The sequence below is a fragment of the Thamnophis elegans genome, chromosome 8 (assembly GCF_009769535.1).
Source record: "Thamnophis elegans isolate rThaEle1 chromosome 8, rThaEle1.pri, whole genome shotgun sequence".
NCBI classification, from domain to species: Eukaryota; Metazoa; Chordata; class Lepidosauria; order Squamata; family Colubridae; genus Thamnophis; species Thamnophis elegans.
Genome location: NC_045548.1, coordinates 22,018,963 through 22,163,141, shown reverse-complemented (window position 1 = coordinate 22,163,141; position 144,179 = coordinate 22,018,963). Strand labels below are relative to the sequence as shown.

The window sequence follows — 144,179 nt, the reverse complement described above, 5'->3', positions numbered from 1 at the left end:
TTATGAAAGATGAATAATTATTTTATTTTTTCACATGTAGATTAGAAGACTGCAGAAGAAGCCGAGACTCTAAATATGCTGGAGGATTAAACTGAAAGAACAACAGCATTATTTTCAAAATATTATTCAGAATAATAAGGAAAACTTGTAGTAACGTACACCTGAGGCCTGAAATGTTTCCATTTTCAATGGATAAAGATAAGGATACTTGAATAAAGATCCAAGTGGTTTAATATTTTATGAAAGACCAATATATAGTATCTATTTTTGAATGCTTTGATATAGGAGCAATACACGAAGTCTTATTCACTTAAAAAAGAGTAAAAAGGAGTAAAGTTGCTTCAGATTTGCTTCAATGAAATGATTCATCTCTGAATCTTGAAAAAAATTGCTTTGCAAAAGCAAGGAAGCCACCTGATTTGCTGTCATATTTTCAAGGTAAGCAGGATCAAGAAACAGGAAAAGCAAGATTTCCAAGAATAGTCTTTATTGTAGAAGAGTAGTATGGTCTTGAACATCCCTCCCTCCTCCAACCTAGAATCTTAAATATCTTTCCCAAGTTCATCTTACAAAATCAAGATGGAGTTATTTGAAGTTTCTTTTTCAACCTTTCCTCTTTCTTTGGACTGAGTAATTGTTTCTCAACATTTCCTTTTAATGTCTGTCTCATTTATTCCCTATTGCGAAGGTGAGAACTACATCCCTTTTCACATTTGTCTCATGTTCAGCAATTTGTCTAATGTTTAATATTTTGGTGGGCAATGCTTCCAAGAAGGGTATTCTCTGTCTGCTCCTCCATGAAATGCTTGCAAGCTGAATGGCTTCAAGGTTGTCCAGTTGCCACCAAGCCTAGAAGACCTTCAGTGCATACTCCACCTCACAGCAGAGACCAGATAGATCTCCTTTAGTGCCACTCAACCTCAGAGTTTTCCTCATCAATATTTTAGAAGGTCTTCTGGTGGTTGTGTGTGTGTGTGTGTGTCTGTGTGTGTGTGTGTGTGTGTGTGGTTTTTAGTTAGTTTGTGAAATTTTACTGAAGTCCCTGATCAAATGGTTGTTTCATCTTTTTTTCTACAAAGGCAACATTTACTTATATTTTTTTGCTTTTATGCACAGTTAGTCTGCAAAGCATATTCTTGAGTCACTAAAATACAATAAAGCCTTCAGCTTCTTTTGCTCTTGATTTTAACTAGTTCCATGTTTTATTGGGTTTTCCTTCTATATTCTTCAAGCATTGATGTTGCATTGGCTTGTTCTTTCAATTAGCAAATCAATTTTCAATTGTTTCTTTTCTATGCTCAGCCTTCACCTTTGTTGTTTTCAAGTTTTCTTGATGGACTTTCGTCAACAAGGGTTTTTCACTTTTCTTAATATAGTTATTCAAACCATGTTTTTATTCCTTTATAGCTTGTTTCACCTGAAGGAGTCCTGGGTAGAGGGACTTTCAGCTCTTGACAAATAACAGCCAATCAATATTGCCTTTTGGTTGTTCAGCATGGTATATTGTCATTAGTTTTTCTTGTTTTCTGACCCAAGTTATCAAGTTCTATTTGGTTTCAATTCTTTCTGCTGTGCATTGTATAAGAGAGACTGCCCAGCTATTGATTGGTTTGATGATGTTTGTATGATTTATCTTTGACTCCATAATTTATTTTTCCATTTGTTTACATAAGAAATATAGTTAATATTGTTGCTTCATGTTTACCTTTAACCTCTATAATCATTCAACATGGTATATTGAGTAGAAATGGTATGTACTGTTTTTGTAATGTTTTTAAAAGTTAATATTTGTGTTTGCTTTGAATCTTTTTATTGCATTTTTATACGGTTTCAGAAGTATATCTATGTATATATGTCTGTGTATACTCTCTGTCTCTGTGTGTGTGTGTGTGTGAGTGTGAGTGTGTGTGTGTATGTGCAACTTTGGAACAAATAAAATAAATGTATCATGAACTTTGATTAACTAAAAGAGTGTTAGGCAGATGACATAATAACAGAATATGTTTCTTCATTTTTGCCTGTTGTTGCTGTTGATAATTTTCCAAAGCAAAGTGAGGACATTCTAAATACAGGTATTGGGAAAGCAACTAAACTTGGCAGAGAAATTTATTTTGGGGGCAATGATTGATTTCAGAAAACAAAATTACATATATTTAGAATAACAGAATTGCTGCAATGCTGTATATAAAGACATTTTAGAGACAACTCAAAAATCTTTGATGAGAGACAGGGAAAATTGTCAAACTCTTTGTGAGGGCCAAGAATCCAGAGCATGTTGCACCAAGATTGTGCTAGGCATAATTGTTGCTTACTCATTTTTTGGCTTGCTTTTAAAGTGCTAATTTTGAACTAGTGGAAGGACAGCCTGGGACACTAGTACTATATCCCAAAGCCCTCCTGCAGCCTTAAAACAAACAAACAAACACACACACACACACACACACACACACTGTTCTGTGGGATTACCCTCCTTTCCGGGACATTCAATAAAGAAAAAAAATCCACCTATATCTGAGGATGTCTCATCACTTTTATATCATTAGGAAACAGTGTGCAGACATCTGAACATTGTAACACTGAGGTAATCCTAAGCAATCCTAAATTAGTGATCTCAATGGGGATGAATTCTCTAGTACCCTACATATTGGCTTTGCTCCAAAGTAAGAATTTTGTCCTCACACTGAGCTTGAACAACCTCTTTAATGGCATGCAATAGTCTAAAAGTACAGTACATACTGAAACAATCCAACTTTCCCTTGTCCCCTGGCATATACTGTATAACTCCTGTAATGCTTTTGGCATAGAGCCTTATGTAGCGGCTCGGCTTGCTCTCCCTCCCTTTTGGACTCCAATCTGTTTCTCTCCATTTCTGTTGATGTTCCTCCAAATTATGAGTCTCCTCCAGCCAAATCTACTGAATGATTACCTCACAGGTCAAACTTCCAACTCCTAGCATACTACATTGACCAAGCGGCCAGCTCTTACTCTAGAACTGTTTGTGCAAAACTTTGTCTTCTCTCCTTTGTCTCTTCTTGTAAGTAATTTTCAAGCAAGTTAAGGAGAACTCCTCCACCCTTCCAGTTCCAAACACCCTTCCTTCCTTTTTTTCTCCCTCCCTTCTTTTCTTCTTCTTCTTCTTCTTCTTCTTCTTCTTCTTCTTCTTCTTCTTCTTCTTCTTCTTCTTCTTCTTCTTCTTCTTCTTCTTCTTCTTCTTCTCATTTGCTGAACCCAAAATGGGCTTCTATGTGTCTTGGAGATAGCTGCTTGCTCTCTGTATCTTGCTTTTTGCCCTGTCATTCCATCCCCCTCTCATGACATGACCTTTAGGGATTGAATAAAGTATAACCTAAAGCCAGAGAGTCTGACAGAAAGGGCAATTCAGCTCTTAGTTCTTACTTTCTGCATCCCACAATCCAGCTGATTTCCTGCCTCCCACAAATTTAACCTTTCCTGGCCTGCACTAATTTTACTGCAACTCTCTGGCAAAATTGATTATTTCTTCCTTGCTTGGCTGTCAAATCAGGGAAACAGAAGTTGTTAAAAATAGATGACATTTATCAGTGCTGTTATTATAAAGGAGGCATTGTAATATCAATACCAGACTAATGGACTTATATCTAAGATCCAATCAGGTATTTGTACTGCCACCAATTACATTCTCCTAGCTTGGCACAATCTTGTCCTTTCTGTAACCAGCATCACTGAAGAGATCTAAGAAGCATTCAAAATCATCCAGTGAAATATCCTTAATTTTCAAACTGGAGATCCCGAGGAAGGTGACATAATAGGGACTATTCATTGAAAATGCAACTCAACTTTCAGGAGTAAGAAGCAAAAATGATGATGATAGGACAAAAAATGGTTTTTTCCCCACTCACTCTTGGCTCCATCCCCACTGCACATCACTAGTAAGCAGCCACTGATAATCACCTCTCTGGGGACACAAGCTGAGGTTATCTGAAGGATTGAGTGAAACCAATGATCCTTATAAATCACCTCAGAATTTCTGCTTCAGGCTCTCTAACGAAGTCCAGCCAACTGATAGGCCCTTCTTTCTTCTAAAAGCAGTAGGTGTAGCTCTTAAACTATTAGTCTGTAAAAGATTTTCTGGTTGCTTATGCTATAGCTTGTTTTTTTTTAGCTTTGAGATGTTATTATTTAATATGGATTTAAGTATTAATATCTATGGAGTTTCTCAGTAATACAGGTCCTGTTTATTCAAAAGGTGCTTTTTAAAAGGGAATTGTACTTTCTTGGTATTTTTTCTTGAAAAAGTTTTGCTTCTTATCCAAGAAGCTGGAACTCAAGAATTGAAGAAGCTTCTTGGTCGAGAAGTGAAAGATTTTCAAGGCAAATATCAGGAAAATTGCCAGTTGCCTTTTCAAAAGAACCTTTGGGATGATTTTAAGCATTAATTTATTTCAAGTTGTATTTGGAAACTGCTTTGAAATGAAAAGAGGCATATAAATAAATAAATCTCAACCCAACTAATAATTGAGGTATTTGTTCTAAATATATTTTGTCTATGACTCTTCTTATCTCTGCTTTTACATAAAAAGAAATGAATCTGAAGAACAGTTTCTATGGTTAACTGTACCAAGTCTTCATGGAGCTACATAGAAGGATACTGCAGATGTTTTGTGATTGAATGGATCCTATTATAATGCATCAATAACCTTGGGTGCATAGGTTTGAGATAGATTTCTTGTGGCTTCAAACATTTCCCCCTGAATGCATAGTGCAAGAATAATCTATTGTTGTTGGACTCTTGAGTAAAACCATGACAACAAAAATACAGACCTAAAAATCAGGTTAAGAGGACTTGATATGGATCACATTGCTCTTTGATTTTATGCTTAGAGAAGTATCTCTTTTTGTGGCTGCATTTCAAAAGCTGCACAATTTGAAACTGACATATTTGATTTGTCTCGGTGATTAACAAAACATATACACTATCACCATTTTCATTTTTAAATAAGGAAAACTGCTTTATTCTTGAGATATTCTCTTATCAGTGTTGCCAGAGTTCAAAATGTGCTTTGAATTAAAGAACTACATTTAATTAGAAATCCACATAACAGCTTTTTTCTTTGAAAATGTACAAGAGCTTTGAAGAAAAATCTAGTTTGTCTAAAAGACAAATCAAAAGACAAAGTTTACTTCAATTAGATTTCCATGGTTGTGATCCATGGTTGTAGGAGCAGGACAAGTTAAAAAATATCTTAAAAATGTGATTTCTATACCAACTATGCTAGTGCTATTGTCTAGCATTTATATTGTAGGAAAAACAGGTCTTGTAATACACTAAATACATACCAATAAAAATGCAAAATATTAAAATGACTATGATAGTGTTATCTATCTAGCTCAGTGTTTTTCAACCACTGTGCCGTGGCACACTAGTGTGCCGTGACATAGTGTAAGGTGTGCCGTGGGAAAATTACTTTATATATAGTCAATATAGGCACAGAGTTAATTTTTTTAAACATTTTCTAATGGTGGTGTGCCTCGTGATTTTTTTCATGAAAAAAGTGTGCCTTTGCACAAAAAAGGTTGAAAAACACTGATCTAGCTTATGTTGTTCTTCCCACCACCTTTACAGGAGCACAAGAAAAAAAAATCAGAATGTTTAATGAAAAAATTACTTTCAATTAATGTCAAAAGTAATTGATACATTTTTCAGATGCTGTAAAATACTGCATTTTCCAGACACAAAAGAATAATTCTTGAAATGTCTATGGAGATGGTTGTCCCAAACCATTTTTTTCTCTTTTTCAAGAAGATTTTCTCTTTTTTCTCTGAAGACATTTTGCTTCTCATCCAAGAAGCTTCCATCATCCATTCAGAGCTGAAGAAGCTTCTTGGATCAGAAGCGAAATGTCTTCAAAGAAAAAACAGAAAGTCCATTTGCTTCTTGAAAAGAAAAAAAAGCATCTTTGGGATAATACTTGAAACTGCTATATTTTGTATTTCTTTGTTCATACTGCACACTGCTCACTCCAAAGTACCAGGATAATGGATGTCATTAAATGGTTAACATAAAATAAGAGATGGCAAAGATATTTAGCTAATTCCACTGCAATACCCCAAATTTATTCCAAGTATGGTAAGTATCAAAGTGCTTTAGCATAGAAGTTCCCAATAACTTTCAAAGGTATCTTGCATCTTTCTAGTATATAGGTTAATCTTTTATACCTGCGGTTTTCTTCTTTCACAAACAGAAATGATGTGAATAGGGACCTAGGCGATTCTAATTCAACGTTTCCTGCTTCACCAGGTCTACCGCCTTGCATTACTAGACTATTTTTCTGAGACCTGAAGTATGGATCCAATGGAGTCTCTTTGTATCATATAATTATTAGTATAATAAATATGACAGAAATTATGGTTGAGTGAGAAGCTGTGAGAGGACAGATTTCATTTGTACTGTTTCCAATAGTTATTTTAATATGTACTGTATATACTCGAGTATAAGCCTAGTTTTTCAGCCCACTTTTTGGGCTGAAAAAAGCTGCCTCGGCTTATACTCGAGTCAGTGAAAAATTTGCCCGAAATGGAGGAGAAAAAGGGGCGGGGCCATGCCGCTGGGTGACACTCGTGAATGGCCCAGTGCCCCTGTGAGTTTCCCCTCCCTCTGTATGTTTGCCGCGCAGCGCGCACCGCACCATCCCCCCTCCTCACGTTCTAATGTAATGCAGGGCTGTCTTACGATTCCCCTTCCTCCCCCTCCTGCCGCTCTGCAACAATGTCCCACCTCCTCCTTGTTATGGCAAGCAGCCACATAGCGATGTCCCACCTCCTCTGGTACAGTGATCCAATGATAGGAATCACTGTGCCGTGTGTCATAGGAGGCGGGACATCGCTCCCGCGGCTGCACGGGACATCATCATCACAGCGGGACATCAGCATCATGAGGTGAGTGAAGTATTTCATTGAATACACCGCTAGTTTACTGTTTTTCTTTGAAATAAATATTCAAAAACATTATTGGTATCTATTTTTATTTTTGAAATTTACCGGTAGCTGCTGCATTTCCCACCCTAGGCTTATACTCGAGTCAATAACTTTTCCAGTTTTTGGTGGTAAAATTAGGTGCCTCGGCTTATATTCGGGTCGGCCTATACTCGAGTATATACGGTACTCATAACTGAAAGCATCATATACTGATTGAAGTCATATGGACATACTTCCCATATACAGTAAGAATTTCAGATTTAAATTGGCCTCACTTTATAGCAGTAGGTCCCTCTCTGCTAAATGAAGAAGGCCTAGAGCGGGGGTGTCAAACTGGTGGCCCACGGACCAGATGCGTCACGCAGAGGCCATGCCCACCTCAGCTCCCTGAAGGGGGAAAAAATGCCGCAAAATGTCACAACAGCAATGTGACGCCACGAGTTTGACACCCATGGTCTAGAGCAAACCTTGCATATATACCCACTTGCAGTCAATCCAAGATAGGGAAAATCTTGGCAAACTGAAATGTTCAGGGAAGGAGATGGCATTATAACAGTTAAATCAGGCTGTCACAATTAGGAATGAAAATTATTTTCCAGTTCAGAATGACACCATCAAGTGTTTCTTAGCTTCCCTTTCTGGGAACATTGAGGATCTGACTGACAGAATGAAGTAGAACTGGCTGCAGTGTCTACTCATTTAGTTTCACTTTAAATTCTGTCCATTTGAACATGCAAAGTTGCTTCCTATCACAGTCTTTTTGCAAACTTCTGCACTGCTCTTGCAACTCAGCCTTCCCACACACGATATTCCAAAAGCATCCTGCCAACATGACCCTTCCACTTCATTCTAGGTTTTTTTTAGGACATGAAGCTTTTCTTATTAAGTTGAACACTGTGTGCTTTTCTCTCTCTTTACTTCTGAAATCAGTCTCCCTCCCTTAATCCCACTTGCAACATGCTTCTCTCAGACTTTCCTTTCCATTCTAGAAATAAGAAATGCTTAATAAGGTAAGCAACAGATAGAACTAGAAAAATCCTGGGTTGCAAAGGGAGCTGCTAACTGAAGGGAGAGAAAAATCTCAGGTTAAACTAGAGAGAGAGAAAACATATTCCTAGCTTTTCTTATACTGACTTTGAAAATGTAACTATTGTCTTATGTTTGTTAGGACGGTGCAAGTTATATTTACTCTCTATAAGAAAACCTACTGGGGATTCAAGATTTTAGGAATAATGCTGCATGCATTATTCTCCTAAATCTAGTGAGATGGTCATATTGCAGCATACAGAATGGACAGCTGCACTTGCATATATTCAGATACTTTTATTACATTTATATTGATTCATAAAAAATATTACCAAAAGAATATTCAGTCATAGGAATGCTGCTGAAAGAATATGTCCCCCTATGGCCAATTAAGCTCTGTTCCTAGTAAGTGTGGATAGACCTGTGTCCTCAATTGATTTTTTTCCCTTCAGAAGATGGCATTTACCTCTGCGTAACTAATGATTATGGCTTAAGTGTTAGCTTTACAGTAGTCTAAGGTCAGCTGGTTGTATTTTGCTCATTTTCAAGGGGCCTCACTGGATCTCCTGCCCCCTTCAGTGAAGAGGCAGATGGTTCCTGAGGAAAAAAAAAGACGGGGTTTTGTTCGTGGACTGTACTCTCTGGAAAGCATCCATCTACTATAGCAATCCTTTACCTTCCTAGAGTTTGAATCTAGGTTGTTGGGGGTTTTCTTTGAAAAATAGTCCGATATTCTTTTATCTTATTGTCCTATTGTTCTTTTAAGCCTCAGATCCATAACCAGAGTAGCAGGTCTGGGGTCATCACCTCAGGTTTGGATTGTCTCCTAACCCTTCTTCCATATTTGCAACTGGGAGGATAAGCATGGAATGAATGAACGGTGGGTGAGAAAGTTCACTTACAGTTCTCTTTGAAAATAGAAGTAGGCAGACTGAGGAACCGCAAGGAGCAAACCTATAAAGAAAATAACTTCTGATTAGGGCATGATTTCTCTTCCTGCCCAGGGAGCCCAACTGATCATTGCTTTCTATGATATGCTGGGTATAAATACAACAGTTCTCTCTCTCACACACACACCAGCTTCAGTTTTCATGCACTTTTAAACGCAAATCCATTTCTAGAAGCTAGATTAGCTGCCAACTCTACCACTAGGTGGGGGGGGGGGAGCCTTGCCTAGCTTTCCCCTTTGATGTCCATCTAAATTCCTCCTAAATTCCTCCCTCTCAAAGGTTATGGGCTGTTATGGTGAGGGCTAGCACTGGAAGGGAGGGGGGATGGAGAATAGAGGAGAGGGGGTAAAAAATCATCCCTGGTTGCAAAGAACGATTTTTTATATGCCTAAACAGAAAAGAAAAAAAAAATAACGCGTGGGGAAAGGGGGAGAGAAGAAGAGAGACCCAGCCTCCTTCCACCTAAAATATTCAACTTCTTTTTTTTTGGGGGGGGGGAGATATCTTGAGGGATGATTCACACACAGTTCCCGCCGGCATCCTGAGCTACGCCTGACCTAGAGAATCCCCGCCTGCCACATGGCGAATGTCCTCGACCACCTGGACCCGGAAGGCTCATCCTCGAGAAAAGGCAGGTTTGTTAAAGGCAGGCTCCCTAAATTGCTGACGCAGGACGATTTCCACTCGCGCGCGCGCGCGTGTGTGTGGAGATTGTACTGTGTTTGCAAAGCCCGTGTGTGTTTGAGGCGGGAGGGGGGGGGGCGGAGGAGGCTGCCACACTGCTGTGGCGCTTTCCGAAACTCCGGACGGACTCGATCTTCCTAAAGGGTAAGTAAGGCTTTTCTGAATCTTAAATCAGCTTTTTTCTACCCCTCCCGCGGCAGGGCAGGACTAAATATCTCATCTCCGCGCTCGTTTCCCCCCCCCCCTTCCCTCTGAGGGAAAGGAGCGGCAGTCGGCTCCCTTCTTCTCTTCATCGAGGAGGGAAAGACGCGCGCGGGCTGCTGAACGGCCGCCGCCGCCGCCGCCGCGCTCGACCGGGAACGGCCCATTGGGCGAGTGGTGGGGTGGGGATCGCACGGCAGGAGCAGCGCCCCCTCGCCTCTGACTGGCTCTCACTGCCTCTCGGGCGCGGTCTGATTGGACGGAAGGGAACCCCCCTGTGCCGGGGTGTCTTGCTCAAGCAAAGGGGCTTGCCTAAGACAGCAAGTTCTATAGCGGAGCCGGGGGGCACATGGTCGAGCACCGCCAGCGAAGGACTTTCGCCGCTGCATCCCTTCCATTTGGATTAACGGTTCCTGGCGGCGGCGGCGGCGCCTGAACGGCGAAAGAGAAGCCCAAAGAAAACGACCCGGTAAGGCTGCCTCCTTGAACAACCGGGCTTGTTTACAGCCCTCTTCGCAACCTTAGTCTCGGGGCAAAGGCAGGTACCAGGCAGCAGAGAGACTCCCGAAGTTTCTTTCCATCGCGCGGTTCTTCTTCCACAGATCCCTACGATGCCAATTGCTTTTGGTTTTTTTTTCCGGAGAGAAAGTGGAGATCTAGCGTCCTGAGAAAAGCTTTCCTGGGGAGCAGATCGGTCCTCTTCCTCCATCCCCCCCCCCCAACCTCAATCCGCCCGGATCTGTCATGCAGCAAAGAGAAAGCTGGGCACAATCGCGGCAATAGCAATAAGTCCTTAGACTTCTATGCCGCTTTACAGTGCTTGACACCCCTCTAGAAGCGGGTTACCTCTAGTCAGCCTATCGCCCCCAACCCATTTGGGTCCTCATTTTATTATCCACGTCTGAAGGATGAAAGGCTGAGTCAACCTGGAAAGTCCTGCTTTTAAAAACGAGCTCTAAAAAATAATAATTTTAAAAAAAAAAAAAAGCCTCCGGAAAATTTCTCCGGCGGGCGCGGTATAAATCACGTAGGCAGCTGGGACCAAGTCAGCCGTCCTTGTGAGAAAGGAAGCGACCCGCTAGCAAAAAAAAAAAAACACGAAAGGAGCGAATAGCAACACCTTTTCGCCCTCTTTCAGTTTTTGCGGGCAAACTCAGGTGCCGCCAGTTTTTAAGGCTAGTCCTCATGTTTGGCGTTAATGCCATCGGCTGAAACAGCCTAGTGATGCGGGCAAAATTCGCCGCCGCTGACTCTTCTCTGTTTATGACGGTGCTTCCCGGTTTTGCAAGCGAGACGCGGGCATGTTTTCAAATTAGCATTCACTTTGTAAGCATGACTTTGCGGGGTTGAAGGTTTCCTGCTGACCTGCTTCGTGTGCATATGTGTGTAGATTGCCCTAGATAGAATGAGCTAGCTTTTTGCCTTGTTGGACTTAATGCTCAGATGTCAAGTTAGATCAATAAAGTAAAAAAAAAAAAAAAAAAGACTCAATATTCACGTCTCGTTTTTCTGATTCAGTTGGATTCTAATGACCTTAAATTACTTTAAGGAAAAAGGTACAATTATGAAAAAAAGGTTGAGGCTAGGGGATATTTTTTGATTGTGCAAATTGATACTTCCATTATTTTTTTTTTGGTCATTATCGAGAAGCCGTGTTTGGTAACATCTAGAATCAGAACAGACTTGAAGTGGCTTGTTTGTCATTATGGTTTCTTTCTCAAAAGTCTTATTGGTGTATCTCTTTTGTCCCCGTGCCTACAAAGTAAAGGAGATGATTTTAATCCTTTGCTAGGCAAAATCCAGGAGTACTTTGCCAATATTGTCAATCACTGGCATCTCCTGTATTAGGCAATGATGGGAGGGAGAGGGAACCGATGGGTGAGTTTTTTTTCCCCTTGGTGACCAATTTTAGTGAAAGTTGTTTTGAAGTTAACCTTAAATATGTCTTTCCCCAAATGTCTTTTAGCAAGAAGGCGTATGTATGTATGTATGTATGTATGTATGTATGTAAGTAAGTAAGTAAGTAAGTAAGTAAGTAAGTAAGTAAGTAAGTAAGTTAGTTAGTTAGTTAGTTAGTTAGTTATGGGGTAAGCTTGACTGGTTTTGAAAAAGTGGAATGCTGAGTGTGATCTTATGCTCAACACATTATAATGAAAAATTAGCAAGAAAGAAGCATCATTATATTGTCAGTATGTTAAGCAACATCAAGGTCATTAGAGTTTAGCAACACTGTGACTGTGGGTCTCATGCAAAGTACTTGCTCCTATTATGTTTAGCTTTGAAATCTGTGGTTAAAAATAGGTTCAGGCTTCTGGAAAATATAGCTTCTGAGGCATCCTAAAGACTGGATTCAGCTGTAAATTGTTATCTTCTTTTGTTTAAAAATAATGACAAAGAATCAGCTAATCAACAAATAAGACTAAGAGTGTTGGATGGGAGGGGGGGAAATCAATAAATAAAGGTTTTGCTGATTTAGATCTATTACTAAAGCATCACTGCTGGCATATCAGACCAGTAAGCAGAACATAGCAATATATAATCTACTACCCAAATCAATAAGGCTCTTCAAATGTAAATGTCAAAAGTTTATAGCTTTTTTTAGAACTACATCTGGAAGGATTGAGTTGATTAATCGGAAAGAGAAAACTTCCCCCATTCATAAATTGTGTTTCTCTCTCTGTGTGTGTGTGTGTACGTGCGTACATGTGAAGTCACTAAAGTCTTACCAAAAGACAAGGTTATCTGCGCAAAGTAGAATAATAAATTAATAAATATCTTGGTAGGTTGGAAGGATGGTATTAACATTACTTTCACAACTTTCCTTCTAGTTGTTTATGATTATGATGCTTCTCTAATATGTAAAAGGGTATTGTAGAACTTTTGTGGAATTGTAGTTCAGCCTTATGCCAATTGTTTTTGTGAAAGATACAGCCTTTATCCTTTGGATGTTGTGCCTCAAAGCAGCATCCTAGATGTTTAGTTGTGTGCTTAATATTTAGAAAAATGATCTCAAAGCTTTTGTTTGCCACTCATATGGAAACCTATTTGATTCATTCTAAATCAGTGTCCTTTCCCCCCAAAGAGAGGTAATTGTGATTGTTTTAGTAGTCAAAGCCCTCTAAATGCATTTGGCTAATCATTAGTTGCTTCTTATCAACTTTTAAGGGAACTGAAATCGGATCTGAATAGACAGTTATTTATATAGCATAGCCTGGAACAAACTGAGACTTGAATATGCATCTCATTAGCTATTTCACCACCAACTATTTCAGGGGCACTTTTCAGAAGATACTATCCTCCCTTACTTTAGTTGATTAGGCATCACTTGTTCTGAATATATTTCCAGCTCCATTGTTCTGCTTTTTTAGGAGAGTAAGGCATCAGCTAAACCTTGCTTGGAGAGGGAGCATAGTAAAGACAGATGATGCTTACCTCAGCCTTTGCCACAGCTGTACATGCAGCTATAAGCAGCAGTGCATGAGTGCCTCCTCTGGGAATATAATGGCTCTGCAGGGAACTGTCACAAAGTCATCCTTGGAAATTATGGATAAAGGCAAAATGACTGCTAGAATCTGAATGCCTGTAGGATAATCAGTAGAGTGTTTCTTTTCCCCTGTTTGCATATGGACATCAGGGTCATCCTTGTGTCTTCGGTTCAAATGATGGAACATGTGCTATAGAAGGACTAAGGGTTGGTGTATCTGATCATCAGGGAAGCTGCCATAACAAGGAACAAAGCATTCAAAGAGGTGTAATGGAATCCTTCTCTACATATTTGAACTGACCAATGCATATTTGAAATAAATTGGAAAAGTTTAGAAGGTGATTTGTCTTTCCTCAATATGAAAGGCTCCTTCTGACTTCGGTTAACAAATGATGTGGATTTTCCAGCTCTGTTTCTCAAATCAAAGCACCCTTTTATCAAAGCAATTCAAATTGTTACAACTCAGCACTATTTCTGGAGCCTCCTGTAATGGATTGTAGTTGCTTTTCTGATTTTCTTTTTGTAGAAAGCTGTGCTGTTCACAAAAGTGTGCCTTTAGCTTGTGGGTAAACTTGGAGCCTTTGAGAGAACCTGAAGTTAGAACAGTATAGCAAGACAATAGGGTAGGACAGGGGGCACTCATTCAGATTTCACAAAATATATGTGCTACTGTATGACATTCGCTTTTAATAACAGGAGCAAGTGTTTAGAATTTAGTATACTTACCTAGAAAAAGTTGTATGACCTGAATTATGCAGCTTGAGTTTCAAAGACCTATCTACCTGAAGGAGTCTTTCCAGACTTTTTCCAATAAACTGCACCTGTAATCTAAATTAATTGTCAGTTAATTATATAATGCATACTGTCATTTCCTTCTCTTAAAAAGCAACTGTTCACAGAAAAAAATACAGCATTGATTGTGAATTTTTTTAAAAAAGGAAAAGAAAAATCCCAAGACAAGAGTAAGTACTTTTTAAAAACCCACAGGAGGGAGCGAAAGTTGTGACAATTTTCTTAGGGGAATTCTGAAACAAAATGATGAATTGTAAAGCTTGTAACTACATCTGGTCTTTTATCATGGGACAAACTTGCTGCTTCAGCAGTATTGAAGGAGTGATCGTTCAGATGCCATGGGTATTAATCAACATTAGGATTATTACAACACAGTGGGAGTTGCTTCAAATAAAGAATTCAGAGCTGAAGGACTTACTCTTGGTGACCTTCATAGATACAATTTTCAAGAAAACATTATCGGTGCTTTCCTATAAAGGTTATTTCAAGGGTTAGTAAGAATCAGGGTCAACATTTGGTCAGTTCTATAACACTGAATTATTTGGGACATTAAAAGAAGAAAAAACCTGAGGCAATTCATAGAGGATTTTAAAAAGCTACACGTCTATTTGCAAATAAGGATGATAGCTCTGCTGTAGAATCTACGTTGAGGAAAACTTTTTATCTTACCATGAAAAGACAGTTGTCCTAAGACACACGCACACACACACACAACACACAACACACACACACACACAGGTCTTGGCGTATTTTTCCCATGTAAGATTGAGAGTATCTTGGCGATGTTTCAATGAGGTCCCACTTGCCATCTTCAGGCTGATGCCTTCGACTTCCTGCTTGTGGGAGCAAAGTGTGATCGAAGCTGTCGTCTTTCTATAAATATTGGTGAGGGTGTGTGGAGTGCTGGCTTTGTTTTTGTAAGTGGATTGGTTGGTTGTATTGTAACATATTGATTAGTTGATGAAGTTGATGTTTGCAGATTAGTCGGCTGTTTCGTAACATGTGTGGCTGAGGTACTGGCTGTGTGCCTATTGTTCTTTTGTGTAAGAACAATATTAATATGCAATATGAAAGGCAGATAGCTGTAATACAAAAATCTGTAGATGAATTGAAAAAGAGTATACTGGTGTTAAAAACAGCACTTCTAAAAACAGTAAGAGTAGGAGGAAATTTTACTGTAATTAAACATGCTATTTATGTCATGGAAGGAGTTTCTTTCAATGATTCAAGGCCTCAGAGTCACCTACATTACATTCTAATTAAGACGCTACTGAGAATAAAACGACAGACCCTTCTTTGAATTCACCTCATCTCTTGGGACTACATGAACACATTTCTGTGTCAGGAATATGGATCGGGGTGTTTTATTTCAAGTTCCTAATGTGGCCTAAGTCCTAGGATTTCCTGATATCCATTCAGCTAACCAGGTATGAGTTAACTTTAACTTAGCTTTTTGAGATCAGTTAACTTTGGCTAACTACTGTTGTCTGTCTGGGTTATTATTGATGCTCATTATCATCAAATGCAGTAATTGACATTTTTAAAAGATGAATAAAACCTTAGCTATATGTGACAGCATATAATTTACTGATTAAATGCCAACTCAATAAGAGTTGGTTTCAACTCTTAGCTGCAAAATAGTTACACCTTCAATATGATTGTGTATGTGTGTGTGTGTGTGTGTGTATACATACACATACATAACAAATATGTTATATTTGTGCTGATAAATAAATAAATAAAGGGAGACTAGTATAGATCTATTTCAAGCTATTTAGCTCTCATCAGCTAGCCATACCCTTGCTGGGAATCGAACCTGTGCTCTATTGCCTCTTAGGCAGATGTGTTAACCATTGAGCTACAGAGCTCAACTCCTTATCAGCCAGGCCAGGGTGAAAGGTATATATTTAAAGTCACAACCCCTGGTATGCCCAAATATGGGAGGAAGATCACACTTCCATTCTCTGTCCTTCGGCTCGTCACAAGAGACCATCCAGACAGAAACCCAATATTTTTATATATATATATGTGTGTGTATGTGTGTGTGTGTGTGTGTGTGTGTGCATGCATGCATGCACGCACACACACACATTATAAGCAATTAACCATATTAGTTATTCATTCTTACATTAAAACAATCAGTCTAAAAGTAAGTCTCTTTTTCAGCAGAACATGACATATATGGAACTAGATGGAGGGTTTTTTAAAAAACAAAACCTGTGCACTGTTTGATCTTTGACTACCATTAGATGTTTAGCACAGTGTTTTTCAACCTTTTTTGTGCAAAGGCACACTTTTTTCATTAAAAAAATCACGAGGCACACCACCATTAGAAAATGTTAAAAAAAATTAACTCTGTGCCTATATTGACTATATATAAAGTAATTTTCCCACGGCACACCTTACACTATGTCATGGCACACTAGTGTGCCGTGGCACAGTGGTTGAAAAACACTGGTTTAGCATATGTATTTGGGACTGAAAAACGTTTTCCTCTAGTGTTTTGCCCAAGCATTTATTGTACATTCTAAAGACATTCAAGGTCGAGACAAGTGCATTTAAAAACAAACAAACTTGAAGTTGCTTTCTCCTTCACTTAGTACTTTATTCCTTGAAGCAGAGATGACACAAATGACACCTAAATCGTAGGAGGAAGGTACAATCACTTTATTGCTTTCGATGACATTAGTATCTGTTGCTCAAGCTGACAAACATAAGGCTAAATATACGCCTTGGCAGTTAAAAGGCCTTCTGTAACTTGAAAGCCTTGATGATATTTAATGACTTTGTACAGTAAATGATCCTGAAAGGATGGCTATTCCAACATACGCTCACATAGCCTAGTAATACATCTATATGAAACACAATCAAGCATATTTAATAAACAACTGGCTGTTCCTGAAGAATGCAGGGGTATTACAGAGACCGTTTTCTCATATTTTAATAAACTGAATGCATTGCCATGTTAAACAAACTGGAAAGGCAACAACATAAAAGTAAAGAATTTCTGCAGATAAAATAACAGCCATTAAGGCTGAAGCAAGTAAACTATCCAGTTGGAAAAAATGTGTTGCCACTTAACTGAACAAAAATAATTAGAATGACAAAACTCTGTGCTTTTAAACTCTTCTGCAATGGGTAAATAATGAATTCCTGCAAAAGATGCAAGGATTCTATAGGCCAAACTTACTCACTCATTTACATTTTATTTTGTATCCTAGATAGATAAAAAGACCTCTGAATGTCTGACATTGGTATACCCAGGTTTTTCTCTTCTTTCTTTTTCTATAATTATTTTGGGACGCCATTCCCTTGTTTTAGACAACACATTGTCTTGAGAAAGATTTTCATTTTCTCTGTTATTAAGAAAGCTTTTTGTCATATCAAGACAGGTATATTTATTGCTATAAATACAGGAAGTCTGCCTGAGGCATTATTGTACCTGACCATGGTCTACACATTTCTGCAGATATTATTTCCCCTTTGTGAGTGGATTATCTCTGCCCTTATACTTTCAAAATATATGGAAGCCAACATCTATAAATTTGCTGGGGCTGGTGGGGAGGACAGTTAGTAACAGTAATAGAGTTGGAGGGTATCTTGGAGGTCTTCTTGTCCAACCCCCTGATCTGGCAGGACATCTATGCTATTTCTGACAAATGACTATCCAGTCTCTTCTTAAAAGCCTCAGTATGGGACACCCACAACTTCCAATTGTTCCACTGGTTAATTGTTCTCATTGTTGGGAATTTTCTCCTTAGTTCTAAGTTGCTTCTCTCCTTGTTGTTTCTTGTCCTGCCTTATTTTGGTAAATAACTCCCCCCCACTTTCCTTGTGGCAGCCTTTCAAGCATTGGGAATTTGCTATCATGTCACCTCTGGTCCTTCTTTTCACTAGATTCCTGAAATAGTTCTTCATATGTTTGAGCTTCTAGGCACCTAATCATTTTGGTTTCTCTTCTCTGAATTCCTTCCAAAGTCTCGACAACTTTTTTGCACTGATGAATGTGCATAGGCAGCAGGAAGCTGATTTCTGGTGACGACAAAGTCAGTTTAACCAGAATGCTCAAATGGTATAAATTACAAGAATACGATATCTGAAAAATGGAAAAAAAAGGTACATTGTTTTTATGATGTAAACAGATTTGGAATAATGTTTAGTTAAGAAATTAAGGCAAAATATTTCTGGAAACTATATTTCGTGGAGAGAAAAAATGTAATATACGGCATCCCTCTACCCCCCACTGCCGGTATTATTGTCAGAGACTACCTGGACAAACCCCTCCAGTTTTCTTGGCAAGACTTTTCAAAAATGGTTTGCCATTGCTTCTTTTCTAGAGTTGAGAGAAAATGACTGGCCCAAGGTCACCCAGTATGTTTTGTGCCCAGGGCAAAACTAGAATTCACAGTCTCCCATTTTGTAACTTGATGTCTTAATCATTACACCACACTACTTCTCTGCTAGTTTCTTTAGGAGCCCCCAATTCCTGATACTGTACAATTTTACAATGGCATTGCAAAAATGCCTTTGATTCTTCTCAATTTATGGCTGAAGTTGTACATTAATGCTCCATTCCAACCTGGCAATTTTCATGTTCCTTCTTCAAGTTTAGAAGGAAAAGTAGCAGCAATTTTGTGTCACAATAATCAAGGTTATTATGGCAGCCCTGGAATATAAATGTTTCTTCAGAGCAAGACATTTCAGAGTGGTTTGGGGTAAAAAAAGACCCTAACACATTGCAAATGTTTTACTGACATTTCTTATGAAAATTGAGTTGGTATTTTTATCCCCGTTAAATAACAATCTGCTGCCTCTCTGAAATAAGATGACAGTTTATCAATATCAGATGGTTACAATAACCAAGTTGGAATTGTGTGACTTTAGTGACAGCTGAGAGAACAACAAAGGTTAAGCTTAATTGTGGTTCAGCTGAATGTACTAGGATTTGCAATCAGGGAGAAAATTAGAAACCATGATTAGAAGAAAATTGAATTGCATGGTTTATACTAAATCTGGTTGATAAGATTTATGAATGACAAAACAGCCCTACTTCTTTCTTGGTAGCCAGCTGTAAAGTAGAAGCAGGAGAGCGAATGTTTGCAATCATGATTTGTTTTAAATTAAGATTTTGCATGTTACCTCAACATTCTTGCACATTAAGTATGATAGGGACTTTGGTTTCTTGAATTCTTTCCATATCCTTTACCAGAATTGGCTGTAAAAAGTATTTCTAGTTTCTTGTTGCATCTCTGTGTATTAGCATCTTTCTCTCTGTTTCCATGCTCATTTTGTGTTGTACCTCTGTGTTGAACTGAATTGAAATCAGATTAAATTACACATCAACTTTGTGGATTGTTTAATTCTATTTAAAGATGAAAGTATATTAGACGTCTATATTTAAGCAGTGAAAGTAGAAATAGTGACTAGATGCCAACAACAAGCATTTTCTGTGTCTTATTGTCATTGTGTCAGTGTTAGATTTTTTTAAATAGTTCAGCTATACTATAGTAGCTTTTCATTGCAGATGGTCCTTGACCTATGACCACAATTGAGATCACAGGATTTCTGTTGTTGAGAGATTTGTTAAATGAGTTTTGCCCCATTTTATGACCTTTCTTGCCACAGTTGTTAAGAGAATCACTACAGTTATCAGTTAATAACCAGGTTGCTAAATGAATCTGGCTTCTCCATTAACTTTGCTTGTCAGAAGGTCACAAAAGGGGATCACGTGGTCTTGGGACACAGCAACGGTCATTTGACAAGTACTTGTGATTTATCATTTAATGATTACAACATAGCTTATTTCATGACCAGTGGGGTTATCAAAGATAATTATAGTTATCACAGCAATAAAATAATGTATTCTTTTTTTCTTTGTATTGATCTATATTTCTTCAGTTATGTACCTGATGTAATTCTATGTAAACAAGTAAAAGAAAAACCTCAAAGGCCAATTAGGTTTGTATGAATGACAACATTTATGTTTTTAAAGCTGGCTTAAGCAATTTTCATAGCCCGCAATTTCCATTTATTTATCTAGTAGTCAAAGGTCAAAACTAAAGATCTGTCTGTCTGTCTGTCTGTCTGTCTGTCTGTCTGTCTGTCTGTCTGTCTGTCTATCTATCTATCTATCTATCTATCTATCTATCTTTATTTATTCATTCATTCATTCAGAAACAAAAACAAACAATGAATAATATGAAAGGACAAATTCAAACTCAATGTTTCTGGATGGGAATTGTAATAGAAAGAGAATTTAGCATGATGAGAGATTCACATGGAAGGCAGCAGTAGACTAAATCCTGACTATATAGTTTTATTCCCATCCAAAATACGTCAGTCATAAAAATGGTTTGAACCAAGAATTCATCCTAAAGATTTTTCAACCAATTTTTATTGTCAGATTCATGTTTTAGCTCCATTCGCACCAAACCAAACATCCAGTGAACAAGTGTGTTAGCCACATACAAAGGGTCACAAAACAAAGTTCATAAAAGGTTTGATTGCATTGTTTCTGCTGCAGCCTTTACAGAGATGGATCATACTCTATATAACCAGAGAATTGGTCCCTTTGCTCTAAAGAGCTTGGCAGCAGTTGCAGCAAAATTGTTTCTGTTATGATTGGCAAAACCCACTATAGTATTTAAAACCTTCTGGGCGAAAACTGAAAGGCTATCAGTTTGATATCTCCGCACAAGTAGAAAATTGAAAGCAGATTCTTTGGTATTTAAAAATCTTGCTCTGTTTGGTCTGCATGTCACTTCATTGGGTTTCCACCTATGATGCAGTTTTGTACCAGGGTTAATAAGCCACTAAACACTTTTCTTTTGGAATAATTGATGTTAAATTTTTCACCACAAGAGAATGTTGCAAGCACTTGCGGAATTTAGCAAAGATCAGTATGGATTAATGAACATATTACATCATCCTCTGCCTATAGTAAAATAGAAATAGGATTGTGGTCTAACATATTGGCGTGAAACTCATTTTGGGACAGATTTTTTTAAAAGACTTGTAGAAATAGTGCAAGAATATACTGTGTCTTTATTATCATCTTCATATAGGAATTAAAATAAATATGCCTGCAGTATCAGTACCTCTTAATTATAAATATATGTTCTTGTACAGCATCATAATCAAATTTGGTAAACATGGATGTATACAGGAGACTTAGTTTTCTTAGTTTTCTCTAAAGCCTCACTTTATTTACCAAGTTAAAGCTACCTTTCACTCAGAAAGGGTAGCAAAAAAGTTCTTCTTAAGCAGCTGGAATATTTGTACCAAATAATGCAATGTGATGCATTGATCAAGTGTTGACTATTCAGTTCCAAAACCAACTTGTTTATCAACAGCTCCTTCATAATCAATATGTTTCCTAACACTATGCCCAGGACACAGTTCAGTAGTTTGGGTTGACTGATTATATGGTAAATAACTGAGTTGAGGCTTGCCACCTTTAAAAATTGGAACTAATATTGATTAGTCCCACACGTGTAAAGGATGGTTAATATGGATAAATAAGGAGAACAAGGGAGCAATCCATATGTGTTCTTCTAAAACGAAATCCCCACCACTGTAATCATTTTATCTCTTTTCAGTTGTATTGTGATTTTAGAGACATCTGAGTTAGTTACAAGAGGCCAGTCATGCTTCAGATCAAATAATATGCTGATGGTCAGGTCTGATTTCAGGAGGCTTCATTTGATCTCAAGAGTCAACAAATACTATCAAAAGAAATGATGGAAATATATGAATTCACACGTTTTGATGACTGAGGAGCCATGGTGGTACAGTGGTTAGAATGCAGTATTGCAGACTGACTGGCTTAAGGTTGACTCAGCCTTCCATCTTTCTGAGGTTGGTAAAATGAGGACCCACAGTATTGGGGACAATATGCTAACTCTGTAAGCCATTTAGTGAATATTGTAATGCACTATGAAGCAGCCTAAGTGCTGTTGCTACTGCTAATAGGTACAGTGTGGGTTAATAATTGGCTGTAGTTACTGTATTACAACAAAATCTTGATCTATGATTCCCTCTTAGCCATTGTCCTATTTTAGACATTTTGAGGATGATATTCTTTTTCCACTTTGGAGAGAAGACCAGTGTTTTAAAGAGAGTGCTTTTAAATTGCTGCCACCTAGTTAACATTGGATTTTTTCTAGTTTATTCCACAAGCCCCCTAACTATAGACATTTTGGGGCAAAGAAGTACCTCAGAAGGGATTACTGGAAAAGACATTAAATGGATTCTCTAATCAGAAATGCTTTTATTTGCATTATGGTTTTGCCCTCTGGATACCTTTCTGAAAGTATTACACAGAAGCTGCAAAGCTGAAAGAACTGTGCGGAGAGCCAGAGGTTGTTAGCATAAGTGTGCTTTTAAGGCAGATGACAGTTATTAAATACATGAGGTAAATTTATTTACCATCTAAGATGTTTCCTAGCTTAGCGGTTCACTGATACGGAAGTTGGCAGAGGTGAATTGTTATTTCTTTTTGTGGTTTTCCTTCCCTTTCCTCATATAGCATGTGACCTGATATGTATTTTAATTGCTTTCTTGTTTCCATGTTAATTAGTTGAGAATTTTTTTCAAAATTGTCTTCACGGCTTGATATTTTGCTTTGAAAAAAGTAGAGAAAAAAAAACTTGTCTTAACCCTAAAACCCTATGAATAAAATATGCTTGTAGTACGAGCCAGATTTTAACACTCAAGCCCCTCTATTTTCCATGCTTGTTTTCTCTTGATGAAACACAGATTTCATCTGTGATGAAATGATGAAAAACAGGTTTAAGGCTACTGTATCTGTGCTGCAAAAAATACAAACAACCACTAACTCTCCAAACAGAGATGTTAGAGGTCCCCAGGGTTTTATTTCTACCACAGATAATAGATGTCACAACTTCATTATCTGTAGAGAAATGAGCACCCCCTTTAATTAATTTGGTACTTACCATTAAGTCATTAGGTCATTTTTAGATTTCTCCTTTATTGTGGTCATGCAGTAGCATAATTATTATATCATTTGCATTGTAAATCAAAGATTATTTGGGAGTTGGAGATAGAACGTTCTGTCTCAAATGTTGGGAAAATGGCAAAACTGAACTTATTAAAAATGCAGTGTACAAGGAAGCCTGAAAATATGTAATAACAAGCATATTTCTGCTGGGTTTTGAACTGGAAATCTTTGACTTATAGACAAGAATTGCAAACACTCTGATTTTACAGGAGTTATGTTAAGGGAACAGGAGAAGGATCAGAAAGCCCTTTAAAAGAAACACAATAATAAGAAAAGTTTTTTTAAAAAGCTTTTTATTATGTCTGTGTGTATATTACATGGATGATGATCCTTTTACTTTGTATATATAAAAGTGTGTGTGTCTCTGTGTGTGTATGTGTGTGTCTGCATCGGATTGAGGCACATGTATATTGTATCAGAATTAGTGTGGTAAAATTGTTTAAAATGTTGAACTAGGAGCAGGGAGACCCATAGCAGCCTGCAGGATGACTTTGGGCCAGTGTCCTCTTTAAACCTTAGACTGATAACTAAAAAAATAACAAAAAAAACCTATCAATTCTCACTGGACCAGCAATGTAGAAAGATGGGATAAAAATCCAATCCAATCAATAAATAAATAATACAGGCAATTGGAAAAAATCCCAAAACCCCTGGAGCACCACTTGAATCACCATCAGCTTACATCCTGCAACAATACCTTTAATGTCATTAAATAAAAACATCTGCCTATACCAGGTCCTTGGAAGACTTGATTGGTGGGAACAAATGCCAAATCCAGTCTAAACATCTGGCTGACTGTTTAATGAACCATAATAATAATAGTAGTAGTCTTGGATGCAATCCTAAAATGTCTGAGTACTGTTTGAACACCATCAGCATTGACAAAGTCAACATTAGTCAATTGCAAAAAACAGCTGTACTTGACGCAGCTTATGTCCAGTGACAGCACCTTTAACACCATTAAACAACAATATCTGCTTATACTAGGTCCTTTGGAAAGACTTGATTGGTAGATTTAAAAATACCAAATCCAATTAAATATCTGGCTGATTGTCTGAGCAATTGCACTATAATAACAATAATGCAAAAGACCAAGCCTTAAGAGCAAATGCATACAAAGCCAGAATTGAGAAGTCAGCAATGCTTCCTCTGCAAAGAAGCTGAAGAAACAGTGAAAAAATTCTTTGCTAAAAAAATAAATAATCATAGACTGACTACAAACTACAGGATGACAAAGTAGCCATAATGATGCATTAGCATATCTGCAAGAAATGCCATTTGCCTGCAAGCAAGACCTGATGAGACCACAAAATAGACAAAGTAATAGAAAACGGAAGTCTGGGGCTTTAGAATTCAAATAGACAAACACCTGCCACATATCTTAAAGGCTTAACAATTGTTGATAAGAAAGACTAGCGGACATAGCTTTACTTGGAATCAGGATACTAAAAGAGAAAGAATTGGAGAAAAATCACAAAATACAAAGACCCGCAAATAGAAATAGAATGCAAAAGAAAGCAAAAATGGTACCAATAGTAATAGATGCCTTGCAAGCAATCCCAAAACAACTGGCACACCACTTAAACGCCATCATCATTGACATAATCCCCATGAATCATGAGTTCAATATTTGTCTGAAAGTCCAGGACATTTGATTATAAATGGTTGAGCCATTCAGTAAAGAATATAAATATGTGCTCACTGTCATTTTTAATTGATTGGATCCCCAGTTTGAATAGTTCAAATTGAATGTTGTTATATGGTCCATGAAATTTGAAGGAAAGGAAGGTAGCATCTGCTTCAAGTTAAGGATGAAATCCATAAATAGAATAGTTATTTCATAAAACGAACTGTTTTTCAGCAGTTATTCAGAAGTTTTCACATCTTGGTTATGATTTCTATTATCAGGCTGAACAAATATTTAATTTTAAGAGCATGCATTTACAGCATAACTTTAAAAGGTTTCTTCTCAAAAATGGTTGCCAAAGTGGGAATGAGTCTTGAAACCCTTGTTTACTAGAAGATTGCTCTACAATGTACAGTGTATCCTCCCCCCCCCCCCCGCCACCATGCTTTCTACAAGCCTAGCTAACTTTTCCATCTTCTCTAGGCCTTATTTTTCTTTGTTATTTTTGTTTTTAAGGAAAACGTTGTCTTACAATCATGGTAACAATGCTTCAAAGATAGATATTATTTATTTATTATAAATAACTAACAAAAGTAGATGCTTTACTAACGACTAACATTCATTTTTATTTTTCTTTGATTCCTAATACACACACACACACACAAACACACACACACACACACACAAAGAAACAAAAAATACATTTCTCAAGAGAAGTATCTTCACGGTGTTGTGTCAAGACATACCATGTTGCCAAGCTGTGACATATTGCAAAGTATATCATAAATATTATACAGAAGAGGCATGCATTATTAACTTCTTGTCATTAAAACTAATGGCATTGTTCCAAGAAGCAGCATGCAGTTCATTATATTTTGCATTGTATTTTCATCCAGTGATTCTTAATATTGTATTATTTGCTTCCTCCTTTACTTGCATTCTGTCAAAAATCCTGTGAATTAGGTTCAGCTGTGAACAAGTGACTGGTTAAGTCTTGCCTCGCGTACGTTGTGTCTTCCTATGAAATCTTAAGGTCTTATGATTGAATATAGTTTTCTACTCTTTATGAGTAGCATTTAATATAAACCAATTTGGAAATTAATGGGTCACCTGATTTTAATTGGGTTAACTCTTGGCTCCAAACAGATAAGATTGTTGTAATGTTTTTTTTTAAACTTATATCAAGAGGATTAGCAACCTGATAGTAAACATTTGCATGATTATATTTGGTTTGTATTGTATCTTTCTGTCTAATTAATTATTCTTTTAATGAAATATTTGTTTTTAATTGGAATACATTCATATTTGATAATGTATTTATTATGTACTATTGGTTTCTATTATAGTATTTGTCTTATTTTATTGCTGTATAACTTTTTAAATTCATTTTATGGCGAAAGGTGGAATATAAATTAGTAAATTAAGCTAAGTTAAATAAATACTTTTTTCTCCAGTGCCTTTGATTTGGTAAGTATGCTGCAGTCTTGGGACTTATAGATAATAGAATGGTTCTACTTTATCACACTTAATGTCTGCATATTTTCAAACTGTTGTTCAAGTAATGCTTTATTTTGAAATTGAAGTATCAAGTGTTAAAAGGAGACCTGGAAATAATGCTTATAGTTCCATATTGTATTTCAACCTTGATTTGCTGCAGCATATCATAGTCCAGGAATCAGTACCTATTTCTGGAATCTTGAACTAAAATTTCTAAATAGCTTTCATTCTTCCACTTACTAACCTCTAATGTGGCTTTTGAAAATGATAAAATTATCTACCAGAAACTGGTATCCAATATGCACCACTGAGACAGCTTTAGGTCAGTGTATAGGTGGCTTTGAAATATTAAAAAAAACCATATTGATATATTTGTTGGTAAAATTAAAAACCTGTCATGAACCATAAGCATAACATTCTTGAGTTATTCCTGTTCAGTTTTGTTTGGAAAAGTCTGAAGCAATGGATGAATATCTGTTTTTATTTCTCAGGTTATGAGACCAGGGTTAGGATGAAATTGTAAATGTAATTTTCATGTACGTATATCTCTTTGACTTCCTCAATACGTTTTGATTAATTTGACTGTTATGATGAAAGGAAGAAATCAAACGAGGGAGATTTGGAAATTCAAATGGACTCTTACCAGTTCCGGTTGGTTGGTTGTGGCATCAGACATGTCTTCCTTCTCATACCCATAGTACTTAGATGTAAACTCATCACTGAAAAGTATTAATGTAATTGAAGGAACAGCATTCAGCAGGTTCAAATATTACCCCTAGCTCATATCTGACTGATCTGACATATGAAAGTTAAAAGAAATGTAATTTTCATGTACGTATATCTGACAACAGTTCTCCTCTTTATTTTTCCCTTTTCTTTTATAGGTACTTCTTATGCTGTGTCTCTTGTGAAGAATGTTCAATAGTGGAGAGTGATTTTTTTTTAACCGAATACAAGTCGTTACCTCTGGAATCCCAGTGGATGTCTTGCTAAGCCAAGTGGAACTTTGCCCATTCTTTTCTCAAGTTTTCTTTTGTTTGTTTGTTTTGCTGTTGTTGCTTTATTTTTTCCTTGCACAGGGAGAAGAAGAAAAATGAAATTAGGCAAAGTAGAGCTCTGCCATTTTTTGCAGATACTAGCTCTTTTCCTCTGTCTTTCTGGGATGAGCCAAGCAGAACTGCCAAGATCAGGATCAAAGCCCTACTTCCAACCTGGGAGATCACGAACCAAACGCAGTTGGGTTTGGAATCAGTTCTTTGTCCTGGAGGAATACATGGGAAGCGATCCTCTTTATGTAGGAAAGGTAGGAGAACTTATCTAATTTTATATGACACAGCTTTTTGCCTAATGAAAACCATTACAATGTGATTCTGAATTGTGTTGATAAAGTGCCATCTTCAACCAGCTGTCATGTTGCTCTGTGTAGGCTATAACTCCCAAATGCCTACTCAGAACAGAAGATAGATAAAGCTATATGAGACTGATAATGCAAGGACTCCAATTTTAAGCAATTATTTTACTTGCAGACGTCTCTGAGAATGTTTACTTCAAAAAGTAACCGGCAATATGACTTTTATGTCCCCAAATGTTTACCCATTACTAGGGTGCTTATGTTCCTATATAGTCTCAGAGTTGCACTGCATTGGAGAACTACAGCATTACATGCCTATGGAGATTCTCAGCATCCAGGTCATTGTTGTCTCAAAGGTGCTTTTTGAAGAGGCAACTGGACTTCCTTATTTTTGTTTGAGGACATTTCACTTCTCATCTAAGAAGCTTTTTCAGATTCTCCTTGGATGAGAAGCAAAATGTCTTCAAAGAAAAACAAAGTCCAGTTGCCTTATGAAAACACACTTCTGGTATAGCACTACATGCTCGGGGAGTACAACTATAATATCTGGAGGCCATGGATTGTCTCTTCAGTTTCAACAACTCAAGAACCACATTGAGTCAAATAATAAGGGGACATTTAATATCTATGTTCATTCAGTTGATTATGCTAGCAATAGCTGGCAATGACTGGTGCACTGGGACCAGATTAGTTAAATATGTTTGTTATTACTGAAGAAAACACTGGCTTAAGTAAATTAAGTTAAGTCACCTGGTGACCTACATGACATATCTATATAATTTTCTTGCCATGATTGGAAATAGTTGCCATTTGCTTCTTTGAAAATGCTTTTGCAACCTCCTTAACCTATTCTATGACACTCGGATTTCATGATGGTAGCCATCCAATTACTACGCCAACCCTTCTTAATTTTGTAGATTATTCAGAGTGAGTAGATGCTACCCACTTCTGAGGTGAAAATGATTTCTTGATGGTTTTTGTACTTAAGCAAAGTGTTGTCTGGCATGCAAATAAGGGCACAATAATCTAAGATTCAGTTCACATGTGTTTGAAGCTGTGCAACACATATGTGGAAATGCAGGCATGTCAAGCAGGGTACATGGACCATAGTATGATAATGTCCGTATTTTGTTTGGTTGCTCAAGCATGCAACCTTAATGTTCCTTAATCTATTTTCTTTTGTCTTTGGTACTGATAAGAATCCCAAAGGTATGAGTTTTGCATTTCAATAGTTTTTGCTGTTATCGTACATTTCCAAATAAATGAGCAAGCAAAGTACAGCATCATAAAAGAAAATCTGGAACCTAAACAAGCTGAATGATAAATGGGTTTCTAATCATATGACATTATTGCTGCAACCCATTAACCAATTTAAAACATCAGCAGAAATTTATAATAAGGAAACTAAAACAGTTCAATATATACACCTAAGATTAGAACCAGCTCCAATTCTAAATGGAGGAAGGACACCACAAGGGAGGAGGCAGAATCCAAAATCTGTGTTTGGGATTCATAACTGCAAATAAATACACTGCAAACCCCAACCATTCACAAGTAATTGGCATGGTTAGCAGCTGATCATCTTCAGTGGAATGACAATTTGGGAAAGGGAAGAATGAATAGAAAACTAGATGTTTTCAGGTTCCACATATGCCCTCAGAGTAGCCTTGGATCAAATAGCAAGGCAGCTGTTTACAATTTGAAAGCAAACTCAAAACAATTGTGAAGGAAATAACACCCTATGCCCTAGTTATATCTACCTATAGTTTTAATGCTTGGCTTCACAATATCTTATTCCTGCAAATGGTGCAAGTCTTAACAGCTGGAGGTTACGTAATTTTTTCCCCTTGTCTCAAACTTTTACTAGTCTGTCCTAAAGTTAATCATAATGGAAATCATTATAGGTGTCAAACTCATGGCATCAAGGTGGCATTATATGACATATCGGGATTTCCCCCCCCCCTTCCCTAAACTGAGCATGGGCATGGGACACATCTGGCCCATGGGCTGTGAGTTTGACAGCCCTGATGTAGTAAGTAACTTTTCATCTCACTTTGCTTTTAAGCATCTCTTCTTCCCAAGATACCAAATGCTCATTGATACCCTCATCAGGTCTACAGCTCAGATACTTTTTCAACTTCTCTGCCCCTAACCACCACCACCCCCACCAGCTTTCACAGCTGTAAAATGCTTTCAGGCCTGTGACAATGCTCTATCCTAGGCCATTTCTTTCCTTGTAAAGCTTATGGTCTATTCTTTCCAAAGACTTTGATTGTGATTATACATAACCAGTCCAGGCTACCTGTTGTAGCTCTGTTCTATAGCTCTTTAATGACAGATTGATAAAAGGGCATTGGAAAATGTTGTGAATGATTTGAAAATAGTTTGGATAGTATTTTGTTTTCTTACCTATCTTTGTATCTTATCCTGTAAGAAGGGGTAACAAAAATTCCTCACTGCATCCCAGTCTAGCAACTTCTCCTAATTATTAAAAGGATTATAATGGTGCTTAGAAAGATTATCCTTTTTCAGAAAAAGGCCATGCTCAGCAGGGAACTCACTAGCTAATCATGCTATTGTATTTCTTTTCAGGTTAAGCAACTTTATGCAATATGCAGGAAAGGAGTAAGAAATAGGAAGGAAAAGAATTGAAAGACTTAAAATAAGAGACAGAAAAAGAAATATGAAAGGGAATATCATTTAATTCATAGATACAAATCTCTCTGGCCTTCTTGGCCTTGATCCATAAAGTCTTTCATATGCTATAGATAAAAGATAGACCAGGTTATACTTCTTAGTCACTTGTGTGGTAAAGGTCATATTTAGGTCAATATCAGTGAAACACATTTGCAACTAAAGCCCTATTTTATTTCAAGAATATTCATTTTTTTTCTATGCAAGCCAGGATCTTTAATCTAGAGAATATTTATCAACTAGGAGGTAGATGCAATAAACTTAGTTGCATATTTCTAGATTCATATTAAATATAAAATATATTTTTATTTTATTTATTTAGCAAATCTATTTGTCACCCATGTCATGGTTCAAGGCAACATTGAAACATTTTATGATATTGTTTGTGGGATTTGAGCAAACCAAAGTGAAATAAGGAAGTAAAATAGTAAAATGATATGCTTAGGATCCTGTTGTAGAAGGAGTAAGACTTGAAGAAATGATACTTTAAATAAATTTGTGACATTGGTTACAATGGTTCTTAAAGGCTTGTGAACCCTTGAAAATTTTCAATGTTACTGTTTCAATAGGATCTAAAACGTGATCTGTTCTCCACATCAGTCCTAAATCTAGACAAAGATAACCCAATTAAACAAATGAATAGAGAGCATCTTTATCCCCACTTTAAATCTCATAGCCAGTGAATCTGGAACTAGAATTACTTTGCCTGTTCATGAATATAAGACCATGTGTGTGCAATACCCTCTCCCTCCCCCCCTCTCTCTCTGCCTCTGCGTCTCTGTCTCTGTCTCTGTCTCTGTCTCTCTCTCTCTCTCTCTCTCTCTCTCTCTCTCTCTCTCTGTGTGTGTGTAAAGTAAATATATGGAAGTTTTTCATTCAGGGTAAAACTTTTCACCCTTAGGTTTAGGAACATGAATTCTTTTTATTTTCTACTGATAAAACATAAAAGAAAGTGCTGAGATATTGGACCTAATATTTATGGATTTTTGTCTTTCTTTCCTCAAGTATAAAGCCACTACAAAGCTGCCACCTGTCTTCCATTCCAATTATAATATTAAAGACTCATCATGCATTTTCATTTTCTACCATCTCTAGTGAAGGGGAAACAACTTGATAAATGACTAAAGTTATTGATTTGAGTTATTTTTGTGAAGGTTTTACTGATGGAGTTGTAATAAAAAATATAAATTCAGTTCAGTTGTTAGTAGTACACCTATGAAGTCCTTTAAGATAGCTCTACTATATTTTGGCCAGCTAACTCTGGTCAATAAATGACCACTGAATCCTTTCATATGGTACAACCTATCAATTGCATCACCATGTTTCATACAAATATGAATATCACAACAATGAGCCCAGAATAGACGTACCACAATAAAAAATAAAATGAAAATGCAAGTTAAAAACTTGCCCTTAATATGCATTAAATGTACTCACTTTCTTTTCATTATAAACATTTATGATCCCTTTTCCACATACTCTTCTTCTCAATAATCCTAAATCAACTCTAACCAACAAAAGCTAACACAATCTAATGCTTAGACAAGAAGGGATTGACCAAACTATCAGCTTTACTTCTGGTAATTTAACCTTTTGAAACAATGTGCTTCTATATTTTAAGCCTATCTCATGAGAATCCACCAACTGTTGGTCTAAATACCATTTAATTTTAATGATTTTACTTTTCCAGTAAAATAAAAAACAAACAGATAGGATCAAGGGTCAAGGAGGATTTTGAATCTGTGAAGTATATCATCTTACTGAAAAACTGCTGAGATAATGGTTAGAACTCTCACAACACTTAAACGTTGACCTTGCTGATAATAATTGTAGTGCAATTACTGGACTATTGGAAGCCACTGGTTGTCTTTGGCACATAAAAGGAGTGTGTCTGTTTCTCATCTAGGCCAGGCTGGAATGGAGAACTTGAAATGCAGAGCATCTTTTTTTTTTGGGGGGGGGGGAGTTGGAAGACAATCCCCATTGTCTAATACAGAGATTTTGAAATGATGGAAGTCTAAATTTTCACAAGAATGTAGGAAAAGCATGAAAGAATGTGAATGCAGTTAATTTCCTTTCACTAGACCTTTTCTTCTTAATCAGGGTTATCAGGATACCCCCTCCTTATTAACATTGCCTCACAAAAATTGAATCTCTGCACTAACTTGCTTATTCTAGTGGAGACCACTGTCCATGGTGCTGTATTCTCTAAAGGTAAATGCTACTGACTGAATGGTTATTAATCATAGCATTTTTTTTCTTTCTGTTGAGAAAAGTAGACTAGTAATTTTCTCTTTTGCCGTGCTCACCTTTTTTCCCTCATGCTCTTAAACATTTTTTTAATTAACATACTCTGAGTATGCATTGGAAGACCCATGGAAGTATAGCTGGATTTTACCAAATTATGTTTAAAATCAGTGCAACATGTGATATAATGTGGTTCAAAATGTGATTTTGGGGTAATTTCAGAGATACTGAAAGTCAATACATCTATATTCCACAGACACAGGTAAGTAAAGAATTTAGAAAAGGTTAGATACAGTACAAATCTTGTTAGAGCTTGTGATGTACATGTGGTTCAGAGTGTAGCATCCTAAAGTTGTAGAATGCTATAGCTAAACTTTTCTATTTCATGAGAAGTAGGATAGGGTAGAGGGAAGGAATTTCTATTAACATTAACAAAAAGATTTCCCTTAACTCCTGTGCAATGTAAGGCAATGAATCCAAATTGAAGTACCTAGTACCTAATATGGGAAAGAATTTATTCTTTTCAATCTATTCATGGTAGTTCTGATCCAAACCAGAACCCTGTCACTTTACCCTTTGTAAACAAACAAGCCAACAAAAGCATTGGATCATCTCTGTGCAACACAACTATTGTATTGCAGTGCTGCTCAGAGTTGGCAAATTCCCACTGTGGAACTTTCAACTTCCAGAATTGTAAGTCCTAGCATGCTAGCTTGGAATCATGGCAACTGAAATCTATAGAACTAGAAGTTTTCAAAGTTCATGGTTAGACTTTCAGTATGTTCTGAGTTTTCATTCTGTTATAATTTTGTTCAGGACATGTTAGTGCCTTGGGTGCAGGTAAAATATACCATATATTTCTTTCAATGTATGATTTCATAGTAGGGGGAAAAGGGTAACCAGCCTTCTATCTTGCACACCTATTTTTTTAAACATTTTTCAATACCAGAAAACAGTTGTAAGCTGTTTCCTCTAAAAGCTAATTGCTTGGTTTCATTGTTTATTACTATGTTAAGTTGATTAGTTATTTTATTACTATATTGTTCATCAATATTGATCTGAACATTGGAAAGGATTGATTATTAGTCTTTAAAAATAAAGATAAGTATGTTATACTTTGTAAGAGCCAATTTGGTGTAGTGGTTTAAGGCATTGGGAAAGAAACCAGGATACAATGGGCTTTAGTCTCATGTTAATCACAAAGGCAGTGGGTGACCTTGGGCTAGTCACAATTTCTCCCAGCCCTAGGAAGGAAGCAATGACAAAATACTTCTGAAAAACCTTGACAAGAAAATGCAGGACTTTATCATGGCATCTCTGAGAATTGGATATGATTGAGCAGGGGGCGTAAAACTTTAAGTATAGGTAAATATATTTATTTATTCTGCATTTAATTAGAATTATTATGTGGAATCTTTACTTTAGATTACAGTTTTATTTCCTGAAATCTTAACTATCACAAACATAGATTACAATTGTGGTGGTGTTTAGCATAGAGAAATCAAACTCTCTGAAACTGGTTGGCTAAAAGTGAGGACTGGGGTCACTATCCAAAAATAAAGATTAAAAAGTTAAATTTGTTTTATTTAGGATTTAAAATATAATCCTAAGGAACCTGAAGGGGCTGGGTTCTTGAGGGAAAGAAAATAAGAAAAAATAAGAAGCTTATCTTCTATCGTAAGACTATTTGCACTCTCATTAGGAACATCCTTGCCTTTTACAATTGGTCTCAGTATGCTGTTGTCCAAAAGTGCTAAAAAAAGTGAAAGTTGAATAAAGGATAATTTATTGCATTGTTCCTTCTTTCTCTCATCTCCCATCATTCCATCAGCAGCTATATATAACCTTGTTTGCAGAGTTTTCATTACTGGTGGTAATGTACGATAATTGAAAATTGAAGTTTTTATAAAACTGGCTGGATCTGGGGAGCCTGGCATTTAAAATCAGATAATAAAACAGTATTTAGTCTGAATACAGATTAGAAAATTTTATTGGGCCTTCCTGAAGGAAGGGCAAGCTAACACAGTAAATTTGCAAATCCCCCTCCTACTTATTTTAAGAACTTTATTTGCATTACTAGCACAGCTGTTTACATCTAATTCCGAAAGTTAAAGTAGACAACTCCATAGATTCTTACATATGGGCAATACATAACTGAGAATGCTATGCTGATAAATGAAAATACCATAATTTTTGTGCCAATACATAATTGCTGCAAAAGAACAGAACATGGTTTAAACAGGCGTAATATATGTTATGTAATACATATCAGCAATGTAATATTATAATCACAGGAAAAAAATATGCTACCAGCAATAGAGTTCTACAATTCTGAGTACAGCATTCTTCATTTGCATCACAGAATACTAAAACTTTGAGTTTCCTTAATGGACTAAAGGAAGGACAATAAACTGAAGCTGAATATCAAGGAAAGCTATTGGCAACCAGTTCATCTTACCAATGAACTGTCTATATACTTGGTGGCAATTATCTTCTGCCTCTAGAATATTAGATGAAAATGGTGGTAGATATAGCATTACTCTGAAGGCTAAGGGTTGCAAGATATGAAGGCTTGTACATCAAATATGAACTTCTGTGACAAAATTAGCTTGGTTACAGTTATGCATATTGAATTTCTTCAGTAAAGTTTTGTCATTTGTAACCTATTCAGGATGTACATCAGGTGACCCACAGTGCACTCTTATTTGAGAGTGAACCCCATTGTTTTCAGTTGATTTACTTCCAAAATGTACTCATATCTAGAGGACTGGATTGCGTGCTCATTTAGATCTGAATATCTCAGCCATAATGGGTACATACTGAGCTGCTACACTTGAAGTCGTTGGCAAAATTCCCATTGATCTTTTCTTGAATCAAAAAAGGCATATAAATAGCTGCATTGCTCTTTAAAAATAATTGGAAAAAGGGTGTAAAATAAAACAAGCATTCTAAAAACAGTAAAAAGACTTAAATTACACACTTTATTGTATAAGCATGATGTGTTTATAAAGCAAGCTATATGTATTGACAGAAGGCCGTTCAATGCAACTGTAGTACTTTACATAAAAGCTTTCTGAGATATCTTGGAGACAGAAGGCTTTAACATGAGCATGTGAAAGAGGGCAATGGAATCCTGAAACTATTTACCATATGTTTCGTAGTTATAGTAATAAGACTCTGCTCAGATAGCTCACATGGATAAAACAGAAAAGCATTTGTGCCAGGATGAGATTGACAAATTGAATCAATTAGGATTAGAGATGGCTTAGACAATCTAGTGAAAACATTTACAAACTTTGTGAAAAGAAACCTCAGAATGATCATTCACCACGGTTGGAGCAAGCGCTATCGACTTTAGACATATAATAAACAAACACAAGTTTAGAGAGAAATTGATATTACAAAATTATATTTTACGGGAGAGGGGAGCAGGATTTGGAAGTTATAATGGCTTCTTTTAGGAGATGTCTGGTGAGAGGCTAGTAGGCACATTAACAAAACTAGAATGAAGATAGATTTGAAGTAGGCAGGAGAGAAAGGAAAAACCTGGTTTAGTTTTCTGTTGGTGGAATAACTAATGAAAATAAGTAGTTTCTTATCTGTTATTTTGAATACATTCTTCCACTTTAAATAAAAAGTTAACTATTGAGTGTAGGTGGAGCTCACTGTGTTTAACTAGAGTTCATTATATAAGTCTAACTGCTATTGCTATTTCATTTAGAGTAGATAGCAGAATAAAAAATATGGAGGATTAGATTAGAAAACTCTTTAAATTCAATCAGTGATGTTTGGGAAACCTTTGCGTGTGCTGAAATGATATATCCTTCATCAAATACTTTGTAGGATAAGTTGTGTCTGAGTTATGGGATCTAATCAAGGGAGTCTGCAGGAAAATCCCAGCTTCTTGGCAGCAAGATAGTTTATAATATGAAGCTGGAAATGTTTCTCGCAGACTCTGAGCTCTTTCAAGAATTGCTCAGACAGCACAATTTGAATGTTAATGAAGATTCAGCAAACCCACAAGACCAAAATATAACAGCACAAGTCATTTCTATAATTTCCCACTGTTGTATCGTTAATGGAACATAAATCCACTATAACACCAGCAATTAACAATCATGACTAACTTACAAGAAACGCTGGGAGAAGGGCATAGCAAAATACAAAGTCATGCCATTTTTATTGTTTCAGGTGAGAGGAGAACAGCTAATGCACCACTGTCTCAAATGTAATCTATTAATGTCTTCATTTGCACTGTAAATGCTGCAAGGTGCTTTGTTAAGTGAACAGGTCTCATTTACTTATATGGAGGAGATTTTCATTTATTTCATACTAGGAGTATTAGCAGCATAATGGGATGACAAATCTTCCCTCTAGGACGGGTTCAAAAAGCCTGACTCTGCCTGATAACACTGAATATTGACAGGGCACATACAACATTGTTATATTTTGAGACTTTTGATTTTTCCACTTCAGGTTTTACAAGATATCTTCCTCCCACTTTTCCAGGTGACTCATCAGAACCGCCTGTTCTATTCCCAGCTTCTTTTCCAAAAATGTGAAGTTTATGTACTTTACTTATAACTATGATATTTGGTTTGCTTTTGTTTGATTTCCAGTGTGCATTATGGTTCCATTATTTATAATTCTCTATTCGTTTTTTTTAAGTTAACAGACTACATTCTAAAATTTGGAAATATGCAAGTTTTTGAGAATGCAAATTGGTTAATTTCATATCAAAATATAACTGAAGCATGCATCTTATTTCTGTAGTTCCAGACTCTCCTTGTGACAGAGATAATAAATAATTCTTAAATTATATCATACTTTGTATTTGGAAGAGTTTATCTTAATGACCAGCACTAAACCAAATTGAAACATAAAACATTTGTTTAAATTGGTTTAAAGCTTGTGCTTTTGAGCTATTAGGGAACAGATAAAAGGAAAGTGGAATGCTGCAACAGCTGCCATATTAGTGCATATTACACCTGGCATAGTCCATTTGCTTCAGTACCTTGAATTATTGAAAAGGCAAGGATGTGAAAATGTTCTAAATGAGAACATATTAAAATGAATCTTAAGTCCTTACATATGCTTAGCTTGTACCAATTCAGGGCAGTGCTAGGGCCCTTTGCTCCCACAGAATCTTGGGTCTTCTGTAGCGCCTCCAACCAAACAGATTACTTTCTGGTTCATTTCCAACATCTGTGCTGTAAAAAGAGTTTTGCACCATTAACTTTGGAGTTGTAGAGCTAATGATTTCCCACGAATGAAAGCAAATATATGAGTCCCAGGGTAATGTTGCAGGACCCAGTCTGAGCTGGTCACTAGGATGAAAGGTTTGTTCTTCCAAGCTTTTGGACTTACGCTGGAGCTCATCCTCAAAGAACTTCTCTCTCTACAGAATGTGTCAGAGAAGTTCCCCAAGCATGGGCTCCAGCACAAGTCCAAAAGTTTGGAAGAACAAACTTCTGGTCCCATTGACTAACTCAGATTGGATCCAGCTAATGATTTCCTATTACTGTAAATGTCTTCCTTTTCTTATTTTTGGGTTCTTTGGTCAGCTTCTTTCTTTCTCTTCCTCTCTTAATATTATTTCATCCAACTCCTTGAACTGAGTGGGGAGCGGGAGGAGAGGAAGACTTTGTTTTCTTGCAATGCAAGGATGTGATGCCAGCTGAATTTTTGCACCTCTGAACTGTTATGCTGAAGAGAGGTCTAATTGGCTCAGAGGGAGCATTTGGCATTGCAGAGTTGACAGCAGTGAGGAGATTCAAGAGAGCAATGCACAAATGCTTCTGAGAGTATATATGACTGAATAGAGCAAGATTCCATTGTTTCTGTTCACTGAACTGTTCTATGATAGAGAATATCTCTGATGTTTTATTATTCCTACCTGTTGGTAATAATTACATATTACATATACACTAAATTCATTCCTGATGTTTGCCCTTTACCTCCTGTGTGCAGTTATCTTTTTTCAATTCTGCTTTTGCAAACCTTTTTGTACCCTTTATTAATCCCAATTTATCACCCATTTTCTTCATATCAGGTTACCACTTCAGAATTGTAATTAATGGAATAGAGATTTGACTAAGATAGTGGTTGGGAGAATCACAATTCACTCTCAAATGTTTAATGTATTCAGATAACATTCTCCTGGGCTAGTGTTTTTATACTCTGCACTTCCTATCCCTCCTTGTTCTGTTACTGTTTTTAATGGCTTTAATAATGTTATCGACTCAGAGAAGCTCAATTATTGGAAGGAGTAGAGCTATTATTATCATAGTTATCATCATCTCAGATATATGAAAGGATCCTGAAAAGTAACCGATTTAAAGTAGAATTTCATGATTATCTTCTTGATGACCTCCATTCTATGAATATGATGCCACCACTTGCCAACTTCTGTTGTTCCAGAAGGTATTTCTTCAAAGGACTTTCTTTTGCTAATGAGAAACAGTTGGGTAACCATTTCTTTTTATATCACTTGACATATTTCAGTGGGGTTTAGGAAACAGTTCTTAGTTGATGGTCATTGTATTGATGATTTTGCAGCCCAAATAAATACACAAAGTTAGTGGGCAAAGCTATTTCTGTCTTTATTGCAATTATTTTTTGAACAGAAAGAAACTAGAAAGTCATTATTCAACATTAGAAAATGATTATGAAGTGCACCACTGTTGTTCCCTTCAAGGTTCAGAGAAACCAAAACATCAGCTAGGAAATATTCACTCTTGCCACATAGTTAAAGAACAGATGTTTCTACATAATTTGTCAAAAGAAGGAAAAAGAGAACAAATTTATTCTCTTATTCTCCTTGGGTTTTTTTTTAAAGAGCAAAGGCGTTCTGAGTGATGAAATAAGAAATCATGAATCTGTCATGGATCTGTGACATCTATGCATTATATTTAGTAGGAATACATTCTTAAAAACATGGCTGTGAGAAAATATGCATATATTTTAAAAGAATACTGGATTTTATTTCATTTGTGCAAGGCTTTTATTGTCTCCCTTAATGCATGGAATACATCCCTTTAAAACTTTGGAAAAATGCTTCTTCTCCAACCTACCATATTTTTCAGACTATAAGACCCACTTTCTCCCCCACCCCCTAAAAGAGGCTGAAAATTTGGTCTGTCTTATACTCTGAATGTAGCTTTTTGGAAGCTTTTTTCAGCCCTAATGAGGTGCTAACGAATGAAGCAATCTTCCGTTTCAGGCAAAGCATGAAAGGCATGGAAGATCGCAAGATCAGATCACAAAATTGCTTCACTCGTTAGCACCTCATTAGGGCTGAAAAAAAGCTTCTAATATTTTTACTACAGCATACTGTTGGAAAAAATTCCCGGTTTGTTACTATGAAAGATTTGAAGACTGACTTAAGAGGTACTTCTTTTGTCCAGTTTCTATTTTTGGGAGATAATCCTCTCAAGGGCAAGGCAGAGAGTTCCTGTGACTACATGATTTCTATTCTTTTGGGGATAATCCCTTTAAGGGCAAGGCAGGGATTTTTCCTATTGGCTATCTGAGTTTTCTCAATGGTTTCCTTCAGGCAAGCACTAGGCTGGTTTGTTGAGTCAGCTTTGTTACATTTTTACAGGTGTGAAGTGCTTTTTGCTGAATGCCCAGATATCTAGTTAAGCTTATTAAGAATTTCCCTGGCCCTCCTGGGAAAAACAAAAAAGTGGCAAAAAGTGTTGTTTTATTATACTATTGTGTTTGCTTGCTTTTCTGGTGTTATGGGAATAAAAAATGAAAGCTCGTGTTTCCTATTTTCCTTCCCAAAAACTAAGGTGCATCTTATACTCCAAAAATACGGTACATCGATGTAGGTCTCTTAATCAACTCTTTTCTTTTGTTACCAACATTTTAGCCTAACTGACACATAATCACAAAGGCAGCAGTACTACTTACTGAGGACCTATAATAACATGATTTCATCTACTTTGTTGCTGTTGATCCCTTTGTGTGCCTGCTTGCTTATTTATTTCTTTTTTTAATTCCTTATTTTGTTTGTGTATACCCAGTTTACGTTCATGCTTTTATTGCTAAGGCATTCAAGCCAATTTAGTGTAGTGACAAATTGTTGGACTTGGACAAGGGTGACCTACCCTAGAGCCAAGGTGGCGCAGTGGTTAAATGCAGCACTGCAGGCTACTTTGGCTGTTCAAATCTCACCGGCTCAGGGTTGACTCAGCCTTCCATCCTTCCGAGGTGGGTAAAATGAGGACCCAGATTGTTGTTGGGGGCAATATGCTGACTCTGTAAACCGCTTAGAGAGGGCTGAAAGCCCTATGAAGCGGTATATAAGTCTAACTGCTATTGCTATTTCCTCGAAAATAAAACCTCCCCAGATAATAAGCCCAATCAGGCTTTTGAGCGCATGTGCTAAAATAAGTCCTTTCACAAAAATATTGCAATACAGCAGCAGCCATGAGATGGCCATGCTCGTCGCCTCCTACACTTCAAAAATAATAAGACCTCTCTGAAAATAAGGCCAAGTGCTTATTTCAGGGAGTCAAAAGAAAATAAGACCCTGTCTTATTTTTGGGAAAACATGGTAGGTTCAAATCCAGATTCAGCTATGGAAACTGACTAGGTGACTTTAGCTCAGATCACCTCATAGGGTTCTTGTTGTAATGAAAACCTGGAGAACAGAATGTTACACGTACTGTCTTGAATATCTAGATGAAAGATACGAAATAAATCTGATGAACAAACACCAAAACAAAACAGGCCTTTTGGGTGTGATAACCTCCCTATCCATTCTGTGCATCTTCTTGAGGGCCCATTTGCTTGCTAAATTGTTGGTAAACTGTACACTTAAGCACTTTTTTTAAAAGGAAAAATGTTTTGCTGAAAGGGCTTCTGTTTTATCTAATGTGATGTAACCTTGAACAACCTCCCTCCCACACTAAGCAAGTTTAGAAGTTAATGCTGAGGTCAAGGAAATAGAGAGAAGATTAGGACATAGTGTATTCATCTAGAAACTACAGCATATTTGAAATAGACTGCATATCAGCAAATACAGCATTATGTTCTCATCATGAAAAGGGACAATGTGATACGGAAACCAAATGTATCGGAAATGTTCCTATGCAGCTTACTGTCAGCATATATAGAATGTGTCAATGCCCTATGTGGTATATAAAAATTATACGACCTCTGTTCATGTAACATACAGTATATGCTATCAGAACTAAACATAATTCCTTACAACTTGGTTCCAAATTCAGTGAAGGCCCAGACAACAGAATGAAATAAAACTTTTTCCCTCTCTCTTGCATTTTGTGTGTGTGCATAGTTCAAACCTGGCAATGGTATTCCAGAAGTGGTAACCATATTCAATCCGCCTCTTAGTGACTTTGTAAGAATGCTTTGTCACAATCTAGCATTCATTTGAATATTAGGAGGTATTAGGTATTAGAAGGAAAGATACTTTCAACATCAACATCTTAGTGGGCAAGATTTGGAAGAAGAGCTTCCATTTATTTTCTCCAGAATTCCCAGTGATTTTTTTTATGTTATTGCTCTGAACTATTATGAAACAATAAAACTGCCAACAACAGTGATGTCTTAGGAGGGATTCTGATATTTTTTGTACTCTCTTTTGCTTTGGCCCACCTCCTGAATACAACTCTAATGTGTCTCCCCTCAGTACCCAGGTAAGTGTGTTACTTTCCTCTCTTTGTAAGTCATCTTTATTGGATTTAGTGAGCTGAGATGCCCTCTTGTCATTTATTTAAACGGCCATCAACATTAAGTTCCATGCCACAAAATTTAACTTATAAGTTGATTTATTATTTATTTAAATAAATTAATTGACATCTTTTTATGTTAATAGCTTTTATAGCTTGTTCATGTTTACTAGAAAGTGAGTTCCACTTAGTTTTAAATTCTTTGAGTTGTTCTTAGCAGTAGTGATCTTAATAATCGATAGATTTTATGTGATTGTGTTGCCCCACAATTTATATCTCTATAGTTTTAATTTTCCTGTTTTCCTCTTTTATGTCTAAACTCTCTTTATCCAACTTAAGAGCTGAGGTGGCACAGTGGTTAGAGTGCAGTATTGCTATCTGCAGTTCGGCAGTTCATATCTCACCGGGTCACTGGCTCAAGGTTAACTCAGCCTTCCATCCTTCTGAGGTGTATAAAATGAGGGCAATATGCTAACTCAAATTGTTGAGGGCAATATGCTAACTCTGTAAACTGCTTAGAGACGGCTGTAAAAGCACTATGAAGTGGTATATATGTGTTATTATTATGATGATAACCAATTAGAATAAATAGCCTGCTTTACAGAATAATGTTAATACATATATGTTTGTAACTCTGTTTTGGAAATTATTAATAGAAATCTATTAATAATCTCAATTAATTTTAAACAAATTTTTCATTATTTTACAATTTGAGAATCTTTGTAAAATGTAAATGTTTGAGGACAGAATTATCACTATCACCTCGGCAACTATAAGAGCCGAGGTGGTGCAGTGGTTAAATGCAGCACTGCAGGCTACTTCAGCTGACTGCAGTTCTGCAGTTCGGCTGTTCAAATCTCACCGGCTCAGGGTTGACTCAGCCTTCCATCCTTCCGAGGTGGGTAAAATGAGGACCCGGATTGTTGTTGGGGGCAATATGCTGACTCTGTAAACCGCTTAGAGAGGGCTGAAAGCCCTATGAAGCGGTATATAAGTCTAACTGCTATTGCTATTGCTATCAATTCTTTTAATATTAAAAGAAATGTCTGTTTCACTTTTTATTCTTAGAAAAACTAACACGAATGTAAAAAAAAAAGCCTCTCTTTTTTATTATAATTATAAGACACAAAATAGCTGACCTGAATATATATGTCAGAACAGAATTATACATTTTTATCAGGTAAGAAGATAGGTAGTTAATTCTCCACTATATCAAGAAACAGATAATTTATTAATGAACTCATCCTTGTTAATAAATTATGCTGCTTCGTTGTGTAACTGAACATTAAAATCCTGAAATATATTAGGATCCCATAAATATTTAATCTTTCTTCCATCCCACACAAATTTTCTATTCTAATTTTTTTGACATTGGAGAGACCCCATTCCAATGATAGAGGGTAGAGAGGACCATCACCAATCTATAGAGCATGGGTGTCTGATCACGCTACTTTGAATTCTGGGAGTTGAAGTCCAGAAGTGTTAATGTTCCAAGTTGGACACCCCTGGTGCAGAGACTCTCATCTATTTTAGTTATCTGATTTCTTTTGATAACATAAAGGCACTCAAAGGGCCGAGCTATCATTTATAAAGAAGGAGCTAATTGAGGCATTCAGATATACTAATGTAGAGAAGTTGTAGCTAATTCCAGTATTTACAAATGTGAAAGGGGATATTAAAATAAAAGTTGAGGGGAAACAGGACCTTTAAACAAGGTTATTGTAAGCATCTAAAATGTGGGGAAAGATGGTGGGTTTACATTTTTTACATCACTATGATCTCATTTAGGATTATCTCATTAACATCATACATCATGCTAGTAGTGAAAATAATACTGGTAGGATTTACTATTGAATAAATTTGCATAGGGTTGCAGTATATTCCACATTTAAATGTTTCTTATCTTTGTCTTTAGATTTATCTTTGTCTTTAGATGTTACGGATCCAGATAGCATATGCTTATAGTTTGGAAATTTTCTTCCTCTGACATTTTTCTCTATTTGGCATACTTCAAGTGAAAACCCATTGTATCTTACTCAGTACCTTTGGTTTCCTTTTGTCTCCCTCTTTTATATTATCATTGTTTGCTTATATGTGCATGTGTGTTTCCAAATTATTCATCACTCTGTTTTGCTTAGTAAGAAATTCTGTGATGGACAAAAAAATAAGATTTTTTATCTCTGCAGAAGACATGCAAATTGAGTTTTTATTATATACCTCGGGTCCCATTTTCATTAATATTTCATCAAAATTACAAGAGAAAGCACAGTATTTACCAGTTAAGGCTTCTTCAGTGAAAGTGGAAGATGTGGCATTAATAATATGCCATCATTTTCTACTGGTATGCATTTTTATGAATTAAATTGCCTGAAAGGGTTAAGAAATAGAGGATTTGTAAAATAATTAATAGTTTTCTCATGTTTTATTCAACAACTATCTGATAACCCGGCACTGCCTGAGTATTTAGTTATGCTAACCCTCCTTCCATGAACCCTCCTTCCATTTCTAATGTTGGATTTCTCCCCTTACCAGAGGAAGCCCCCTTGTGGAATACTGTGAAGCCATTACCATGGCAATTCCACAATGCTGTACAGTAGAATCCATTTTTAGGCACAAAAGGCTGTATCTTAACAACACCCCCTCCCAAGGGGTGTTTGGAGTGTCTTACCCAGAGATGGTATTCAGCAGGTTCTGACCAGTTCTGGAAAACCGTTAGCAGAAATTTTGAGTAGTTCGGACAACCGGAAAATACCACCTCTGATTGGCCCTGCCCCCAACTATTCTGTTCCTTCCGAGTCCCAGCTGATTGGGAGGAAATGGGGATTTTTCAGTAACCTTTCCCTAGAGTGGGGAGGGAATGGAGATTTTACAGTATCCTTCCCCTACCACAACCACCAAACCACGTCCAGAGAACCAATAGTAAAAAAAAAATGAATCCCACCATTGGTCTTACCCCCACAGTATTTGCTTCCAGAATGTAAGTCATCTGTGTACCAAGTTTGCTTGAGGCATTCCAGAGTTATGCTGGAACATAAACACACACAACCTTTATATACAGTATATATATATATATATATATATATATGTATGTATGTATGTATGTATGTATGTATGTATGTATGTATGTATATATATATATATATATATATATATATATATATATATATATATATATATAAACTTTGATTTGAAGATGCATTGTTTTTACAGAAATAAAGGTTCAGATGGGATCCATCTTTATTGTAGCTTTATCATATATTTTTCATCATTAAAATGTACAGTATGTGTAGTCTTGAAGTCTAGGAATTACATCATACAGCGTAACATGAGTCATGCAAGAAAAATATGTAGGATAAATAATGAATGTAAGGCTGTCTCATACAATTAATTTTATAGGAGTTTACCTTTCTCTCCTATCTGAACAATTGGATTTCTGATTGAAGCAACTGTTTACATCACCATATAATACACTTGGTAGAAATAATGTTTATGGAATTTCAATTATCCTACCTGTTTAAACAATCCTTAAAATATCTAGCTTGACGACTTTCAGTTAAAGGTCAGCCCACCTCACTTAGCAATTTTCAAAGTATAGCAACCAAATCTTAACTTTCAAATTGTTTTACAGTAGTACCAAAGTAGTATCTTGTTATATAAGTAAGTATGATACAGTGGTTAAGGCATTAAGCTAGAAACTGGGAGTCGGTGGGTTCTATTCTAGCTTTGGGCACAAAACAAATTGGTGACTTTTGAGCTGGTCACTCACTTGCAGCTCTATGAAGAAGACAATAACAAAACATTTCTGAAATCTTGCCAAGACAGTTTCAGGAACTTGTCCAAGCAGTTCCTGAGAATCAGATATGATTGAACAGAACACATACAGAACATAATGTTCTATCTTTCTATTGTGGAATCAATTAAACAATACAGATAAAAGTCAGTAATGTCAGTATCTCAGGGAACATATTTTATTTTTGTGAAATTGTAATAAAACCTCCTTTACAGTTCATATGTATACAGTCAAATGTATTTCTTTCATTGTAAGATTGGAGAGGAATTCTCTTTACCCTGCTTCAAAAAACAACAACGAATTTTAGGGGGGAAAACCCTTTGCTTCCTACCTATTTATTCTTTTATTTAATCAATTTAAACAGTCAGTTATGGCTCTGGGTGGGGAACATAAGATTGGAAACTAACAGAACAAAATAAAAAAAGGGAAATAATGCAAAAAGAGTATATTGATCAACCTAATGAAATCCATATAAAAATAATCACACTTAAAAAATCATATCGGCATGCTTTCAACCAGTCACTTGTCTATGTCAGAACACTCACTGAGAGATTCAGCTGTAAAGCAAGCATTAGTCTTTTTTCTTGCTACAATCCGGGCCATTTTGATTGCCTTGAAATGGACTGAAATGTTTCCACTTATATACAGTACATGAAAGGTTCAAGAAGTGTATTATTTAATCTCCATTAAAACATGAAGATGCGCATTTCAGTATTCAGTCTATGACCTCTTGGTTTGCTCAGTTTTTTGTTCTTTATTATTTTGTTGGATTCCTGTAAATCAGGTTTCCCTTTGCATCTAGACTTTTCTTTTTCTTTCTTCATTTGATCCTGCTTGCTTATCCAAGTTTGTATCAGTATGGGCATATTCATTAGACATTGGTGAATACATTCAGCTCTCACCTCTCCAAGTGATACGATGCATATGTATCAATTGTATCTTCAACTTGAAGTCGAAGTCAGCTTTTGGTGACTTTTGTGGGCACATTCATGTAATTTTCTAGCCTACACTAAGGAAATGCTTGGCCGTTGCCTCTGCTAAGATAGTTTTGATTTCTTAGTCTAATATTCCCTGATCCGTAGTCTTCAGTAGAGCAGGCTTTTGCATGCTTTCTAATGGACTCAAAGAGATTGTACGTGCATTGATTGTATGATTGTTTGGCCCTATTATTAAAATGAAGGCAAACACATTTGAATATGGGCTGAATTGGAATAAAATACGACAAGTCTAAGTGTTTCCATAATAACATCACATCTTTGAGCATTATCCCAATATTATCCCAATATTGTGCATCTTGAATAGTTTGATAGAGGGGAATTTATATACCAATGTAGTAAATGTTAATACTATTACTATTTCAGGCAGAGTAAATGTATTCAAATGACAAAATACATAGAATGAATGATCATTCCTGCAAAGAATATGTTACCACGAAGGAAACAATATAAATTCAGTAATAAGCTTCTACTATGAGAACTGTTTTTTTTTTATCTTACTAGGCTGATTATTACTTTATATTTCTATGACTTGTTATGCATTTAGGTAGAAAATAAATATTAGCGATAATGGATCATATCAACAATATTTAATAGCAGAATTTATGAATTAGTTAAGGGGGGGAAATTAAGAAGCATATTCTGATATAGATTGAAGATAACTAATTACATGTGCATTCAAACCAACAATTGTGCTGAATTAATAGGATTCATCCTGTGCACATATCAGAAAATAAAGTTAAGAGCAGAAGTAACTAAGCAAAAGAAAAATGGATTCTGTATGTATATAGGTCTTGGTCTCCCTCCCTCCCTCCCTCCCTCCCTCCCTCCCTCCCTCTCTCTCTCTCTCTCTCTCTCTCTCTCTCTGTGTGTGTGTTTGTACACACACACATACAATAGTTATAGGATAAAATACCATAACCCCTTTATTACCCCTACAATCTACCCCAATCAGGCCCATATATGCAGATCATTTAGTCAGAAATTGTGCTGTATTAAATGTGATTTTCAGATTGTGGCCCGGTATGTTTTTTAATATGGGCCTCCCACTGGGCCATACATTTACTATGTGGATGAAGGTACTTATCTCTTGTCCCCTTATATAAACAACAATCGAATAATATGAGTCAGATCTTCTACCTTTTCAGCATTGGTACCAATGATCATAAGTTTGATGTGCTGAAAAGGGATTATAGAACTTGAACATATTCAGAGACTGACTGAATAAGCTTGGTTGCTGTCACAAATGTCTTCTTTGCTACACATTATGTAAAAACTTTAATAAGGACAGAATATACAGCATGAATTTCAAATGTTTTTATTAAAATGCACTTAAATAATGAGAAATCATTACATTACTGTCTTTGAAGGAGCATAGAATCTGTTAAACTTTCCTCTAGAGTAATTTTGATTAACAAGCAAATTGGGAAATGCATGCATGGAAGCTAATTGGAATAAAAAGAATGAATCAGCTAATTCATTATTATTTCAGAATTATTTGCCCACTTTTCCTTGAAAAAACCTTGGGCTGCTTTTTTTTTTTTTAAAAAAGCTACATTTAATTGGTTGCATTAAGTGACATTTAATTTTCCTTCAGTCAACATAACTTGACCCCACAATTATCATCCAGAAAGTATCTGTTTGAAATGTGGCTGTATTGCAGTTCTTCTAATTTTTTTTTGCAAGTGTTGCTATTTATTTCTAGATAATTTTTATTTTTTTATAGCTACAGTTCTGCAGTGTAGAATAGTTTCTTCGTCATATTAAAATTTAGCCTAAATACTTAATTCATTATAACACAGCTTAGTTTCCCTTTAGTGCCTTTGAATTCCCTGGATATTCATTGTTAAGATGGTAATATGAACTGATTTACATTTTTTATGCGGCTTAAAAGTGACATGTGAGTGCTGTTTAGATAAAGATTCCTGATAAAGAAGCAGATCATTCAACACTATAGGATTGCAACTTTACCTGTTAAGTATCAAATAATGACATGATGTGTAGTATACCATTGATTTTATCACCCAGACTTGCTGAATGGCATTTTAAATGTCTTACTGACATACACCTGTTGGGTTGAGGGACATGAAAGTCGATGGTCCATTAACACTTATTGTATTTCCACAGTGTACCAACATTTTCCTGTTCTACCCTACTTGCAGCAGCTGCTGCCCTGTGCTTTTGCTGTGGTTGAACTCATCTTAATGGACTGGCTTCACATTTCTTTATAGCCAAAGGGCTTTCAGTTCTATTATTAAACTACAAAGAAAAGAAAAAAAGCTTAGTACAGTACTTGCTCAGATGGATGTAAAGAAAGCTCAAGCAAGAGAGATGTGTCTGTTAATGGTTACAGCATTATGGACCCAGAGATGCACAACTTGACTTAATTATGTTGTTCTCCATACAAAATAATGTGATCAAGGCTGTTCTGAGGAACCCTTTAAAGAGGCAAACCAAATATGACTCTGTTCCTATAAATAGGTACATGGATGTTAACACATGGATGTTCTCTGTCTTATACTTACTGTACTTATACTTACTTACGAGCATAGAGCAATAGAGTGATCAACTTAGTGCAGAAGGGACTTTGGAAGTCTTGCTCATTTTGGACAAGAAGCTGTCTATCTCTTCTGAAAAACCTCCAGTGATATCTTTATCTAGTGATATCACTATCACAATTTCACTATTTTGATAGTGCTATCTATATCTAGTACCATATTTTTCAGAGTATAAGATGCACCTTTTTTACTCAAAAAAGAGGCTAAAAATCTGGGTGCGTCTTATACATCGAATACAGCATTTTTTTGCCTTCCGAAGCCCTGCCTCTTCACCAAAATGGCCATGCATACCCTTGTGGAGGCTTTCAGAGAGCTCCTGGGGGCTGGGGAGGGCAGAAATGAGCAGAAAATGAGCTATTTTTTGCCCCCCAGCCCCCAGCAGCACTCTATAAGCCTCCATAAGGCTATGCATGCAAAATTTTTGACAAAAAATGAGTCCGTTTTCCTGAAAAACAGGCCATTGTTTGCTCGTTTTTGCCCCCCCCAGAGCATTCTGCAAGCCCCCCCAAGGCTATCCATGCCTTTAAAAAAACTGGGCCTGTTTTTGTGAAAAATGGGCCATTTAGGGGAGTTTTGCAGAATGCAAAACCTTTTTTTTCCTTTTGAAAAGCTCTTTAACTGATTGATGAGAATTACATTGATCAAGTGTTTGCCAGCAGAAACAAAATCTTAGGTGCTACAGATTGTCAGCGATTTCCTTCTCCAGCACATGGATAAATACCCCTGGAAACATCTATCTACCTACCTACCTACCTACTCTCTCTCCTTACCTATCTACTGCATTTCTCTCTCTCTCTCTATCCCTTTACCTACCTACCTACTCTCTCTCGCTCCCTACCTACCTACTGTATTTCTCTCTCTTTTTCTCCCTCTCTATCCCTTTATCTACCTACCTATTTTTTTAAAAAAAATGCCTCTTCAAAACTTTGGTGTGTCTTATACTCCGTTGCATTTTATACTCTGAAAAATACAGTGATTAAGATAACCAGTTATTCATAGTCCAATTATGTCTAGTCTCTTTTTGAAGTTGATCCTCACCAACTGTTGGCAGCAAATTCTATACCTTACTTGTGAATTTCTAAACAGATGCTTCCATTGATTGGCCTTGCATCTTCATTTAATTTAGTGGGATCTATTCATCTTCAAACATTGTAGGCAAGAAGAAACAGTAACAACAAAAACTTTACTTTCTCCACATTTTTCATTTCATACTAGATAACTAGAGAAATAGAGAACACTTTATTTTGTTTATTTTGTTATCTACTTTTCTTCTGAAGTAAAATAAGTTTTAAACCTTTCCTCTAAACCTTTTGGATGTCATTTTTAAACCCTTATATTGCTCTACCATATTCTGATGTTGCAACGCAATGCATCAAAAATTATAATAAATTTTAACAGAAAAGTATTTATACTCCTTTATCTAATGATCCCTAACATAAAATTCATAGATCGAAAACTAGTATGATATTTTCACTGAGCTTTCCATATGATTCTGAGACCACATTTGTTAACATAAAACTAATTGAAACTCATTCACCCAGTTCTTTGAACTTTTCAAGCCTGAATAATTTAATGTCATCACAAACTTGGCTTTTTTTTTATTTGATCATCCTTATAAACAATGTCCTTTATAAACAATTTTAAAAGTATTGGTTTTGATGCATTTTCAGGGGATCTTCACTTTGTACATCATCCTTAGTTGTCAAATGTTCCCATGTCCACATTCCCATACACATATATTTGAGAATATTAAAATCCATTTCTTAAAATATTTATTTGAATGCTTCATATTCCCTGGAAAATCTCATTTGCATATATAAATTGACTAATTGAATAAAGACTGGCAATTGTTAAAAAATGTGTTTTTGTTTACAAGGTATATGGGTTTAGAATATTGCTTGAAAATTTTTAAGAAATCAGTTTTAGAAAGTAGTCTTTCTATGCTAGCAGCATGGATAGAGCAGTTTGATTTGATGGAGACATTTCTTCCTTACTACACACAATAAAGCATGATTAGATGGCCAGACTGAAGAATGAACTGATTTGAGGCTTGTGGGATCTCCCTTGATTTTTCCTAGAACCCTACAGGACACCAACCAAAGGCAAGTAGCTTGGGACTTTGACCTATACTTTGACATTATAAACCAAGCAATTCTGTAAGCATGTTCATTCTGGGAATTCATTTATTTTCTTCTACATACCTGAACTTTCATTATTTTTACTCTGGAAAGTCATCTTCTATTTCTCTACATAGCCATGATGCAGTGGTGGGTTGCAGGCGGTACATCCCGGTACGGGTGTACCGGAGCCAGCCCAGAGCACCAGATACTGTTTTGGTACATTGCTCCACCCACCCACCCTCGCCCCTTACCTGTGCTTTAAGCTTTTGGCACTTCCTTGCATGCGCATGGCGTGTACAGCGCCTGCGCGACACTCCGCCGAGCAGCTGGAGCGTTGCGGAGGCTTAAGGAAGCATCACAGGCAAGTACAATGCATGGACATGCTGTGTGCGCGCACACACATGTGGGTGAGCCGGGGCCATTCCAACCGTACCAATTGGAACGGAATCTGGAACCCACCACTGCCATGATGATTAGTTTAGAAATCCACTAGTGCCGTTGTCACCAAATCCTTTGGGGCTGATAAGCATATTTGATATTTTGGAAAGATGTTGGGGCACTTTCAGCAAGTCCTCAAAGTAACAGCCATAAAGAACATAGCCAGGCACCAACTACATATTTATATGGAAGCCAAGTTGCAAGATTGATTTCTATCACTTTTTTGAAATTTGTAGGATAATCTTACTACTTTTTCATATGTTTGACATTTTGGAAGTGGAAAAAACAAAGGGATGCTAGGAGTATCTTACCTGCACAGTATTTTTTCCAGAAAGTAACTCATCTGTGTACCAAATTTTTTGAAATTGCTTGAGGCGTTTCAGAATTATGCTGGAACACACACACACACACACACACACACACACACACACACACACGTGTATATGCATATGATAGTAGAAAACCAGATACAGCAGGGGGTTCCAAGGGTATTGGAATTGAACTATTTTAAACTATTGCACTATATTTAACTATTTTTAATCTGCCCTCTGAGTTTAGTCCAGTTTGATTTCCCAGGTATTTCTATAAACTGTGCCCGAACATCTTTAAGAGTGAGTGACTTCTATATCTACCTCAGACTTTACCCAAGAGACAGCAGCATTATTTGCAATTAATTTTTTTAGCAATTACAGTTAGTCTTTTTCTCCTGCTTTATTATTATTTTATTTGTTTTTGTCATCCTTGTGAATCCTAAAGGAATCAGAAGTGGTTCAGCGCTGATATTATTCAGTATATTACAGGGATTATGTAATATTAAAATAATAATAATACAAAGTCTAGTAAAAACAACATTTCATGTAAGTCTAGTTAGCTCAGATTGCCAAAGCTAGGTTCCGATTCTAGAAAGAAATTGGTTTGGCTGTTCCATAAATAGTCTACTGTAAAAAAAAAAAAAAAAAACATATGTAAGTTTTAGTAGAAAAGCCTATTGCTGAACAGAACACAAAAAATATGTTTGCACATATGTGGTTTTTTTTTTTACATTAGTAAGCATTCTACTGGGAACGCAGCAGCTCAGTGTCTAAAACACTGAGGTTGTCGATCAGAAAGGTTGGCAGTTTGGCAGTTTGAACCTCTAGTGCTGCGTAATGGAGTGAGCTTCCGTTACTTGTCCCAGCTTCTGCCACCCTACAGTTCGAAAGCATGTTAAAATGTAAGTAGAAAAATAGGAACCACTTTGGCGGGAAGGTAACAGCATTCCGTGCGCCTTTGGTATTTAGTCATGCTGGCCATATGACCACAGAGACATCTTCGGGCAGCGCTGGCTCTTTGAAACGGAGATGAGCACCACCCTCTAGAGCCAGGAATGACTAGCACATATGTGTGAGGCAGTGACGTGCGGTGAGGTTTATGGCTGGTGAGGCAGTCCTCTCCCCCGACATCCCACTGTTTAAAGCACTTTCTTTCTTTTGCCTTCCTGAGCTCTGACAGGTGGGTGAAAGAAAGAAAGCGCTTTAGACAGTGGGATGTCGGGAGGGAGGAGAGAATGCCTGAGCATTCTCTCCTCTCTCCCGACACCCCACTGTCTAAAGTGTTTTCATTCTTTCACCTGCCTGACCTCTGACAGGGGGTGAAAGAAAGCGCCAGCCTGCCAGCCTGCCTGAGCTGCCCGCCTCTGTGTCCGTGGCAGCCGCGGACACAGAGATGGGCGAAAGAAAGCGGCAGCCCGCCAGCCCGCCTGAACTGCCCGCCTCTTTGTCCGTGGCAGCCGCGGACACAGAGGCGGGCAAAAGAAAGAGGCAGCCTGCCGGCTGCCTGTGCTGCCTGCATCAGAGATGTGCAAAAGAAAGCGGCAGCCTGCCAGCTCACCTGAGCTGCCCGCCTATGTGTCCGTGGCAGCTACGGACACAGAGGTGAGCAAAAGAAAGCGGCAGTCCGTCAGCCCGCCTTAGCTGCCCGCCTCTGTGTCTGTGGCAGCCACAGACACAGGGGCAGGCAAAAGAAAGAGGCAGCCTGCCGGCTGCCTCTATGCTATGCTGCCTGCATCAGAGATGTGCAAAAGAAAGCGGCAGTCCGTCAGCCAGCCTTAGCTGCCCACCTCTGTGTCCGCGGCAGCCACAGACTCAGAGGCGGGCAAAAGAAAGTGGTAGCCCGCCAGCTCGCCTGAATTGCCCGCCTCTGTGTCCATGGCAGCCACAGACACAGAGGCGGGCAAAAGAAAGTGGCAGCCTGCCAGCCCACCTGAGCTGCCCGCCTATGTGTCCACTGCAGCCGCAGACACAGAGGCGGGCAAAAGAAAGCGGCAGCCTGCCAGCCTGCCTGAGCTGCCCGCCTCTATTTCCGTGGCAGGCACAGACACAGAGGCAGGCAAAAGAAAGCGGCAGCCCTCCAGCAGAGACAGACAACCTCGGACACAGAGAAAGAAAGCTGGTGGGCTGCCCTTCCTGCCTCTCCTACCCCCTTCCCTCTCTTCACTCAAACAAACTCTCAAATTGAGAGAGAGTTTGTTTGAGTGAAGAAACAAACAAACACACACACACACACACACACACAAACACACAAAGTTGCACCAGGAGAATTAATTTTGAATTCCTCCCCCTCCCTTCGACCCACAAAGCTTTTCCAGCTGTTTCACAGAGGATTTCAACTCTACTCTTGCCTGCCATCATGAAAATGTAAAAATGTAAAAGGAAAAAGGCAAGAGCTGCTGAAGTCAGGCTGGGCTAATTGCTGCAAGAGTCCCCATGGATGACTCTACTTAACTGTTTAAAAAAAGCCTCTAAAAAAACCACCCTCTACCAGGAGGAGTGCGAGAGAACCAAGTGCCTCATCTACATAAGGAATTTTTCGGCTTTTAACCCTTGCTTAACTCTGTTCGAGTGATCATAAAGTCAGACTAGATGAGGCACGTGGTTCTCCTGTCTCCTCCTGTAGAGGGCACTTTTTTAGAGGCTTTTTTAAACAGTTAAGCACTAAGCAGAGTCATCCACTGTGACTCTGGCAGCAACCAGCTCAGCCTTTTTCCTTTTATATTTTTTTTCTTTTCATGATGACAGTGGTGAGGCTCTGCCTCCCCTGCCTCCCCTGACTGCATGTCACTGGTGTGAGGGGAACCTTTACCATTACCTTAAACATTCTACTAGAGGTTGATGTTTTGAAGCATTTGTTCATGACATATCTCCACAAAGCTTGGCCCATAGGGGAAAATCAGAAAACCCAGCTTTAAGCAGATAAAATCATGTTATTGTTTATTTTTTTTGGGGGGGACCACATGTGTATTCACATGGATTTATTTGAATTTCACATCACTATCATGTTGGAGTGCTACACTGCAGTTTCTAAAAAACTTTGAAAAAACAACTAAGCAGAGTTTGGTCAGATAATAATAAATTTTGCTGCAGCATGGCAATGCTAGGCCTCACAACTAATGAGCCAGCTGTGAGGGCAATTGCAATGGTGGTTTCACAATTTTATCCCATTGACAATACTGCTCAGGCTTGACGCTATGAAAATTGTGCACATTTTCTCAAAAAATTAAAGGAATAAGTTCATGGGCATCTGACTCAAATGAAGGGGTGGCTCACTGTATAATGCACAATATAATGCACATTTTCACAATTTTATCAATTATTATTACCTGTAAATATTTTCAAACTCAAACTGGAGAAGTTTGGAGAGATTCTGTCCAATTAGTTTTCTGTCCCTCTCTACGAATAAGAGCTTTTCATGATTGACTGCAATCCTACCAATTGTCCAGACCTTGGTGATTTTCATGATAAGGGTACTTTCTGCAAAATTGCTTATTCCTCTAATACTTAATCATATTTACCTATTTAACCATCACACAGTCTTTTGAACATATTGTTGAGTCATTTGTACTGATTCTCACTTCATTTCAAATCTAGGCTGATTTAAATAGTACTCTCTAACTGATGGTATTTATATAAAATTGTGGGTGTTGTTTTTTACATTTGAGTTATAGCAAAGCTCTAAAGTCAGCTATTTATAAAGCATCAAATACAAGGGGTTAGTAGTCTGTTAAAATATACCTTTCTGTATTATCTCATGTTTATATACCTTCTGCCACTTTTATTCATTATAATGTTACTGGTTCTTTTCATAGTATATCTGAAACATCTTCCAGACATTTAGCTGACTGGATTTTAAATTCTTAAATGTTAGTTTGGGCGACTATTGTCAAACTCACTGAGACTGATTCAATTCTACATAATCTCTTTTGAATGGAAATAACTGGGTTCTCCAGAAAAGCTCATTGTGTGCTATCTTGATTGTTTCTCTGGTCCTGGTGAAGATTTTTATTCAGCATTTTTTTAAAAATTGTTCATTATATGAACAGTCCCAAGCTGCGTTAGCAGAGAGACAAAATAAGATCGCATGAAGAGTTAGTATCATTTTAAAATGCCTTCGTAAAACTACACTTGAAATATTGCATCCTGTTTTGGATGCTGTAATATAAAAAAGATGTTGAGACTTTAGAGAAGAGCAATAAAGATGATTAGGGGACTGGAAGTTAAACATATGAAGAACAGTTTCAGGAATTGAGATGAAGGCAGAACAAGAAGCAAAAAAAAAAAAAAACTAATCAAGAAAGGAACCAACCAAGAAACAAGGAAAAATTTCCTGACAAAACACTTAAATCAGTAGAATGGCTTGCTTTCAGAAGTTGTGGGTGCTCCTTTTAAAAAGAGATTGAACAACTATTTGTCTTAAATTTGTTTAGTGTCTCTTGTGGTTGGACTAAAAGACCTCCAAGGTCCCTTCCAACTCTGTTATTCTGATATTCATATTATTATTTTTCAATTATTTGTGAGCTAGCTATAATGATGATATTTTTATAATTTTATTAAAAAGCTTTTACTTGATTAAAAGCAATGATAAAATATAAAAGAGAAAATTAAGATAAAAGAAATTTATTTTGATTTTTTTCATCATATGCAATGTTCTAATAAATATTTCTTCGGGCAGAATTAAATTTAGTTATTCATTCAATTTCTATAGATGCTCGATTCAACCAACTGACTCTGAGCAGCTTACAATTCCAAAATTCTAAAACAATAAATCAATTACAAACAATAAAACAGTAAAAACATCTAGAAAATAAATACAAAGAGCAGCTGAGATAATTAACTAACAATAAAGACAAGAAACAGGATGCTTAACACAGTTTGAGCCCCAGGCCTGGGTACATAGCCATGTTTTTGAAGTCTTATGAAAAGTCATCAGAGTTGGCATCATTCTAATCTGTGATGGGAGAATATTCCATAAACCAGTGGCTGAAGTAGAAAATCTACTTCCCACCAGCTCTTTGATGCTCTTTGACTGATGGAATCTGCAATATGTTGAATTCAATTGGATACAAAGACTATAGGAAAAATGAAAATCCTCCAGGTAACCAGATCCCAAATCATGTAGGACTTTAATGGTGACAATCAGCACCTTGAATAATGCCCAGCAACACCTGTGCAACACTAATGCAGCTCACACAATAATAATAGCGTTACATGTGCCATATAGCTGGCACCATTTACCACCTGTGCAGCTGCATTTTGTACCACTTGAAGTTTTTTAATGCTGTTCAAGTGCAGCCACAAGTTGTGCATATTACAGTAAGTGAGAGGTTACAAAGGTATGGGCGCCAACTACCAGCCCTGGATGACATCTTCACATCTGGCTGTTTGAGAAAGTTGCATAACATTCTCAAAGAACCTTCCCATCCTGCTTACAATCTTTTTTAGACTGTTGTCTTCTGAATACAGTCCTTCGGGATTGGGCGACATATAAATTTTGATAATAAATAAATAAATAAATAAATAAATAAATAAATAAATAAATAAATAAATAAATAAATAAATAAATAAATAAATAAATAAATAAATAAATAGCTTTTATCCCAGAGCTATAATTGCATTCAACAATGAACTAAAGCACCATCATCAGTGTGCTATTGGACAGCACTACTTGGTCTGTTGTGTGGTTGCTTGGGTGGTTTAGAGGCGGGGAATTTTTTGGGTGGGTGGGAATGTGTTTGGGGATTGTTATGTGTGTTGGGCCTGGTCTCTGGGTGTTATGTAAATTTTGTTATATGTGTATAATGTGTATATGCATACAATGACAATAAAGTAAGTAAGTAAGTAAGTAAGTAAGTAAGTAAGTAAGTAATAGTGAGCAAGGCCGCCTGGTCCAGAAAGGGGTGCAACTGATGTACCATTAACATGTACAAAGGTCCTCCTAGCCACAGTTGCTGCCTGTTCCTCAAGCAGGAGATGTAAGTCTAGGAGAACGCTTGGATTGTGCAGCAGTTCTGTCTGGACAATGCCAGACCACTCATAATGAGAGATGGAAATGTCTTGTCTCCAGAGGGTCCAAATACCCACAACAACTCAATTCTGCTAGGATTGGGTCATAGCCCATTTCACCTTATCCAGACCTGAACAGCCTCCAGATTGGTTTAGGACATCCACAGCATCACTCAGGAGTAGATATATAGAGCTGGATATCATGAGTAATAATATTTCACCCCAAACCAATGGATCACCTTGCCCAGTGACCTCATGTAGATGTTAAATAGGAGAGGTCACCTCTCCTCCCTCATCAGCACCAACTAGAACTGATAGTAGAGGAAAGATAACCAGCACACCAAAATGCTGCTTACCCACATATCTCAAAGCCCTCCCAGAAGGATACCATGTTCAATGCTGTTGAATGTCACTAAGAGGTCAAGAAGAGACAGGATGGATGTACTTTCTCCATCTCAATCCCACCTGAGTCAACCATGAGTGTGATCAATGCTGTCTCAGTCCCAAATCCTGGCCTGAACCCTGATTGAAAGTGGTCTACTTCATCCAGAGTCCCCTGTGGTTGCCATGCAGCCATACTGTCCACCACCTTTACTAAAAAAGGGAAGATTGTCAAATGGATGAAAACTGCCTAACCTGGTTGGCTTGAGCAATTGTCCTTTAAGGAGAGAGCGCACCACCACCTCTTTAAGAGCTGATGGAACTATTCCCTCTTTTAAGGAGGAGTTAATTACCACCTGTCCTCTCATGCACAGCCTTAATAAGTCAGGAGGAGCATAGATCTAATACACAAGTGACTGGATTAGCAGCTCAGGGGGCCCTGCCTACTTCTTCAGGTTTCCATTGATGCTAATCTCCAGGTCTTCATTCATTTCCCTGATTGTTATTTCCAGCTTATTTTCTAGAATCTTCATTTTTTTTTTCTCTCAGTTTGTTTAACTTCTTCAATTATTTGTATTGCAGATTCTTCTAATCTTTTATTCATTTTGTCTTCTATATTTGCAAATCTTTCAGCCAGTAAAGTTGTCAGTGATTTTATATTCTTTCTCCATTTCTCAACATTATTTGTTACATCCCTGGTGTAATGCAGTTTAATGATCCTTTTCTCACTTTTCTCACTGCTTCTCTGATAATAGCCATCTCTCTCTCCCTCTCTTTTTTCTTCTCTCCCCTCTCCCTTTTATTGAATTTGTTCCACAAGGGAAAGTAACTGCCAAAAGAGAGCTCTTCTCTCTTTTTTTCTTTTCCATTTCTCCATCTTCTTAATTTATTAATCCTATTTGACATGTTCTGCAGTCTTTGCTCTTTAACAACAGTTCCTTGATTTTTTTTTATACAAATCCCTCAATCATTTTTTATAAAAATCCCCCAATCATTTCACTTGGAAGACGTGAACAGTATACTTAATATTTAAAATAAGCAATAGCCAAATTTAGACAAAATCACTAATCATTTTAAATTTTCATAGTCCAATTACTCCAATTGCAAGCTTTTTGCTGTAGATTATTTTTTAATCATTGTACGTATATCTTTCATTTTATTCACATTCTGGATCATAGGAACACTCGTCAGGAGGGGTAATTTTTCAGCTGCTCCAAAGATCTCTGTAGTTTTTATATAGTTATGATACAAATGCATTTTAGAAAGTGTAATTAGATCAGTTCTGGTGTATTCTGGTGAGGCTGGAACCTGATCCTTCTCTTTCTTAGATTCTGGTGCTCTTACTTGTGAGTTACCTGCAGGGTTTCTGAGGCTTCCTCACAGGAAACTGTCTTCCAAAATACATATGGGCCCTCTCTTTTGCTTCTCCTTATCCAGAGAAGCTATGTTCACTATCTGGTCATATTCTCCACTTCAGCAACGTGCCCGGCTTTTTGAGGATACATCAAATCTTCACATTGAAAACATATGATGGCAATGGCCTTGAAGGTGATACAGATGTAAAATTAAATGAAAAAAATAGCTGCTGATCTAATTTGAACAGGTCACACAGACCTTCTGAGTCACTATTCTTTTCCACCTTTTTATGTTACACACTGATTGCTTTGTTTTTTTGAGACTAGTATGGAAAATTTCTGTTCTTCTCAATATTTTATTTCTAAGTTTTAGTGTAATCCTTTTAATAAAACTTCAAATCTCATTTGATATTTTTCAGTCATGAAGGCAGACTGATGCAGTTGTGTCCAATCACTCACATTCTGATTCATATCCTAAATCAATTGTCAGATTGTATCTCGGATATTTTGGGAAATTATTTACATTAATAATAGAATAGAATAGAATAACAGAGTTGGAAGGGACCTTGGAGGTCTTCTAGTCCAACCCCCTGCTTAGGCAGGAAACCGTACACCACTTCAGACAAATGGTTATCCAACATCTTAAAAATTTCCAGTTTTGAAACATTCACAACTTCTGGAGGAAAGTTGTTCTAACAATTAATTGTTCTAACTGTCAGGAAATTTCTCTTTAGTTCTAAATTGCTTGTCTCCTTGATAGACATTGTATGTGTGTTTATGGGGGTGTTAATTGTAGAGCAGTGATAGATACTCAGTCCAATATTACTGAAAGATAAATCTAAATAATAATATTACTGTTTAGGGAAAATAAAGTTAATATTTTTGGAATACTTTTATGCTGAATAATACAAGTGTCCATAAGAACCTAAATGATTAAAGTAAATAATGAATAATGCTAGTGTCTTTTGAATAACCCCCTTCATTCTGTCTTATGTCTGATTTTGTTTTCCTCTTTATCAATAATCAGCAATATTCCTCTGAAAAATGGACATGCTCTGACCTCACTGTTTATATTCTCTTGTCTTTTCCTTCACTTCATCAAATGTGATGTACAGTGATGACTTATATCATCACAATCAATTCATAAAATCCAAACCAAAGTATCCTTGCAATTATTTACATCCTGAATCATGTCCATATAATTTGCTGGTGGTTGAATAGTGTGGGAGTAGGAATGGATTTCCAGAGAAAAATTGCATACCACAGGAACCAGGAGCACTACTCGTGACCCTGAGGACACAGATAAACCTCCAAGTGCTTCAATGACCCTCTAAAATGATGTAAATGACCAGTTGTATGCAAGGAATATAAATCCTTTCATTCCCCACTATCCTGTCAGAGCTGAAGAAGCTTCTTGGATAAGAAATAAAACATCTTCAAAAGAAAAAACAAGTTGCCTCCTGAAAAAAGCACCTTTGGGACAACCATGATCTGGATGACTGAGAATCTCTACAGACTGGTTCTGGAAAGTTGTTTTAATAAGAGACTGCAGGTTCAGAATTAATTATATCTTACAAGGATTGTTAAAAGTGTATTTAGCAAAAGCATAGAGAACTTGACTAGGAGGAAGCTGATCTGAATCCTGTTGTAGTGGACATATAATCTCATATAAAGACTTTGATTAGTAGAAGCAAGTAGCACCATTTTTGGAAAAAGAGAAGCAAATCTCATCTTTTACTGTTCGCGACACTTCCACATGTGGTATATAAATTTTAACCTCATGGCTAATTCCACCTTCCAGGATAATTTTAATTATTAGATTAAGTATACCCAACCTTTTGTTTCTTCAATTCCACTTAGGGAAGAGTTGCTCAACAATTTTGTCAGCTTGGAAAAGAGGTTGTATTCTGTTTTATGATATTCGTTTCCCAATCTAGATAAAAATGGTTGTGTGTGTGTATGTTACAGCATAACTCTGAAATGCCTCGAGCAATTTCAACCAAACTTGGTACACATATGATACTCTCTGGAAAACAATACTGTGGGGGTAAGATTCCCTAACATCCTTCTGGGGGTGTTCTGTTAAGATACAGCCTGTTGTACCTTAAAATGGATTTTACTGTGCAGCTCAGTGGAGTTGCCATGGTAACGGCTTCACAGTACACCACAAGGGGGCTCCCTCTGCTAAAGGAGGGAAATCCAACATTAGAAATGCTTCTGGGGGCACAGGGAAAACATTTTTAACTAATTTAATTGTTGCCAAAATCAGGGAGAAGCTGCTCTTCCCATAGTCTCTTCAGGAATTGTGTTGACATTGATAGAAAGAAGGAGGACAGCACTTCCACACTTACGTTGCCACTCAACATCACCATTCCTGTCTAATACAAGATTGGGATATCAGCTAGTTCACAATAGATATCTTCAGAATACTATATGTTCTTCAGTGCTCAAACCATTTATTTTCCTCCTTCAATTTTAATAGTTGCTTTCTTTAAAAAATGTTCCTTCTAATATTCTAAATAGATTTATCTCCTGTAAGTCATGCATCACTTTTGCTTTATGCCAAAAAAAACTTGGAATGAAAGTAATCAATATTTACAAAGACCAGAAGGGAACATGTTTTGCTAACACTGGAAGTCAGAAAAGTTTCTTACAGAATTCTGTAAGTGGATATGGATTATGCTAATTGGATAATGTAGAATTTCAATTTTAAGACACATGAAAGCTGGAAACACCTGTTCTAATCTATATCATTTTAGAGTAATACAGAGAGAGAGAGAGAGTATGTGTGTATGTGTGTGGGGGGGTGCATCTAAACTATGACAATTATGAAAATTGCTGAGTAAATATGAAGCTGACTCATTTCACCGTATTTTGATAATACATTTTTCTTTCATCATGTCCTTTTATTTTCCTCTTCTTGATACTAAAACACTCAAAATAGTATTCACCAAACTCTTCAGAGTATTTTTTACAGCAGTGGGAACATTGTTAATTTTGTAATGAGCCAACCCATGGTAATTGTAAAACAAAACAACAACCAAAAAATGGATCAATGTTTTTAAGCACAAAACTGTGCTTTTTAAGAGAACTTTTACTGAAAACCCAGAAAATATAGTCCTAAGATTATGTTAGAAGTGCTAGCCTTTGGAGATCAAAGTAAATTACAATATTTTTAGTTCTCTGAGTAGCAATTATTCATTAAAGTGCTACACACTAATTGCTATCATAAGTGTGCAGAAAGCAAATACAGTAATTTAACTCATACACTGACTATAAATCAGTAATGCAGATGTGAAACAAGAACCCCTCCCTTAGTTAACATGGGTTTTTTAAAATTTTAAAATCTATGTTTTATTCCTCAAATAATCTAAGCTCTTCAAATGATCCCAATTCAAAGATGTGCTGGCTGTAGAAAATTTAAGATGAGGTATAAGTAATTTTTAGTGACAGAAATTCTCTTCTGCTACTGGGATGCACTTTTTATTGGTTGACTCAGTTTCCCAAAGATGTCATTAGAGAAGTCAAGTAATAAAAAAAAAGTTAGGAAAAACAAGGATCCATTAAACTCTCTTCCAGAACATGAATCATCCAAGCTGGCACTAAATTAACTAAGTCTAAAGATATCCCTAACTAAAGTCACCATGAATCTAATGGATTTTTTTATTAGAGCCGAGGTGGCACAGTGGTTAAATGTAGCACTGCAGGCTACTTCAGCTGACTGCAGTTCAGCAGTTCGGCTGTTCAAATCCCACTAGGCTCAAGGTTGACTCAGCCTTCCATCCTTCCGAGGTGGGTAAAATGAGGACCCGGATTGTTGTTGGGGGCAATATGCTGACTCTGTAAACCACTTAGAGAGGGCTGAAAGCCCTATGAAGCGGTATATAAGTCTAACTATTGCTATAGAAAAAGAATGTGCCATGACATTATTATTTACAGATGTAATGGGATCATCCCTAGGGAATGAACAGGAGAAAGATTTTCTGTCCAGACAATGGTTTAATAAACAAAATTTGAGTCTGAAAGAAAAGGATCTCAGAAGGGATCCTCCCTAGTTTTCAGGCGAACAGGTAGCTCTGGTGAACAGTTGGTCCCATCCGCCCTTCCTTGTCCTATATTTCCCTGATATTTTAGATCAGTTGATTTGCACGACACAAGGGATTGCTGCGCATCAGCTGTTTTACTCACCAGTGCTGACATAGAAGATAGGTTTTTAGGCTTAAAATGGGCAGTTTCTAAATGCTACTTATGCGCACAAAGTGCGCATGTGCTCACTCACCAAACCAATTATTAAACTGGTTGCATCCCACCACTGCCTGCAAGGTTCTGTTCATGTAAACTTTCAGTAAAGATAGACCTAGTACTTTTGACTAAGCTTCTTGTGTCTTTGGTTGGTCCACAATAAGCTCCCTGATATACCATTTGGCTTAAACTCTTACATGAAAAGATTAAAATCTCAGGTGAGATCTCACCTGAAATTACTGTGGTTTTGTATGAGATCATACAACGGTGTCTCACAAGAAATCCCCAAATACCTATTTTGCAAATAGGCAGATCTAATTATCTATATGAAAATATTAATTTCATATTAATTTAAATATTAATTTCTCCACGGGAAATGATACAGCCTTGAAGATGGCTTAGACTGGCATGTTGAAGCTTCTAGGTAAAGTTGCAAACCATGGATAATTTTAGGAACAACTTCAGAAGTTCTGCGGCTCAGCTGAAACTTTGTCACCTTTCCTATGCCAAATGCTACCTGAAAACTTTAAAAGGATAATTCTCTGGCATGAACTGTTAGTCAGCTTCTTCCATGTGCATTGATTTTGATGGCTGAATATTATAGGTTTTTTTTTCTTTTTTCAAATTAGTTGAAACAAGAATCATCTGATGTACCTCAGAGGGTTAGGGATTTTTTTTTTAATCATATGGAAATTATAATGGTTCTCTGCACTGTGAGTCTGGATCTGGCTTATCATCTAATTGATTTGCACTGTGCAATTTCTTGATCCTGTAATGGAATGTGCACCTGGAGAAGCAGTGGAGGGGAGTCTTGGCAGCACAGAGCTTTCTGAAGGAGCAGACAAATGCATTACACAGAGAACATTAAGATACTTCAATCTCGAGCTGGATGGGAGAGGAAGAAATTTAGAGAAACCACACTCTAGAATCTCTTAGGATATATCCAATACAGGGGTGTCAAACCCACAGCCCGCGGCCCAGATGTGTCATGCACTGGCCACCCTCACCCCAGTGGTGGGATTCATTTACTTCTGAATGAATGAACTTCATTCATTCATTCTGCACATGTGCAGCCCTCGCACATTACTTTGGGGTGGGTGGGCAGAGCCTCCTGCAGCCGCCACTACTGGTTTGCCCAAACTGGAGAGAACCAGCTGAATATCACCTCTGCCCCACCCTCAGTTTAGAGAAAGGGGAAAAAAGTTGTGATATGTCATGTGAAGACAAGTGTCATTATGAGTTTGATATCCCTGATTTAACAGGTTAGAAGGTTATAGTTTTAGTTTGGCAATGTTCTGTCCATTCGGTATAAGGGATTGGGTTCAATTAGATTTCATTATGCCATCTATAGGCTTTGGCCTGACAATCCAGATGGCAATCTATCTTCTCTGTCAGAGACTTTTTTCTCCCCTGTTTGTAGCCATCCTTCTAATTACATTATATCATATAAGACAGAAGGAGAAAAATAATTTAAAATGAGACCAGGGATATCAGTATATTAAAGATGAAGTAGCAGAATATTATTCGGGTGTTATTATTCTTTGCTTTTTTTGTCCATGGTTATTAAAGAAAAAAGTTGCAGATGGCATTTTAAAGAATGTATGAAAGAGGTCAAACATAAAACATTCAATGTTAATAAAATCAATATTAAGAATCAAATATCATAGAGTTGGGAGGGAATATAGAGGTTTTCTAGAATTCAGGTGGTTTGCATTCAGGCAGCCAAGTATATGCTGCCAGGTGAGGGAGAGCAGGAGTAGACAATTTCTGAGAGTCATTAAGGTAAGTCTCCCTCACCTGTGCTGCCTCCATCATCCTATCTGTGCTGGCCACTTGCACTTATCCATGACCGTTGCATTTCTCTTGTACCCTTACAGATCCTTCCTGACTCTTGCCTTCGTCGCACATGCCTGCACATCCTCCCTGTCCCTTTCTTCCTTGCACCCTCCTCCCACCTTGCAGCAGCCACTTATCTGCCTGCCTGCCTCAATGCAAGCCACCTGCTACTTTCAGCTTTCTGCTTCATTCTCTGCTGATGTGGTTGTAGGAAGCCAGCAAGAAGTTGCCTTGTGTAACAAACATGGGATTTAGTAACTGGAACTGCAGGGATTGCTGTCACTAATCAATGTGATTCGGCTTTATGGCCACATCACTTGGTGATGGAAATTCAAATCCCAATTCCCATCATAAGTTAATTGTATCTTGTATTCTTTCTATTTCCCATCATTTCTTTCTTTCTCTTCAGCATTTTAGAGCCTTCTGAATATATCCAAGCTGTCTAATTTATTTTTTTCTTGTTTTTCCTTTTTGTGGGAATATTTCAATTCTTGGGACCTCATTTCATAAAACTTCCCTTCCTAGACAGACAGGCAGATTGACAGACAGACAAATCCTAATTACAATAATAAAATACAATATAAGCTAAAAGAAAGGACGAAGAAAAAGAATAGAAGATGCAAAAGAGAAAGAAAATGCAATAGAAAAGAATCTAGTAAAGAGAAAAATGAAATATATAAATAAATGAATTTCAGGTCTTATCACTACAAATATTAACAAGTTTTGTAATACTTCACCCACTCTTTGTGGCCAATTATCTCTTCATCTCACATCCAATCTCTGATCTATACACAAATCCATAAAGCATCAACTGTTTGGCCCTAACGTGAGCAGAAATTCCATTAAGGGTTACAAAAAATGATAATATATCTTATTTTAACCTTGATCAAATAAACTAACTTTATATTCCTTCCTTTTTCTTCTACTGGTCTTAATCTTTAATCCATTCAAGTTATGTTTTAGAATTTGATAATTTCATTTCTTCTTTGTCTGTTTTCAAAAGTTTCTTGAAAGCTTTAACAAACCTCTTTTGTATTCCCATTATAAAAAATTATCCAGATCACTCTCATTTTATTATTTTTATTTTCTTTTGAGTTTTCAAACATCAGTCAGTTTCTTTGATTTGCCCAATGAACCATCCCTTTCCATTTCATTCCCACAGCCCATCATTTGCAGATCCATTTCTATCTTTGAAATAAATCTTATTCACCATCTGCTATTTCTTCTGTAATGTCTTTTGAACATGCTGTATCCATTGAAGCAAATGTTATTATTAACCCTGTTGATACTAAATTCTGATTGAATTATTCAAAAGTGCCCTTCAATATTTTCAATATTTTGTATTGCTTTATATCTCAGTTAATTAAGTGTTAATCAGTTTTTTAATTATTTTTCTTCTTTAATTAAAACCTATAGTTCCCTCTACTATCCACTTTTTAAAATTGCTTATTTTATCTTGCAAAAATCCAAACAAATCTACTTCTCATGAGAAGAATTCTTTATAATTAATTCAAAAATCTTATTACAAATGTATCTATACCTGTAGTCCATTTCTAATGTTATTGTTTTATTTAGCTTTTTGCTGTTTATTTCATTTAATTTTTTTAAAAAAACCTTTTGATTAAAATTTCCTTTCCGTAAGAACTGAAGGAAAACGTAGCTGGTATTTTCATACTTGTCAATTCAAAGATCTTTATTACATTAAAAGTATTAACAAGCAATTTCCAAACTTGCTTAGAAAATATAGTTTGCAAAGTTAGTGTCCTTTCAAAGTCACTGACTGACTTATAAGCAAGTTTTATGTTGCCTCTCAGCAGTCAAAATTGCTGCCTTGGGGTCTCAGTGCAAGGAGCAACTGTTCGGGGTGCATGTGGGCAATCTTCTCTCCTCTCCTTCTCTGGAGAAGGTTCCAAAGAGCCAGTTTACTCATTGGCTCTTTACTCTTTGCTATAATTATTGGCCCCATTTTTCATATAGCTATCTTCAGTCTGCCACTGCTTCCTCTGAAAGTTAGAACTTCCCATCCTATCTGATCATTTTTCTCCTTCAGTATTACAAGTCACTATATCTGGCCTACGTTCCTTCAGTGTTGAACAAAAACTGTTTTGATAAAGGCTAGTATGCAGGCTACAATGTTCTTTATTCTTTCTGATCTGCATTTTACAATTTCATGGAGACAATGATGACTTTCTTCAATGTACAGTTCTTCAACCAATTCCTGCTTATTGCTGTGGGTTGTCTAGTATATTGCACATACCTCTCCCTCTCCCTTCTCTCCCCCTCTCTTTGGGTCTATACATGAATACCTGAGTATTCATTGTGTGTGTGTGTGTGTGTGTATGTGTGTGTATGTGCATGTATACACACAGACACACACACACATATATATATATGTGTGTGTGTGTGTGTGTGTTTTATTTGTGCTGATAAATAAATAAACATATATATACACACACTGTAACACACTTGTGCTGTAACCACAAGTTTGCAAATAAAATTTATCTGAGGATCTTTGAAATCTCACTTCAACAGGAATAATGGATCCCAGATTTTTTACATAATTATTTGACAGCATATTTGATGTACCTAGATTCAAAAATTGTTGTCTTGTGATGAACTATTTTATCTAATTGAAGGTTACAAACAGTCTAACATATGGATAGTTTTTTGTACTTACAGAGTATTCCCTCAAAAGCTTGGTCTTTTGAAGGGAGTAGCATATTAGGATTAAAGTTCTGACGGATTTGGAGACGATATCACAATGAAACTTGATGAAGTAGATTAGCTAGTATCTCTACTTAAATACATTAATAAAATTTATTTCATGCTTATGGTTTATAAATGCTGCCTTTTTAAAAATAAAAATGATGTCAGGATGAACTATTTATGCTTCCTGTTCAGCTCTGTGATCTTTCAAAGTGGAAATAGACATACTTCCTATTAATAAACCACTGTAATAAATATGTAGGGGGATGGAGATTGTATGCTTATTCATTGTTTTATTTTTTCATGACTTGGAGAAACCTAAATATTAAAAGTTTTATGTAGCAAGCAGGTACATTGCTTCCCGAAGGAATGCAAAACCCAGGCTGTGTTTCTTCAAAGGATTTCAGCTGGCTTTATCAGGATTACTCTTGAGTAAATTGTGTTAGATTACCAAGGCTTGTAAAATCAACTGTGTTCTCAGAAAAAGCTTCATCTGACCCGACAGCTTTTGAAAATAAGATTGGATATGACATGGCACTGTCTGACAAAGGGGAGTTAGTTGAAAGCTTCCTATCATTTGCCACATGCTGTGCACATTCAACATTTTGCCTTAATTTCCCAAGAACAATTTCATATACTAAGGCATGACATGCAGATTATTTTTAAACATATATTCATATCGCCAACTGTCCTGTAATCTCATCTCTCATCAATTTTTTTTACCAGCTTCACTCTGATGTTGATAAAGGCGACGGCTCCATCAAATACATCTTGTCAGGAGAGGGGGCAAGTTCCATTTTCATTATTGATGAGAACACAGGGGATATTCATGCTACAAAGAGGCTTGATCGGGAAGAACAGGCCTACTACACCCTCCGTGCACAAGCACTAGATAGACTGACAAATAAACCCGTGGAGCCCGAGTCGGAATTCGTCATTAAGATTCAGGACATCAATGACAATGAGCCTAAATTTCTGGATGGTCCTTACACTGCCGGAGTGCCTGAAATGTCTCCTGTGGGTAAGTACGTATGGCTTATAATGTTAGTTTTGTTCCAAATTATTATTTATTATGTTGATACCCAAAAGGATCTATGATCCAAAGATTGAACAACAAAAGCTCTGTTATTCTAAATTTACAACTGAACTAAATTGAACTAAATTTTGGATTAGCTATTTCAAAAATAAAGCAACGATCCAGACAAATCAACTGTTTTCTGAAACTGGAACAGTATATACTAACTTTTTTTTTAGAAACTGCATCCTAGAAAGTTTGATTTAATGTAGCAACCTAAAAAACTTCCCAAGTTTTGCCAAACTCTTAATTTAAGATTACATAGACTGCTGATGTGCACTTCTAACTCAGCTGTCTCCTTCATCAGCAAAACATTCTATTTTTCCCAAATGAAGAGGGTAATTAAGGCCAGCGCAGCTGACATACCAGTGCCTTTCTAAATCTGAATTGAAAATGACACTCTGTTTTTGCTGGAACCATCCTGCTCAGCTTAGAAATAAAAAAACACCTTTTGTGTGAAACCTCCTGTTTTGTCTCTGCTTCTGAAAAAGTAGAAATTTGGGCGATGAAAAGGAGGGGCAAAAAGAGAAGTACTTAAAAGATAATTGAATCACTGGGTCCTTCCAGATGATTTAGTCTCCCAGATTCTCCTGCATTGACCTGTGATTGATAAAAATTGAAGTCCAAAATAATGGAGGACAGCAGGTCACCTTTGTTCCCTCTAGGACTTCACAGCATGATCAATAGTTCCAGTTGTGAGCAGCAATAAAAGAACTATTGATGATAGTCTACCATCTCTTAGAAAGAATAATTGATTTCCCTTTCATACTAATAAATTCTTTTTACTTCATGTCAAGCGATATGCTGTTAAATAGAAATGCCAAAGCAGAATATCTTTAGATACATGGCCTTCTCAAAATTATTTCTACTGTAGAAAATAACAGGGCTTTCTTGCACCTATTCTTACATTTAGTATGGGTTCTCATACAAGATATTTGTATCTAATGTCAGTGGTTATATTTCTAAAGACAACTCTCAAAAAAATTCAGGCTGTTTGATGGTAAATTAAATTAGTGGAAATATATGAAGGAATATTTTCTGCTGTGTTTTTTAACCAAAAATCTCAGTGTACAACCACAAATACTTTTTGAATTTTCTTACTGAGGCCAAACATGAACGCATTTAACATTAAGCTACCTTTATTGCAGTTTACAGTTCCATTTATCTCTGCTTACATGGAAATCAATCAGTTGCCTTACCCCACATGTCTTTTGCAGTATTGTACTCACTATCATAAAGCAAAGACATTAAACCTAATGAATAAGTCTGAAAAAAGTGCAGAATCTAATAAGAGTAAAAAGACTTATCTTTGCCCAGATTAGAAGGCTTGAAATATCAAGATGCCTACTTGTTGCTATTTAGGTACAAAAATTTTATATATTCTTTTTTTTTTTAATATATATATTTTATTATGTTTTCATTCTATACAATCACATATTTACTGTGCTTAATCAGGGCATATAACATTGAATAATAAACACGGCCCTCACTTATATAGAAAATGCCCTCTACAATACAAACCCAATATACCACCTTGGCCCACCATACACCCTCTTTCAACCCCCTCCAACTTTCATTCTTCCTTCTCACACACCCCTCTACGCCTACTTCCCCTCCCCTTCTTTCTAACCCTAACCCTATCACTCCCTCTAATCCATTCCCTCCCTCCCTTCTCCTCTTCCTCTCTCTCACCCTCTCCACCCTCCTTCTTCTTTCACTCGACTCTTTCCTTCGGTATATTTCTATTACCTTCCAGTATATTCGGTTTGTTCTGTTTTCGCACTAACATTAAAAAGCCACAGTATACAAATGCAATCATGGAATTTAACACATATTGTATTTCCCCCCTCCCCCCTCCCCCTAAATCCCCACCTCCCTTCCCTCCCCCCGACTTCCCAAAGACCATACGTGGTATAACTTTTGGACAATCACAGTCTAAAATATCTCTACATTGAACTCAGCTTCTTACTGTTACCCAAATTTTAAACAATTTAAATTGTTACTGATACTAAGCATAAGCCATCTGGAGTTTCTTAGTCCCATATTTACTTTTTATGTAATCAATCCATTTTTTCCAGTCTCGTTTATATCTCTCGTTTGAATGTTCTTTGAGATATGCTGAAATTTTGGCCATTTCGGCTAGGTTCATAACTTTCAAAGTCCATTCTTGAATTGTAGGTAAATCTTTCTTCTTCCAATACTGCGCCACCAAGAGTCTTGCTGCCGTTATTAAGTACAGAACCAAATTAGTCTCTACTGTTGTAAAGTCAATACATATACCCAGTAAAAACAACTTGGGGGTGAATTTTATCCTTCTTTTGAAGATGTTTTGCAGGATCCACCATATTTTTATCCAAAATGCCTTGACATTACGACATGTCCACCATATATGAAATATATGTAGCATCAAAAGAACCACATCTCCAACATTTAGGTTGAACATTTGGATACATAGAGGCAAACTTTTTAGGATCTAAGTGCCATCTATAAAACATCTTATAAAAATTTTCTCTCAAGTTTTGTGCTTGTGTAAATTTCACATTTCTTACCCAGATTCTTTCCCATGTTTCAAGCATTATTGGTTCCTCAATATTCTGAGCCCATTTTATCATACAATCCTTAATCAGTTCCGTTTCAGAATCCATCTGTATTAGTACATTATATATCCTCTTTATATGCATTGAGCTTTGATCTCTTATTTGTTTAAACAAATTATCCTCAACTTTTACAAAGCCAATTTTTTGATCTGTTTTCCACCTAGCCTGTAGTTGACCATACTGAAACCACGTTTGAACTACCTTCTCTTCTTTAAGTACCTCTAAAGATTTTAGTTCGGGTGAACCTCTTTCTGAGATAAGAAGTTATCTATAGGTGGTTCTATCGTGTTTTTGTTCTACATTCATATTTTCAATTGCATGTCTAGGAATTGCCCACATGGGCAATTTATCATTTAATTTATGTTGATATTTTTTCCAAACCCGCAATAAAGCATTTCTTAAGATATGATTTTTAAATTTCTTATCCATTTTTTTGTTAACAGGTAAGCATGCCAACCATATAACAAGTCATATCCCTCGATATTCAAAATTCTGTCATTAGTTAGATGAGTCCAGTCACTAATTGCAGATAATGCCACTGCATCGTAGTATAATTTTAAGTTAGGTAATTTCAATCCTCCTCTTTCACGTGCATCTTGCATTATTTTCATCTTTACCCTCGGCTTCTTTCCTGCCCACACAAATTTGTTGATACCCTTCTGCCATTCTGAAAGATTCGCATCTCTTTTAAGTATTGGTAACATTTGAAAAAGAAATAAGAATTTTGGTAAAATGTTCATTTTTACTGCCGCTATTCTACCCAGCAAGGACAAATGCAGTTTCTCCCACCTTTTCAACTCCAACTGTATACTATGCCAAAGTGGTTCATAATTATGCTTATATAATTTCCCATTTGAGATTAAAATATTAACTCCAAGATATTTAACTTTTTTAACTACCTCACATCTTAGCATCGCCCCCAGTTCTTCCTTCTGTTTGATAGTCATATTTATAGCTAATATTTTGGTTTTTCCTAGATTTATTTTAAATCCCGAGACTTGACCATATTGATTGATCGTGTTCAATAAGACCCTACTAGATTCCTGTGGTTGTTCCAATATTATGACCAGATCATCCGCAAATGCACGGACTCTGTATTCTTGCTGTCTAATCTTAATCCCTTTTAGACCGCCCAAGCCCCGTATCTTATTCAACAGTATTTCCAAAGTTATAATAAACAATAATGGGGACAGAGGACAGCCCTGTCTTGTACCTTTTTCAATTTGAAAGGAGTCTGTCAGACTTCCATTGACAATGATCTGGGCTGTTTGCTGCTGATATATTGCACCAATTGACCATAAAAAGCCATCTCCTATCTGCATTTTTTGCAATGTCTTCAGCAGGAATTGCCAATTAACTCGATCAAAGGCTTTCTCCGCATCCAAAAATATGAATGCGGCCGGGATTTGATTGTTCTTTCCCAGGTATTCTAAAGCGTTAATAATTAATCTAACGTTGTTCTTCATCTGTCTGCCCTGTATAAAACCAGTTTGATCGGTATGTATCAATTGTTGAATTACCACCATTAGCCTATTTGCTAATATTTTAGTAAAAATTTTATAATCTACATTGAGTAATGAAATAGGTCTATAATTTTTTGGCTGGGTAAGGTCTTGGTCTTCTTTGGGTATCAACGATATGAACGCAGTCTTCCACGAAGGGGGCACTTTCCCTCCCGATTGAATTTTATTGAATAGTTCTCTGAGGGGTTCTACCATTTCTAACTGTAAATTTTTATAATAAACAGCTGTTAAACCATCTGTGCCTGGTGCTTTCCCTAACTTTAATTGTTTAATTGCCTGCAGAATTTCCCCAGAGGTTATTGGTTGATTCAGCTTATGCCTATGTTCTTCTCTAACTAGGGGGATTTTCTCTTTATCTAGGTATTTGTCTATGTCTATGTCCTTAATTTTATCCCCTTTATACAACTCTGTAAAAAATTCCCGAAATACCTTTTGGATCTCTTCCTGTTGAAACACTTCCTTCCCTCTGTAACACAATTTGGATACATTTCGAGCTTTCCTTTTTTTTCTAATCTGGTAAGCCAACCACCTACCGGGTTTATTTGCGTTGCAGAAAGTATTATGTTTAGCATATAATAAACTGGTGGCTACCTGGTCAGAGATCAGCATATCAAACTGAGATTTTAGTATAGAAATTGTTTCCTTAATCTTTGTATCTCCTGGATTCAATGTTAATTCTGACTCTTTCCCTTTAATTTCCTCTTCCAATTCTTTTCGTTTTTGCCCTTGTTTGTGTCTATGTATTTTGTTTATATTCATTAATACTCCTCTCATATACGCTTTGCTTGCATCCCATACATATTCCATAGATGTACCCTTATTCATATTAAGAACAAAATATTCCGATAGCAATTTTTTACAGTCATTAACATACTTTTCATATCTAAATAAGTTTTCATTCAACCTCCAGGACCTTCTTGCCTGGGCTACCCTTCCCAATTCCATCCAGACTGGATTATGATCTGAGAGAACTCTCGCCATAATCTTTGTCTTCTTCACCCTGCAAAGTAAATCATTTGTAATTAGTATAAAATCGATCCTTGAAAGAGATTGATGTCTGTTGGAAAAAAAGGTAAAGTCATATTCTTCTGCATGCCTCTCGCGCCAAGCGTCTCGCAATTCAAAGTCATCCAGCATGTCAAAAAAGGGTTTGGGTAACTTAGCTCGGAATTTGGTGTTCGGGCGAGATGTCTTCTTATCTCTTTTGGTGTCGATCACGCCATTCCAGTCACCCAATATTATACAAGACTCAAAGTCCCACTGTACTAATTTAGCATGGAGATTTCTATAAAATCCGTCTTGTTGTTGATTGGGAGCATAAATTCCCAAAAGTAACGTCTTTTTCCCTTCTAAGATTAAATCTAATGCAATATATCTTCCAAAGGGATCTGCTTCAATTAGCTCAGCTTTAATGTCTTTTCTTAAGTATACTACTATGCCATTTTTCTTTTCCATGGCTGAGGTCGCAAAATGTTGGCCCAATTTGGGGTTAAACAAATATTTTTGATCGGTTGATTTGATATGAGTTTCTTGCAAACAAATTATGTCATTCTTGAACTGTTTGAGATAATGAAATATTTTCTTTCTTTTCTGTGGAGAATTCAGTCCGTTAACATTCCATGTCAAAATCTTAGTTGTCATTTTTGGTTGCCTGAAGCTTTTTTAGAGCCTCCCGCAAGGCCTGTCTCACCTTTGGTTTGGCTCCTCCCACAGCTTCTGAGCTTGTCGCTGTAGCTCCTTGATCAATGGCCAACGATTGTTGAGATTGTTGCATAGTAGCTTGTTTATCCGTTTGTCTGGTGGTCATACGGTTGGATCTTTTTTCCTTGACTCCTTGCCCTTCCGGGAGAGGGAGATGATACATTTTATCTGATGGTTGTGTGGTTTGCTGTTTATCTTGTTCGTCTCGTGGTTTTTCACCATATCCCGAAGATTCAGGGTATCCCATCTTCAGAATCTTATGATAGAAATCACAAGCTTTCCATACAGAACTGAGACGATATCTTTGTTTGTCCATTGTAACTATAATACCGAATGGGGCATCCCATCTGTACTGTATCTGACGCTTTCTGAGCTCTTCCACCAGAAAAGCATAATCTCTTCTGGCTCTTAGCATTTGAGGTGGTATTTCTTTCAAAACAATCAGATCCTGTCCACCAATTTGAAGCTTAGTATTATAGGACTCTTGTAGTATCATATTTCTAGATTCTCTTGTAACAAAGTATATTACCACATCTCGGGGGAGTTGCCTTTGTTTTGCCGCCCACGAGTTAACACGAAAAGTCTTGTCAATCTGCCAATCAAAATTGGATCCCGGTTTTCCCACCAGACGGTCAAAAGCTTCAGAAAACATTTGCTTTAAGTTCTCCTGCTTTTCTTCACGCAGCCCCTCACTCTTAATGCAAGCTCCATCTGCTTATACTGTATCATAATAATTTGTTTTTCAGCATTATCAATTTTTTGTTCCACCACTTCAGTTTTGGATATCAGGTTAGTTTTAGCTTCATTGAGAATTTCTAAATTATCTTCCATTCCAGAAATATATTCTGTTATCACATTTACTATTCCCATCATATCATCATTCATTTTAGTGACCCTAGTATTGAATTTGTCATATAGAACTTCCATCTCATTCCTTATTTCATCTTTGAACTCTCTAAGCATTTCTAGATTCTGTTCTCTGGATTCTCTAAACATTTCTAAGTTCTGTTCTCTGGATTCTTTGAACATTTCCAAGAAAAATTCTTTTGTTAGTACGTCTCCACTAGGGGGCATAGAGGGTGGGGGCTGCAACTTTGTGCCAGGTATGGGAGGCGTTTTCGGAGGTAATTTCACAGAGGTTGATTTGGATGCCATTATATTTTGGTTTTAATTATTTATTCTAAATTGCTAATCCACTGTGCTGTTTGGAGAAAAAGAAATTCCTCCCCCCCCCCTTTTTTTTTTTTTACAAAGGGTTTTACGGAGGGTTTCAAAAGAGAAAGTCCGTTTGGAATGTTTGGAATGTCTCTATATCAACAACAAAGAGTCTTTGAAGGCTTTGAGGGAGTAGGTCTAATTAGATTATAAAAAGTTATTCCTTTGATTCTGTACCAGGAAGCCGGAGATAACAAATGCAAAAGCTGTAAGCGCCATTTTGAAGACAATTAAACGAAAGAGGTTTTTATAACATTGAAGCTGGTATTTCAGATAGAGAAAAATTTTAAAGTTCACAAGTTTGGTCTTTGTCGTATTGATTTTCAATAGTCTGTTTTCTAAAGATTGTCCTAAGAGGGGGGGTCCTGTCTTGTGCTGTAGATAACAGCCGAGAAGTTCGGGTCGGAGTTGAATGACTCAGCTTTGGGTTGATCCTCCCCCTCCATTCACAGCCCAAAAAGAAACAAACTGTGAACTTCAAAGAAGATTCTTACCAGCTGAGATTCCTCACTGCTTTTTTCTTGTCTGAAAAAAGAGTTATCTTCTTGATATTGAATAGATAACGAACCAGAACTCTGGGGGCAGCTCGGTTAAGCTGCCGACGGCGACAGGCCCCTCCCCCGGAAGCCCTTCTTATCAAGTATGCTGTATATATATTGAAAATTATTTTGAAGAAATGTTTTAGATCTCATGCAGAGGTGAAATGCTACCAGTTTGTACTGGTTTGCATGAACTAGTTGTAAAAAATACTACCAGTTCGGGTGAACCGGTATTTCTGACAATCAGCTGGGCGAGGGTCAGCTGTGACGCGTGATTTATATTCATTAGAATCGTCGGATTTCCTGCTTTCTAGCTAATCTAAATCGCATGGCACAGCAGATTCTCCCCTCACTGTTCTACTTACCTTTGCAGACTTGGAAGGCTTCAAAATGTTCCTTTTTTAGTGCTGTGTGGGCGCACCTCAGGTGTGCATGAACACAAAGCATGCACTCGGTAGCAGAGTCACTAAGCAGGAACAGACTTCAGAGGATTACAGAAAATTCCTCATTCTTTTTGGTGAGATCATTGGTTGTATGGGATGAGACATCATCAGTATATGGATGTATTCTAGCTATACATTCCACTGCCAGACAGGAGCTGCTGTAGATGTTCTTCACCAGATGTTTAGATGAGTAAAAAAAATAGATGGGACCTTATGTATTTCTCTGCTGTACATTAAAGCAGACCAACTTTTTTCAGGCTTACAGGAAAGTATTCATTAGGTTTAGTGCAACTCTTGAAACAGTGTCATACATTTTTCAATGCCTTGTAGATGTATGATAAAAGTCACACTCAGTCTCAATGAATAATAGAGTTGTGCTGTCTTTGCAAGATACCTGAAGCAAATCCAAATCCCTTTCCAAGTGTGCACAGTCCTATGACTGTATCATATACATTCATATGACTTCTAATATTATAATATTGCATTCCTCCTTATGATCTCCTCTCTATATACTGTACAAATGGCATATGCCCATTGAACAGATAAGGAATATACATGTGTGGACAAGAATACTGAAGTATGAATGAAATTAAATAAAATGAAAAAGCCTGTACCAGCAATGATTAAGATAGACAAATGTAGTTTTAATCACTAGAAAGCATTGATCAGAAAAGCCTTCACTTTTTCTCATTTTTTTTGGTGAGATCTTTGGTTGTATGGGATGAGATATCATCAGTATATGGATGTATCCTAGCTATACATTCCACTGCTGCTGTCGATGTTCTCACCAGATGTTTAGATGAGTAAAAAAAATAGATGGGACCAAATAAAGTGATGTTGAACCCTAGCAACACAAAGTTCATCTTTGTCCAGAAACTGCTAGGTTTGATAGTATCTATGCTGGTTCTAAATTAGATTATACAGTTCCTGAAAGAGTAGACCTGTCACTTGTATTCTATTGCATTCTACTTGAAAAAGAGGGTAGAGTCCATGGCCAGGAGAGTAATTCGGCTTCAGCACCATATGTCAGTTGTATCTCATTTGGAGTGGAAGGACCTGGCAACAGTCACTTATGCCTTCATTACCTCTTAATTGGATTATTGCAGTAAACTCTATTTGGAACTGCCCTTGAACATTACCTCAAAATTTTGACTGATGCAAAATGCAGTAGGCTGCATCCTAAAAGCTGAGAGCCATTTTATCGCTATTATTTCTTTGTTGCAGATGGTACATTGGTTGCCAGTATATTTCCAAATACAACTCTCTACATTTTATCAAATCTAAGATTACAAAAGATAAAATCATAAATAGACAAGAAAATAGAAAAATAAAAAAGTGGAGGAAAAAGAATCCTCCTTCATCCCCAGCAATAAAATGAACATTAACAATTAATTAATATATCTTAAAACAGAGTAGACAGTGCTTCATCCCAAATATTACCCATTATCCACAAACAAATCTTTAAAGCAGTGCTCTCTTAATCAGCAGAAGTTCATTAAGAGTTATCAGAAATAACAACATAACTGTTACAAACTATAGCTAATAAATGTACTTGAAGTCCTTCCCTTACTTTTATTAATTGAAGGCTTTTAAAATGCAGCACATGGATTCTCTCGTTTCTTCTAGATATATAAAACGTGTACAATATCTTCATCCTGTCCTAGTAAGCAAGAATCTATTAAATGTTACTAGGAATAGCAACCCATTCATTTTAACCTTGATCAAATAAACCAACTTTGTATTGTTTCCTTTCTTCCAACAATCTTATTTTCTCCAGATAACATCCTAACATCTCTTTTCTTTTCACACTCTGTTTCTTGTCTCAAAGTTGTTGAAAACTTTAACAAGTCCACTATAAACAGAATATCCAAGTCACACTTTATATTCTCACTGTCTCCTCTTATAAAATAATTGATAATTTTAACAAGGCCCTTTCTCTGCATCACTCTTCTACTTTAGTATTTGCATGTCTTTAATTATTAAAACATCAGCTGGTTTCATTTCTATATCCAGCATTTCATCTTTTTTTTAAAATGCACATTGAAATCAATTTCAGTTTTATGTAATGAAACTTATTCCTTTCCCATGATTCCATTCAGTTTATCTATAATAGTGGCTATCTTTGAAATTATTTCTTAATTCAGTATTCATTCCCTTTCATTAGATCCACTAATATATTTGTTTCCTTTTAGTGATCAACCTTAAAGTCATCTTAACTGTTATTTTTGTTCCTAAATGTAAACATGAAAAGTTTCACATAGGAAGGGTTCAATTAATTTCAAGGTCATTAATTTGAGTCCATCTGAATCCTAAAACTTTCTAAAATCAGCACCCCAATCACCCTTTGCTGAATGTTTTCCCCTAAACCTTAAATTTATAATTAAAACCTCATTCTTAAAGAATTGAAGAACACTCACCCATTGAATACAATAAAACATTTTTATTATGAAGTTTCTCAATTTATAAAAAGCAGTGAAAAAAATTAAATCCAAAGTGAGAAAAGAAGGGCTTCCTGTGAAATAAAGGAAATAGAAATAGAGAGATAATATTGTGGCTGAAAATGGTATGTAAATGCTGGATTTGGATTTCCAGAATTTTTCTTAAGAAAGAGATCTTAAGCTTATCTACATGTACTCTGAATATCTATTTTATAATGAACGTATGGCAGGAACTGATTTTTGCAGTCAACTTGTTGCCAACTGAAAGTTGCAGGATCCCATTGTGCTTATAGCTGTTAATGTAGTTTATATGGGCTCTAGTTTAGACTGAGGCTGACCTTTTAATCACTTTGCACTTTCCCCCCACTGCATCTGAAAGATTGAGTAGTTTGAGAATCAATAGTTAATGAAATCACTATTTTCTTCGATACTTTTAAAAAAAAAAACTTTCTAAATCTGATATCTATAAAAAAGTTTTTCAACATACAGCAAAAGGATGATTAGTGATTTTTTTAAAAAAATAAAGTTTAAAAAAGATTAAGGACTCAAATGAACTTGATTTAAGAACTTTAAGTTAAAAAAGAAATCTTCCTGTGAGAAACATTTATTTATGTTTGGAAAAAAACTTATAAGACAACTTTGAAGGTTGGACATTAGTGGTCACAAGAAGGAAATAAATATATCAGGAAAGATTTATAATGAATATGCTAAGGACTCAAGTTATCTGTTGTTATAGAAAGTTATGGTATGATAATCCAGAACATAAATTATGTAAATGAATGTCACCAATTATAAATGTATATTTTCATCAATATGTATGACGAGGTTTAAATTAGATGTTCATAAAAGTGTATAATTAAAATACCAGTATCTGCTGTAACCACTTAATGCAAAGTGAAGTCTCTTTTAGGCCTACAAGCCTCTTTCCACAGAATTCTGATTCATATCCCTGATGATTTCTTCTTCAGGAAGACTGTATATTTAAGCCTCTATAGCCTTACCAGTGAAGGAAAAGTGCTTAGGTGACTTAGATTATAATCTTTATTTTATTCTTGCTATAATAATCTGTAAAATCATCTGGGTTTCCCTAATATAGCTAGTGGTTTATTATCACCTCACTTTAATATCTGACAACACCTGTCACTTGATACATGTAAGGTGACATTTGGGGAACAGACAACCAACTGTTTTGTTGTTGTTGTTGTTGTTGTTGTTGTTGTTGTAGCCCCCTATCTTACCTCTAACCCTGTCATGAAAATGTGCTAGTTTTGCAAAGGTTGATAGCATGGTTTTCTTTTGCTTTAAAGTAAAGAACAAATGAAAATGGTTGATAAGCTTTGCAATAGGTTTAAATTATTAACTGTTTAATAATCATAATCTAAGGTGACCAGATTTTCAGATTGGTAAAGAGGGACACCATTGACCGGGGGGGGGGGAGGGCTTGATTAAAAATTTTATATTTTGTCAAACATGACCCCAGGACACTGAAACCATCATAAATACGAATCTGTTGCCAAACATCAAAATTTTGATCACGTGACCATGAGAATGCTGCAATGGTCACTAAGTGTGAAAATGGTCGCTAAATGTGAAAATCATCATCAGACACTTTTTTCAATGCCATTGTAAGTTTGGTCACTAAATGAACTGAAAGTTAAGGCTAGCTTGCATTATAATGCCTTATGCTGGCTTACATTTTCAAGAGAGAGAAGCTAAACTCCTTGTTAGAATTGAAATAGAAATGAGTAAAGTAATAGCAATATAGCAGTAGACTTATATACCGCTTCATAGGCCTTTCAGGCCTCTCTAAGCGGTTTACAGAGAGTCAGCATATTGCCCCCAACAATCTGGGTCCTCATTTTACCCACCTCGGAAGGATGGAAGGCTGAGTCAACCCTGAGCCAGTGAGATTTGAACCGCTGACCTGCTGATCTAGCAGTAGCCTGCAGTGCTGCATTTAACCACTGCGCCACCTTGGCTCTTTTAGTAGAATAGAATAGTTTATTCTATTCTATTCTATTCTATTAAGTAGAATAGAATAGTTTATTAGCCAAGTGTGATTGGACACACACGGAATTTGTCTTTGATGAATATGCTCTCAGTGTGCATAAAGAAAAATAAAATAGTAAGATAGTGGGATCCTTGCTGCACCAAGCTCAGAAACCAGCGATCCCATGATCTGCCCCATACCTCCTCTTTCCTTAAGAGGAGGTGGGGTGGGGGATCCTTGCTCACCAAGCTCAGAAACCAGCGATCCCACGATCTGCCCCACACCTCCTCTTTCCTTAAGAGGAGGTGGGGTGGGGGATCCTTGCTCACCAAGTTCAGAAAGCAGTGATCCCACGATCTGCCCCACACCTCCTCTTTCCTTAAGAGGAGGTGGGATGGGGGATCCTTGCTCACCAAGCCCAGAAAGCAGCGATCCCACGATCTGCCTCATACCTCCTCTTTCCTTAAGAGGAGGTGGGGTGGGGGATCCTTGTTCACCAAGCTCAGAAAGCAGTGATCCCACGATCTGCCCCACACCTCCTCTTTCCTTAAGAGGAGGTGGGATGGGGGATCCTTGCCCACCAAGCCCAGAAAGCAGCGATCCCACGATCTGCCTCATACCTCCTCTTTCCTTAAGAGGCGGTGGGGTGGGGGATCCTTACTCACCAAGCTCAGAAACCAGCGATCCCACTATCTCCCACATCTCCTCTTTCTCTCTCTCATTCTCTTTTTGGGGGGAAGGGGGAGAAAGGACAAAAAGGAGAAAGAGGGAGAAATGGCTGTAGGGAGAGTGGCGCCCGAGAGAAGCGGGCAAAAGAAAAAAAGAAAAACCTTCAGACGGCTGAGCCTCTTGGCCCGTGACCGAGCCTCTTCCTCGCTGTGCTGCCTGCAGAAAAACGGTGTGTGTCAGCGTGCGCATGTCCAGGAGGGGAAGGAGCTGAGTGGAGAGAGGGAAACCACTGCCCTCTAAAGGCCACATCGGGAACGACACTTCAGACAAATAAAAACTTTTTTTTAACGGCGTCCTTTTTAAAATTGTTTTCTTTCTTTTGGAAAATCAGGACTTTTTGAACATGCTGCGGGACACGGGACAAATTATTAAAAATCGTGACTGTCCCGCCGAAAGCGGGATGTCTGGTCACCTTATCATAATCTTCAGTATCATCATCCGTGTTCATTCATGCACCTTCGAATCAATAGTGAGTCCTGGCACTCCTGCCTTGACAAGTTGCTGCACTTTTCTAGACAAGATTTCAGAATTGATTTGCCATTCCCTCTGTCCTAGGACTGAGAAAAAGTGAATGGCCCAATATCACCCAGCTGCCTTTGTGCCTAAAATGCGACTAGATTTCCCAAGTTTCTAGCTAATATATCTTAACCATTTTCCCACATTGGCTCTTATTATCATCGAGCCATCCAAAATAAATAGGGAAAAATATGCTCTACAGTCTTAGAAAGGGTGTTTGCTTATGCTGTGCTTATTTGGGAGTAGATTCCATTAAAATTAATAGATTTTCTACATATATGTATAGAAGACTATAATGTGACAGACAAGTTTGCCAATTAAAAGCTGACTTTAAATAAATAGCATATAATATCAATTGTATCTTAAACTGATTTTTCTCTTGTTGTTTCTTTCATGGGACCAATAAGCACCCAATCTATATCTAGATATTTTTCCCCTCAGAAATGGCAATTTATAAATAGATGGTGTTATATTGTGGTGAGGAAAATCTGTTTTCTTCATTTGAATTCGTACATAAGTATGTTAAGAAGATACTCATCCAGATTGTATGGAGAAAATATAAAACCTAAACCAGAAAAGACTCAAGCTGCTACCCATTGTATTTGAAATAGTTTATCCCTGTAGCCACATAAAAGGAGAGGAACAGTTGAAATATTAGTGAGGGCAGAGGGAAGAATAGTAAATAACTTTAACTGCAATATGATTGTATTAACATGAATGTAAAACTCTTATTGCTAGCTCAATGGCTAGCCTTTTCCCTATCGTTCTTTTAATACAATATCAAAGCCAAGTTAGACAAAAAGAAATAACTTCTGGAGAAGAAATGGAGATGAAACTGTGGGATATTCTTGAAGATGCTTGTAGATATGCTCTGGATCATGGCAGTCCAACCTTTTGGCTTGCCTGGACCATATAGTGAAGAGGAATTAACTTGAGCTGGATATCAAATATACAGTATACTATTTTAATGTGTAAATTTTGTGGAGCTGCATTACTAGCTGTCCAGGGCTACATGCATCCCTTGGGCTGGGGTTAGACACAGTTCCTCTAAAAGGAGAGGGTACATAATTTTAAAGGATTTTTAAGCACAAATCACACCACATTTTCCAAATGTCTATTTAAAGAAAGTGGCTTCTCTTAAAAATAGAAAGAAATTGTATTTTACATATTTTAAGCTGTCTGTGGCAGAGGTGGTATTCAGCAGGTTCTTATCAATTCTGGAGAACCGGTACCTGATATTTTGAGTAGTTCGGAGAACCGGAAAATACCACCTCTGACTGGTCCAGCCCCCATCTATTCTCTGCCTCCTGAGTCCCAGCTGATTATGAGGAAATGGGGATTTTGCAGTAACCTTCCCCTGGAATGGGGTAGGAATGGAGATTTTACAGTATCCTTTCCCTGCCACGCCCACCAAACCATGCCCACAGAACCAGTAGTGAAAATTTTTGAATCCCATCATTGGTCTATGGAATGGATAGATAGGCAGATAGATAAATAAAGATTTTTACTGAATTTTTACTGAACTGTTCTTGAAGTTCAGAACAAACAACTTTGAAAATTTTATTTTGATTCTGAACATTATTTATGTCTATTCTTAAAATTTTAATTAGTATTATTTTTTTCTCATTCCCTATGTTGATTTGCAATCTTCCCTGAAGCAAGTATTATGAGGATTTCACAATTTTAAATCACTCTTCCCAATCTGGTGACTTTTAAATGCGTTGGATTATAATGATTTGTTTCTTATATAACATTGAAAATATATTTGGTTCTGACACTGATTGTAAGCTGGCATGAATTTATTTTAAAATGTTCTTAATTTTAAGAACATTAAGCTATCAGGTTTTAGGAATGCTGTGTCTTTTCATTTTCCTGAGACTTTATTTTTGTTTTTCCAGTGTCATGGGTATCTGAAATCTTCTGTTGTGACAAGCTTTTCTATCTTTTTACATGTTAATTATTATGATTATAATTTGTTGTATTTCCAAACATGGTCCACTTTATTTGACGCTTTAGCCATGCTATGTGGCATTTAAAAGAAAAAAAATTGGAAATATTTTGTAATTTATTTATTTTCAATTTTTTAGAAAAGAGAACAAACAAAAATCCCCACCCTGATCTTTCCCTATTGCTTCTGGGTATGTGTCTTCACCCCTCCCCCCCCACAGTTTCCACATCTCTGATTCAGAGATAATTCATATCGCTCTATCTGTGTACACATCGAGCAAGACACACACCACTGCATCTAGTATTCTCATAACATTCTCTCCGCTATGTTGTTGATCAAATGATACATACTAGGGCAGCGATGGCGAACCTTTTTTGACTTGAGTGTCATAAGTGGGGGGAGTGCAGGTGGTTGTGTGCGGGTGTGCCACACCCATAATGCAATGTGTGACCCCCCCAGTGTGCATGCACGCACTACAGGCACGACCCCCCATTTTTGCATGCTTTTTTCAGCCTCCTCAGGCTCCAGAGGCTTTATAGGAGCCTGGGGAGGGTGAAAACAGCCTCCCCGCCCTCCCGGAAGCCCTCCGGAGGCTTCAGGAGGCTTCCCTGAAGCCTCCAAAGCAGTCAAAACGACGCTCTGAGCAAACCGGAAGTCACTTCCAGTTTGCTTGGAGGGTTGTTTTGAGTGCTCCGAAGGCTTCAGGGACCTTCAGAAGGTTTCCCTGAAGCCTCGGGAGCAGTCAAAATGACCCTCCGAGCAAACAGGAAGTCCGTTCCTAAACTTCCAATTTGCCTGTAGGGCCGTTTTTTGCACTCCGGAAGCTTCAGGGAAGCTCATGAAGCCTCCAGAGGCTCTCCAGAGGGTGGGGGAGGCTCTTTTCGCCCTTCCCAGGCTCCTATAAAGCCTCTGGAGCCTGGGGAGAGTGAAAAATGGCTTTAAAAAAGAGTGAACTCAGCTGGCCAGCGGGTGCATGCGCACTGGCCAGCTGACAGGGCAGCGCCTCGCGTGCCCTTACAAATGGCTATGTGTGCCATTGGTGGCCCACGTGCCATACGTTCGCCATCACTGTACTAGGATTTTTGCCTCTTCTTGTCAGAATAATTGCTTCTATGCCTGGTTTGATAGTCTCCTTTATTATGATGCCAGTTATATTCCAGGAGGGTTGCATTTTGTGCACCAACACCTGTACTTGGATATTTTTCATCTATTGCTTGTTTACCCAGTCCATTTAGAGATTCTTCTGAGGGAAAAAAACCTACAATCCTGCTTCAGGACATTATGGACATTTTTCCTTGATGACAACCTTGGGTTAGTTATGTCAACTATATGCGTGAATAGTGACTTCCACCAACATCTGCAAACTGCAGATAAATCTGCTTGATAACTTTTCTCTAAATGAAAGTGTGGTCTTTTAACCTTGCAGTAACTTGTTGACATCAAAGAGAAAAAAAAATGAGGCAGGGTCTAAGTCCAAGGCAGCATTTAAAAACATTTCTTTATTGAAAAGGTGGCAGCACATTTTGTCAGGGGTCTTGTTTTTAAAGATCAAATATTTTCTCTGAGTCTTGTTCCCCAGATTCTTTGGCCAGCAGTTACATTTTGCATTTTTTGGAGCATGCCATGGGCAGTCTGAGCGCTTTGGGAGATTACAAGATTTTGTTTGTTTTCATTATAGTCTCTGACCACCAAATTAAATGTTGACATCTTAAAAGAGTCAGAGGCAACAAGCAGAAAACCATGACAGAAAATACAGACAGTATTCACAAAGATGAATAAAATGCTTAGAAGCTGGAAAACTTGCTAGGATATTATCAGGAGTATATGTTGTTATAGTACAATAATTACAGATAGTAGGATATTAAAAGTGGCACCTGAATGCTAAAAAACAAATAATTACATTAATAATTTAAAAAAATTAAAATAAAATGCTAGAACTCTACCTATCACTGTTGCTGCTACTACTACTATTACTACTACTACTGCTGTCATATTTTGAGTACCAAAGCGCTTTTGGGTTGAAATGATGGAATGGTGACATCACCACTGCCTGGGAAAAAACCAGTTAAAATCTCATTTCCTGTCCCCATTAAGTTGTCCAACACCTGCACAAACAGGGGACCTTTTCCATTCCAGACAAATGGATGTCCAGTCTCTTCTTAATGAGCTAAACTCATTTATCTACTTGTGGTTGCCCGCTTTTGAATTGCTGGGTCAATATCTATTTAATATCTTAGTATTAGGTAATAACACAGGAACATAAGTTTATGTATACTGTATGAAATCATAAAATTAACAAAATACTTTTCTACATAGAGCAACTTCAGTTGAGAAATTTTGCAGCTCTCTTGAAACTGTTGGTAGCAAGGAACAACTAGGGTTGTCCTCCAGACAGAAGAGATGTCTATTGTCAAATGAAAGTATAAAGATCGAATGTAGCTTACTATAAAGTATCAAAGGAACATGTATGCTAGGATCTCAGGTTCCTCCAAAGCACAGAAACAGGTTTGATCTACAAAGGAATATTATTATAAGTTATTTCCGATAATGCAGAGGGCAAGACATTAAATGAGATTAAAGAGGAATTTCTATGATGCGATCGCAGGTGACGTTAGCTTGCTGGCTGGAAAGATCTCCCGTTTATATAATGCCAGTGACGGTGGCCTGATATCTCCTGTTCTATGTGAAGAGATATGTGATCCCCTGCTGCTACATTACAGCTATAGCTTTTGGAATTCCCAAAGCTAGGAAACATAATGATATACGGTAAGACACTTTGTAACCTAGCTTCCAAACAGGGGAAAATTATTAAAAAGAATCATGAAAGTTGGGGAATTACTGGAAAACTGAAGCTCAAGCCCAAAATAGAGCCACTTACATGGGCCCTGAAATCCAAGGAACTCGACCCAGTTTCTGAGTGAAGCATTCTCAAGAATTTGTGCTGCATTGTATCAAGGGATTTTAGGTTACTGGATGCACATACCTGCAAACCATATAACATTTTGGAGACAGATTTAGCTTTGAAAAGTGTTATGGTAGCAAGTGCATTCTTACCTCCTGTAGCATCAAAAAAAGCTGAGTGTAGCTTTAGCACTAATATTAGCTGTATTAGAAATAGTTTTAATTAGTTCTTGCTGGATTGCTGGAATAGTGTGCTGAGATATTTAAAAGATGAAACTTGGTCTGTAATATTGTTGTTCATTTGCCATTGATGCTTACGGCATTTCAATTCCCTTGAAAAGACCATAATTTTAGTTTTGGTGTAGTTAATTGTAAGCAATTCTTCTCTACAGTAAGAGCCAGTAGATGTCTTCTGAAAGCAACTTCAGTGACGAAAATAATATTTTCATCATCTTGATACAGGAACAGAGTCAACTGTCTTAAGTGTAGTGGGCTGGAATTCCTGTTTAGTTAAGGTAATGACCATTGAACTGCCATACCTATTTTAAAAAAGGGGGCAGGGTGCAGTCTTGTTAACAACTTTCTGAATGCCAATGCTACAGAAAGCTGGTTATTACTGTTACCTCTAATTTGCAGGTTCCTAATTAGGAAGAGTAACTGATTACTAGTCTATTATAAAATAGTCTCTATGGTGGTCTAGCAATATCTAAACATGCTTATGGATGCTCCCTTGATAAACATAAGCACCATTCTGGAATTTAGGTCCTAATACCTAAACAAATTTTACTTAGATAATGCTCAGGACACACCAGCTTGAATCCTACTCATATCTATATTAATATATTGTAGTTTGGAGCTTTGCCCCATCTTTTCTTCTTCACTTTCAAATATGTGTATCAAATATGTGTTTCTTCACCTGGTGAGAAAGAAACAAGTGGCAAATCATATGTCAAAATGTGATGTACTCTTCCATGTATACATAGAACATTTTAAACACAAATAGAAAAATATTGAGCTTACTTTGCGTATCTCTCTGAAGCTATGGTGAAGAATCAGAATAACAGAGTTGGAAAGAATTTGGAAGTCTTCTAGTCCAACCCCCTGCACAAGCTGGAGGCCATATACCATTCCAGATAAATGGCTGTCCAGTCTCTTAAAATCCTCCAGTGATGGAGCACTCATGACTTCTGAAGGCAAGCTATTCCATTGGTTAATTGTTCTCAATGTTAGGAAATTTCTCCTTAGTTCTAGGTTACTTCTCTCCTGTATTATTTTCCATCCATTGTTTCTTGTCTTCGTTTCTGGTGCAGCCCCTCAAATATTGGAACACTGCTATCATATCACCCCTTTTTACTAGACTAGACAAACCAAATTCCTCCAACCTTTCTTCATGTGTTTTAGCCTCCAACTCCCTAATCATATTTTTGCTCTTTTCTGTCCACTTTCCAGAGTCTTTACATCTTTTTTATAATACAGTGACCAAAACTGGATGCAATATTCTAAGTGTGGTCTTACTAAGGCTTTATAAAGCAATACTAATACTTCCCGTAATGTTAATTCTATCCCTCTGTTAATGTAACCTAGGATTGTGTTGGCTTTTTTTGACTGCTGTGCACAATTGCTGTCTTATATTTAGTGTCATCTGAGTCTCCAAGATCCCTCTCACAGTTATAGCTTTTGAGCCAGGTTTCACTAATCTATACCTGCACATTTGATTTTTTTTTTGTCTAAATGTAAAAATGTACATTATTTTTTTTGCATTAGATAGATACAAGTTAGTTGAATTTGTTGGGCCTGTCTTCTGCCTTCTGAAGTGTTGGTTATTCCTGCCAGTTTAGTGCTGTCTGCATATTTGTTGAGTTCCCCTTCTATTCCCTCATCTAAATCATTTATGAAGATATTAAAAAGTACTGGGCCTAAATCAGAACCTTGGAGTACCACACTTCTTACATTTTTCTGTGTAGATGTAGTTCTATTGAGGACTACACATTGAGTGCTATTTGTCAGCCAGTTAAAACATCCATCTGATGGTGATGCTGTTTATCCCACATTGTTTTAGCTTACCACAGAGTAGGTTGTGAACAGTCAAATACCTTACTGAAATCCAAGTATACTATATCCACCGCATTTCACTGAACCACTCAATCAGTATATTTTTCATGTAGCATTTATTAATTGTAAGGTTTTACATGTTATGTAATTGAAGTGGAAATTATACTCTATTAAAAATTATATTGAGATAGAAATCCATATAGCTCTACCATGCATACAAACCATTTTACTTGTTCTTTTGCAAATAGAAGTTATTTTTGTATATAAGTATTCTTTAGATGGCAAAAACAGCAAAACTGCAATTCTTCTACAAAGGAAGTCTAACAAAAGGCAGAGAAATTACTAGAAAATAATATCTAAATGGGATTATATATAGTTCAGGAGTTTTGTATATTACAGAACATTAAATCTAATTCAAGTTTCATAGAATGATATATTTAAATGCCTTTGTGGTTACTGTTAAAGTAATATTTAATACTGCATTAATACTGAATTTAGCTTCATGAACTGCTTGTGTGACATTTATCTTATATAGTCACAGTAAGTCATGGTTTATTTATATGACACCATTTCTAATTAAACATCTCCTGCAATCATGAAATACTAAGGAGAAATGAAGTAACTACCTCACATATTTTAAAATTAGATACATGACAGGGACTTTATTAATTGGGTATTGAGGACAGTAAAAGTAATTTTAGCCAAAATGAGATATTAAGGCTTAAAAACTACCAATCTCTTTGAATGTTTAAAGGCTTAAGACATCTTTAATTCTTAAATAACATTCTGGTTATTTAGATTATAGCACTGATTATAGAAAGGCACCAGTATTTAAAAATATCATTATCCTATTTTTTCATATTTTACATTTATCTAATGGAATATGTTCATTTCTTAAAGTTCATATTTTGCTTCCAGTTTGGTTTCTTATTGTACATAAATAATTTTGCACATGAATTAACCATAGGCCAACACTTTCTACATGTCCTTGGATTTTTATGGAGAAAAATGAAACTGTAATTAAAAAAAATAAAGATAATGGCAGAATGATACCTATTGTATGTTCAAATTAAATTCTCCATCGCTCACTCAATCCACACTGATATCTCTAGAGTCTGGAATCCAGGACTTAAAAAAAAAGAATAACAAAGTAATAAAATGAAAATGTGTTAGTTTTAGAAAAGATGAGTATGCTTTTAGGAACTGAAGACATGATGTGTTAAACCTAAAGAGTGGAAAGGAGAATCTTTGTTTTATTGGTTCCCAGGTAACTTTTACTATAATACGGTGATTTGAAATCCTTATACACTTCAGCAATAAAAATATTGGTGAGTACAAGCTGGAAGAAATGTTAAGTCTGCCTAAATCATTTTTTTATTAAAAACTGTTACATAAAAGTGAGACATATATATGCTTAAATCCTTTTTTAATACCTAAAAAATTCAGCAAAACATTCAGTATTTTTCTGGCTAGAAAAACCTTGTTCTTGTCTTCTATATATTTATACAATTGGGAGAAGTTTCACACGTAAAAATGTATATGGATTGAGTCAGGAGTCTAATTTTTCTTTTTCTTTTAATTTGACTCCTGAAGTTCAGCAACGGGGTTGGCAAAATCTATGATATTGTCTGTAGGTGAACTTCTGGATTTATACAGTTTCCCTAGTGGAATTGTAGAGGCTGTCACTGAAGTTTATATATGCTTCTGTGACTTCCTCAAGAATTACTAACTGTAAAAATAGAACTGATTGCTGGAGGTATTTGTAAAAGACTGTTGTCAGTAAATGCGAGTCTCAAGAGCAATGGCTGTGGTTCCAAGAGAGATTATAAATTCTAGAATGGCAACATTGTACTCAGGAGAACAAAGGAAAGAGCACTAAATAATGGTCATAATATTTTTTAAAAGAGAAAGAATAAGGAGATGTTAGGAACTTTGCAGTATGACCTCATATCACATTTACTGCAGATAGCACAACACTTATATAAATCCAGTTTGAAATTTTAGATTACCATTCTTTTATCCAGTTGCCCAGATATAAAATACAAAACTTGGGAGTATAATATATAGAATGCTGTCAGTGTATGTTGCTTTTTAATAATTTTTAAACAAATACAGAAGGTAAATTTCAGCATGTGAATTGTAAGCAAGAGTAAGGAAGATTCTTAGGAATAATTCACACCTTGGCCAGGGTCTGTTTTCACTTTTACCATTAGACAGAAGACATCAAAGTATCCAGCTGGACAAACAGGTTTAAAAACAGCTTCTACCCGGTGGCTGTCAGACTTCTAAACATAATCACAATCACTCCACATACATATGGAAACATATGACTAGTGTCTCCCGCCTAATTACTTGTATAAGGATTATTCTCTATACTATTCATGTTGCCTTGTATTTTTTGTTATGGATTGCACCAGTAGAGGCTAAACCAATTTCGTTGTATACATGATGAAAATGACAATAAAGGCCACTACTACTACTATTATTATATACTTAATTCATTAAATATGACACTCAAGTTAACTGAACATTTAAAATTGTGTCACAAATACCATTGACTGGTGCTAATGGTTGATATGGGTTGCTACAGAATCCTAGGTTATCGACCAAGTATCTTCTTAAAATGTATGATGTTCCGAGTAGTGCAGTTTTTTGCAGTTCTGCTAGTGTTGTTGCAGGAAGCTTTAATGTATTGATTCTTGGACATAGTGCCAAGTGCCCCAATGACAATGGATATCACTGTTACATGTTTCATGCATAGCCATATAGTTTCCATTGCCAGGTATACAATACTTGGTGATTTTTTCCAGTTCTTTTTCTTTGACTCTGGCATCTCCTGGTACAGCAATATCAATAAACTGTATGCTTCAGCCCTCAACAACCATATCATTATCATTATTATTAATGTTGACAACTCCTCCTTCCTGGAATTAAACTTGTAAAAAGCTGTTCTTTGACGACACAGAGCATGGAAAGTATTAGCGTTAAATTCTCTAAACTGAAAGTTTTGACCTTAAAGGAAAGATCATAAAATAAAGGCTTCTTGTGCATACTTAGTATATTTAATCTTCCTGATAGTAATTTCTCTATCCAGTTTGTGGACAGAGTAATTGGAGAACTTTTCCATGATTTTTTCCCCACAGAGAAATTGCACAGAACTGTGGGCCATTATTGATAGCAGTAAAAGTAGCTAGTGCTCACCAGAAGGTGATCTTTTTCTGGATTTGTATGTGTGTATATATCTGTGCCTATACATATTGGGATGAAAAAAGTTAAAAAAATTTGTCCAACAATTGATTCTGAACAAAATTAGTCTTTGTTCCATTTTCCAAGAACCTTATTCTTAGGCCATTTCATTGGAAGCATTCTGCTTATGTTTAGAGACAATCAGGCTGGATATACATGTCATACATACATGCATACATCTGTAAAGGTAAAGATGCACATGTGTGCTACTCATTTCTGTCTCTAGGGGGCAGTGATCATCTCCATTTCTAAGCCAAAGAGCAGCGTCTCTGTGGTCATGTGGCCAGCATGACTAAATGCCAAAGGCGTACAGAACGCTGTTACCTTCCCACCATAGATAGTTCCTATTTTTCTACTTGCATGTTTACATGCTCTCAAACTTCTAGGTTGGCAGAAGCTAAGACAAGTAACATTATGCGGCACTGGGGATTCAAACCGCTGAACTGCCAACCTTCTGATCGACAAAGTCAGCATCTTAGCCACTGAGCCACCGTGTCCCTCTGCATACATCTATACCTACATACATATTTTAAATTTTTAAATGCCTATATTAGCATTTACCCCCCTTCTTTTTTTTTCATTATCCTGGACATTCTCTTTTAAATTGGCAGCATTTTATTTTATTTGCTTTTTCAAGGTTTCGCCTTGGCAAAATATCAGCTTAGTTGCTGCTGGACTATCCCTCTCATTTCCTCTCATTTTTAAGGTTGGAATCTCTCTGCTGGTACAGTTTAGCTTGACCTGCCCCTGCATTTCTTCTGTAGGTAGACTTGAATAGATTAGGAGAATCATTGGAGAGGTAGTTTATTCACGCAGCTATTCATGTGAACCTACTTTGGGAGTTTGTAATTTACAGTTTTGTCTTGTAAAGTCCTGCTGAGTCCATGGGCACCTCTTCTGTTTTGTTTTGTTTCTGGATATCTCTGAAAATTTACACTGCTCCTGCAGACGGTTTTAGACAGATTATAAAGAAAGTCTGTAATAATTCACCCTTCCTCTAATGTCTCCCTCCTTTCTTTATAGCTTTCCAAGTTCCCTCACTTCTCACTCTTGTTCCTCCTTGTACACTGAGGTATCAATATCATTACATAGCTGTTTTCCTTGTCTATATATCTTTTCTCCCCTCTCCTGTCTGCCACAAGCCTTTGTTTCTTTGCTTTACAATTTGTCTTCTGGTGAAAAACTCTGACTTTGTTTCTATTACTCCCACATCAGCAATCTTTTTAGAACACTCTCTATTTAGGACAACGTACCTAAAGGCTAACTTGATTATGTATTTGGGGAAAACAATCTTCTAGCAGTTATGCTGTTCTATGACCGCAATAAAGATTTGATTTGATTTTATCTTCTAACAGAATAGAGTCTAGATGGAAAGAAAAAGGTTTCTCTAGTACACAACCAGGCAACTTGGAATCCTCCACAGATTTAATTACAGCTTCAGCAATCCTTTTCTTTGGTCATGCTGCCCAAGGGAATAATTTTCTACAGGCACTTTTGTTCTCAAATGACTTATTCCTTAAATGTGATAAAATAAGCTTGTTTTAAGTAAGTGTCATATCAAGGTTAGTGCATTTCCTGGGTCAGAGATAGGCAGCAGTGACAGAGACAAAGGATGTACAAAGGCCCTTAAAATAGGAAGGCTCTGCAGAATCCAAATGTGTTTTTAGGTAGTACCAAATGCATATTGTGGTTACTTACGTATATCAGTAAGTGGGATGTGATCCCTGCTATGGACTTTCTAGATCACAGTGGGGAATAAAATCTGGAACTCTGCCTTATAGTTTGCCCTAATAGCATAACTAGGGGACACAGTGGTTCAGTGGCTAAGACACTGAGCTTGTCGATCAGAAAGTTTGGCAGTTCAGCAGTTCGAATCCCTAGCGCCATGTAACAGAATGAATTCCTGTTATTTGTCCCAACTTCTGCCAACCTAGCAGTTCGAAAGCATGTAAAAATTCAAGTAGAAAAATCAGAACCACCTTTGATGGGAAGATAACAGCATTTCGTGCACCTTTGGCGTTTAGTCATGCTGGCCACACAACCACAGAGACATCTTCAGACAGCATTGGCTCTTCAGTTTTGTAACAGAGATGAGCAACGTCCCCTCGAGTCAGGAATGACTAGCACATATGTGTGAGGGGAACTTTTATCTTTAATGTCATAATTGCATTGCCATATCCTTCCAAACAGACTAGATAAACATATCAACATGCTTGCAAACATTATATATGTGTTGCCATTTGCAATTTTATTTGTTGGAAATATTTGAGAAATTCTTTATTAAAGAAACAAAAGTATACAACCATTTTCATAAGTAAGAGGATAGATAATAATAAGGGACATATAATATATTATTTTTGTACTTATTTAGAATCTTGAAACAATGCTTATTTAGAATTGTTAATCATAATATTTTGCTGCATAGTACTTACAGACTTAAGAAAGAAAACAAAACTTTTCTGGCACATATTGAGATGCCATATATTCATATATACCACACTATTGGCATTTCGGCATAAATCATTTTATTATTCAAAGTGCAAAAATGAATGAACAAACAAACGAATGAATGAATAAGAAATACTATGCTATAGAATTAAAGACTTGAGATATGAAAGGCAAACATATACACCAACCGTATGTTATTATAACTTTTGCATTCTTGTAAACTATCCTTGTTTATCTCCTGCCCATAGACCAATTCATATTTAGTTAAACTTTTCCCTTTTTAAGATTTTTACAACACTGACATCATCAAATCATGATTTTCTATTCTCTTTTCTCCTTTTAACCCCTTTAATTTTTTTTCTCTATTTGAGCCTGATTCATTTTTTCCTAGATTATCAAACCACCTCAATGTAACTCTTTCATATTGATTATACACTTTTGTATTAATTCACATTCCTCAAGGGCCAATCCATTCTTATCCTATATCTTTTCTTTTACCTTATTTAGTTCTTGGATACTCCATTTAAAATAATTGAATGTTTTTCCTAACATATCCAATTTTTTTCATACAACAAAGTAGGCAAAGGCCTATACAGTCATTTTGGCTTTTTTCAACATTTACTCCTCACAACAGACAATATGTGCAGTTTCTCTGTTTCTCTTTGTCTCTGGTTCTTCCATTTTAACAATTCCCTGGAGCGTCAAGGCAGCTATCATCAATCTGTGCATTCCTACCTTCATATGCACTTCAGGAACATAGATGACACTTATTCATACCTTTCTGACACATGCTTGCAAAACTCCATTTTCTGCTCTGGAATAATTGCTTCTAATAGCAGGAAAAGACTGATACTACAAGTTTTATAGCACAAAATCTTTTTTAAATGATCAATATTAAAGTCTTATGGATGGATACATTGCTGAATTGCCTTGACATTGACTTGACTCATTTGTATCATGTGCATTTTCTCTGGGAGCAAATGGAAGATGTCTTTTATTTCAGGCACTATCCGATTTTGCAGTTCAAGAATTACATTAGATGAATAACTGACAATTGTTATCAACTCGTTTGATGTTAAAAGCATCAAAGAAGTTCGGTGTAATCTAAATGACATACATATCAACATGGTTTGGAGCTGTATTATTATTATCATTAAAAATGCTCACCTCAGAAACACAATATTCTGTTTCTCTGTTTCATGACAAACTTTAACAAATTCATTATTATTTCTGAACATTTCCAGGAACCTCTGTGGTACAAGTAACAGCAACCGATGCAGATGACCCTACATATGGCAACAGTGCCAGAGTGGTTTACAGCATCCTCCAAGGTCAGCCTTATTTTTCTGTGGAACCAAAGACAGGTAAATATTTTCCTGTGCCTTTATCTATAACTAGCAATCTGTGATCCATTGCGTTAGTCTTTCAGATATACTTCCATATTTAAAGAAAGAAGTCCAAAATAACTACCATGTTCCTGCCATAAGGAGCCCCGGAGGCACAGTGGTTAGAGTCAGGGGTGGTATTCACTTACTTTCCCTACCTGTCCGCGCATGCACTCAGCCTTCCGTGCATACACTTTTGGCTAAAAAAGGTACCTAAATGGGATGCTATAGAGCAAGGGCAAGTGGGCGGGACCACCCACGATTTCTGCTACCAGTTTGGGAGAACCGGTCCGAACAGGTAGAATACCACCTCTGGTTATAGTGCAGTACTGCAGGTTACTTCTGCTGACTGCCAGCTGCCTGCAGTTTGGCAGTTCAAATCTCACAGGTTTAAGGTTGACTCAGGTTTCCATCCTTTCTAGGTGGGTAAAATGGGTGAACTGGTCCAAATCGGCAGAATACCACCTCTGATGTCAGGATGGCTGACATAATTGTTACAAAACTTGGCCTTTCCTTGGAAGGAACCTCTCATAATTGGTTTTGGTTGGGTGTTAGTCTGATTAGGATTTTTGGTTAAAGTTTATGATATAACTGTGCCACTTCTGATGACTGTCCTTTATTTGGTGCTTGGTGGGTTAGGATAATTGGGGACAAACCTGGCCCTTTCTCAAAAGGACCTCCTGGTTACTTGCAAGTCTTGGTTGCGATGATTATGGCTTACCATCAATGATCTGCCTTAGTTAGAGTAGGCAGCAGAAGTCAAAAAGTACAACATATGGTTATATAATTGCAGAGGTTGTATAATAAATTAAAGAGGAGGAGATTGAACATAGAAAGTGCTATAATTGATTATTTATTTATTTATTTATTTATTTATTTATTTATTTATTTATTTATTTGCTTTATTCACTTCTATACCTTCATATTCCTGGTGGATTCATACCAGCATACAAAAAATAACAATAACCGTGATAGCAATACAAAAAATGGTAGTCTTTCCAGCTGATCTCTATTTTTAGGATGTTAAATATTAAATTAAATATTAACCTGGCACCCAATCCTTCATTGTCAAGAGACTTAAATCTGCTTCAGTAGTGCAAACTATAAAAATAAGGTCAGTCATGAGTCTATATTTAGAATGCTTAGTGCTGAGTTGAATTCCCAGTTGTGTGAACAGGAGAGCACAGAAGTTACTGCAAGGAAGAATGAAGTTAGGATTTATAGCTTAATGTATTAAAGAAATGAAGTGCTGAGAAAGTGAATGAATGTCCCAAGTAATGTCAGTTTTGCCATCCCAACTGTGTTCTGATAGGCAGAGATTAAGGAAGTGAGAAACCACATTGGCCAGTTATTTATGTCAATATCAGAGAGTCAAACACATATAATTAAAGTTGTAACATGTACCATACATAAGGATCTCAAAGTCACTGAAGACTTTTGGAGTTACACAATTAAATTGTTATTTCAAAACACATTCCACAGTTATTTCCTCCTTGAAAGGAGAGGAACCAATCACACATTACTTTCTCTTGATTGTTTCCATTCAGCAGAGTTAGCCCATGACATTCTGGTGCTGGAGACAAAGAAAAAGGACCACCTGCCCTCCACATTGCTCCCCTTGCTTCCATATATTAGTGTACTGTACTAGAAATTGAAATTGGCTTTGGGTAACTAGATTAAAATGTCAATTGCTTCTGAAGATAGAAAACTTCTTGTAGGGCTTTCAAGGCAACATGGGTAGCACATTTAGGGAAATTTAAAGATTGTTTTGGAAGGGAGGGAAACTTAGGAGGAATGATTAGGACAATTATTTCATCCCAGCATCAGTCATTTAAAGAAATAGATTTTTTCTTCCTAATAGGAAAGCCAATTTTACCTTACAGTGCCAATAGATCTTTAACAACAAGGTCCTTTTTTAAAAGAAAAAGTGGCTTGTCCCCTTGAATATAAGACTTAATGAAGAAAGAGGAAAGAAAGAGGAGAAATGTAGTTCCACCATGCACAGGGTCGGCCTCCTCCGGGTTCCATCCACCAGCCAATGCCATCTGGCTACGACCCGGGGGAGGGCCTTCTCTGTTGCAGCTCCGGCCCTTTGGAATGAACTCCCCACGGAGATTTGGACCCTCACCTCTCTCCTGGCTTTCCGAAAAGCCGTTAAGACCTGGCTGTGTCGGCAGGCCTGGGGTTGATGAGCTCCCTTCCCCTCTCGACAGGTGTGGTTGTTGGTCATTTTAAACGTCTATTTTGTATTTGCATGTTCCCCTTCCCATTGGAGTTGTTCGCCGCCCTGAGTCCTTTTTAGGGAATAGGGCGGCATATAAATAAAATAAAACTTCAAACTTCAAACTTCAAACTCTTGATTATGGATTGGAGTAGGCCAATGACGATGAACCTTTTCGGCACCGAGTGCCCAAACAGGAATGTGCGTGTATGTGCGTATGCCAGAGCTCCGGAAACCCAAAGACCAGATGGCCAGTGTGCATGCCTGCTTTTTGTCATGTGCATGCTGACCAACTAGTTTTTGGGTTTCCGGCATGTACATGTGCCAGCCAGCTGGTCTTTGCATGCGCTGGAGCACTGGGAACCCAAAGACCAGCTGGCTGGCGCATGCATGCCTACTTTTGTGTCAGTTTATGGCCGTTTTTAGGCTGTTTTCAGGCCTTTTGGGGGTCATTTTTCCAGGCCCTTTTCAGACAATATTTGGGCCAAGAATGCCCCCCAAAAATGGCCTTAAAGAGGCCTGGAAAACAGTCTGAAAATGCCCCCCAAAATGGCCTGAAAACAGCTCAATAATGTCTCCCAAAAGGCCTGTTTCTTGGCCATTTTCAGGCCATTTCCTGGCGCTCTGGCATCCACGAAGTCCAGCTGGCTGGTGCGCATCTGAGCACCAGAAACCAGAATAGCAGCTGGTGACAACACGCATGCCCACAGAGAGGGCTCTGTGTGCCACCTCCAGCATGCATGCCATAGGTTCGTTATCACGGGACTAGGCATTCAGAATGTGATTATTGATGTGTTACTGCAAGTAAAAAGAAATTATTATCACAAGCCTAAAATGTGTTCCAAGTATATATCTGAAATAGGTAAATACTTAATATTATTTCAGTTCATTTTTATTTTTTATTCTTGCAGTCTCACTCATTTCTTTATGCATTTTCCCTTTCTCATTCATCAGTATGCTCTGAAACTCTCAAAGCTCTGTATTGCTTTATATTTGAAAAGCTTTCCACAAATGCTGTCTTTGTGAAGATATGTTTCTACACCTGACTGCACTGTATCACTCAAACATTTCACTTTTTTGTAAAAATTGTATTTTATTACCAAATTATATCCATGGTATTTGTAAGAATACTTTTTTAAAATTATTACGGCAATTTATGCCCTAAAATTTCTGAGGAGAAAATCAAGAATCTATGGTCATCTGGAAAGAACTTCCCATATTTGCTAAAAACATGACAGTACTTAGAATGATGTCATCATGTACATTATATTACATTACTTCATACTATGATATTGTTATGTATTATGAGTGTAAGAAATAAAAAGGTCACAGAACTCCATTGTTAGAGCTGCCCTTGGATGATATCAAAGAATGCCCTATGTCTCTTGGTAGGAATAAATAGGAATCATAAGAAAGGGCTTTTCAAAATGATTTAAAGGTCAAAGCCCAAGATTTAAATCCAGATCAAAGCAGAATCACCAAACAGGAATGTAAATTCACATGAATTCATGTTGGGGTCAGATTTTTTTTTAAAAAGTTATTTGTACATTAGGATAATTGCTGCTAACAGAAACATGTTCCTGTATGTCTAGGACTTCAAGCAAAGGGTAAGGCCTGTCAAAATCTCTAGAACAGAAGATCCTTGTTATATGCAACATTAGCCTTCTTTTGTTATTGTTTATTGTATCCAAATACGGCAGCTGAAAAACCCATATTGTTTAACACCAGTTTGTGAGCACCCCTTAATATAAAAAGAATGGCAATAGGTTGTGAATATATTTTGCCACTGCATGTGCTTTGATTCTTTCACACATGCCACTCCTTGAATTTTGCAAGTACTATTGAAATATTAAATTTATACCCAATGTGATTGCTCAACATGATGTGCTTTTCTGTTTATGGAAAGATGGAATATTCTTGCATTGATCAAGAAAAGTATTTGGATAGAGAGCATAAAAACATTCACTTTGTTTCTTCCACATTTCACTTTGTTTTCCTGAGCGAGGAAGGGGATCAATATTAATTTGCACTTGCTGATCTTAGTAGTATCAATTCTCTAAGCCATAAAGCAGCACAAATATCCATTTTCACTTTTCTAGAAATAAGCAGATAAAAGTTTAGTATGCTGAAGCAGGAGCAATGTTTTATGAGGGGCTCATAGATTTATTCAGTTTATACCTCTGTCCATAACTTTAAGCTATTCTCTTTCTTTTAACTTATCCTAAGAATAACTGTTACCAAGAAGATCTGACTTTTTTTTTGCCAAAGGTCTAAAGAGGCCATTCTTGGATCAACTGTGTTGAATAATAGAATTGATACTGGTGAATCAACTTTGAACACCCTAAAGCAGGAGTGTCAAACTCATGTTGTCACATTGTCACATGATTTGTCATTATTTCCCTCCTTTAACTAAATTGGGGGTGGAGGGGCAGCATGTGACACATCCAGCCCATGCTCCACGAATACGACATTCCTGCCCTAAAGGAAACAAACTATTTGAACCATTTTCTGTCTGGATTTAGGCCTAAATGGGTGACACAGTGATTCAGTGCTTAAGATGCTAGGTTTGTCAGCTGGAAAGTGGGCAGCCCGGGTTTGAGATCCGAGTTTCACATGATGGGGTGAGCCTTTATCTCAGCTCCTGCCAATTTAGCAGTTCAAAGGATACAAATACAAATAGATAAACAGGTACAAATTGGTAGGAAGGTAACAATGCTCCATAATGTCATGCTGCCACATGACCGCAGAAATGTCTTTGGACAGCACTGGCTAAATGCCCTGAAATGGAAACCAGCACTGCCCCTTATAGTCAGCAATGACTAGCCAAGTAAAATCCACAGGGACTCTTTTACCTTTTTTTTCAGGATTAAATATGGGACAGAAACAGCAATGCTCACTTCCTTGGATGATGTTGAGGCCTGGAGAGGAGAGTTCTCACTTATCATGATCCTATTGGGCCTCTTCATAGCTTGTGATACCATCAATCAATTTATTTCTTTGGAATAACTGGCAGGGGATGAGGATAAAAGGCAATGTCTTATATTGATTTTGCTTCTTCTCAGTAATCAGTTAAAACAACCTCTGTTATAAATCTCACATTTTCAGGAGGTTTTGGGGACCAAGCAAGAAGTTTCTGCTTTCAGTGATGACCTCCTCCCTGCTAACATTTCACAAATTGTTTCAGGGGACTTTTCCTTAAGCTTTTTAGGATGCTGTCTTTGATTTTTAATTTTGATTGATTCTTGTCTGTATTTGCTATTATTGGTGAATTGTTATTTGTTATCATGCATCAAGGCTTAGATGCTATGGTAGATGTTTATTAATATTCTGTGTAAGCTGCCAAGAGTCATTTAATGGTCGGATAAAAATGTGTTTGATAAATACATTAATAATAAAATTGTGTAATGATTTTCAATGAATTTGAAATGATAAAGAATTCAAAAAAGCAGAAAGAAGTACATTTGGATCTAGAGTTTATAAATATCAAGGATGTTACAGAAGGCCAATGCATCTTAGCTGATCATACATTTTGTCTTTTCTCAACTGGTGACATGGAACAATGGTGAGATAAAATCTTATATCTCTGCCTGCTGTACTGTATAACAATATGAAAACCTTCCTAGTTAAAGGAGAGATATTTAATTGCCCAATGTTTATCTACATAGTTGAATGGTAACAGAACAGTTGTTCTGTTCCTTTCTTCCCTCTTCTTTTAAATTTCAAAGAGTAATTACCAGTGACAAAGAGATGGCCAAATGGATAGCTCAAAAACTGCTTCAGACAATACAGTGCTTCAGCTACTACATCAAAGTTCTCTAATTATAGTGAGTGATTTTGCTTTGTTTTATTTTTAAGATATTAGCTAATTTAGAATAGCTTCATTTAAATGCACAGCATGGCACCAGATTATTAATAGCACCAAAGATTGTACTGGGTCATTTATGGTTTGGGATTCTTAAGAAACTCATTTTGGCAGCATGGGAGTTTGGCAACAGAATGATAAATGCTATTGTTCTTCCATGTTGTCACTTTGATGGCAGAGAAAAAGGCTTTGACTACTTCTGTTTAACAAATCAGTCTCTGTGTGTGCATAGACTGTAATGGAAGTAGGAATGTAATGTCTTTCCTTGTTTTGTTGAGAGGAATTGCAACTCTTACAGTTTCTTGCCATAGATGTTTACAGGGTTACCTAATTTTTATTAGTCCCATCTTGTTTACACTGTAGCATTGAAAAAACTCAAGACACATGCCAGTTTGCAACATTATTGTTATGTGATCTTATTTCTTTTTTCTTTCCTTTTTTCTTTTTACAATTCACTAGAAAAGCCTTAAAGTAAGCGACTTTGAGTAGTGAAAATCTCAGAGATTGAGGCAAAGAATTTATTTGCTGTATCCAATGACTACCTTAAAAAAATGAAATAACTTCTGTACCAGGCATAATCCATTTGAGGGCAGTAACTCATTGAACCCAAAGTATCCACACCGTTGTATGGTGTGTCTCTCAACTGTCACTGTACGTTATTGACAGAAGCTTTTAACATTATAGAAATAAAACAGTCTTTTGGAGTTTTGACACTTCAAAGTGTAAGGACTGCAAGGGCCCTTCAATTTTTTCCCCAAAACTTCAGCTCCCCCCCCCCCATTACTATTAACTTTGCAGAATATTGGAACTGTTTATTTTGAATGTTCATGCAATAATGTATTCCCAAATCCTTTGAGTGTTCAGATCTTAAATTTGGACTATTCAAATTTGCAGTTTAACAGCATGGCAGATACTGTAACTGTATAGTTTCAAGCACTGCAAGTTTTCAATTTTTAAAGAATGGGAATCTCAATGTACTTATAAGCTTCCTGAATGCTTATGGGTGGACCTTGTGTAACACAACACTGAGCTAAGTGAGTTGTTGGCCTGACCTGACCAACAACAGGGCTCTTATATTCTTCAGCTGCATTCACAAATATAGGAATTTGGGGCAGATGGAATGAAAACTAAAGTATGGCAAGTATTCATAGCAGTTCTAGTTATATTAAGAATATTCTATTTAGTTATGGGAGCTTAATTTTAAGGTGCATGAATTAAAACGTGTATTATGTACAGTGTTAGTCTTTTAACTGGTATAGCCTATATTTGGTTGACAACCAAGCAAAAAATGGGTCATTTTATGAATCATTATTTTCTTTTTCTTTAACGTTATTAAAGCAGTGGTACACAACATGTTAATATGACAAAGGAAAAAATAGTTAATGCCTAGGAAGTGATAATATTGACTGTATTTTGAAATTTTGGTTTTAATATTAAATTAAATCATCTACTTCTTTGTCCCAGCCCTAGTCTGTGGGATGTTTCAGGTGACCCACATTTTTTTTTTAAAAAAAGTGGTGCATATGTCATTTAAAACATAGAGAAAAGAAAGAACATTAAGTATGGGAAAGGTAAATAATGTTACGGAAGAGTGAAACAAAACAAATAAGGCTAGCAAGAAAATCAGCAACAGTAAAGTAGGACTAATAAACCTGATTGGGCTTAAAAGAAGTTCTGGAGATAAAAGGTTGATGATCATTTGGTCATATACAGTATACTGGGCAAGAGAAAGACTCTATATCCTTTGCTGGATATTTAAAATTAATGATTGTTTAATATAAGTACATACTTTCTGAATGATGCTCACTGAAATACATGATAATTTAAAGTCATGGTAGCCCAGAATTTTGTATTATGCTTTTGGGGAGGGAGAGAGGGGATACAATGCAAATGTTGCTGCTGTATGTTCATGCTTAGTAACTGACAAGATGGTTACCACTACTTTATGTACTATTTTGGTATACTTTAGGTATTATCAAGACTGCACTTCCCAATATGGACAGAGAAGCAAAAGACCAATATTTGCTTGTCATTCAAGCCAAGGATATGGTTGGTCAGAATGGGGGTCTTTCTGGGACCACATCTGTCACTGTTACCCTGACTGATGTCAATGATAATCCTCCACGATTTCCACGCAGTAAGTTTCTATAGTGATAATTAAAAGTAATTTGCACAGTAATAAATTTGGTATGCTACTAGAATGGCTAAAATTCAGCTATTTAATGGCTGAAATTAATTTTCAGCCAAATTATGAATTAAATTTCTTTCAGCTTCTTTAGCTGTTTCTTATAGAAAATGCTGATTACAGACAACAGCTGTTCATTGTTTTTTATATACAGAAATACAAAGATGTTATTAGTGATATAGTATGAGATTTTTTTTTTATAAATCCTGATAATGCAGAGTTCTTAATGTTTCCTTGAATCATCCAAATATATTTTCTTTGAGGATTCATATCTCCTAATTGCCACTGAAGACAGAATGGCATGGATTTAGAGAAATATGAAATGCCAATGATGATAGTAAAATTTATTTTGGAATATAAAGCAAATATCAATTGTCACTCAACCCTCTACTTTGAATTGGTTATTATCCAACAATGTAACTCTGATATTTGCCCTTTTCTTTTGTTTCAAAACTCCCTAATATTCGTAACAACTTATCTTTTGGAAACCCAAAAGTCTCAAAACTGGTTTTTCATTTGAGTCTTGTTCTTATGGTCTCTTATGGATGGATGGATGGATGGATGGATGAATGGATGGATAGATGGATGGATGGATGGAAGGAAGGAAGGAAGGAAGGAAGGGGAAAAATCAATATGGAGAAAACCAGAACTGTTTTATAGCTAAATCAAATAAGAAAAAGAAGTCTGCTTCCACATTTCAGTTATCCTATTTTTCAAAAGTATTATATTTCCCTACTTTTCTTAATAGTCCCATTGCAAAAGAAGGTTACCTTAATGTGCAGAATATATACAAATTATTAAAACTAGTATCTTTACAAGTGGAAAAGAAAATGGAATTATTATTATTTTTACCCATCTTAAATTACTTAGACAAATAATAAAATACAATGGATTCAATTTCTGGAAGTGGAATGGTTTGTGGTGTCAGTTTTTGTTTTCTTAATCTGTAATCTGATCAATTTCAGTTTGAGGCACAAGAAAATCCAATACAGAACAAGACTAGAATTTATCTCAATTATTTGACATGGAAAAATTGTCTCCTTAAGACACTGTAGATTTATCTGTGATTCTACAAATTCATTTATTATAAATTATTTTTCTTCAGTGATTTGAGGCCTATAGGAGCTAAAATGCCATTGGAAGTAGCTTTGCCTTTGACAGAAACTTTAGGTTAGGCATTATTTTCAGCTATGAATGTGTGCATCAATATTCTCAAAGAAATGTAAACTGAATTAAAAGAACAGAAAATATTAATATGCCATCACAAAAATCCATACCTTCCACCTTTTATTCCAAAAAGTAATCATAAGAGTTGATTGTGGCACTCCAGTGAACTGTCAATAAATCAACAAAAATAATCCCTTGTGTTCATTATGTAGTTTTACATAAATGGGGACAGATCACTATCTTTCTCATATAATTAAATCCTACTGAGATCCCAGAGCAGACAATACTGCTATTACATACTTGGCTATCTCCCCCATCCTCAAATTTCCCCTAAAGAATTTTTTTCCCTTTAGAGATATTAAGAAGTATAAACTGCTTGTGTTTATTCCTGGAAATTCCCTCTTTTAGACAGCAATTCTGGATGTTCCAGTTCCAGACCATCTGATGGGTTAGGTATTTTTTCCATAGTGTATTATACATGGTGCCTTTGTAGTATAGAAGGAGTAACGTTGGCGTAAAAGATGCAGAGAACCCTAGATGGACTTATGGAAACAAAATACACTGCTTCAAAACTGCACTCATTTTAGTTATGGTTAACTAAAGAAGGTAATAGATTATTAGATGTATGAACCATAAAGATTCACTAATCACTTTTAATTTTATAGGATCGTACCAATATAATGTTCCAGAATCACTTCCTTTGGCTTCAATGGTGGCTAGATTAAAGGCTGCAGATGCTGATATAGGGGTTAATGCTGAAATGGAATATAAGATTGTGGATGGTGATGGCTTGGGTGTTTTCAAAATTTTAGTGGACAAGGAGACGCAAGAAGGAATTATTATGATACAAAAGGTAAGATTGGTTTATTTTTTGGGGTGCTTTGGAATTTGGTAATAGATAAAGTATTTAACTAGACTATAATGTCACTAAAATGTATTTTAGTGTGCACACCAGGGATGGGTTTTAGCCAATACGGGTCAGTACGGATTGGTACAGGCATACTGGTCGGTGAAATTTAGTGTGCCTTCTCATACTCGTTCTTCTGGAGGCCCATACCGGAATGCTCCCTTCCCTGGCCTACCCCCCCCCCACTTGCTCCACCCATCCACCCAGTTGCCGCTCGCTCACTTCCTCTGCCTGCCTGCCCAGTTGCTGCTCGCTCGCTCACCCTGCTTGTCCGGACCAGGCCTTCCCCTCCCACCCACTTCCTTTGCCGGAATGAAGAATTGGAAGAAGCCCATGTGGTGCACACTCTCTTCTCTTTGACAACCGCCTCGTTTCCAATGAAGGGGATCGGGAATCCATGCAGAGGGAGGAAATTGCATGGATTCCCCACCCCCTTCATTGGAAACGAGGCAGCTGTCTCTCTCACACACACACACACACACTGCACACCGCGGGCCACAGTAAATGAAGAGAGTGCCAACCAGCATCGCCGCTTCCTTCCTTTGTGAGCCGCGAGCTGAGAAACAGAGGCAACCAAGGAAACAGAGACAACAAACAACGGAAGGAGGTGGGGATGCTGACCGATGCTCTCTTCATTTACTGCATCCAGCTGGCTGCAGTCCTGCCTGGCTGGCCAGGAAAACGGTGAGGGGGGAGCTTCGGCCATCATCCACGCCTTCTTTGCAAGCCACGGCAGCCGAGTAAGAGAGGCTTCTTTTTTGCCAGCCTCTCAGCTGATCCAGTCTCCCTTTCACATGCACCTTGCATTGCAGAAAGTGGTGTGTGTGCGTGACATGTATGCCTTCTGTGGCGTGCCCAACACCTTCAGACACCCACCAGGTCACCCATCGAGCAGCAGAGAAATAGGGTTTCGGCAAATTTGAAATTAGCCCTCTCTGCCGCTCTGCTAAAAAGGTGGGAACCAAGGATAAGAGATAACAGGACGACTAACCATATTCGGTTAACCCCCAGAGCGGTAAGAGGCTGAATTGGAAGCTCTGTGAATTGACACAGAATGCCGTGATCGTAGGATTTATTGGGCACCAGTTTAGTTCATAAAATATATCTATGAATATAATTGAAGGGATGTGCATGTGAGAGAGGGGGAAGAGAGAGAGAGAAAAAGAGAGGAAGGAAGGAAGGAAGGAAGTGGGAGAAATACACGCAAGGAAGGAAGAGACAGGGAGAGAAAAAAGAGAAAGAAAGATAGAAAGAGAAAGATAGAAAGAGAAAGAAAGAAAGAAAGAAAGGAAGAAAGGGAGAGAAAAGAAAGTGGGAAAGAGATATGAAAGAAAAAAAAGGGAGCGAGAGAGAGAAGGAAAAAGAGAGAGAGAGAAAGCGAGAGAAAGAACTTATGACCACAATTCAGCCCAAAATTTTGGTTGCTAAGCAAGAGCATTGTTACATGAGTTTCACCACATTTTCCAAGTTGGTCATGCCCACCTGGTCACATGATTGCTGAACCACTCCCTCAAAACAGACCACACCTACCGAATAGGTTCTAAAAAAATTGAAACCCACCACTGGTACACACTGACTATTTCCACTTTTTTTACAATTTTACAAATTAATGAAAAGTGCAGAGATAAAGGTATGCTAGGTTGCTGATCGTATTGCTGTCAATTCCAATTCTAAATTTACAGACAAATAGACAAAGCATGTTTTATACAATCCAAGAACAAGTTGTCTAAAAATGTTAAAAATGCATTTCTACAGTATGGGACTCAGTTCTTTATTAGAGAATTTAGTATTATTTGAATTTTAAATATTAATAAAATGAAGCAAAAATCTAATTCAAACATGTTAACAAGATTGAGCAGTATTCAGAGAAAACCCACATCACTTTGGAAATGAAAATGTGATATAAATTACATTATTTAAAATTTATCATTTTATCTGTATGAGTCTTAAAATTGATGTCTGGAAAAGTAGATGAGGTGAAGATTTAATGAGATATAACTAGAAGATAGATATGAATGAAGCCTTCAAGCATTATTCACCATACTAAAGAATTAGAAAATGCAATTTTCCCTTTAACCTTCAGGATAGTTGCTATTTGCTATTATGCTGTACGTATCTCAAACCCATATTTTAGTTGCAGTAATCCAAAGACTAACTTGATGATAATTAGTATCAAAGTACATGAATTATTTTTAATTCAAAGTTTAAATAGAAAAATGTTTATGGAATAGTATCCTTACATTGTAACCCAGAGTATTGCTTTAATTTGAATTTTACTTTGATATCTATTCTAGGATGTTACAGTAATGCTATGTACAAGGAAATCAATACAATGCTTATTTTAGATCAAATTTGTTAAATCAGCAATTGAGTCTGAAAGGCCCATCAACCAAATCAAGCTAATCTCTCCTTTTCTCCGCTCAGCAGTACTTGGTGCAGTGAGAAAATGGTACCTATAGCGCCTAGCAGTTTCTACTGATCAGCAACTGTATGAAAATGCTTTGCCATTGCTTCCTTTCTAGGGTTGAGAGTGATTTTTCCAAGGTTACCCAGCCCATTTTGTGCCAAGATGGGACCAGAAACTGGTCTCCCAGTTTCTAATCTGATACCTTAACCAGTACAATAAACTGACACTGATTATTATGATATGACATTGAATCATATCAGCCCATCTCATAAGAATAACTCTAGATAGAGTAGAATGATTAAAACAAAAAGCACAACAAAAATACCACTATGGCTCCATCTCTCTCAAATCACATCAGCAGCAGCATCACATGCTTTGCCTCCTGGCCCAAATGCCTGTGGAAACAGCCAGGACCTTATGGAAAGCTAACAGGGAAGAGGCCATCTGGATTTTCAGAGTGGTACTGTTCTTAGGGCAGGCACTGTCTCATGAAGACCTATCTCCAAGGTGCAAAAAGATAACACAGTTTGATAAAAAGGACTGAGCACTCTGTTCAAGAGTGAAATGCTACCTGTTTGAACTGGTTCACCCGAACCAATAGTAAAACAATGCTACCAGCTTGGGCAAACCAGTATTTCCGATGATCAGCTGTAACGTGTGATTTATATTAGCTAGAATCATCAGATTTCCTGCTTTCTAGCTAATCTAAATCGTGTGGCACAGCAGATTCCTCCCCATAACTGTTCTACTTACCTTTGCAGACTCGGAAAGCTTCAAAATGTTCCTTTTTTGGCGCTGCGTGGACGCGCCTCAGGCGCACATGCACTCAAAGTGCACACTCAGTAGCAAACTCACTGAACCAGTAGCAGACTTCAGAGGATTTCACTGCTGCACTCCATTTCTGCTGGATATGGTGGACCAAGCAAAAACAAATGGAGTGTGGAAAGCATTTGGAATGTTTTCAATGGCAGCCACCAAATAATTTGTTGAATATGGAAGTGCCCTAGATGAGCAGTTGTCAAATGACTATACAGTAGCTAAAATAGAATGGATATTTATGCATTTCATTATTTGACATCTATGAACTTAAGTAAGAAACTTGTAGTGGAATCTTTTAATCTTAAAAGTTGGAACAGTCCCTGTGATGAATCGATATATTACATTAAATATGTTAGAAGTCTTATGCATAATAGTAGTTATAAAAGATAACTGTATTTATGTCTGATTTAAACAAATTAAAAGCTACAATAAAGGTGTGACATCATGATCATAACTTACTATAGTATTAATGAATAAGACTGCGATGAAACATCAAATTAAGATTATGCACAAAATGAAAAACATTTTACTTTAAGTTACGAACAAAACAACCCCCCCCCACTTCCTTACATGTTTCTTAAGAGCATTCTAAGTTTAGTGTATCCTTTAAGAACAAAAACTTGAAATGGTTCCATATTTTATTCTATTTTAAAACTAAAGTCTCATTGCAAATGTGTTTTATTTTGGTCTCAGAACACTTGAAAAGAAAATTTTCTGTATCAAGACTGAAGGTCTACTGAGGTTGAAATAGCCTCTGCCTCCCTGACCCCTTTATTGTTCAGTATATTAAAGTTCACCACCTTGATTTCATGTGTTGTGTTCTGTCTTCTATATTGAGCTCTTGAAAGAGGAAGAAAAATATCTAAGAGAATAGTATTCTTTACTGAAGTGATGAAACTTCATATTTTGCTATGATACTGTGCTCTGAGTGCTTTCTAATGGATTGAGTCATTAAGTGGGTTTCATAATTTGCATTTCAGATATATTCTTTTTAATAACAATAGTAATTGGATAATTTTCAAGACCTTTCCAGATAGTGCACATCAATCCCAGTAATAATAAGAGATAAGATTATCAGCATGACACACCCTTTTCTGATTCAAAAGAGGGAAAAAAACATTACTCAAAATAGGAAATTATAGGTATGGCACATTTCATTTCATTGTCTTTGTTTATATTACAGGCTTGTGTGCTTCAGATCTACTTCCAACACATGGTAGTAGAAGCATAGAAGAGCAGATTTGCACAATCAGGCTAACAAAAAAGAATAATTCACATAGTTTAGATTTGCTTCCATATTAGTGGCAGTGCTAGGAGATGATATTAGAATCTTAAAACTCTAAACAAGGTATCCACAGTTATTGGCAAGGCATGTCGGGCATGGGGGTAAGTCAGCATGTGCAGGCACATCCACAAGAAACCATAGAGGTTGGTGCCTGTCTTTTCTGAATGTGCTCAATGACCGTGAACTGAAAAAACAAGCTGTCAAACAATTGTGAATCTGTGTTCTTGGATTTGACCTTGTCTGTCATGCAACTTGTCCTTGTCTGTTCTTCCATTATAACATTCTGAATTTCAGTAAGAGCGATCAGCATTCTTAATCAATCTAATTTTCATGTTTGATTCTGAGATTAGCGGTATTTCAATCAGTTTCCATGCAGCTGATTCATATCGTTCATATCCAGTTCTGCATATTTAGAAAATATTATTATGCATGTAATTATTCATTAATAGTGTATGGAATCTAATTACTAATTTGCCCATCCCACACAAAACAAACTCGCAGGTATGTAAAAATAGAGGAAATCACCAAGTAGTAATTATTTCAAACCAACATATAGTAACTCAGAAAATGAATGATGAAAACAAATGCAATTTACTTATCAGCACAAACTATTACCCACTCTATGTAATATGATTATATCATCATGCAGCCATTTTAATGGAAAGTTTCCCTGTAAGAATTTCTAGAGGTTGAGAATTTCTATATGGCACCATAATCCTTTACATTGATAGGACATTCATTAGTTTGATGGATATGGGACTGAAAGCAGCAGAATTATTCATCTTGGAAATACTTCCAGTTCACTCCAGTTCTCTCCGGCATAAACTTCTCAATACCATATTCAAGCATCTTGAATTGATTGTAAAAAATTCATTTGGAATTGTAAAAACTTATTTTACATAAATTTTCTTAGGTCAGTTGGAAAGACTGACATTTTTGCATCCAAAGATGGGAGATATTCTTGAGTAGTGATAAATCAAAGACTTTGCTAATTGAACTTTGCCATTTTTAGGAGCTGGATTTCGAAACAAAGACCAGCTACACGCTGAGAATTGAAGCAGCCAATAAGCAGGTAGATGCCCGCTTCTTAAGCCTTGGACCATTCAATGATGTGACAACAGTCAAGATTATTGTGGAGGATGTAGACGAGCCACCCATGTTTAGTTCACTTTCGTATAGCATGGTGGTATCTGAAGCAGCCAAAGTAGGCACTATTATTGGTACTGTAGCAGCCCATGATCCAGATGCATCTAACAGTCCTGTCAGGTAATTTAATAGCTCATTTCCATTTTTGTTTGTTTGTTTGTTTGTTTTTTCAGGGTATTCAACTGCATATTCTTTTCATTTATTTATTCCTGTTATTTGTTGCTTTTCTTACAGGAGTATTTGCAAGTAGAAAACCTTGGTCAGTTCAGTTGGAGAGATATTTCTATTCTGTCCCTTTATTTTCTTCCTTTATAATCCCAAAGTTGGAGAATTCTTCAGGAATTGGGACGGTGCTCTAAAATATATCTTCCAAACAGCCACACACATGCACCCACAATCACACATATGCAGAGAAAGAGAGGGAGGTGGGAGGGAGGGATGAACATCTCTCTCTCTCTCTTTCTCTCTCTCTCTCTCCCTCTCTCTCTCCCTCCCTCCCTCTCCCTCTGTGTGTGTGTGTGTGTGTGTGTGTGTGTGTGTGTGTGTAGAGAGGGAGGGAGGGAGGGAGGGAGAACATGACGGTGATTTGATCAACCGAAACAAAGTTCCATTTCACTTTAAAATTGTGCACAAGTATATTAACAAGGACTGTGCAGGGAATACCAAAGATCTTTATAAATGTGCAGTTCACTAAACTGTTAAGAGGCGGAAGCAGCTAAATCTGCATAATATTAATTTGCTTTTCTGTTGTAATTGCAAATAGGTTTAATTCTTTGGGGCACAGCAATTTATAAACATTTGAATAGGTAAATACAACTTCATCAGTATTCTAGGCTAAATGCAATGGTTTTGTGGCATTTGTATAATACAGGGAGAGGAACAACATGCATCATAAATGAAATCTGAAGAAAATATTCCACAGATGACAAGAATTTCTCATTATCCACAAACCATAGCTTTTGTTCTCTCTAAATTATACGAGCCGCTATTCACAGACAGACTATTTCTAGAAACAAAATCAGTCCTGGATATTGCTTCTGTATTTATTCTTCAAAAAAATTCTATATGCATATGAATATGTATGTGTATAGTGTGTGTGAAGTCCTTATTTTGTGTGTGAATTTTAGTTTGCGATATTAGATTGGCTGAAAAGGAACTTCTTCAAAATAATTTAACTCAAAGTACTGTTGAATGTAAGAGCAGAAAGGTTCTGATAGCTATGCAATTGTAACTTAGAAATGGCAGGTTCTTAACGCTTCATTTGAGCCAAAACTGATATTTGTTTTGAAAACGATGAGCACAAAATGCTTGAAACAATGTTATTAGATTACTTACAATCAGTTGAATGTTTCTCAAGAAAATGCACAATTGTGACAGTTTATTAGCAATACTGCACAATAGTAGAGTTATTAACTTAAAGGGTTAAAAGCTGACCAGAAATTAAATTCCATCTACTTGGACCGCTCAAGAATGATTATATTATAAGATGACCAGAAATATCTCTGGTGCTGACCATTAAGCTTTTTTACAAGTTTGGCATTCCTGGCCAAATATTAGAATACATTCACAAGATATAACAAACAGGCACTAAAATGAAACAGATTAATGTACTATTATTGCAGAAATACTCTTGGAATTCTAGCAGAAAAATAAAAATAATTAATTTAGGCTGGAAGTAACATCTCAGCTTTCTGCAAACTGATTTAAACTAAATTGGTTAATCAGTAAATGAAGCTTTTTCTTTAAAATTATCCTTAGTGGGAGAATTTAAAGCAAGCCAAACCGTACCAATTAAAAGTATACACAACAACTTCCTATAAAACAAAATAATTCAGCAAAGCACCCATGATTCAAAGGATGTTGGCAAAGGATATTAAAGCTTTGAAGGTATATAGAACATATCTTGTTGTTGCAGTCTTGTATGTATTTATGGGAATTCAAATCCAGCACATATGGATTAGCAATTATGGTAGCCCTTTACTGCATGTTACCTATCTCAATGTACATTTTTGACAAAAATTGAACATTTTCATTAAGAAACATAATAATTCACAAGCTCAAAATAAATGAGGTTATGAATTACTATATGAAAACCCCAAGAGCACTGTGTTTGTTGCTTATATGATACTGCTTAAAGAAAGAGTAGCAAAAATCAAATCAGAATGCTGTTACCAAAAGCCACCCTGAGTCTCTTTGAGAGTGGGCGGCATACAAATTAAATAAATAAATAAATAAACCAGAATATCTCAAATAATTTAGTCTCTCTAGGTCACAGGTGTCAAACTCACTGTGTAACATTGCCATCATGACATTTTGTGATGTTTTTCCCATTCACAGAGCTGTGATGGGCATGGCCTGCACATGATGTATCTGGCCTGTGGGCCACCAGTTTGACATAGATGATACATTTTAATCGCAGCATTTCTGCTAATAGTTATACATTTGAGACAGAATGATGTAAAGCTTCTATGATAATGAATCTGTTAAAAATGATCAAAAATAAAATTGTTCTGCAAGATTCAGAAGCCCAGACAGAATATACCCTAGATTGGAATATTAATGTTATTTAATAAACTCTTTATATTTTTTGAACTCCATCTTTCTGTTTTGTAAAATGAATTTTAGCAGTAGCAATAGCACTTAGACTTACATACTGCTTCACAGTTTTTTACAGCCCTCTCTCAGCATATTGCCCCCAGCAGTCTGGGTCGTCATTTTACCGACCTTGGAAGGATGGAAGGCTGAGTCAACCTTGAGCCATTCAGAATTGAACTCCTGGAGTGAGCAGTGATTTAGCCCGCAGTACTGCATTCTAACCACTTTGCCACCATATTAGTTTTAACATTAGTTATGGTTATATATTTTTCAAGTTTTATAAGTTATCATCTAATGTCCTCATTTTTTTCAAATTTAATTCTAATTGCTAATAGTTGCTCATTAGTCTCTTTTGGTTTGTAATTATGTGGCCTTAGAGGGGAAAAGTAGCATGCACATACATGACTAAATGATTCTAGATCCAACCTACATAACTAGAGAAAAGATAGTTGTTTAAAATGAACACTAGACAAACCAAATATGACAATAAACAGCAAGAGAGGTTGCAAAATAGGAAGATTGTATAACTTTTTGCAAATTTTTAATACATTGTAAGAATCCAGCTGTCCCTGTTACTTTTCTGAAATGTTCTTTTTTAAAACTGCAATAATTTAAGAAAAAAAATATGACAAGGGTTTAGTGTTAGCTATGCTAGCCAGTTTGTAAAGTATCTCGCTCTACATTCCAATCTCTCTTTTTTAAGTCCAGCAAGATCAATATTTATTGTTTCACATAAAAAAGATCACTTTCTTGAATCTTCAAATTATATTTATGACTGAGCCATCGATGTACATAGATTTCCATATAAAACATCAACTGGATGGCTGCTACCTGCAACCAATTTCATCTCCTAACTCTGAAATGTCCATCCTTTTGGTCAACACTGAATTGAATTATTTCTTTTGACCTATATCATTTTATTTGATTGGGAATAATTTTGGCAGAATGTGAAAAGTTTGTATGTAAATAGAAGCATATTCTTTTTTAAACCATGGTTTTACAATATTCCATATTTCTGTCAGGACTGTTGAACTAGCTGATGAAAGGTTTACATTTCTCTGCCATTTATATCTCCCATTGTTGCATAGCCAAAAGAGGTGAAAATTCTGAAATGATGACTTCATTAAAATTAGTAAAGTTCTGGAACTTATATGAAAGAGGCACATCTCTCTCTCTACTCATTTGTTTTAATCAATTACAATGTTGTTGCCATCCTAAATTACTCCTTTCTTTCACTCGCTCACTTTCCCGATGAACTTAAATCAAATTATGGATTCTATGTAAAATTCTAGTTAAGCCATTTTCTCCACTACTGTTTAAATCATGCCACAAGCTCTTTGTCATTCTTGAAGTGCTGCCCTGCACACCAAAAAGCTTTATGTAGAATGATTCATACTACCAGTGTGTGAGAACTCTGATTTTATACTTTTATTGTGATGGCAGGAATATGATTTAGAGTTATCCTATTATCCTGTCAACATACCCAAGTTTGGAATCATTTGTAATGAATCTCAAAGGACGTGGCTGTTTACAATGAGGGTAACCAAACCTGTGAGCATTGGATAATCTCTCTGTATTCTTTGCTGTTTATTTTTGCTTTGAAATTTTCTTCCAAAAGAATTTGGAGGAAGAAAGAGAGTGTGTTTAAGCCAAAGGTGTTCAGTGATAAGAGCCTGAGTTTGTATGATGACAAACTCCAGGAGCAAATGTGATGATATATAATGCCTGATCTGCTCTCTGATTTCCTTATCCGTACTTTTTCTGCCTCCAAAATGTTTTTTTTAAAACCCATTACATCTCACTGTGCAAGCTCTGATGGAAATGGAATAGGTTAAATACAAATGGCTGATTTCCAGATCTATTTTATGTCATAGTTATATTCACATGTAGAGTATCCCTTCTTACCCATCCCCAAAAACCCTTGCTGTATCCAGGAATTAAATAACAGAAAAGGCAAGAATATACCTGTGACCTCCCTTAACAAAACTATTATGAAATATAGGGATTAAACTAACACAGTGCATTTTACAGAAGCAGATAACACAGTATAATGTATTACCTTAGTTTAGGAAGACAATAAAACATCATATTCAAAAAATAATTTAGATGAAGAGGGAAAATAATAAAAACTCTTTCACCATAATGTGAAATCAATGAAACATTTTTAACAATGTGCAATTATATATACATCAAAAATTTGCTTTCATCTTTCATCCAGGTATTCAATAGATCGAAATACAGACTTAGAAAGATATTTCAATATTGATGCCAACACTGGGGTTATTACCACAGCAAAGACATTGGACAGAGAGACAAATGCTGTTCATAATATTACAGTTTTAGCAATGGAAAGCCGTAAGTTGCCAATTTTTTTAAAAATGGAAGTTTTATAAAGTGTTGATTTTCACTGTATTAGCTAATCAAGTTTGAATCTTTTTTTCTAAAACCCATGTCAATAGAAGCTTCTAGTTATAAACTGTGACATACAAAGAGTTAATATTTATTCTATTCCATGATAATTCTATGTATATTAAAGTACTTCTGTGTATCATAGGATAAAATATGTGTCCGTTGTTTTAGAAACAGATGGGTTTTTTTTACGCAAACTGCAGTAATCATTTTTATGGATTCAGAGACAAGAAATAGATTGGTTATTAAATGGCATTAAAAGGACACTGCAGATTTGATTGATCATGTAAACCTTTGGAACTCTAGAATTATATTTGACTTATATTATGGATAATAGAGGTTCATTAGTCGACTTTGCTACTGCAAATTGGAATTTACTGTGTGTAACTACTATGTCAATACCTACATCTTAGTTAAAGAGAGTAGCTTCATTAGATTCTGCTGGTGATGACTGAAAAAATAATAATTTCTTTCTGTTCTTTTTATCAGAAAACCCTTCACAAATTGGGAGGGGATATGTGGCCATCACTATCCTGGATATTAACGACAATGCACCTGAGTTTGCTATGGATTATGAAACAACAGTCTGTGAAAATTCAGAACCTGGCCAGGTGTGGATTTATATTCAAAACAGCTTGATGGTATTTTCTGCAAAACAGTGATTTGATTTACAGCGAGTTAAAACATAATCAATTCATTGCAGTAAAACTGACATGTTGATTTGAAGCTAAATAAGCATTAATTAGGTCTGAAACCTTTATCATCCAAGATCCCACTATAGAAATGCACAGGTGAATCTACACTACACACAGCTTTGAACATCATCTAGACTTCTTAACCAATGAAAATAACCCATTTCCATTCTTTTAGAGATATCCTTATAGGAATACAACATTTCTGGTTTCTATTTTATACAATGTTTCCAGTTCATACAACACTTCCTGGGAAGTTAAAGAACACATCAAAATTGCTAGACCAAGTGCCCTGGAGAACATTAGGATCTTATGAGAAGCTTCTAGGAATTCCACAGGATTTTTTGGGAGGAGTAGGAGCCTGAATTATATTTAAAGTTTATGAAAAGCCAATGCAGTCCTAGGCTTATTAACAGAGGGATAGAATCACCACAATATAAAAAAGATGTTGAGACTGTAAAAAGAGAAGAGCAACAAAGATGATTAGGAAACTGGAGACTAAAACATATAAAGATCAATTGCTTGAATTGGATATGTCTAGTTTAATGAAAATGAAGACTAGGGATGACATGATAGCAGTGTTCCAAGGCATTGCCATAAAGAGAGAAGGTCAACCTGTTCTCCAGAGCACCTGAAGGCATGACAAAAAGCAACAGATGGAAACTAATCAAGGAGAGAAACAACCTAGAACTAAAGAGAAATTTATAAACAATTTAGAACAATTAATCAGTGGAACAACTTGCCTCCAGAAGTTGTGAATGTTCCAACACTGGAAGTTTTTAAGAAGAGGTTGGACATCTATTTGTCTGAAATGGTATAGGGTTTCCTGCCTGAGCAGGGGTTGGACAAGAAGACCTCCAAGGTCACTTCCAACACTGTTATTCTGTTATTACTGTAAATCACTCAGTAATATGAGATGAGCAGCCATGTAAGTTTACTTTACTTTACTTTACTTTATTGTCATTGCACCTCCTACAATGAAATTAAATGCCATCTTCAGTGTACATTATACATAAAAAATAAAATAAAAACTTCACATTCTTTACAATTTTATTGAAAACCCTTGATATTGCATTAATATTGCACTATGCAGTTGAATTCAATATAGTTACTGCTATGGTATAGAAGCTGTTTTTCAGCCTATTTGTCCTTGTTTTTATTGTCTTGGACCTCTGCCAGATGGTAATAGTTCAAAAAAAATGGTGCCCAGGATGAGATGGATCTTTAAGAATGTTTTGAACTTTCTTTATAGTGGGAGCTATAAAACTCTTCCAAAGCAGGGAGAGGGCAACCAATGATTCTATAGTGCTGTCCTATCTGCCACTGTGCAAACCATACACAGATGCAGTAAGTTGAAATACTCTCTATGGTGCAGCGGTAGAAGGTCACCAGCAGTTTTTCATTCAGTTGCTGTTTGTTGAGAAGTCTCAGATAATCTAATCTCTGTTGGGCCTTTTTGACCAGTGCTACAATGTGAGAGTCCCAGGTCAGATCTTCTTTTATGATAACATCCAAAAACTTAAAACTAGCCCCTTTCTCCACTTGATCTCCATTGATAACCAAGGGCTGGATGTCTGATCTATTCCTTCTATAGTCCACTATAAGCTCCTTGGTCTTATTGGTGTTAAGGACCAAGTTATTGTCTCCATACCACAAAAGCAACTGGTCCACCTCATCTTGATAGGCAGACTGATCCCCCCCCCCCCCGAGATTAGTCCTACCACTGTCATATCATCTGTATCACTGTTGTATCATAAGACACCATTGAATCCTCATCTTTTCTGCATACATACAAGATCAGAATTGGGGAAAAATAAGTTTTTGAGTTTCCTGTGCCATGCAAGCTAGTCCTTGCAACATTGGGAATTTTGACTTGTGGGAACATAGCTGTGCACATGCTGCTTTGCTGTGGGAAACCTTATGAAATATGGATTGTATAGGCTAGAGATGAATTGTATTGTGAATGTATGCAATTTTTAGTAGACTTCCATGAGACTTGAAAAGTATTTAAAGGGATACTCCAGGATAATAAAGAATGGCTGCTCTACAGCAGTGTTTCTCAGCTTCAGCAACTTTAAGATGCATGGACTCTAACTCTGGAAATCCCTGGCCAGGATGAGTGATGTGCTGGAGTGGTGTCCTAGAGAAAAGATGACTAAGAGGAAGAATTACGTAGAGTCAGGACAAATAGCAACATTTACAAGGGGCTACGAGCATACTCCACGATTTTTTATCAGTAGTCTCCACATCTTTCCATTTAAGATTGATGTTTTCAGGTCTTAACTGATCTTTAAGTGAACTAAATTAATTACTGCAGTTATTATTATTTATAATGTACTTTTAGTTTTTTTATTACTTAAAAATACACTTTGCATGGAGTTTTTGGAGGGGCACTCGGGTTCTACCAATGCTTTTAAGGACTATATATGAGTCTCAAGGTGTCCTCCTGTCATGCGGAAAAGCAAGTCTGCAACATACATTTGAATCAGCTCTGTTATTACGTCTTGGGAAAATAAGTAAGTGTCAGGATAACAGAGTTCAAACATTTGAGTTTGTGTAAAGTCCTTTAGGCAAAAACTTAAGCTTTCAATTTGATGGAGTATTTGCAGCTTCCTTAGAAAAGATTTTGTTGGCCGACAGTATTTTTTTTCCTCTTAAAATTCATTAAAATCACTGAACCCATCAAAGTTATCATTTCCCCTATTTGTTTCTTTTAAAAATAATAATTTAATCTACTCTCTGAGGCTTTGAAATGATAACATTGCCCAAAACAGTGTGAATTTGATTTTGAAGTATTTTCAGGAAAATACTTTCCCTCAAAAGCATTAAATGGGTCCAGATTACACATTAGAATAACAAGATTAAAATGTGTGATATAGTATGAATCGAAATGGCCTTATAATTTCTGTTCAATTCATATGAAATTAAATTTATAAATTTATTATTATATTAATAAATTACAATATCATTGTCCAATAATTTATATATAAGAGGAAATTGCCTCTTTCTAAAAACCCTTTCAAAATGTTTTTGTTGTCTTTTGTTCAAAAAAATTTTTTTGTAAAAGATCCACCACTTGGAGCCAATTTCAAGAAATAAATTCTGCCTGAGGAAGTGAAATTTATTTTACTGATATATTATGTTTTAGAGATTAAGAGATTGACTGGGGCAGTGGTTAGAGTGCAGTACTGCAGGCTACTTCTGCTGACTGCTGGCTGGTTGCAATTTGGCAGATCAAATCTCACCAGGCTCAAGGTTGACTCAGCCTTCCATCCTTCTGAGGTGGGTAAAATGAAGACCCAGATTGTTGGGGTCAATATGCTGACTCTGTAAACAGTTTAGAGAGGGCTGTAATGCACTGGGAAGCAGTATATAAGTCTTATTGCTATCATGTTATTTTCTAGCAAGGAGAGGTGTTAAAATACTTCAATATACATTCTTTTAACAAAAAATAGATTTGAGGTCATATTAATATTTAAATTTTCCCTATGAGTAATTGTGTATTCTTAATACAAAATAATTACATTGTAATGAAAACAAACTGAGATCTGATATGAAGATGATATTTTTCCCTCCTTAGATCATTCAAAGAATCAGTGCCATTGACAGAGATGAGCCGCCTAATGGTCATCAGTTTTCCTTCAGTTTGGTAGGAGATGCAACAAACAACCACAACTTCACATTACAAGACAACAAAGGTAAGATATCAATCACAGTTCTAGCCTAAGGACATTTCAGAACAAACACATTACCACTCTAATTTCTTCAGTGACTGACTGTCATCTAGACAACTTATTTGTCAGGAAAAACATTAATTAAAAGCAATCAGACCTCATAGAAATTTCTTATCTATAGATCATCTGTCAAGGGAAAAAAAAGGTGTTAGTTAAATCATTTCACTCTTTGAGCCAAACAGATGGGCTTCAAATCCTTTGTTAAACTAATTATTTTCACTTTTTTCTTTTCTTTTCTTTTTTCTAAATAAAATTATACTTCAGAGCATTAACATTACTGGGCTTCAGATTTAGATGTAGATTTTTTTATTTTTTATCCTGCAAATAATTCAAGGCAATGAACATGCCTAATACTCCTTCCTCCTCCTATGTCCCCCACAACAACACCCCGATGAGTTAAGTCAGGTTGAGATACATTGACTAACCCAAAATCACCTACCTGGTTTCTGTGCCTGTGGCAGGATTAGAACTCATAGTCTCCTGGTTTCTAGCCAGGTGCCTTAATCACTAACCAAATTCATTTACAGGCTCCAGAAATAAAAAGAAATAAACTTTTAAAAACTTGTAACAAGATAGTTTCTCACGTATTTCTTGCAATATATGTGTCACATCGATCATATATAGGAGGCAAGAGCTAAAAACCCCACATTTATGGCTATTAATGTCATTTCAGTCTCCTGAAAATAATCCTATATTCCTGATGGGTACAGATTAGTATTGTTTTGCAAAGTTTTAATATTGTTTTATTGTTTTATTCATTTTTAATATTGGATACTGAAGAAAAATCCTGGAGGAAACATTTTGTCTCAGCCATGAGGCAGCTATCGGTAAAAGAATGTGATTAACTCATTCTCTAGAAACATATTGGTTCTTGGCCTGTAAATGATGTTTGGAAGGAGAAAAATCCTTGTAGTTTACAGTTGATTCCAGGATTATTGATGTTCCAAGTTTAGTAGACTAAGGTTTATCACCCTATCAAGAATGCAGGTGTTCTTTTCCCCTTTTGCTTATACTGTATATCTTTTTTGTTCTATTGTACTATGCTGTCACGCTGTCCTTTTAATCTCTCTTATTGAACTTTCCCTGTCAATTCTTCTATTGTTATTAGGCACTCCATATCACTGTTTTGATGCTTCAGATAACTGGAGTTGTGCTTCAAACTAGAAAACCTGTTCATTTTCTGTCTTAAAGATGGACATGTTTTGGGGGATGAGAAGCCACACTCAACATTTTCTGAAAAGAAGAACTTGTTTAAGGGTCAGCTATGGCCTTTGGATATGTCCCCATCCTTCCCTTAAAATAGAAGGAAAACATATCACCAATGTGGCATTTTAGACATTGCTTTGGATCTGGTTTTAGGATTATGTTCAGCCCAACACTAAAATCTTCTACTCAACACATTGCACTGTATAAGAGCAAGGATGTATATATTCCATATGTGCTATTTATTTGTTGGTAGAAGACTGTGTTTATTTTTAGAAAATATCCTAACGTGTAGTTTTACAATCCATCACCTGAGGATTATAGTTAAAAAATAAATGCCTACTATAATTTAATATATAATACAAAGTCTTCCAGAAATAAGATATATTTTAGTTTTAAAACATTAAAACTGGCAGATTTTTTTACAAAAAAAAAAAAACATTATCTGCCTGTATTAAATTCATTACCCATTTTTGTATCTAAACTGAAATCTTTGCTATGACCTCATTTGAAGAGCTTAGATATGTTCCATTATCAAAATTAATTGTTCTTGTATCTGCTTAGCCCTGATCCTGAAGATTGAAAATCAGTTCAGTATAATATTTATTTGATTTATGTATCATTTTAAAGAGTAGTTTTCAAATATAAATCAGGTGCTATTTTATTATTAGATTCCAAATGCAGTTCTTTAAATAGATAGCAATGTAATTTTTGTGTGAAGGACAAATGAATACTCAAAATTTGCATTTCTAATTCATTTGCACTCATTTTAATTTTTGAGATATATTTTCACATTAATGAATCATCTTCTGATAGATGTTCTTCTGACTACATAGATTGATTTTTTACATTTTAATTTGAATATACTCAGATTTGTGACAACAATGTTTTCTCGAGCTTATTAAATATTGATTATGTGCTGATATGCATATTTTATTTAAAAAGCCATTTCACATTTCAAACATGAACCATGAATAGCAAGTATGGTTTTATATAGTATTTTATTGACAATGTCCAGTACCTTGAACTGAATCTTTGAAACAAAACATAACACCAAGGTTTTCACAATATTATTAAGCCCGAGGATGGCTGTATTTGGCACTAGCTAAAGTTTCTTTGTGGTTTTCTAGGGCTGCTCCTTGTTGAGTAAATTGCAGTAGTACAAATACAAGTAGCAAGAGCATAAGTGATCATCATCAGTCTGTATTTTTCTAGATAACACCACAACTACTTGGCAGAAGCTCTCCTGGACATAGTATCCACAGCTTTGCCAGCATAAATCTGGAGTCCAGGAGGATCTTTTGGACTGTAAGCCAGCACTTTCAGGGGAGTGAAACTTCCAAGAACAGCCAAAGTAGATTCTGAACCAACAACCATTCTTTCTTGCTTCGATTGAATCTGATGCTGTATAAATCTGACTCATCAGCATATATTGCAATATATTGATGATACCTCACTCCATCACAACAGATTATCTCATCCATATAGATGAGGAAGAGAAATAAGCCCTGGGAAACTCATATTGACCTTTCCTCCTCAGGAAATGGGTGGAATCATGGCCAATAGTCCTTCCCAATTCTAAATCTCACTGACAGTCAGAAATATGCTGTTATTCACAGAACTGAAAGTTGAAAAATTTCTAGCAGGGTAATAATGATTGCTTTTCCATCATACACAGCCAATTACAGGACAACAGGGAGGGCAATTTAGGGAGTTTCTGACTCATTCCTGGCTTACATTCCTACTGCCTATCACATAATCCCTTTCTTCCAGAATCTTTGCATTTGCTTGTCTACCACTTTACCCTAACCTAACCAAGAAGGAACTTTGGATATAGGACAATAGTCCATCACTGTGGATCTAAGCCAGATTTCTTGAAGAGACAAACTTCTCAACACTACTGGACCTTACCTTAAAAAAAGGTGTTGGCACTACTGTCCAAAATCCAATCTGCATTTTCTTCATTGGCAGCTTTTAACTTGCCCACAATATGGAGAAAAGAAGATGGACTTATAAATAAATTTGTTTTACAACATAGTTAAGGTTTTGGTTGGTTGGTTGATTGTGTTCTGTGCATGCTGCCTTATGCCAGCAGGCAAGATCAAGTGATTTTCACTTGATTATTCTAAAGAGGGAATAAGAGTTTATTTTTAGTCCAAGCCACATAAGGATATGATTACAGTAAATGTGTCTTGCTTTCAGTTAATTTTTTTTCCATGGGTGGGGGATGCTAATAAGAAAGCCAAAATTTCTTTGATCTTATGTTATGACTTGATTACAATTGTAAGGTCTAAGAGCAGTCAGGGGAAAAAAAACCTTGGGATCAACTAATTTTATATATATATATATATATATATATATATATATATATATATATATATATATATATATATATATATATATATATATATATATATATATATATATATATATATATATATATATATACACATACATACATACATACATACATACATACACACACATATAAAACCATTTTTTTCAGCCTCAGTTGTCTTTGCATAATATTTCTGCCTGCAAGCCTTCTCCTTAAGCAAAGACTCAGAAGTATTATTTAAATTAGTAGCAACCCATTTTGGAGATCATTTGAGAAGGGGATCATAATGAAAGCCAATCCCTCATGTATTTTTAGAGAAAAGGGATCAATTGGATAATCACTAGAGAACAATAGGGAGGTGGTTGAGGCTACTATTATTATTATTTCATTGCCAATTTAGCATTGCAGTTGTGATTACTACTTAGTCCTTTTGCTTACTCTTGCTTCTTACACTACTGGGTATATTCTCCCATATTAAACAAATATAACATTTCTGCCAAAACTGTTAAGGGAGATCTCTGCCACCAAAACCCAGAATAGTGGGGACAACATAACACTGCTGAAGTAAAGAAAAAAGGAAGCTATTACATACTGCTTTGTTAACCACGGGCAACTTGCCAACAATAGGCAATGCTTTTCTTATCAATGGGCAACTTTCCCTTCAAAATCAGGCTTCATAGGTGAAAGAATCTGGTTTCCACAGTAAACAAAAGCTGTCTGATTCTTTTTAATGTTAATGGTGCCAAGGGCTGGCAGCTTTGTTAAAGCTCTTTTTACTTTGCCTACATTTGTCGGGACTGGGTGCTTCTGGGCCTCCTGCCTGAAAGTTACTTTTTAAAATTACCGAATTTTTCGGAGTATAAAACACATCAAGGATTTGAAGAGGCAATTCTTTTTAAAAAAAGTTTTTGCACTCTGCAACCTCCCCAAAAGGGCCTGTTTTTCAAAAAAAAGGGCATGAATACCCCTTAGGAGGATTGTAGAGTGTTCCTGGGGGTGGGCAAAAATGAGCAAAAAATGCCTGTTTTTCACAAAAACAGGTCTGTTTTTTAAATCAAAAAAGGCATTAGGAAGCTTACAGAGTGTTCCTGGGGACTGAGTTGAGCAAATTGAGTAAAAAAAGGCCCATTTTTGCCCTCCCCAGCCCCCAGGAGCTCTTGAAAGCCTCCTACAAGCTATGCAGAGCCATTTTGGTGAAGGGGCGGAGTTTCAGGAGACAAAAACATGCTGTATTCAGTGTATAAGATGCACCCAGATTTTCACCCTCTTTTTTGAGGGAAAAAGGTGCATCTTATACTCCAAAAAATACAGTAGTTCTGTGTAAGAGCTCTAACTTCAGTGTCTTGGATCTGGCACCTACTGTAAGTGGACAGCCAAGAATAATTCATGCAAAATGTAGGGATCTGCCTGAAGAAGATCAATTCCATTATCACAAAGACAAGTTGAAGCAAATGAAGAAAATGGTTACTTATTCTGCCTCTGTTTACCTATATTTGACAGTATAATTGCAATATACTGTCATTACTGGCATTTATGAATTGGATCAAACCACCTAGAGAACACTCCTGAAGAGGCCATGCAAAATGACTCGAATGAACATAATAGCAATTGCTCCAAATATTCTGTGTAATACATCTGTCAAAATCCTAAAGAGTGTCATAATGAACTCTTAACTGGACACTGGGATGCTCTTTGGAGAATATGCAATTTTCTTGACTGATACATCTCTTCGCTATTTTTCCTATATGCATTATACAGTTTATATGTGCAGTCTCCGCATTTCCAAAAAGAGGAACATGAATCATAGATCTCCAACGGGGCCAGGAGACAACAAGTGGCAAAATATATGTCATGACTTACATACTTCCATCTGATGTTAGGAGCCAAGTACAAAATCCAAGGAGTTTTATTTGGACGTGTTAGAGTGGAACTGTATTTCAGACCAATTATAATGGTCATAAGTCACGGATGGAAATTATGGCTCTCTTGGTATTACTGAATTACAGCTTTCAGCATCCAACCACTAACTGGCTAGGGTTACTGGGAATTTAACAACGTATCTAATGACACTTTTCCACTATCCTTAGCATAGTTGAAGCAAGAACTTTTAACTTTTTCAATTGTTTTTCTTAGGCCGTTGCATTAATACTTAGAATTTCATGTCTGCCATCAGGAAACGATGGAAGGTTTGTCATAGTTCAATTAGCAAATGAGAATGAGGGATTAGGAATAAACCTTTTTATTAACTATTTACAAAGGGCCACTGCAGTCTTTATGCTTACTTCCAGGGAGCTTTGTATTTTCAAATTATGAGACATATATAGTCAAACTAAGATACTATTAAAATTAATCTAAAAAATCTAAAGATTTGTTTTTCTTTAAGAAAATGTTGTCTCCCTTTTATCTTTTCCTTGATCTAGACAATACAGCATCTATACTTACGAGACGAAATGGCTTTCGAAGGCAAGAACAATCCGTTTATTATTTGCCAATATTCATTGTAGACAGTGGCTCACCTTCCTTGAGTAGCACCAATACACTCACAATTCGAGTCTGTGACTGCGATGCAGATGGCATTGCCCAAACGTGTAATGCAGAGGCCTACATCTTGCCAGCTGGACTTAGTACTGGAGCACTCATAGCAATCCTGGCTTGCGTGTTGACACTGCTAGGTATGTCTGTGTGGTTTCTTCACTGAAGGGAACAATCTTCCTTCAAAATACTGTTATTTTCACTTCTTAATTAATGCCTTTTTATTGCAAGAAATATAGGGGCTAAAATAGTTTTTAAGATCATCTATATAAAGGTCCAGATTTTCTTCATCTCAGTAGATGTGGTTGCATCTGATATCTCTTCAGATGTTTATAACATTTAATTCCTGTAATGTCTGATTTTTTTAAAAAAGTAACTTATTTGGTGTGTTTTTAGAGTGACTAACAGTTAACACAAGAAATGAAGATGTGTAATTACAAAAATAAATAGCAAGAAATCTTAGGCTTATCAAAAATCAGGCTGTGGTGTTATTGTGTTTAAATCGATGGAACAGTGTTTCACAAGTTTTCATGGTAATGATATCTGATGACCTTGGGTGGAAATTCTATAATGGGAGGAAACATTTTTTCATATATCCTGCAGCCAGTTGAACATTTAAAAGACAGACACAACAATGTGAACTGAATTTGAAAGAAGCCAGAATTCTTATCAGGTCATTTTACACTGCATATAACATGTGCTTATGCAGTCTTATTTTTATCTCATACAAAGCCATCAAAATCTATGATTGTTACAAAACTGATCACAGATTAGTTTATTTGGAAGTTATGTGAATGTACAAATTTTAGACTCAAAATGTGTGCTCTATTCTTTTTTTAAAAACTGATCACGTAGAACTAAATTACATTAGCAAAATGGTAGTAAAGCAATATATTAAGGAAGCACTAAAATGGGTTACAATCTCTTAAGTGTAGACAGTAAGCTCTGAACTGTAGTCATGTATGTTTATTCAGTTATTATCCAGTGTTTTATTTATTTTGTAATTATGGCTTTGCTTAGGTCTTGATATTTCTGGACAAATAGAGTTTGTACAAAGTTAATCTAAAATACCTATTTTACTGGAGAACATTTTGCATTTTCTATTTATGAAATCATTCCCATTTATATAATAAACTTTGAACTGAAACTTTTCACAGCCCTATCACACACTAGAAACTTCCAATCACCATCTGTATGATCTATTTCCATAAATCTCCTCATGTCAAAGGGCATTATAGAATTCTGCTTGCTTAGAATTAGTTCTTAAACAAAACAATTATATATGGAATGGAAGAAATCCACTTATAGATTTACAAGAATATTTAAAAATACATTCTTTTCTCAAGCATAGCAATTCAAATAGGCTGGAAAGGACTTGATGAGAAAACGGTAACATCACTATTATTTTGATATGCCCATTTCTTCATGGAGATCGCTATTTCTTCCTGGTTGTCAAAAATTGCCCATGTAATAAAATATAAAACTATGCTAAGTAAATGACATGTATTTACAGCTAGGCTCTTTCAGGCTTTATCTGGTAGGTGGGCTGGAACCAATTAGATAAGCCCATAGGAAAATCCAAGGATAAGTAATATTTATTGAAGGAAGTCGAAAGACAATATCCCAGAATTTACTGTTAATTATGGAACTAGCCTTATTTATAAATACAGGAATAAATTCTTTTTACATTTAATTTTTATCTCCACCCTAAATGATAGAGAACATGCTCCTTTTCTTTGTTGGGAGATTTATTTGTTCCTTTTTGTCCCTTCTTTTTACAGTGATAAGGTTTATTTTGATCTGGTTGCTCACTGTGTAGAATTAACTCTCAACAGGTGTGCCAAATTCAGATCTCATTATAACTCTTGCTTTTGTTTGGCTAACCTTTTCAGAATTGAAACTCCTTTTCCTAGCTTTTTCTGCTAGCTTTCTAAGTGTTTCTAACTTTCAGTTTTTTTAACTTCCTGTTTTCCTTTCTGTTTAAAAACAGTTTTCACCAAAAATATTAGGTGTAAAAGTTAAGATGACAGTACTTTACCGAGCACTGTAATTATTGTGCTGACTAATGATAAAAGAAAAGACTCAGATCTTCATATGGCCCTTTACCTTATTAAAGCTCACAAACACTTTTCATAATTGATATATTAAATCTAGAAATGCAACTGGCACTAAAGCAGATTTGAAGGCAGATTCAACTTTGCTGAGAACTCCAAGTTATATTGAATACAGTATAACTTATTAGATATAGAATAAAGATTAAATCCATACTTCTAAACAATTCCGATATCATTCAAAGTATTCTTGCTTATGTTACTGCCGTGCAAATCCAGCATAGTGGAATGACTCCAGGTTTCAAAATTTGCTGTAAACTTATGTTACAGAGTAGTTGAAAACTTTACCTGTAAGTCAAGATGGAAATCTGATTTTACATTATTTGCCTGGGGTCAAATAAAACATAAGTAAACACCTAAAACTTATTTAGTAATTTGCAAAATCATATGAAAATTGTTATGATGTGTGTCATTTCATTTACACTGTACATAATTTTTAAAAAGAATGTTTATGAAAATAATATGGCATTTGCAGTATACTTTTTTCAGTTAATATCAAAGAAGCATAAGAATAACTGCTTAATATTGTAGTCATAATCTTGTTTTTATAATAACTGCTTAATATTCTAGTTATAATTTTTGTGCATATCAATAACTCTTTTTCCATATTTTCTTCCCACCAAGTTTTATTATATTTGAACATGATGCAGTGTAGTTCACCTACTTTCCAGAGCTGCTTAAGTATTTCACATAGGATACCTGATTTGTAGAAGGTCATGTAAAGTTCTTTTTCAGATCAGGAATAAGTACATTTTTGTAACTATGGATTGAACTTAATGGTTTCTGAGAACAAAGGTCATTGTATTACAATACAAGGGACTGTATTTCTATGGAGTAGGATTTTAAAAAAAATTACCTCTAGTTTTGTGCCATAGTTTTTACCTTTTCAGCCTCAAAGTTTGAAAGAACAACTTATTAGATTTTGTTTTGTTTTAATAAAGACAGTGTGGTGACTTTTTGCAGTTCTGCATGAACCTTTTAGGTTGCGTGTATTTAATTTAGATCTAATTTTTATTTAGGGTTTACCTTTTTATACAATATTTCCTTTCAAAGCAGTTTAGGAGAATCAAATAATAGTTGGGTAATGAAACATCTATAAGGAAACAACCAAGTTCAAAGAGCATGAGAAACTCAACAGTTCAGCACTGAACTATAGATATTCTCTTCTATTGGCATAAAACAATATGTCGATAATAAATAAATGCATGCATATATAAATCTAAAATAAACCAATCATTCACATCTAGAACTTGCATTTTATTGAGCAATCAGTAAAAGCTTTGTTGCAATGATTAAAAAAACACTATATAAGTTAAACTAAAATGTAAGAAATAAAAATGAAGATATGATTTTGGGTAGCTAGCTAGCAAGTCAAAGCTGTATTTTGTAGGAAACAATGTTACAATAGCAGAGATAAGTCTTCTACTCTTTCAGGACTTAAAATAATCTACAAAATTGGCATATTCATATTAAACCAGTGGAGGTAGCATATATGCTAATCATATACGGAACACTATTATGCAGTTAGACTTCAATAGCATCAACAATCTTCCATTCAGAACATGCTTCAGTGAGTTTAGACTGACTACCATTTAGAATTGAAGCTTCAATGACTTTCTTAAGCATTTAATATTTGTGAATGTATTAAGAACAGGTGATCCTTAATGTACAACAGTTCATTTAGTGACTGTTTGAAGTTACAACAGCACTAAAAACAATGACTTATGACTATTTTTCACACTTAGTACTCAGCAATAAGTACCCAGCCCTATTCAATTGGCCTCCTTATGGGATATGTTCCTGACTTGGAAAAAGCAACTTTTATTGCATAACTGTTATCCTGCTCTTGCCTTTATTTAAACAAAGGTGTAAGTTTGGGGATAAGGTTTCCTTCCTGTCCTCTTGGACTATGGGTATCCTTTCAAGAAAGCTCTTGTGCCCTTAAGTCCAAGTAAATAAAAGCTGGAGACACATTAGATTATAACATATTTATCCCTTGGGTTCCTTCTTCCTTTTCCTTGGTTATATTTGTTTTGGTGAAGACAGGTCGCAAATAATTTTAAGTTAGCTGAAAACAAATTTGGAGTATTTTGTTCTGAAGCCTAGAAGAATTTTGTACGGTGAAAGTAATGAACAATCCTCTTTGTGAATTTCATTATTTGTTTAGCCTAACACTAATAAGAATCCCATAGTATTATAAAAGCATACAAGTTTATTTTTATACAAGCTAAACGTATGATCACAATCCTCTAGCAAGAATATAGTGGTGAGAAAGGACGATTAATGTAACTGTTAGCCTTTAAAGTACCTCAAATTCTTTGTCGCCTTTCTGCTAAAAAAAAAAAAAAACACACACCCTAAAATAGCTATATTTTATTTTAAAACTGGTGTTGGCTGATATTGGTCTTTTTTTTTCAAACATGTCATCATTGTTAATTTTATAACTCTGTCCTATAATAGTTCCCATTCAAATCCAGCAATTAGTACATTGGAAGCAAAATTGGCTAGTTTTTCAAACATTTCCACGGATTTTGCATGGCTGTTCATACAGCTTTTATTCAGATAGAGGTTAAAAATTATTGTGCAAGAGCAGTTGAAGTTATTAGAAATTAATATTCTCCTAAAGCCATTTATATGCTAAATTGTTTAACATTTCAAAGGACTTTTTTTTGTTTGGCTTCAAGCAATCATGAGCTGTGTAAGGCAAAGCTGCATAAAACATTCTTTTTATCTTGCTTTTTATTGTACCACTCAGCAGATAAATCTACCAAGTTTCATATACTTTGCACTTATTAGCAGGTATTTAACTCCCCAGATAAAGTCTGTTGAACATGTCACAGTGTGAAAATACATTTTCACTGGTGTAATGAACAGATTAACTGCTTGCTACATGGCATAGTTAGTAACTTAGAATAGCCAAAAGTAATTTTAAAAGAAAGAAAAGCCTAGCAGATCCAGGGGGGGGGGGTGGATTTGAAATATGTTATAAATATATTATTTTTTCATTTTATAAAACTTGAAGGCTGATATGAATCCTATCAGTCTTATATAGTTCCTCCATTAACCCCTACGGTAACTTTTTGTTTTCCAATTGATATGGAAAATATGTGCCAGCTGTCATCTTTATTTTATTCCAGGTTTCTTTTCATTCTGAACAACCATTGACATGTTCTTTTATGGAAAAAATGTATTTAGTGTAGTAATTATAGATGTTAAGATCAATTTTTCAATTCTTTGCACCTACAGTACATTAAGAGCCACTATTTTACATTGTGAAAATGATAATTGCGAAAACACAAGAGGTCATTATTAAAAAGAATCCATTGCAATTTGGATTATCATGGATTTCCTTAATATGTCGATTGAGTTTTGGAATATTTAATTAATACAAATGTATAATATAATGTTTTGTTTTTTTATTTTGCATAATGGTATAACTAGATCTTTAGCAAAGCCATCCTTAAAAATAAATGTGTTGTGTAATTTTAAATTTGAGTGGTGTGATTGGATTATGTTTTTATTGATTCTTAATATCACCAGCAAATAATTAAATGGGTATATACAGACTAAGTATTTAAGTCTTTTCAGTAATTCTGTGAATATCTTATCTCTAAAGCCACCAAGAAATTATCTTCAATATTAGAAATGTCAAAAAATGTTGTTATCCAGTAAAGTGATTTGGACCAATAAATATCAAAATCTTTATGTTTCTTATTGCAAAAAAATCCCCAGATCCATGATAGGTATTCTGCATGTTAAAGCAAAGTGCTCTGTGTTATAATGCTTTTAATGCATGAACCACAAAAGTTGTTAAATAACAGCTATTATTTAACAACACTGAATTTTCCAATCAAGGATCAGATACTTTATCAATAATCTGTACTCATAGACTTCAATAATAGAGTTAACTTCCCAAACCCTGACAGTTAGAGTGCACATAGAGAGTTTATAAACATGCTTTTATCGTTTGGGCAATTAAGAGTTCAGAAAAAGGTCTCTACAGTTAATGGCTGAGAGGCTGTAATTTTCAACTTGAATTTGCTTTAAAACGTATGTTTTAGCAATCTGTACCAAATAAACAATACATATGATGACATTAAATCAGAATGAACATAATAATATATTCTTTAATGTCTAAAAGCATTTAAAGCCACTTTAAGGAACTATAAGGAATCCCAAACAAACCTTATTGTGTAACCATCAGAAAACTCTTTATCTTGCATAATTTATAAATAGTTTTACTCTGAATGTGGAATGTAATGAATTGGGGATTAGCTTGATTCAACTTTGCTTAAAACTTTACTTTTTCCATTGCAGTGCTTGTCTTGCTGATTGTTTCAATGAGGCGACGGAAAAAAGAGCCTCTTATTTTAGACGAAGAGAGAGATATCAGGGAAAATATAGTCCGATATGATGATGAAGGAGGTGGAGAGGAGGATACCGAAGCATTTGATATGGCTGCCCTGAGGAACCTCAATGTCATTCGTGATACCAAGATCAGGAGGGATGTGACTCCAGAGATCCAGTTCTTGAGCAGACCATCTTTTAAAAGCATCCCTGATAATGTTATTTTTCGGGAATTTATTTGGGAAAGGTTAAAAGAAGCTGATGTGGATCCCTGCGCTCCACCATATGATTCCCTGCAGACATATGCATTTGAAGGAAACGGTTCAGTGGCTGAGTCACTCAGCTCTTTAGATTCGGTCAGTTCAAACTCTGATCAGAATTATGATTACCTCAGTGACTGGGGGCCTCGTTTCAAACGGCTTGCAGATATGTATGGAACTGGACCAGAAAATTTGTATTCATAGCCTTTGAACTTTTTTATGACAATGCACTAAAGGAAAAAGGAAAGAGAAACTCAGTATCTGGACTAAGAAAAATCTGTAAATATTTCTCCATCTTTTTTTAAACTTTTTTTTCTTTGACTCAGTGAAGCTTATCTTAATTTGAAAATTGTCCAAGGAACTGCACTGAACAACAAATAGTGAGCATCAAATGGCATTTTGGTAAAATTAAGATGCTTGGCCATATACAAATAGATAGCAACCCTCATATCTCATATACCTGCAGAGGCAATTAACCTCTAAGAGTAAGTAACTGCACTGTGACCTCAATGAGCCAATGATACCCTGTAGATGCCTTCTGAGTTTTGCTGGGTTGAGACTTCAGAGTCTCTGCTTAGTGAAGGAATGGGGAACAAGTTCATTTACCATTTAAAATAGTATTACAATATATTGTATACTATTAATGCAAGGTTTCATCTTTCATTTGCAGTGTTGCATGCAAGTTGCTGGCTCAAAACAATCCAACACAGTGACTTCTATTTGTTTCAAAGGCTACTAAGTCCAAAAAAATCTATATCTGTAAATATCTGGGTAATTCTGAAAATAGACTGCAGTTCCTATTCTGAAAATCTGCAAAATATGCCATTGCCTTATTACAACTGTTTGCAGGAAACGTGAGTTTGAAAAGATGGAACGTGATTCTCACAGTTTTGTGATGCCTATGTAGGTATGGGGGGAAAGTTGCTGTCTATATCTTGATTATTATTAATATTAATATGATGTCTTCTGATTCATACAGAAGTTTTTTTCATTTTTTAAAAAATAAAATGTTGACATGTAGAGGTATGTTCGTTTTGGAGTTCTGACCTCCATTTATATTCAGGTTTGTTATATGCATTGTGGTGTTAGATACTTGGGAACATGCTGTTTTTTTCCCTCCAGTCTCAGCTACATGAAGGAAATGAAGCATGGAAATAGAGAAATTATAGTAAAGCAATTGAGCTCGCTATTCATCTCTCCAAGAGGAACACTGCTACAAGGACACATGGCTGTCATTGTTCTTCTGAGCCATTACAATGTCTGAGATTTTTGAATAAAGTGTTTGTACTTTGAATTTTCAAAGGAGACTACAGATGCAGCCAGGATTGTCTCTAATGGAAGTTTTAGTTTTTCAAGGTCATCTGTTCTATGTGCTTCGGCAATTTAAACAAACCTGCTCCTTCTATCAAATTCCCTACCTCTTTGCTACTGTGGAATCACAGAAAAGTACTCTTTTTACATTTCTTTCATATGTTAAGCAGCATGATATGATTAGCACCAATTCTGTCTTCAGATACTCACAAGTCACAGAAGCATTTTTCTCCAGGGAGGTCACTTCATAACGCATCATTTCTATACTGGTTCAGGTGTGCCAAACTTGAAGGATGACTACTGCAGTTCATTAAAATAATAGTAGGGGGTGGGAGGTTGGTGCAGGATTTCTTAGAATATGACAACTTTTATGGTTCAGGCAATATTTATAATTTAGCTGTTATTAGAAAATAAGACATGGATTGAAGTAGAATAGTGCTTTATTTTAATACTTTGTTTTCTTCTCTCTCTCTCTCTCTCTCTCTCTCTCTCTCTCTTTCTCTCTCTCTCTCTCTTCCCCCCTCCCTCTCTTTTCTTTAACAAGGACCAGTTTTGAAAACATTAATTATAGCTACAGCTCTTGTAGCAAAAACTCTAGAAGATATTATGAACTCCCTAGAATGGAGAGATTTGGAGCATGTTCTTATATGAGCATTTCTGAATGAAGAAGTAAATGGCTTGACTCTTACCTAAATTTAATTTATATAGACACATGAGCTAGTCAAGCCAATTCTTATAGGCAGATAAACAAATAGAAAATCAAATCAGGGAGTAATTGCTGAAATTCCTAATATGCTCTGAAGCACTTTAAAGAAGAATGGTAGGGATGTGTATCCCTTCAGATGTGATTCCAAAACATTCAGAGCACACAAAAACATGAATGTCCATGACTTTTTAAAGCAGCCACATCTTTTCCCCAAGATTGTGTGGTAGTTTGATATATATGACTTACAGACAGATACCATATTTATACAAAGGGATAGTATCAAGATCACATGAAGCGTTAATACTGCTTTACACTACATTGTTAAGACTACACTTAGAATATTATGTCTGGTTTTGGTCACCATGATACAAAAAACTTATTGAAACTCCAGAAAGAGTGCAGAGAAGAGTAGCAAAGATGCTTAGGGGACTAGATACTAAACCATATGATGAAGGAGGGAACTGGGAATGTCTATCTAATGAAGACAAGGACTGTGGGTGACATGATAGCAGTCATATTTGAGAGGCTGTCTCAGAGGAGGGGAATCAATGTATTATCCAAAACACCTGAGAACAAGACAAGAGATAACAGATGGAAGCTTAGCAAAGAGAGATCCAACCTAGAATTAAGGAGAAATTTCCTGTCAATGAGAGCAATCAGTGGAATGGCTTCCTCCAGAAGTTGTGAGTGGTTTATTACTGGATATTTTAAAGAAGAAATTGTACATCCATTTTTCTGGAATGATATAGTTCTCCTGCTTGAGCAGGTGTTTGAACTAGAAGATCTCCAAGGTCCCTTCCAGAATTGTTATTCTGTACCTCCACAAAGACTATTTTGAAATCTGGTCCAAAACAATATTGGCCCTTTAAAATTTAAGAAGTTTCTTATATATAAAAGCCATTAATATAGCTGGACTATTACACAGTTTTATTCTCTACTTACTGAACTGGAAAGAACATATACAAAAATCAGGGCACTGTCTAAGAAAAATTTGTGCCTTCACCTAGAAAGTTATGTACCACTATAGAAAGGCTCGTCTGCCTTTTTGAAAACCTAGGTTAGAGACCATATTTTTCAATATGAAATGGTTTCTTTTATACAATGCTTATGATGGATGAATCTAGACGGCATCAAGAACTGAAGGGAAATCTCCTTAAGGTTTTGTAATTCTTGCAGCTCAGCAGTGTCAATGAACTAAAAGTGGCCTTCAGCTTCATTAAGGAATAAAGTTTGACCATGCAGAAACACAATTATTTACCTTGGGTAACTTTTTTGTAGACAATCATTGTTTCATAATTTAGTAAACAATATATATATACCGTATTACAAAATATTCATATATGAATATTTTGTAATGAACTCAAAAAATATCTTAACTCTTCATCACAAATGTAAGATTTCAATAAAAAGTAAAAAAAAAACTGTATAAAACTCAATAACTATCAATATCTAATTGAACTGCAGGAGTTATGTAGCTGTTGTATGAGAAGATCTTGTAAAAAAATCACCTTGTTATTAGAAAAAAAATATTCTAGTTCAAGACCAGGATCCAAAGAACTATGCAATTAAATTACATATCAATATATCCAAGGTGAGGTTTGGCATGTGCTTCTCAAATAATAGTCTGTCATGTCATGTGGCAAACTCCTACTTAAACTCAGGGGACCTTCAAAATTGATTTCTTAGCTGACATCATTAAAAAAAAGAAGAAGGAAAATCCCATTGAGCATAGTCAACAAGAATCTTTAGTTATGTCCTGTGTATTCTTACTTGGTCATACATTAAAGTATTAATGTATTTAAATAAATGTATAAATGTATAAATAAATAAATACTTTAACTTTAATAAAGTTAAAGTTAACTTTAATAAAGTTAAAGTTAACTTTAATAAAGTTAAAGTTAACTTTATTGATGAACTGGACTTATTTCTAAGGAGACGTGCATAGAATTATACTTTCAAATCTGTGTTACTCTTGGTCAATATATTTGCATTTAGATTTTAACATATATCAGTTCAGAGTAAATCACTATAATGTACAAATTTTCCTCTCTTATTCTTTTTTATATAAAGCTGTATGATATTATTTCTATAAAATATTGAGAGCATTATTGTTTTTGTTACCCAATCTATACTACCTGAAGCATTAAAAACCATTCAATGTTACCATTGGTTATACCTCTCATACACCCACCTTCATTACAAATATTTTAGTTAGTTTTTAAATTATTCTGGGGCATATACCTTGAATGGATCCTGTAACAAATAATTCCAGTTTGTTACAAATAGATTCCATCTCAAGTATTCCAGATTCATCCATTGGAATGAGAAGGAAATTGCTCATAAGTGAGGATCCATGTGTGATCAGATTATGCACCTATAGCAATTGTTGAATTGTGGTGCTTAGCTACATCATGTGAAACCAGTTTTTAAATTGTTTTTATAGATCTGATGAGTAATTATCAATGAAGTGTGCAATATGCATTATTTTTCTTAGTTTGTTGTACATCTTGTTATTTTGTTATGCCATAATGGACATCCACAATTCTTGTAGCAAAATCAATTTCTGACCTAGTACAAAATTATGCATTAGATATTAACATATTACCATAGTGTATCAATAGATGAACTGTTAAAATGAAATATAAGTAACATTTGTGACTTCTGCTGATATTAATTAGACTAAAATTAGCTATGGTTTTGTATACGATCATTATATTTATATTTTCTCTGTCTCATTTTCCAGGATTTTCTATTCCACCAAAATTATTCTATAATTTAAAAAAAAAAAGCATCCAAGCTTTGCATTTATTTCACATGCAACTTTTTCCTAATACACAGTACATGTTTGAACAGTTGTACATCACATTAAGTTTACATTTGCACTTTTATACCCAACTTTTTTTTAAAGAATGTGCACATTTTTATGCAAGTCATTTTTGCTGAGATTGCATTGCCAAGTTTGAGCAAGTTCAGAATCTCAGAGTTAACTCTATTCGATTAGTTCTGTTTAAAATCTGGGCCAAAGTCACAATTTCTAATGCTGATACCTGTAATATATAAAAGAACGCAAAAATTATTTTCTACTCTGTAACGTGTACTTTTTTGCTAACCATATCATATTTTTAAAAAATGTTATTTTCCTTTGCTTATATTCCATTGGCGGGGAAAATGTATAATTCCATCACATTGTTGGAATCAGTAGCACTGATGTTTCACCTTCCTTTAAAAAACGTGCTAAGCCATGATATGTTTAAAAATGGCTGTTGAAAAAAAATCATCTGGAGTTTGCATGGAATGCTTGTCCATAACCAATGGTTTACAAATTATAGTTACATTACTAATTACAAAGCCTGAGCTCACACAACACGTTAAGCTGTATTCAAAGAAACTACAATATGGTTTAGGACAATATGTGGTAATCTTCCAACACAGCCACGATGTTCTGTCCTGATCTTGCTAAAACGTATAAGTAACCAGGGTTGTGCTGCTGTTGCTCTGTTAACAAACAGCATTTTCACTACAGATGGAAGGAAAGAAGTGAGAAAGGGCTGGTGGTCCAAAAAACCCTCAATGGGTTCCTTTCTCTTCCTTATTGTTCCTAATTGAGACAGAAGAAAGATATTGATGCCATCAAGTCACAATGAGTGAACCTCTTATCTCTTGGTCTTCCTCAAGCATCCAGAATCCACATATGGATCAAACCCGGGGTGGGATTGAACAATTTTAGCGCTGCTAAAAAAAATTAGTTCTCTGCCTGGTTGCTGGTTGGGCATGGCCGTGAGGACATGGCCTTGTAGGCTTCCTCCACCATGGAGGAGGGGGCATTTTCGCCCTCCCCATGCTCCAGAGGCATTCTATGAGCCTCTGGGAGAGCGAAAATGGCTTCCCCCAGGCTCTGGAAACCCTCTGGAGGCCAGAAACAGGCCCATTTTCCAACTTCCAGTACTTCCTGTAGGTCCTTTTTTCACCCTACCCAGGTTCTGTAGACTTTCCCCGAGCCTCCTGGAGGGCAAAAATAGCCTCCCCTGGGCTCTGGAGGCAGGAAATGGACCTGTTTCCGGACTTCCAGTACTTCTAGTAGGCCTGTTGTTCACTCTCCCTTGATGGCATAATGAACAGGTTACGTGGAAACTCCTGGGATGTTGGGCAGAGCAGGGTGGGGTGGGCAAGGTCAGCCCGTCCTTGTAACTATCAATTCAGTGAACCAGATTAAAATTAACATCCGGTTCGCCTGAACCAGTACAAAGCGTCTGAATCACACTCCTGGATTAAACTGCAACCCCCACCCCGCCCTTCTTGCTAGCTTCACCCTTGCAAGACATTCAGGTCACTGGATATGATTTTTTTCTGCTTCTGGTGCTTCTCCCAGCATTATTTCACCACTTTCCATGTTTGTTACTATAAATGAAATAACATTGTTTTAACAGGACTGATAGACCTCATAAACTGAATAAAGGGCTCTGATATGGTTCTAAGCCCCTTTTAATATAACCTATTGTTAACAAGCAAAACAAACCCAGATATCTTTTATACACATGATATCTACATCACCTTTGTAACACACACTTTATTGGACACTTAACAAAGGTAAAACAAATATAAAAGGAACAAATCAGCTCAAAATCCATTTTTCTGTCTCTCTAAAACACACATTCAGACACAAAATTTATTATGACTGCTTTAGCGCTTTCTGGCACAATTACAGGTAACTCTTGACTTACAACCCCAATTGAGCCCAACATTTCTGTTTCCACGCAAGAGAGTTGTTAAGGGAATTTTGCCCCATTTTACGACCTTTCTTGCCACAGTTGTTAAGTGAATCATTGCAGTTGTTAAGTTAATGGCACAATTGTTAAGTCAATCTGGCTTCCCCTTTGGTCTGCTCGTCAGAAGGTCGCAAAAGTTGATCGCATGATCCCAAGATATTGCAACTATGAGTCAGTTTCCAAGCATCTGAATTTAGATCACATGATCATGGGAACACTACAATGATTGTAAGTGTGAAAAATGCTCATAAAGTCACTTTTTTCAGTGTTGTAGTTGTTGTAAGTCAAAGGCTACCTGTATAGTGCAATATCTTGTTGAGACTAACTATTTATCAACTCTGAGTAGATATGATATCAAACCAAAAACTGGAGATACCATTAGACCATTCAAGTTGAACCAGAATTTTTAAATCTCTCTTTCTCTCTTCCTCCCTCCCCCTCTCTCATCTTCTATCTATCTATCTATCTATCTATCTATCTATCTATCTATCTATCTATCATCAATCTATCATCTATCCATACAGCTAGCTAGCTACACAGCCCTGAAAAATACCACACATTAGCAGGATGGTATGGACTATTAGTTAAATGGTTGCAAAATAATGCAATGTAGCCAAAGGGAAGGATATGAAAGAGCCATTTAGATCCTTAAAAAAAATAAAGATAGGAAAATAACATCTGAATGCTCCACCAGTCTCTTAATTACTTTTTCATCTCTCCTTATATAGACGAGCTTTTATTTCATTGCAACTTAATAAGTATAAAGCTCTTTTTCTATGTGACTCTCTGGCAAGGATGCTTTAATGGCAAAATTTAATAGCTGTCAGTATAGTGCACTTAATCTCATAGAGTTGATGTCCTTGGGTTCCTTAGGTTGCTTGCAAAAATAGGTATTGCAATGTGGGTGGAAAAAGACAGTATTATTAGTAGCAAATGTATTTTATAGTTCTTGTGGAAGATTGCTGAAAATAGAAACAAGTAAAGTGTGGTTGTCCCTTGGAAAGAATATAGTAACTCAGAGTTGGCTGCCTGAAAAACAGCTTGCTAACCTCTCTTAATTGAAGCTTTCTGGAACTTGTCACCTCGGAAAAATATTAGGAATATCCTAAAATGCCTTTCCTCTTCACATAAAAATGTAGTGATCAGCATTACTATTTATATTAAACTACAAGGACCAGCCAAGTCATTCACAGCCTGGAGAGTCCACAAATTCAAAGAAATATCCTTATTTTAGTTTAATGAGAGGTCTTGTCCTTGTTCTTCCTCCCTTCCCTCAAAGCCGTCTAGGGAAATAAAGGTGATGAGTATAACTGCAACTTCATACTACTACAATGTTTCTCACCTGAGCAACTTTAAGAAGTGTGGACTTTTATCTCCCAGATTTCCCCAGCCAATGCAGACTGGGGAATTCTGGGAGATGAAATCCATTCTTCTCAATGTTGCTTAGGTGGAGAAACTCTGCAGT

The 144,179-nt window shown here is 36.3% G+C and overlaps 1 protein-coding gene across 1 annotated transcript; it reads left to right on the top strand.

Annotated features, from left to right (window-relative positions):
• Nucleotides 1–27,327: 27,327 nt before the first annotated feature.
• Nucleotides 27,328–136,851, top strand: LOC116511972 (cadherin-7). Its single transcript, XM_032222233.1, has 11 exons — nt 27,328–27,537; nt 69,692–69,986; nt 97,571–97,690; nt 105,764–105,931; nt 107,812–107,999; nt 113,577–113,830; nt 118,524–118,660; nt 119,204–119,325; nt 122,987–123,104; nt 129,102–129,353; nt 135,642–136,851. The coding sequence occupies exons 1-11, from the start codon at nt 27,328–27,330 to the stop codon at nt 136,133–136,135; spliced, it is 2,358 nt and encodes a 785-aa protein (XP_032078124.1). The 3' UTR covers nt 136,136–136,851.
• The last annotated feature ends 7,328 nt before the right edge of the window (nt 136,852–144,179 follow it).

Excerpts from the sequence above, each read along its gene's own strand:
- LOC116511972 (XM_032222233.1), top strand. The coding sequence starts at position 27,328 with ATGAAATTAGGCAAAGTAGAGCTCTGCCATTTTTTGCAGATACTAGCT. Across the intron at positions 27,538-69,691 it reads ATCCTCTTTATGTAGGAAAG|CTTCACTCTGATGTTGATAA; the intron begins GTAGGAGAACTT and ends TTTTTTTACCAG. Across the intron at positions 69,987-97,570 it reads GCCTGAAATGTCTCCTGTGG|GAACCTCTGTGGTACAAGTA; the intron begins GTAAGTACGTAT and ends GAACATTTCCAG.